Source organism: Salvelinus fontinalis, chromosome 8, assembly GCF_029448725.1.
Source record: "Salvelinus fontinalis isolate EN_2023a chromosome 8, ASM2944872v1, whole genome shotgun sequence".
In the NCBI taxonomy this organism is placed as follows: domain Eukaryota; kingdom Metazoa; phylum Chordata; class Actinopteri; order Salmoniformes; family Salmonidae; genus Salvelinus; species Salvelinus fontinalis.
The window spans coordinates 12,203,965-12,331,219 of NC_074672.1; the positions used below are offsets into that span (position 1 = coordinate 12,203,965).

The window sequence follows — 127,255 nt, forward strand, 5'->3', positions numbered from 1 at the left end:
TGTTGTGTGTAGATTTATGAGGAACAAAATTAATTGAATACATTTTAGAATAAGGCTGTAAGGTAACAAAATGTTGAAAAAAGGAAGGGGTCTCAATACTTTCCAAATGCACTTTTTATCAAAAATCTCTTCCCAACTCTTTAGCAATCTGTATGGCACAGGTGTCCATTTTTTGTTCCTTAAACGAAACTGGTATTCTTTTTTATTTATCACAATTTTCTTTAACCAATTTTCATCTTCAATGCATGTCACAATGGCGTGTATAAGTGGCAGAGGAAGTCAGGCGCAGGAGAGTCAAAATAGAGTGTAGCATGGAGTACTTTAATTAAAGTCCCAGTAATTTGCTCCATAACACTCACGGAAAAATATAATACAAATCTGGGTACGAAGACCCATCGCACACCTATACACAAACAACACAACACTTGACAACGAACAATCTCTGACAAACACATGAAGGGAAACAGAGGGTTAAATACACAACAGGTAATGAATGGGATTGACAACAGGTGTGTGGGAAGACAAGACAAAACCAATGGAAAATGAAAAGTGGATCGATGATGGCTAGAAGGCCGGTGAAGTCGACCGCCGAACACCGCCCGGACAAGGAGAGGCAACGACTTCGGTAGAAGTCGTGACAATGCAGGGCCGACAGACAAGTTTCTTACTTTCTCCCTCTTGGCTCTTCCATTTTTTTCGGTAATGCTGCGATTAGTTGGTTGTTTAAAAAAATATATATGTTGTTACCTTTATTTATACAGGTTTTTCTCATTGAGATAATATCTCTTTTTCAAGAGAGATCTGGTCCAATAGCAGCAGGGGGAACAACGTTTCATTGTGTGTTTGTGTTGTGTATTTTTTTTCAAAGTATATATCTTTTTTAATCAATTAGTATATTTGTGTTTAACCATAATATTTGTTGTAATATTTCTTCTGTCTTTTCTGGTGGATTAAACTGAAATTGCAACTAACTTTCAATGGCTTATTTTGAAAATAGCGAGGTCAAATTTTTTGGGAGGTTATTTAATTGACAAATAACCGAAAGAGAGAGTTTGTAATCTTAATAAAGATAAAAAGGCCATTCTGAACACGGGCCATTCTTACTAATCTGTTTGAGAACCAGTTCAGATTTACGTTCAGATTTTGTATGATTTAACACTTTAGTGAGAGTCATAATGCTTTAATTGTTAATACTATCTGCCCTCCAAATTTATATCAATTATATAAATAGGCCATTTTAATTTTGTCTGGCTTGCCATTCAAAATGAAATGGAATATATTTTGCTCATATCATTTAAAAAACAATTAGTTAGGTGTAGGTAGGACCATAAGCAAATAGGTAAGGGTTGATTTTTCCACAAATAGACAGGTATTTTCCTTTCCATGGTAGCAAGATTTTTGCTAACTTTCTATAAAAATCTATTGTAGTGAGAACCTTTCATTCTTTCGGGATATGAACACTGAGTATGTCCACTTCACCATCAGACCATTTTATTGGCAAATTACACAGTTATGTAAAAGTAGTCTTTTTTAGTGATCCAATACATAATATAGAATTTTAATTTGGCTGTAATCCAGAGAGGCTAGAAAGAGAGGCTAAAAAAAAACTCTATGTGGTTATGGTGTGCTCAGAATTGTGGATTTAAAAGAAAGCAGGAATCAATAGCGTCCAATGACACCTTTGCTTTTAAGCCCTGGATTTCAAGCCCCTTGATATTGTTGTTGAGTCTCATTATTAATAGCTAACACTTAAATGGCCATAATAAAGAGATATGCCGATAGTGGACAACCTTGTTTTACTCCTTTCTAAGAAGTAGCCATTATTTACTGTTTTACACGTAGGGTTACCATACATAACTTTAATCCATTGTATAAGAGATTTTCCAAAATTGAAATATTCCAGGCATTTATATATAAACTCCAGTCGTACTTTATCAAAAGCCTTTTCAAAGTCAGCTATGAATAGCAGGTCTGGTTTCCCAGATGTTTCATAGTGTTCTATTGTTTTGAGTGACCTTTTATTATCCCCAGTGCAAGGTGCACCTGTGTAATGATCATGCTGTTTAATCAGCTTCTTGATATGCCACAACTGTCGGGCGGATGGATTATTTTAGTAGAGGAGAAATGCTCACTAATAGGGATATTAACAAATTTGTGGACATTTGAGAGAAATGTAATTATTGTGCGTATTGAACATTTCTGGGATATTTTATTTCAGCTCATGAGACATGCAACCTACACTTTACATGTTGCATTTCTATTTTTGTTCAGTGTATGTAATCTCCTGAGCTGCTTCCCCTAGGCTGCCTTTCAGGTACTGTAGCTAAAGCCTAGTTAAGGGTGTGTTTGTGTGTGTCTGGTACCTTCCAGGGTATCTAGCCTTGTAAAGGGAGTATCTGCATGTTATCACAGATAGGTAATTACTTAGCTGGCAAAGCTGACCTCAGGAATGTAGACTTCTCCCTTCCCCCGCCCTTCCCCCTCCCGCTACACCCCTCCCCCTCTGCCCTTCTCTCCCATGTCTCCCTTCCCCCGCAACTCATTCACCTTTACCTCCCCTCCACCCTACACTGGCATCCCCCTACCTCCTTTCTATTACACTCCCCCCCTTCCTTCCCTCGCTTCCTCCCTCAACCCCTCCTTGACGGCACACCCTCTCTCCCGTGAGGCTCAAAGTTCACCCCGAAAGCTTTCACAGAATTCTTAGATGACCTGTAATCTTCTTTTTCTTAGAGGAGAGGAAAGCAACCTGTTGGTACAAGGCTGAATGGAATGATCCGTGTTTTGGGCATAGCGAAAGTGGTATATCGAGGGATGAATGTAAAAAGTACACCATTGCACAACACAACAGAGTTTTTCCCAAAGACTGAAAAGTACATCTGGGGAATCATTCTTTGTGTGCTTTTCACAAATTGAGGAATTTGTGTCCTAAGCATTTTTATTCACCACGACCTCAGTCATTGCAGCTCGGCTCCTTTCCTGAGTACTTCTTTCCCGTTACTTGTGATGCGGAGAGTTCTGCTGAAGTCCCAGGCTTGCCTCCCAAATGGAACCCTATTCTTTACACAGTACACTTGTTTTGACCAGAGACATATAGGTCCTATAAAGGGAATAGAGTGGCGTTTGAAATTCAATCCCAGCGTGGGCTGTGGGCTTTATGCTGGCTCTGACGCATACTCACTGAGTCACTCTACAAACTGTCCTTGAGCAGAGGGAAACACACTCCTTCTTGCCAGGACTGAACATCAACAGAGGCGAAGCCATGGTAGGGCCAGGCTGGGCATAGGCCCTGCTAGACTGAACACTGGCCTTGCCAATCAGGATGGCATAAAATACATATTTTCATTATAAAAGGAAATAAATGATTTTGATTTGTTGTTTGTATTGTCTCCTTACTTATCATAAATGTTGAAAAATGCAGTAAGAGGTTCCAGGGATATAACTGTCTATACCGTAATTATATGGTACAACTTATTGTAATAGCCATAGATATGGATCATTGTTATATTGTCTATGGTAATAACAATAGCGGTAGGCTACATACATTGTAGCCTACTTACAGCTGTTACAGCCTACCTGTCTCCATGAAAATGAAACAATATAGTCTCAAAAGGATCACTTTGATTTAAATGCAGGCCACTTGCATCCAGCCAATAATAACATTTCATAATTTGGTTTCAGTCACTTTAGTCACACGGTCCTGGCTCAAGACGGAAACAAATGATCACACTATGATGACATCTGGGTGAAATCCCAAGTGCCTTATATTCTGTATATCAAGGAGATGAGAGCTTATTTCTGTGTGCTGACTAGCCTCAACTGGCATTTACAGGAGGTTTAAACTGTCATTGTTCTGTGTATTTTTCTATCAGAAAGAACACTAGTAGTTGTGTCTGTCATGTGAATTCATGAATTATGCTGTTATGTATCAATGATCTGAATGCCACAACTAAAGTTCCCAATGGGAACAATACAGATATTCCATTTTAATCTATACTATTCTATGCCCATTCATACTACTATGTGGCTGAGAGTAAGCTTTTGCATACACACGTTGTGCACACTTGAGGGCTAATCAGGGTAGATACACAAGGAGTCAAGGCAGAGGGTTGAGGGACTGTGTTGCCAGGCAACTTGCAGTTGATTATAAAAACACTTGTGCCATTGCATGATAATATGAGCCATCCCAGGACATCAGTGTCCTGATTAATGACAAGGTTTTGAGATCATTCATGACCCACTGCCATACTTTATACTGATGGTGATGGTGTAATGCCATGTACCTTTGCCAAAATATCATCAGGTTGGGCCATGGTCAATATTATAACATTAGTCTATTAGTCCCAATGTTAGATATGATTAATGATGTGTATTAATCATTGCTAATGTTATTGAAGACTATACAAGCTACAAAAAGCCTTTATAAAATGCCAATAAAAGTTAAATGTGTGTCCAGACTTTCACACGAAATAGTAGCATGTCCAAAGTCATACATGTTCATTGTCTGGCTGTTTCCAGGTTTACCAAATAGCCTACATGGAAAGAGGAACACAGAAAAGCGCGCTTTTTAACGCAAAGTCACATAGAAGGCTACACACTACCAGTGGCTGGGAGCTGGGAGAGCGCTAGTCAAATCACAATCCCAGTCAGATTCTAAACTGAATTTCCCTGTCTGACGTCAGCTGACTGCCTGCCTCGGCTGTGCTCTTCGCTCCAGACATAGTGCTGCTGCTGAAAAAATGCTGCTCTCTGTGCCGCCGAGGACAGGATTCAACCCATACAACGGCTATACAAACAGAACTAGTAAAAAGGTAAAGCGATGCTGTATTTTACTCCATCTGAATAATGTGCTATATGTAGGTTATATGCCGGTCTCATTCCTCTGGATCGTTTGTGGCAGTTAGGTTGCCTGGCTATTAAGCTGCAGTGTCCTTGAAAGTGGACCATTTACGCTACAAAATAACTATAGGCTATTTTGTCGATTTAAAATAGCTTTTAACTCTTGTCTATGCCCCAAACAAGATTGGGAATAGATAATAAAATAGAATACCGGTATAATGCATGAATTTATTGTAGGCTACGCGTCTGGGTGAACGTTAGTGCTCTTCCTCGCTCTGGTCATTGGCACAGAGAAAGTCAATGTACGGATTAAACTTGCGCGGCGAATAGCCTAGATCATTTTTGCGCTCGTTCTCGGGTTTATTCCAATGTCCAATTGTAAACTGAACGACCAATTGTTGGATGTGTCAAATACATTTTTCATCGTGATGAGAGTAAGATCTCTCTTTGAATAGACCGTAACGTAAGTTAACCAAATAAGTTTATTTAGTGTAAAGATTTACACCACCCCTTGAAATCCAACCTGGTCTCAGAGTATTTCGTATTATTCTTTATGTAAATTAGAGACAAGCCAATTAAAGGGAAAGGGAAAGGAAACTGAATGTTTTCACCTGGAATTAGTATGATATATTATGTTTCGTATGATATGTATTAATTTGTGGCTGTCCATAACTAATTTTGTATGTTATGTTATGAATTTGCTAAACTTATGATATATTAGCATAGTGGCTAGGTGGCGAACATTAGCTAGCTGGATAATGTTAGCTAGACTAGGGGTTAGGCATTAGGGTTAAGTTTAGGAGTTAGGTTAAAGGGTTAAGGTTAGGGGTAGGGTAAGGGCTAAGGGTAAGGGTTAGCTAACATGCTAAGTAGTTGCAAAGTAGCTAAAAAGTAGTAAGTAGTTGAAAAGTTGCTAATTAGCTAAAATGCTAAAGTTGTCTGTGATGAGATTTGAACTCGCAACTTTTTGGTTCCTAGATGTTCGCGGGTTAGCTAACATGCTAAGTAGTTGCAAAGTAGCTAAAAAGTAGTAAGTAGTTGAAAAGTTACTAATTAGCTCAAATGCTAAAGTTGTCTGTGGTGAGATTTGAACTCACAACCTTTGGGTTCCTAGATGTTTGCGTTATACGCCTATCCATCCACCCCAATGTGTGTAACCATACCAAACATAATGCATCATACTAATTTGCATGTCCCGGATTCACATTTACTATGTTACGTCTAGTCTATGAGGCCAGGCTGTGAACCCCTATATGATCTGATGGCTGGTAACATGGCCAATATAAAACAGTGATTTATAGATATGAAAATATGAATATGCTCTGCTGTACATAGTGTAGCCTATTGAAATTGTTCAAATCAATATGCTGATTATTATACAACTTAACAGTTTGTATTGATAAATTATATTTATTGGTAGTTGATAAGATTTTTTTCATTTTAAAATGAACATCCAGAAAACAGAATAAAATATAATGATGATGAAGTTGAATATGGAGTGTTGGATTGGGTGAGATATTACGTGAATTGAAAATAAGAAACGATAAAGCATATAATTTTTCAAATGTAGCCTAATTGTAAAATAGTTCATTTTAATTCACTTTTTTGTGATCCTAGTTTTGATCCTGATGCTTTCACGTTATGGATGGGAAAAAACGCATGTTTCTTCGGGTCAATAGCATATTTTATTATTCTGCATTGTGAATCTTGTTGTTGACTTGGTGCAACATTGCTGAAATACGCATTGGTAGTGTATAACTTTCCTGAAACATAACCCTAGCTCCCACCTCCCAGGGCTGTGTTATTCCTTTCCCTGCGTCATGGTTTGCTGGATTTCAGATTGCTCAGATTAATGGCCTGGAATTCCTGGAATTCTGTATGCATCCCAAATGGCACCCTATTCCCTATACAGGGAATAGGGTGCACTACTCTGTCTTTAAACAATGTGCTCATGTCAGGATAGAAGGGGTGTCTGCTGCTCTGCTTTTGCAAACTCATGCCTTTTTTTGCTCATTGTGAGAGCTCAAAAGTCACTCTGAGGGAAAACATGTAAACCCAAGGTCAAGTGGTAAGCTCTGCTCTGTGTATTTTTTATGCAAGGAAAAAAGGGTGGAGGAAAGAGAGGGATTAAGATTTTTTTTGCTTTCTTTCTTTCTTTCTTCTGCTTTCGATTACGCACCCCTCCATTCCCCTCCTCTTCCCTCCCCCATTTTCTTCTTTTTTCCCTCTCACATACCTTGATTTCTTTGGTTGTTAGGGGTTCAGTTCCCGTGGACAAGGGAGCCACCAGACCTTTCCTCTGTATAGAGTAAAGTGGACCACTTATTCTTCCATTTCCTCTGTCTTAATTTCCTCTGTCTTAATTTCCTCTGTCTTAATTTCCTCTGTCTTAATTTCCTCAGTCTTAATTTCCTCTGTCTTCATTTCCTCTTTCTTCATTTCCTCTGTCTTCATTTCCTCTGTCTTCATTTCCTCTGTCTTCATTTCCTCTGTCTTCATTTCGTCTGTCTTCATTTCCTCTGTCTTCATTTCCTCTGTCTTCATTTCGTCTGTCTTCATTTCCTCTTTCTTCATTTCCTCTGTCTTCAATGTCTTTCTGCATATCTAAAACAAAAACGGTTTAGGTTTTTGGTACTTTTGAGTGTAGAGTTGGATTGACTCAGAGAGTGGAGCGGCAGAATAAAGACCCACCTGCCGTCTCTGCAGGTTGCAGGTTGAAGTAGAAGCATCAGAAGAATGCCATCGCTGTGTTTTCCCCCCAAAACCTTTTTTGCACACTGTGGCAGAATACAGTACCAGGCAGCAAATACAGAAAGCTTGTACTTTCAGAAACATGATCATTTCTACCGGGCCTTTGAAAATGTCTTGTGCCAAGCAGGTAGGCCTTTGCTTATTTAGACAGATAAAACATGTATTTATTTTCACAGAAATGGAGTGTCATGCAATGTGTGATGTGTATTTTGACAGATTTTGAAAATGTGTTTATTGAGAACTGAGTATAAATAGAACTGGGATCATTTCAGTAGGATATCAAGGTTTTTTCTCCTTGGATCTGCTCCTCCAAAGCTTTTCTTGCTTCCCTGTGACGATTTGGCAAGGAGGCAAGGAGGCAAGGAGGGTGGATGTGAGGAATCGAGGAACATATTTTTGAGGTTCCAGCTGTGGCCTGAGGTGTGGGAGTAAAACTCTGTCACGTGCTGTGTACAGTAACACTGTACATTGTGGAAACATACATCCAATAACCTCCAGGGCTAATATTTACAGTGCTATAGTTCAATGAGAGAGGAAGGAACAGCTCAGAGCTATCACCCACACTTAAAATGTCTCTTAAATATGTCCTATTGTGTACTGGTAAAGAATGGAAAGACTGCACTCAGATGGGATATTATATATATCCCCGTACTACAATAAATTCTAAAGGCTCTACGTGCTTATAACGACATATAGAGCATTGTATATTTTGATAATAAAGTGTAAACCATGTGATTTTAAAAGTAGGGTTTTCCTAGCCTGGTGCTGCATCCAGTCGGCTTGTGCTATAAGCCAACTCCTTTCTATGTTCGATGCCTAAGATGTTTGGCTTGCCAATGGTAGAAGTGTCGCCTTCAGCACATACAAACAGTATGGGACAAGACTAGGATTTCCCCAGTACTCACTCAGTCACATTTAAAGGAAAACTCCACCCAAAAACAATATTTTGATATTTGTTTCATTTGTCCATTGTAGATTTTTTATTGTGTTTATTTGATTTAACCTTTATTTAATTAGGCAAGTCAGTTACGAACAAATTCTTATTTACAATGATGGCCTACCCCGGCCAAACCCGGACGACGCTGGGGCAATTGTGCGCCGCCCTATGGGACTCCCAATCATGGCCGGTTGTGATACAGCCCGGAATCGAACCAGGGTCTGTAGTGATGCCTCTAGCACTGAGATGCAGTGCCTTAGACCGCTGCGCCACTCGGGAGCAAAAAAAAATGGTGAAATGTTTTACATGTCAGCAATCAAGTTTTGAAGATATATAACTTTCAAAATAGAGAAATACAGCCGGTATGATGCATTCTGCATCATGTGAGGCAAAACGCAGCATCATATTTCTGTATTTTGAAAGTTACATATCTTCAAAACTTGATTGCTGACATGCAAAACATTTTGGGACTATATCAACAATGGACTAATGAAACAAATGCCAAAAGATAGTTCTTGGGTGGAGTTTTCCTTTAAGCCTTCATTGTCTTGAGAGACACATTCTTTAGTCTGTGTTCCGGTACTAATGAGGCTTTTAGGAATGTGGAAAACGTGAAAACTGCCGTAGAAAAGAAACCCTCTCTGTCTTACCCCCAATTCTGAGGGTAACTAACTAACACAAACATTTGTTAATGGCGTGGGAATGCAAAGAAATAATTTAACTCCACATTCTAATGCTGCTGCTGTCTGTAAGAAGCAGTGTGAACAAACATGTAGGAGGCTGTGTGTTTACAGTAGGGAACAGGACAGGAAGGACATCCATCAGATGCCAGTGTGGGTCAAACTCAGTGCAGTGATCAAGAGTGCATATAAGAGCACACATTGTTCACACAATTCTGCAAAACCAATCTACCGGTAGCTACCGAATGGTAATGACACAAGATTTGTGATTCATAAGCATGTTCAGAAACAAATGAAATATGAACTACACACACTGACTGCACACATTGCAGCACATTAGCTTCCCCTATGTATAGTTGGGATGTAACTAGTTACAGCTAGTGTATGCACCTATACATCATGGAAATTCCACAAATTCATTTATTCATACCAATGCTATTAATCCTGCACTGTGTTTGTTTGTTCTTTATCCAACCAGGTGAATCCCATTGAGATATCAATCTCTTTTTCATGGGAGCCCTTCTGTACTGTTTGGTAGAACAGAACACCTGGAGCTGGCAGGCAGGCCAAAGGCAGGCGGGCAGGCAGCAGATAGACAGGGAGGCAGACAGGCAGACAGACAGAGACAGACAGCAACCAGACAGACAGGCAGGCAGGCAGATGGGAGCCTGGTGGGTGTGGATCCATCTCATTCTCTGGTTCTCTGCCATCTTCCTTGTCTCAGAACGAGCAGAGCAGAGCAGTCTTAATGAGACAGTACCTTCTGACTGGAGAGCACATGAGAGGGATTAGCGCCTTCCGCTAGCAAGCGCCCCAATTATCTCCCCAATTAGATAGGCTTCAATGGCCCAGGCCCCATCCATCCATCCCCATTCATCCATCCATCACATAGATTCAGACAGGTCTCGTCCAGCAGCACACAGCTCTATTTAGCACCAGTTCCAGGCTCCATCCTCTATCAAGCAGCATACCAATCCTTTAGCCAGGCCCAGGCCACATCTATCCAACCCCATCATCCATCCAACACACAAATCCAGACAGGCCTCATCTAGGCCTAGGCCCCATCCAGCATACAGATTATATCTACCACCAGGCTTCATACAGCTCCATTCTGTGTCATACAGATCCCAGTACCCAGGCAGGTGCATCCCTTCTGATAGGGGTTTCCATGCAGGCTGGTAGGCTGGGAGTGAAGGCAAGAGCAAGCCACAGGAAGAGGTCGTGATTGTGGGAAAACAAACAATGTGCTGCCCTGCTACTGATGCTGAAAAGAGGCAGATTAGAGGTGCAGAATGGGTATGGTGAATGAATGGGCTCTGTGAGAGTAACAACAGTGATTAATGACGGGGTGGTAAAACTCTTATGGAGGGGTTCAAGGCTGCGTGCTGCTGGGTGTTGTGAAGGCCATGATGAATGCAAAACTGTGGAAACACAGACAGAATGGTATATCAGTAGAGCAGTGGTTTGGGAAGGATGTAAATTGTTAGAGAGAGAGGAGGAGGAGGAGGAGGAGGGGAAAGAAGAAGAAGAGGAACTGTTTCATTGGAGCGGGTTACCAATCACACTTGCAGGAAACAACATCTAGTTGGACACCATTAGGTCAGTGCTGGAGCAGAGTGGAGCGGAGTGGGAGGAGACTACTCAGGGCTGGAATCAAGCTCATTCGGCTACTTTAGAGACACTAGTCGCTTTTCAGTTTTTCCTGTATCTAATATGCTCTCATTTTCGACCGAACTGACAGCATTGATTCACAGGGGACTGTTATAGGTTCAAACAGTAACTGATTTCCCCTCCAAAGCGGTGTTAGCTCAGTATTGATATAAATTGAGTTGTGGCTATAGCAGCCCTGCAGAGTGCCGACTCGACTGAAATGTGATTCATGTGAAGAGTTCTCTGTCTAGAAGTGTATCCATGGTCTGGTGTTTATAGGTCATGATGGTAATGTTTTATGTTATTACTGCCCCCATTAGCAGACCATGGTAGCCTTACACTGAAAGCCTATCTAGCAGACAGTTAAGTACACTGAAATCCTATCTAGGAGGCAGTGTAGTGAAATAACCAAATTGCTATTGATTTCGCAGCCCTGGCCCCGGATTTGTAGGGTACTATATTGACATGTTGCCCTTTGCTTAACCATCCACTGTAACTGGTTATCCTGCTAATTGTTTCCTGAATAGATTTTTGTAGATTAGGTTACACTCTAGTTAAATATAAATCGGTGGATCATGAACAGCCTGGAGAGTTGACTGATAACAGCCCAGATGTGATCTAATGGACGTGCCTATTCAGGATTGTGGACTGTCGAGGATTGTAGCATTTTACTGTGACATATTGGGGTTCAAAACTGGGTTTCCTGCACATTTTAGCCTGCTGAGCCAAAGCCTATAGGCATAAAGTCTCAAGCAAGGTTAGCCTACTCATCACGCCAATCGGTTTTACCAAACCACCGCCCTTACATCCTCACCAATTGTCTAATCTCACCCAGAATCAAATATTGCATATATGCTAGCCAGCTACTGCCCAATGTAATCATATCCTGTTTCTGATGTCATATCCTGTCTCTGCCTCGCTCCAGCCGACGTATGTGTCTTCCAGCCACCAGATGGCTCTACCCAGCCCCAACCACACCACCACCAGCAGTAACGGCAGCCTCAGCGCAGAGCAGCTGAGCAAAACTAACCTCTACATCCGCGGCCTCCACCCGGGAACCACAGACCAGGACCTGGTCAAATTGTGTCAGCCGTGAGTAACTCATCAACAAATCACTCCGCCACCACACCTCTCAGTGAATCTATGGCTCTGTGTAAAATGACTGAACGGTGGTGGAAGAGAATAGTGATTGAGGAAATAGTGTTAATGGGGATAGACAGTGCCTGAAATAATGCTTGAGCTGAAAAGGGCAAGAAGCGGGTGCACATTTCACAAGTATGTCACCAGTCAGTGGCCTGTGGACAGATCAACTGGACGTTTCAGGCAGGCACAACGGAGGGCAGACTTCCCAACAGCTAGCTTACTAAGCACGTTCTGTCTCTCTCCCTGGTGCTTCCTCTCTGTATGATGGTCTTGCCATCACCAGGGAATGGGCTCACTCAGCTTCCAGTGGTCTGAGCGGTTGGTATCTCTGCATTCAAAGAAATCCTACGATTACAGCATTTCCAATATGCATTAGACACACAGCAGTGATAACCAGAACTGTCATGCCAGAGCCACTTGGTCTGTGTCTGTTCGATCATCACTGAAACACCAAATGAAAAAGCCCGTTGGGTGAAGATGAAGGAGTTGGCTTCTCTTCATTGAATACTGGAGCCTGAGGAGAAACGAAACAGTAGAAAGAGTGAGACGTAAAGCTAGATGGTGAGGGAAGGAAGGAGAAAGAGGAGGGGGAAGGGAGAGGGAAGGAGAGATAAATGGGGAGAAAGTGAATGAAGAAGAGAGAGAGAGGGTGGGAAGTAGAGAGGGAGAGGAAGGGAATCAGAGGGAGAGAAAGCGAGAGAGAAGGCAAGAGGGAGGGGGGAGGAGAGAAGCAGAGTGAATGAGGCCTGCTATTTTCCAGCTGTCTGGAAGATATGGCTCACATGAGGCTGCCCAAACCCACAGGAAACCCTGAGCCCAGGGGAAAGGGAAATACAAACAAGGCCAGTGGCATGAAGAGGGGGATGGAGAGAGACAGCGGGAGAGAGAGGGGGATGGAGGGAGAGGGGGAATTAGGCGGAGGAATGTAGGGAGTTAAGGTTTTCTGTGTGAGGTGGTATGTGGGTAGTTCTGCTGTTACAGAGTAGATCAAATCACTGCATTTGCTTGTGAGTAGAGGAGGGTATTAAACAAGGTGTACGGTTTTGTATACCATTATTGAGATGAAAATATGCTTTGTTAAAAATAGGCAATAAGAATGGATGGCGCTATGCAAGGTCTACTCTACTGTACACTGAGTGTACAAAACATTAGGAACATCTGCTCTTTCCATGACATAGACCGACCAGATGAATCCAGGTGAAGCTATGATCCCTTATTGATGTCACTTGTTAAATCCACTTCAATCAGTGTAGATGAAGGTGGAGGAGATGGTTAAATAAGGACTTATAAGCCTTGAGAAAATTGAGACATTCATTGTGTATGTGTGCCATTCAGAGGGTGAATGGGAAAGACAAAAGATTTATGTGCATTTGAACGCGGTATGGTAGCAGGTGCCAGGTGCACCGGTTTGTGTCAAGAACGGCAATGCTGCTGGTTGACGCTCAACAGTTTCCTGCGTGTATCAAGAATGGTCCACCACCCAAAGGACATCCAGCCAATTTGACACAACTGTAGGAAGCATTGGAGTCAACATGGGTAGCATCCCTGTGGAACGCTTTCGACACCTTGTAGAGTCTATACCCTGACGAATTAAGGCTGTTCTGAGGGCAAAAGGGGTGCAACTCAATATTAGGAATGTGTTCCTAATGTTTTGTCCACTCAGTGTACGTAACTATAGAGAGCTTGGCAATACAGGGAAGAACAAGAATAAAGTCATGAACTGAATGATGAAGTGAAAACTACAGGAAACATGAATTTGATATAACTAACTAACTAACTGCCAGTTGCTCCATGTGAGGCGAGGAGCTATGAGCTCTGGTGGGGGTATCACACCTGGGTTCAAAATAGTATGTTAAATCCTTTAAATACTTACTCTGTGCTTGATTAGGCTTTCCTGGTACAATGGAATCAATGGATGAGTTTCATAAATACCAACCTTGCCCATCCGGCACACAATTGACATGCTTAATCAAACTCTCAAAGTATTTGAAGGAAAACAAATACTGTTTGAACCCAGGCCTGGGGGGTATGGATGGGAGGTTGTTCTGCCTCCTAGCCCCAGCAGCGCAGCCTCTTTGTGTGGCTGGCTCTGGCCTGGCTCTAGCTGACTATGGGTGCTATGCTAGACACTGTACTCTCTGCTCTCTGCGCTCTCACACATGGCTGAGTCTCCTGCCCCTCCAACCTCCCTCTCTCCACACCATATAGCCACAGAGTCAGACCTCCCAGCTGAATGCACTAGTAGATGGGCATCTCTCCATTGCACAATTAAGGAGGCCAGCAAATACTGTACTGTACACAGCTAGTACCCAGGAGGAGATAGAGTGAGAGAGAGAGAGAGAGAGAGATGGAGCTTGTAGCAATCTTTCCCTCATGCAGTATTCTATGGGGATATCCATAGCTCAACTAAGGAGGCCTGCAAATACGATATAATGCCCAGAGCAGAGAGCTAGGAGCAACCAGATCCCACCATGCAGTTAGCCTATTCTAGGGGTGATTTCCATTTGCACACAGAGCAATACTGTCCACAAATAATGTTACCAGAAAACAGTGGATATGTTATGCCAAAGCAAAATGTATTTAATAGCATAATGTATTTGATAGCATAATGTATTTGATGGCATAATGTATTTGATGGCATAATGTATTTGATAGCATAATGTAATTGATAGCATAATGTATTTGATAGCATAATGTATTGGATGGCATCCTGCATAGATCAGCAAACGTAACATGAAATACTAATGTTACATTAGAGGTCAAATGGGACAAGTTTGCTTTAGAGCATATTTACAGTGTGGTGGAGAATGTCCTTTAGCTAATTCAAATCTCTAAAGTTGTTTGGAATTGTAGACACCAGTGTAATATATGCAGAATAGCTTAATTTCCTGTTAGCTTTTCGTAGCCTGTTTTTTGGAAGATACCAAATACCAGTATATGCCAGTTGGAGGAACATGTGTATAGAAAGAACAGGGGACACCTGTCCGGTCTGTCTCTGTTAGTACAGCACAGTGCAGGTTGAGAAACAATGAGAGGATTTTCAAAACAACACCCGTCTCCTTAATAAGTGTGTGATGTTCATGTGCTGTAGTAAAAAAGTTCAAGGGCAGCCCTTACTCCTTTGTTTGGTGTGTGCCCATACCCTGCTGTAAAGCTGGGGGAGCTATGCTAGGGAGATAGAGGGGCAGTAGGACCCAGAGATGAGGCTCTGTTCTGGTTGTTGTGTTAGCTAGCAGAGTGAGAGAGAAAGTGTTGCTGTGGATCCCAGCCAGCCAGCCATGCAGGGTTGCTTGTACAGCACAGAACAGCACAGCCTAGGCAAGGAGAGTGAGATCAAGTTACAGAACATACACATGCCTAGAGAGATGCAGGGAGCTGATATCCTGCTTCTGCAGTGTTGGTGCAGAAACAGGGGAGATTGTAAAGCTAGGTCTACAGTACAGAATATCAATAGACGGCAATGTACAAGCCCAATATGTTCCTCCTGGAACAAAGATGATTAAGTCAAGACTTCTACATATACAGGGAGCTCCAAAAGTATTGGGACAGTGAAACATTTTTTCTGGTTTTGGCTCTGTACTCCAGCAGTTTGGATTTGAAATGATACAAAGACTATGAGGTTAATAAAGTGCAGACTGTAGCTTTAATTTGAGGTTATTTCCATATCGAGTGAACCGTTTAGAAATTACACCACTTTGTTACATAGTCCCTGTCACGGATCCCTCCGGAACTTTCCTCACGCACATCTGTCCCCTATTCCCACTGATTAGTACTTGTATAAGTGTGTTCTTGGTTTACCATTGTCCGGTCGATTATTGTTACAATGTCCGTTGGTGTGTGAGTACCTGTGCTGTGTGTTTTGGGCTTTCGTGCCCTTGTGGATTGCATAGATGATTACGGGTCTCGTCCCATGAGTTAATCATTGTGCGCTTGTGTTATATATTCGAGGTACTCCTCTCTCTTTTGTTTGGGTTTCTACCCTGTGTTTTGTATCGTGTTTGTTTGGTCTTCGTCTCCGTGCCTTTACACGGAAGGCCGTAATTTGGGTATAATTTAAAAAACTATTAAGCATTCCTGCGCCTGTCTCCCGATCCTTCATACCAGTTTTTTGGGACCAAAAGTATTTGGACAAATTCACTCATGTGTATTAAAGTAGTCCAAAGTTTAGTATTTGGTCCCATATTCCTAGCACACAATGATTAGATCAAGCTTGTGATTTTACAAACTTGTTGAATGCATTTGCTGTTTGTTTTGGTTGTGTTTCAGATTATAGAAATGAATGGCAAATCATGTATTGTATCAGTTTAAATCCAAAGTGCTGGAGTACAGAGCCAAAACCACAAGAACATGTTTCACTGTCCCAATACTTCTGGAGATCTCTGTACTTCCAACTACAACAACATAATTGTCAATCATGCATTGGGTCATTTGTTATAAGCTAGGTGTCACGTTCCTGACCTGTTTTCTGTTGTTTGGTATGTGTTTAGTTGGTCAGGGCGTGAGTTGGGGTGGGTAGTCTATGTTATGTGTTTTCTATGTTGGGTTAATGGTTTGCCTGGTATGGTTCTCAATTAGAGGTCAGGTGTTTTACGTTTCCTCTGATTGAGAGCCATATTGAGGTAGGTTGTTCTCACTGTTTGGTTGTGGGTGATTGTTCCTGTGTCAGTGTATACCACATGGGACTGTTTCGTTTGTTCGTTCGATTTAGGTAGTCTGTTCCTGTTCGTGCGTTCTTCGTCTATATGTAAGTTCATTTGTTTCAAGTCTGTTGACTTCGTTTATTGTTTTGTAGTTTGTTCTAGTGTTCGTTAGTGTTTTCGTCTTGTTGTAAATAAATTCAGTATGTATTCATCACCCGCTGCGCCTTGGTCCGTTCATGCACCACAAGACGAACGTTACACTAGGTCTATAATATGCATTAATAGACAGCATATACAGGCCCTATATGTTCCTCCTGGAAAGAAGATGATTAAGTCAGATGAGTAAGATGAGTAAGATCGAAATGTATGGTTGCTAGGAAACAGAGATTGTATTGGTATATTTATATTTAGTACTACACAGCGTGTAATGTAGTATTGCTTATCTACAATTTCCATTCAGGAAATACAACACTACACCAACACTCCATTTCAGTGTGCTCTGCCTTGAAATGACAGGGTTAGGATGAGCCTCATAGACAATGATGGAGTGATGTTGGATTGAGTAGGATGTGGGAATCCTCATGGGAATCACTCCCCCTGGTTCTACCACATTTCACTTCTTAAAACATGCATCTCCACAGATCAAATTAGTTCAACTCACACACCGTAAGACCCCCAATGCCTTTATAATACCTCCAGCCTGCCAACTTTACTAATATGATATGACGTTAGTAATGGCCTGTAGAAACCCTGACCATCCATCCACCTTTGTGTTTTCCAGGTATGGAAAAATTATGTCCACTAAAGCCATCCTGGACAAGACCACCAACAAATGCAAAGGTGAGGAGAGGTGTTTTATTTTAAAAACATACACCCACACAAACTCACTCACACACACAAACACACTCACAAACAAAAACACTCACACCTACAGTACACGCAGATGTGTGTCACGCACAGCTCAAACATGACGTGCAAACATCCCAGAGAGCCTCTGTCTGTTTATTCTCAGCGGGTGTTTTCGTGATGTAACCCAAAACGTGGGCAGCGTAGCGTTCTGGCCACATCGGGCCACAGTAGAAGGATAGACTATTCTCCTAAACCTGCCTCCACTACAGAGGTTCTGTTCTGTAGCGTTATCCTAAACCTGTCCACAGTGCAGTAGTGGAGAGATTCTGTTCTGTCATATTATCCTTAACCTGTCTGCTGTTTCAGCCCCATTCAATGCTTACCTGCACAGGACCTGCATGATTTGAGGTGTCATGGCTATAGCTAGATACTGTATCTATCTCTATGTTCATGCCTAGGGACAGATGGTTTTCATTATCATGTTACCTGGCAAGGAATAACCCTGGTCCCTAGTTATAGTCTATAGTTTTACGTTTTTCCTGGTCAGGTCACATAGTCCTAGTCAGAAAACTCCCTGCCCTAGGCCTGTTGCCATGGTATGTACTTCTCAGTGTCACAACTCAAAGTATGTTTGTCTGTCGTTGTCCCTGTAGGCTATGGCTTTGTTGACTTTGACAGTCCGTCCGCTGCACAGAAAGCAGTGACCGCACTGAAAGCTGGTGGAGTCCAGGCTCAGATGGCTAAGGTAAGATGTCTACTCTCTCTCTCTCTCTCTCTCTCTCTCTCTCTCTAGCTCCCCCTGTTTCTATATCGCTCCCCCCTTTCTGAGAGCAGAGCTCTCCTTGTTGTGGTTGTTCTTTTGTCTTTGTGTGGTGACCCTTGAGAGAGTAGTGTGTTGACCAATTAAGCCCATCGGTGTGTGTATGTGTGCCTGCATGTATGTCTTACAGAGGTGCTCAGGGAGTGTGTCCCAGGCAAGCAGCTCCTGCTCCCTCAGCAACCTGTACAAAGGGCTAGCCTGTTCTCCCTGGTGGAGGGAGGCAGGAGGCTGAGTCACTGTCTGAGCAGCTCTCTCCCCAGCCTCCCCAGCCCAGTACCAGGGCCCAGTGCCCAACCACGAGCCTTGTCCCACCGGCTGGCCTCTCGGCACACTCTCAAACCACACATTTGGCAACCGCACACACAGACTGCTTCAACCTCAGCCCCGCACCATCTCTGACACACACAAACGTACACTTGGCAACTACACACACACACACACACACACACACACACACACACACACACACACACACACACACACACACACACACACACACACACACACACACACACACACACACACACACACACACACACACACACACACACACACAAACTGCTCCAACCTCAGCCCCACACCATTTCTGACACACACTAAATTTACACTTGGCAACTACACACACACACACACAGCCCACAGGATCAGAACAGAGCAGATGAAATTTCACCAGAATGACTCACAATGAGTCAGAAATGTGTCTGGGTACGTATCAGCCAAGGTTGTAAACCTCCCAATGAACACCAGACATACATGCAGACTGAAATATGGGTTATTCAGTATGTGAGAACACTTGTGAATGTCAGTAATCCAGCACAAATGGAGATCAGCTTCCCACCTAACAATTCTAGGGAGAGAGAACGTTTTTGTAATGTTACCCATAATGTTCCCGTAATGTTTGAGTGGTCCAGTTCTCCGTTAGTCAGGGGAACATTCTATATATTGCTTCTGAGTGGCGCAGCGTTCTAAGGCACTGTGTTGCAGTGCTAGAGGCGTCACTACAGACCCTGGTTTGATTCTGGGCTGTATCACAACCGGCCATGATCAGGAGTCCCATAGGGTGGGCCACAATTGGCCCAGCGTCGTCCGGGTTTGGTCGGGGTAGGACGTCATTGTAAAACAAGAATGTGTTCTTAACTGACTTGCCTAGTTAAATAAAGGTTAAATAAATAAAAAAATACATCTATGTTAGCAAAAACGTTCTGAGAACCTTTTTAGCATATTTTGGAGTTAACGTTAGGAGAACATTCCCTTAATGTCAAGAATAACTTATCTACAATGTGGTTATAATGTTCTCAGAATATACAACATTAATGTTCTAGACACGTTTAATGGGACATTGCTGCAACATTCATGTATCCAGTTGTCTGAGGGTTCATTTTTTTCTTCCATCAACGCCCCATCAAAAATATACAGGACAGGGATGCCATGTTCTCAGAATATAAGATATGAATGGTCTAGACATGTTTTATGAGAACGCTGAAAGAACATTCTGGTTTCCAGTTTTCTGAGTTTTCAGGCCTTGTTACTGTTTCCAAGCCTATGAGTTGGTAGCTTCAACTCCGCAGGACACACACACACACTAACAGACACCAACTGATTAATGGCCTGCTGAATGTTGTTTTCTCTTTTCTCTTGATTCGTTTGTTCTTTTCCATATTATGTCTATCTCTGAGAAGCTACTCAGGAAAGGGCTGGAAATAGCCCATATTAATATATGTACCCTTAGAAATAAGGTTCATGAAATCAGTAACTTGCTAACATCAGATAACATTCACATATTAGCCATTTCTGAGACTCACTTAGATAATTCCTTTGATGATACATCAGTAGCAATACAAGGATATAACATCTAAGAGACAGGAATGCTTATGGGGGAGGTGTTGCTGTTTATATTCAGAGCCATATCCCTGTAATGCTTAGAGAAGATCTCATGCCAATTGTTATTGAAGTGCTGTGGTAGCAGGTTCATTTGCCTCGTCTAAAGACTATTATTTTGGGGTGTTGCTACAGTCAGTATCTAAATAATGTGTGTGAAATGCTTGATAGTGTATGTGATGTAAACAGAGAGGTCTACTTTCTTGGGGACCTGAATATTGACTGGTTTTCATCAAGCTGTCCGCTCAAGAGGAAGCTTCTTCCTGTAACCAGTGCCTGTAATCTGGTTCAGGTTATTAATCAACCTACCAGGGTGTTTACAAACACTACAGGAACAAGATCATCCACATGTATCGATCACATTAACTAATACTGTAGAACTGTGTTCTAAAGCTGTATCTGTCCCCATTGGATGCAGTGATCACGATATAGTGGCTATATCCAGGAAAGTTCCAATAGCTGGGCCTAAAACTGTGTATAAGAGATCATACAAAAGATTTCGCTGAGACTCATGTGGATGATGTAAAAAAAAAAGTGATTAATAAGGAGCATCCAGATGCTGCACTTGATGAATTTATGAAATTGCTTCTTCCAATTATTGATGCACCTGTTAACATGCACCTGTTAAGAATCTATATGTTACAACTGTTAAGGTTCCATGGATGGATGAGGAATTGAAAAACTGTATGGTTGAAAGAGATGGGGAAAAAGGAGTGGCTAATAAGTCTGGCTGCACATCTGACAGGCTGACTTATTGCAAATTGAGAAATGATGTGAATAAACTCAACTAAAAGAAGAAGAAACTGTATTATGAAGACAAGAATGATGGAACGAAAACTTTTGAGTACTTTAAATGAAATTAGGGGCAGAAAGACAAATTCAACTCTTTTATCGAATCATATGGTGTTGCCAATTATTTTAATGATTACTTAACTGGCAAAGTATCTGTCATATCTTAAATCTGAGTTTAGATGAAGGTGTTTGTCCTCAGGCTTGGAGGAAAGCCAAAGTCATTCCGCTACCCAAGATTGGTAAAGCGGCCTTTACAGGTTCTAACAGCAGACCAATCAGCTTGTTGCCAGCTCTTAGTAAACATATGGAAATGAAGGTTTAACCAAATACAATGCTATTTCTCTGTAAACAAATTGACAACAGACTTATAGAGAAGGGCACTCAATATGTACTGCATTGACACAAATGACTACTGTTAGATTTCAGTTCAGCCTTTGATATTGTTGATCATAACCTGTTGAGAAAACATATGTTTTATTGCTTTTCAACCTCTGCCATATCGGGGATTCAGAGATATTTACCTCATATAACTCAGAGGGTTTTCTTTAATGGAAGCCTCTATAATGTCAAACATGTGAGGTGTGGTGAACTGCAGGGCAGCTCTCTAGGCCCTCTACTCTTTTCTATTTTTACCAATAACCTGCCACTGGCGTTAAACAAAGCCTGTGTGTCCATGTATGCAGACGATACAACCATATACGTATCAGCAACCACAGCTAATGAAGTCACTGATACCCTTAACAAGGAGTTGCAGTCAGTTTCGGAATGTATGGCCAGTAATAAACTGGTCCTGAACGTCTCTAAAACTAAGAGCATTGTATTTGGTACAAATGATTCTCTAAGCTCTAGACCTCAGCTAAAGCTGGTAATGAATGGTGTGGCTGTTGATCAAGTTGAGGAGACTAAATTTCTTAATGTTCCCTTAGATTGTAAACTGCCATGGTCAAAACATATAGATTCAATGGTTGTAAAGACGGGGAGATGTCTGCCCATAATAAAGAGATGCTCTGCTTTTTTGACACCACACTGGTGGCTCTAGTTTTGTTTTATCTTGATTATTGTCCAGTCATGTGGTCAAGTGCTGCAAAGAAAGACCTAGTTAAGCTGCAGCTGGCCCAGAACAGAGCAGCATGTCTTGCTATTCATTGTAATCAGAGGGCTAATATTAATACTATACATACCAGTCTCTCTTGGCTAAGAGTTGAGGAAAGACTGACTGCATAATTTCTTATTTTTTATAAAGAAACATTAATGTGTTGAAAATTCCACATTGTTTTCATAGTCAACTTACACTCAGCACTGACAAAAAACTTCAAGTATTATCTAGAGCCATGAGTATATGGAACTCCCTTCCATCTCATATTGCTCAAATAAACAGCAAACCTGGTTTCAAAAAACAGATAAAGCAACACCTCACCCCTATTTGACCGAGATATTTTGTGTGTGTATGTATTGATATGTAGGCTATGAATGCCGTTTTTAAATGTACGTAGTTCTGATCTATTAATGCTCTCTTTATTATGTCATGGTTCAGGAAGAGTAGCTACGGCTTCATTTTGTAACAGCTAATGGGGATCCTAATAAAATATCAATACCAAGCCCATCAAGGCCCTGATTGGTGAACCACTGATCCATTCACAGCTCTTTCTGTCTGTTGGCAAGTTTAGGGGGACACACGCACGCACGCACGCACACACACACACAGTGCTTTCAACATACAGTGTTTTCAAAGTACATATTTGTCAGACTTCGACATACATAATTACATGTTCATTTATACAGTAACTATAGGTGTAAGCAATAGGGTGAATGCACTTTGAAGTATTCTTTAAATTTGATTTTTTTTTATTTCACATTTATTTAACCAGGTAGGCCAGTTGAGAACAAGTTCCCATTTATAACTGCGACCTGGCCAAAATAAAGCAAAGCAGTGCGACACAAACAACAACACAGAGTTACACATGGAATAAACAAACATACAGTCAATTATACAATAGAGGAAAAAGTCTATATACAGTGTGTGCAAATGAGGTAAGATAAGGGAGGTAGGCAATAAATAGGCCATAGTGGCGAAATAATTACAATTTAGCAATTAAACACTGGAGTGATAGATGTGCAAAGATGAATGTGCAAGTAGAGATACTGGGGTGCAAAGGAGAAGAAAAATAAATAATAAATAACAACATGGGGAAGCGGTAGTTGGATGGGCTATTTTCAGATGGGCTATGTACAGGTGCAGTGATCTGTGAGCTGCTCTGACAGCTGGTGCTTAAAGTTAGTGAGGGAGATAAGGAAAGCTCGGGAAAGCTCTGTTAAAAGTACATTTAAGAAAAACTTGTATTGATCATAGTGATTCAGGAGTACAATTAAAACAGGTTAATCTGCTCCACCAACATCAGACAACTATACTGAAAACCCTTAAATTGTTGAAATAAGTAAATCAAGTCACTGATGAGGACTGTCAGATTAAGTGGTACCTGCCATGGACATGGTGGTGTAGTAGGAAGATCAGCATACAATGAACCAGGAGGTTGTGAGTGCAAATCCCAGGTGAGGATATGCTGAATAATAATTACTGTATAAATTAACATGCACAATATAATCTTGTACTATGTCACATATGAAAGTTAAAAATGTTGTACACTGAGTGAACAAACAATTAGGAACACCTGCTCTTTCCATAACATAGACTGACCAGGTGATGTCACCAGTTGAATCCACTTCAATCAGTGTAGAGGAAGGGGAGGAGACATGTTAAAGAAAGATTTTTAAGCCTTAAGACAATTGAGACATGGATTGTGTGGGTGCCATTCAGAAGGTGAATGGGCAAGACAAAATATTGAAGTGCCTTTGAACAGGGTATGGTAGTAGGTGCAAGGCGCACCGGTTTGAGTGTGTCAAGAACTGCAACGTTGCCGAGTTCTTCCCGTGTGTATCAAGAATGGTCCACCACTCGAATGACATGCAGCCAACTTGACACAACCGTGGGAAGCATTGGATTCAACATGGGCCAGCATCCCTGGGGAACACCTTGTAGAGTCCCCGCCCCGAAGAATTTAGGCTGTTCTGTGGGAAAAAGTAGAGGGTACAACTCTACATTAGGAAGGTGTTCCTAATGTTTTGTCCGCTCAGTGTATAATAAAAGCACTGTGTGTGGGAGTATCCCTAACTTTTTCAACTGACTAAGAGCTATGAATGGATCAGTGGTTCACCAATCAGGACCTTGATTGGCCCTGTAACAAGACGTGATGTGTAATTCATTTTTATCTTTCGGACACAGAAACGTTCTCGCAACGTTCCCACGAAGCGTGTCTAGAACACGAACATCTACGTTCTGAGGACATGGTAAACAGGTTCTGGGTAAGTTCTATGTTATATTAAGGGAATGGTCTCTTGGAAACATTCAATGTACATCACAGGAACATTCCTATGAAAACATCAGTTAATGACCTTTTGAGACTGTTGTACCCCATCACAACCAATAATATAAGCTTGTTTACACAATTGTTTGTAAACAATGAAATTGTAAACCAACACTCCATAGCCTCAAAACATGATTAAAACAATATTTTGGATATCATGGATGGTCAGTCCTTGCATCCATATCTCTGTCTATGAATTTGAGAGTGGTTACATTTCTCCAGCCCCATCCCTCAGCTGTTTACCAAACTGCTTTGTTATTGTTTGAACTGCAGATTGCCTCGAAGGGAACGTTCTCTAAAATAGTTGGGTTCTCAGTGGTGTTGGGTGTGTGTGTCTGTGATGGTTGGAATAGTGTGTGTGGTTGCAAACTGTGGGTTTGGTGTTTGTTGTTGATGATGTGACAATGAGAGGTGTGTGTGTGTGTGTGCGTGTGCGTTTGTGTGTGTTCCTCAGGGAGAGACAAATCACCTTCACTGCAGGTCGCAGTGATTACACTATGCATAATTCATGAGCTTGAGATGAATATCAAATGCATTTTACAGCTTTTTAATCACATCTGCACACTAATGAATATGTAAAACAGTTATGGTTGAGATTCAGATACGCTATCATACAACTATCTTACTTTCCTGTTATTCAATTCAATTTGTTTGGGCAGGCAGGTAGTTTACTGAGTAGAAGTGGAAAATATATCAAATTAATCAAAAGAATAGGACATAATCCAAGCATTTCTACTTGGGAAGGACTACTTGGCTCCTTGAGTTTCAGATCGTATTTGTCACAGCTGCATTATTTTACTGATACCTGCATATGAATTCAAGGTCAGGATTATGCATGTGACTGACACATTTAGTCATGCCCTGGTCAGAGCCCCATTGGGAATATGATGGAGTGTGGAGCCATGGGAATGAATCAGAATGATTTCCAAAAGTCTCTGTCCAAATCTGCCCTCACACAGTGTATAATTCTCCACAAAGATCACCCAATTATCGTAGAGACTCAGAGCCCATTGAATTGCAATTATTCTGTGATATCATATTACTTCACTGACGCATGAACCCTCAGTCCTGTTAACACAGCTAGTCTCACACAATGGGCCTGTCTTCTTCTCTCTCAGTGACTGGCTGTCTAATAAAGTGTTGAAGGAGGGGGGGGCAAAGACTTAAGAGAGAGAGACAGAGAGAGAGGGAGATAGAGAGAGAGCAAGCGAGGGAGTGAGGCCGAGAGAGAGGGAGTGAGACAGAGAGAGGAGTAGGGAGAGAGAAGTCCAGCCAGACTCCCAGCTAACAACAAACGTTCCCACAACTTGAGAGATGTATGGTTGTCTAATGTTGGTGGGGCATGTTAGCCTGTTTAATGATACTACTGAATGACTATGATCAATAAAATATACATTTTTTTGTACTTTTAACAGAGTTAAGATTTACTTCAAAGTGCATTCACCCTATTGATTACACCTATCAAGTTATTTCATCTACATAAGTGCCTAGGGAGGAGGGGTTAGGGTTTCTTTGCAGGGCCTAACTATACTGGCCCAATAAGCACTTGCCCTAAAGATATCCCTTATTGGGAAAGTGGTTAGGGCATTTGACATTGGTGCTGGTGACCAGTGTTCAAGACCTGCTAAGGGAGTCACCCTGCTCTTAACAATATAGTAAGATTAAGAACACCTTCCTGATATTGAGTTGCACCCCCCCTCTTTGACATGTGATTATTGGCCCAGTATAGTTAGGAATGTCCCAAAGAAACCGTAGGCACTTCTGTGGATGTGAAACAACTTGATAGGTGTAAGTAATAGGGTGCATGGACTTTGAAGTAAATCTCAGCTCTGGTAATTTTTTTGATTGATCGTAGTGCAGTATCCTTAAAACAGGTTAACATGACCCACCAACATCAGACAACTATACCGAAAACCCTTCTATCGCTGAAATAAGTATCTCAAATCAATGAGGAGAATAGTCATCTTAAACGACACGTACATGGTGGCATAGCAGGAAGATCGGTATACTGTGAACAAAGAGGTTGTGAGTTCAAATCCCATGTGAGAACTGTTGAATAATAATTACTGTATACAAGCACAATGTAGTCATGTATGTCAGTTAAAAGTACTGTGTGTGTGAGTATCTTTGCCAATAGACAAAGAGCTATGAATGAATCAGGGCCTGTTCCTTCCATCAACTGATAGACAGAAATGTTATTGAAACGTGTCTAGAACATTAATATATTTTATTCTGAGAATATGACAACCATGTTGTTTGGACGTTGATGGAATATTCTCAGAACCCTCAGAAAACTGGTATATTCTGGGAACATGGTAACCAAGATGGCGAGCAGGGAATAGCAGCCGTTTTACGGGTTCCTGACCAATTGTGCTATTTTCTTTGTTCATTTCCTATGACCAAAAAGTGCTTCTAGACATCAGAACCGCGATCACGAACCTCAATTTGGATGATGATTTCTACTTCAATGAGTTGGAGGCTAATAACATATTGCTCATCCTGGACCAGGTCGGCGAGTGGATAAACAGCCTCTACCCTCCGTTCTATTGGCGAACATGCAATCACTGGAGAATAAACTTGATGAGCTCCGCTCGAGACTATACTATCAACGTGATCTGAAGAACTGTAATATCCTATGAATCTCCGAGTCATGGCTGAACAAGGACATGGAAAATATAAATCTATCATGGATTACAAAGGGAAATCCAGCTGCAAGCTGCCCAGTGACGCAAGCCTACCAGATGAACCAAATTCCTTCTATGCTCGCTTCGAGGCTAGCAACAATGAACCATGCATGAGAACACCAGCTGTTCCGAACTACTGTGTGATCACACTCTCCGTAGCCAATGTGTCTATTAAATTTTTTAATTGAATCTTTATTTAACTAGGCAAGTCCGTTAAGAACAAATTCTTATTTACAATGACAGCCTACCAAAAGGCAAAAGGCCTCTTGCAGGGACGGGGCTAGGATAAAACATAAAAAATAGGACAAAACACACATCACGACAAGAGAGACACCGCAATACTACATAAAGAGAGACCTAAGACAACATCATAACATGGCAGCAACACATGACAACACAGCATGGTAGCAACACAACATGGCAGCAGCACAACATGGTAGCAGCACAAAACATGGTACTAACATTATTGGGCACAGACAACAGCACAAAGGCAAGAAGTTAGAGACAACAATACATCATGCGAAGCAGCCACAACTGTCAGTAAGAGTGTCCATGATTGAGTCTTTGAATGAAGAGATGGAGATAAAACTGTCCAGTTTGAGTGTTTGTTGCAGCTCGTTCCAGTCGCTAGCTGCAGCGAACTGAAAAGAGGGGCGACCCAGGGATGTGTGTGCTTTGGGGAACCTTAACAGAATGTGACTGGCAGAACGGGTGTTGTATGTGGAGGATGGGGGCTGCAGTAGGTTCTCAGATAGGGGGGAGTGAGGCCTAAGAGGATTTTATAAATAAGCATCAACCAGTGGGTCTTGCGACAGGTATACAGAGACCAGTTTACAGAGAAGTATAGAGTGCAGTGATGTGTCCTATAAGGAGCATTGGTGGCAAATCTGATGGCCAAATGGTAAAGAGCATCTAGCTGCTTGAGAGAACCCTTACCTGCCAATCTATAAATTACATCTCTGTAATCTAGCATGGGTAGGATGGTCATCTGAATCAGGGTAGTTTGACAGCTGTGTGAAAAAGGAGTGATTACGATAGAGGAAACCAAGTCTAGGTTTAACCTTATCCTGCAGCTTTGATGTGTGCTGAGAGAAGGACAGTGTACCGTCTAGCCCTACTCCCAAGTACTTGTATGACTACCTCAAGCTCTAAATCCTCAGAGATAGGAGTCACACCGATGGGGAGAGGGCTTTCTTCTTACCAAACCACATGACCTTTGTTTTAGAGGTGTTCAGAACAGGTTTAAAGTCAGAGAAAGCTTGTTGGACACTAAGAAAGCTTTGTTGTAGAGCGTTTAACACAAAATCCGGGGAGGGGCCAGCTGAGTATAAGACTGTATCATCTGCATATAAATGGATGAGAAAGATTCCTACTGCCTGAGCTATGTTGTTGATGTAAATTGAGAAGAGCATGGGGCTTATGTTCGAGCCTTGGGGTACTCCCTTGGTGACAGGCAGTGGCTGAGACAGCAGATGTTCTGACTTTATACACTGCACTATTTGAGAGAGGTAGTTCGCAAACCAGGCCAAAAACCCCTCAGAGACACCAATACTCCTTAGCTGGCCCACAAGAATGGAATGGTCTACTGTATCAAAATCTTTGGCCAAGTGTATACAAATAGCAGCACAACATTGCTTAGAATCAGGGGCAATGGTGACATCATTTAGAACCTTTAAGGTTGCAGTGACACATCCATAACCTGAGCGGAAACCAGATTGCATACCAGAGAGAATACTATAGACATCAAGAAAGCCAGTCAGTTGATTATTTACTAGTTTTTCAACACTTTTGATAAACAGGGCAAAATAGAAATTGGCCTATAACAGTTCAGATCAGCTTGATCTCCCCCTTTAAATAAAGGACACACGTGGCTGCCTTCCAAGCAAAGGGAACCTCCCCAGAGAGGAGAGACAGGTTAAAAAGGTCAGAAATAGGCTTGGCGATGATAGGGGCTGCAACCTTAAAAAACAAAGTGTCTCAACCAATTGAGCCAGATATTTTTTGGGGGGTCAAGTTTAAGGCGCTCCTTTAACGTCGCAGACTCAATGACTGCCTGCAGGGAGAAACTTTGTAGAGCATCGGGGCTAGTCGCATTAGAATGGGTGGGAGATGAGAAAATGTTGGACGGGCAATGAGGCATGGTTAAGTCAAATAGGAATCCTGACTTAATGAAGTTGTGATTAAAGAGCTCCTTGTCAGTAACAACCACATCATCAACAATAAAGGGACATGGGCAGCTGTGAGGAGGAGGGTTTATTCTCCAGGTCTTTTAACCGTTTTCCAGAACTTCTTGGGGTTAGACTCACAGAGAGAGAACTGCTCCTTAAAGTAACTAACTTTGGCCTTCCAGATAGTCTGAGTGCACTTATTTCAAATTTTCCTGAACAAGAGCCAGTCAGCCTGAGTATGTGTGTGCCGGGCCTTTCTCCAAATGGAATTCTTTAGTTGGAATAACTCTGTCAGATCACGGTCGAACCAGGGGCTGAACCAAATTTAATTCAAATTTTCTTTACGGGGCGTGTTTGTTAACAATACCACTGAAAATGTAAAAAAAGAAGGTCTAAGCGTGTTTGACAGAGAGGAACAAGCTGACTCTATACCAATTTACCAGTGGCGTGCCGTGGGCCTGGGGACTGGGCCTTCAGTGAGGTACAACACAGTCTCACCCGAATTAATCCACCTCATTATGATGCCATGGCTCTAGACACTATACATTTAGACAGAAACGCAGTATAACCAGGCGTTGCGTCACCTTGAAATTGACAAATTGACATTTTTGGGTAAACAGTGTTTACCCAAAAACATGACACAATCAATGAGTCTTTTCAATATTTCCCTTCACCTTTTCATTGTGCAGCTCCGTTGCCCTGCGCGTTTGTTCTTTGAGCTGTTGATCCACTCCAGTGTCCCCAAAAGTTTTCAAAAGCACCATTGGTTGTTAGTGCCCAGTCATACTTTGGTGTCTCGTTGCTGCCTTGGTTAGACAACTCAAGTTTGCAAAGCCAGTGTGGCTCCAAACACCAAATCGATCACTTGCAAATAATAGGCATTCCCAGCAGTACAGTTTGCAGTGCTTCTCGGAGCCAAGGAGCCTGTGAGCCATTGACAGCGCTCGTAGTTGAAACTTTGAAAGTGGCGAGCGAACGAAGCACTTTCCCGCCTGTGACAGGCTTTGTGGCGTCGGGTGACCTCTCCTCACAATGTCTAACTTTTCTTGAAAAGTTCGTCTTGAGAATGGCGTTATAATTATATCCTTGACCAAATCGATATCTTCTCCTCCTTCCGCCATTGTGGGTTGAAAAAACAGCTTAGTAGTACGCGAATTAATTCGTTTATCAAATTCAGTTTCCTAGATCTCCATAGGACCTGCCTCTCAATATTGGTAATCCAATCAAAAGACGTACACGCACTACGCCTGCTAACTGGCTCCTGTGTAACACTGGAGCCAGCCAGAAGGCGTACAATAGCCAACTCTAAAGCTGATTGGTTGACATTAAATTTTCATTTCCATTCACTATAAGCTACAAGCGCCCGCACTGTTGATTCTGAAGGCCTGAGGGCAGATTTTAGACCCCTGGCAACACATGATGGCTGAATATGATTGGATAAAAGATCTAACATAAAGACCAGCCCTCAAAATCTCAACCTGGGGCTGGAAGCAGTGCAACCAAGAGGAAAGCTATGAAATGAAGAGTATAACTCTTACTCTGGGGAATAATTTAATACATATTTGTGGGAAAATATATTTAAAAAAAATTATATTCTGACGATGTTTAGGCCAGCAGAGAAGGCCTTGCAGGCCCTGACGGCCCACCACTGCAATTTACAGAGGCCAGGTCAAGAAGGAAGGCTTGCTCATTAAAGTTTTTTAGCAAGCGTCTATGACAAATCAGGACAGGTCGTTTCAGTGAGCAGCCATTACGAACACGGGCTGTAAAACAGTGATCACTAAAGTCATTACAGAAAACACCAGACTGATACCTATCAGGATTATTTGTGAGGATAACATCAAGGAGAGTAGACTTTTCTGGGTGTTTGGAGTCATACCTTGTGGGATTGGTAATAATCTGAGAAAGATTTAGGGAGTCCCATTGTTTTAGGCCTTGGTCATGTGGTTTAAGGAGGTTCCAGTTTAGGACAAATTCAGACTTAGTGTAAGGGGCCAGGGGAGCGTTTAGGGAAGGTAGAGCACAGGCCGGTGTTGATGGTGGACAATAACACCCAGCAACAGTCAACAAGAAGCTATTTGAAAGTGTAATGCTTAAAACCAGCAAATCAAGTTGTTTGGGGACAGACTTGGTGGAGACAACCGAGCACTGAAGGTGTTCCTTGGTAAAGATTGCCACTCCATCACCTTTGGAAGATCTGTTTGGCCAAAAAAGGTTATAACCAGAAAGGTTAACATCAGCATTCAAAACACTCTTTCTTAACCACGTCTCAGTAATGACCAACACATCTGGATTGGAGCTGTGAACCCACACTTTCAATTGATCCATTTTAGGTAATACACTTCTAGTGTTAACGTGCAGAAAACCCAGGCTTTTACGAGAGCAGAAATCTGTGGAACAGATTTCAGGGCACAAGTCAGAATTGGGGCTAGCAACAGTAGATGGGCCAGGGTGTACATGCACATTTCCAGATATCATCAGCAGTAATACAATCAGGGCACGGCAGAGGGGAGAGCTCTGCAGTGTTGATTTTCTATGACATTTGAATGTGCATCAGATGGCAACAAGATTATATTGTACAGCAATGTCATCAGATAACATGAATACAAAGCCGGCGAGAGGTGGTTAGAATAGGATGGGAGGCCGAGAGTCTGTGTAACCAATAGAGAGTCAGAGTCCCGAGTGTGGGAACAAACATAGTCTGTCCCACAGTTGGGTAAACAAGCACGTTCATAGTCAACAAAGCACGCAGGAGTCATGAGGCAAAAAGCACAATAAATAGATATAACGACTATAACGGCCATTGTAAGTTCAAAGAGTCACTCGCCCCAACAAGACAACTTGAGAGAGTAACTCTCTGAGTCCAGTAGGCTACAAAAGTCTGAGTAGGCTACAAAAATCAATAAATAGTAGTCAGTTAATTTAAGCGCTTCTAATGAAGCTCACATAATAAGCTTCACAAGTTAATTAGCCTACCTAAAATTCTGATCAGTCCAACGTCTGCAGTGTGTGTGTGTAAGTGTGTGTGTGCTGGAGGCCAGTGAAAGTTCGGGAGAGGAAGACCTTTAAACAACATTCACAAGGCCGCAGGGCCTGATGGATTATCAGGACACGTACTCAAAACATGCGCTGGACAGCTGTGCAAGTGCCTACACTGACATTTTCAACCTCTCCCTGACCCAGTCTGTAACGTTTCAGGCAGATCTCCGTAGTCCCTGTGCCCAAGAACGCCCAGGTAACCTCTCTAAATGATTATCGCCCCGTAGCACTCACATCTGTAGCCATAAAATGCTTTTAAAGGCTGGTCATGGCTCACATCAACACCATCCTCCCGGACACCCTGGACCCACTACAATTCACATACCGCCCCAACAGATCCACAAATGATGCAATCTCTATTGCACTCCACACTACCCTTTCCGACCTGGAATGCTGTTCATTGACTACAGCTCAGCGTTCAACACCATAGTGCCCTCCAAGCTCATCACTAAGCTAAGGACCCTGGGACTGAACACCTACCTCTGCATCTGGATCCTGGACTTCCTGACGGGCTGCCCCCAGGTGGTGAGTTTAGGCAACAACACATTCGCTATGCTGACCCTCAACACAGGGGCCCCTCAGGGGTGCATGCTTAGTCCCCTGCTGTTCACCAATGACTGAGTGGGCTCACAAGACTCCAACACCATCATTATGTTTCCAGACGACACGACGGTGGTAAGCCCGATCACTGACGATGATCAGACAGCCTATAGGGAGTAGGTCAGAGACCAGGCAGTGTGGTGCCAGGACAACAACCTCTACCTCAATGTCAGCAAGACAAATGAGCTGATCGTGGACTACAGGAAATGGAAGGCAGAGTACGTCCCCATTCACATCGACAGAGCTGTAGTGGAGTGGGTTGAGAGCTTCCAGTTCCTCGGTGTCCATATCACTAAGGACCCATCATGGTCCAAACACACCAACACGGTCGTGAAGAGGGCACAACAACACCTCTTCCCCCTCAGGAGGCTGAAAATATTTTTCATGGGTCCTCAGATCCTCAAAATGTTCTACAGCTGCACCGTTGAGAGCATCTTGACTGGCTGCATCACCGCTTGGAATGGCAACTGCTTGGCATCCAACCATAAGGCGCTACAGAGGGTAATGAGTACAGCCCAGTACATCCCTGGGGCCGAGCTACCTGCCATCCAGGACGTCTATACCAGGTGGTGTCAGAAGAAGGCCCTAAAAAGTGTCAACCACTCCAGCCACCCTGGTCATAGACTGTCCTCTCTGCTACCACACGGCAAGTGGTACCAGAGTGCCAAGTCTGGGACCAAAAGGCTCCTGAACAGGTTCTACCACCAAGCCATAAGACTACTGAACAGTTAATCAAATGGCTACCCTGACTATTTGCATTGACCCCTTTTTTATCTGCACTGGCTCCATGCACACTCACTGGACTCTACTCACACACTCAGACATACTACACTGACACTCCAACACACACATAGACTACATACGCTCACACACACAAAACAAACACACACATGTATATTGATGCCACACACACATAGACACACTTTCACACCCTTCACATACTGTATATATATCTGCTACTCTGTATATTATCTATCCTGATTGCCTAGTCACATTTACCCCTACCTACATGTACATATTACCTCAATTATCTCGTACCCCTGCACATTGACTCGGTACCAGTACTCCTTGTATATAGTCTTGTTATTGTTATTTTATTGTGTTACTATTTCCATTTCCATTTTTTTATTTTTAACTCTGCGTTGTTGGGAAAGGGCTCATTTCACGCTAAAGTCTACACCTGTTGCATTCGGCGCATGTGACAAATAACATTTGATTTGTGTATGTTCTGTTTGACATTAAGAGAATGTTTTCCTAACTCGAACACCAAACCATGCTAAAAAGATTCTCAGAAGGATTTTGCTAACAGGTCAAATGTTCCCCTAACTTACGGAAAACGGGACACTCAAACATCAAGGGAATATTACAGGTAACATTACAAGAACATTCTCCCTAGAATAGTTTTTCTCTACATCTCCAGTGCCTTTCTTTCCTTTCCACAGCCTCCTCAAAATGTCCTCAAGCTTAGAAAGGCAAGTGTATATGTTGTTAAAGGCCTCTCTCTCTCTTCTCCCTGTCTGTGATCCAGCAACGGGAGCAGGACACCACTAACCTGTGCTTCTCCAACCTGCCTGTGTCCATGGACGAGCTAATTTAACCCTGTATTTCTCTCTCCCCCCCCCTCCCTCCCTCCCCCCACAGCAACAGGAGCAGGACCCCACTAACCTGTACATTTCCAACCTGCCTGTGTCCATGGATGAGCAGGAGCTGGAGAATATACTGAAGCCCTTCAGTCAGGTCATCTCTACACGCATCCTCAGAGACGCCAACGGCACCAGCAGAGGAGTGGGCTTTGCCAGGTAACCAACTTGTACACCTCTGAAATTAAGTCTTCGGGCACAGCTATGTAGGAGATGCAAAAATAGATTCCTGCGTACTGTATCATGTATACCTCCAGACTTAAACATTTATTGACAAATGCAATGTTATGATCATATATATCTTGGCTTTGTCAAGGAATGGCTAGGTTGCCAGGGTCACATTCAGTTGCCAAATGTTGTCGAACGTTGCAGATAGAAATGCCATGAATAGAGCTGATGTGATTCTGTATGTTAGAGAGGCATGTTTGTTCTACATAGCCTATTTCTATCTGAACATTCCAAAACATTGTGTACTGCTAAACGTGCCCCTGGTAAACTCAACTGTCTGCTGAGCCCTCTGCTGGTTACTGGGGATAGTACAGCATCCTGTAAATCAAGTTTTATTTGCAGGATGGAGTCAACAGAGAAATGTGAGACTATCATTCAACATTTCAATGGCAAATATATCAAGACTCCACCTGGAGTACCAGGTGAGTCATCTTTATCTCATCATGTTTTCTATTTCTTTTTAGAACCAAGTTTATTCTGTATGATGCCTTGGTTGAAAGGGTCAGGAGCAACAGAAAGGCTACATCTTCCACAGTATCTTGATTCACTGTCATATTTTCATTAAGCAATAAGTCCCGGGGGGGTGTGGCAAATGGCCAATATACCACGGCTAAGGGCTGTTCTTAAGCACGACGCAATGCCGAGTGCCTGGACACAGCCCTTAGCTGTGGTATATTGGCCATATATCAAACTCCAGAGGTGCCTTACTGCTATTATAAATTGTTTACCAACGTAATTAGAGCAGTAAAAATAACTGTTTTGTCATACCCGTGGTATACGGTCTGATATACCACAGCTGCCAGCCAATCAGCATTCAGGGCTCGAACCACCCAGTTTATAATGTACAATATACAGTATAAACACACAGATTATATCCTTCAGTGCTCCACAGTCACTCAACCCTCTTCTTCTCCTCTCCTCCCAGTGCCCTTGGAACCCCTGTTATGTAAGTTTGCAGATGGAGGACAGAAGAAGAGACAGAGCCAGGGAAAGTACCTGCAGAATGGCCGTCCCTGGACAACAGATGGGGAAACGGTGAGTTCTCATTCAGACAGTAAACAGTCTGCCATCTTCCCTGTAGTCTTTCTTGTTGCCATTTAACCAAGGCTATTTAGGTACTTTCAACTGTATTACGTACAGTAACATTAAAGTAACTGTCCAGTGTTGCTTCATCTTCTACAAGGAAATAGCAAGCATTTTTTAAACGGTCGGTTTGAGATACAAGTTTGAAGTGATTTCTATCCAATTTATGCTTTGGCCACAAATACGAGTATAGGATGAGTCAACAACATCACTTGGGTATGAGGTAACAGAACATAAACTTTTAAAAGTGAGACAGTTACTTTAAAGCTGAAACGGGATTTTTTGTTACAATTTCTTTCTGGTTAGATATTTCTCATTCAAACGCATGTATTACTGTATGTGTGCTTACTGCATTGTATCTGAACGTGTTTGACCACAGGGAGGAATGACACTGACCTATGACCCCACCACAGCCTTGCAGAACGGGTGAGCGAATACTCCACCAACACCTCCATCACACCGGCGGCAGCCATTGCATTTTGGTACCCCGTTCCAACGGAAGGCTGTGTTTGCCTTGCAGCATTGCGGAGACAGTGGCGGTGTGCTCTGTGTGGTGCTTACGTTGGATTTATCGAACGTATGAGTTTTGTTGCACACATAGCCAGATGATGCTGCGTACCATTTTGCGCAACGGCGCTCTCGGTTTGATCAAGGTGTTAAACCTCAATGAGATGATCCTAGACATATGTACAGCGGGGATGACCGTGTGTGTTGGATACTGATGGGTTTCTTCTTCTCTCTCTCTCTGTGTCTGCAGATTCTACTCTCCCTACAGTATGGCCCCTAACAGAATGATAGCTCAGACATCCCTCGCCCCCTACATGCACTCTCCTGTTAATACCTACCAGGTCCGTCTGTTGTATTTCTGTGGATATATTACTGTGTACAGAGGATTAATTTCTTATTAGAAACTGGGTGGTTCGAGCCCTGAATGCTGATTGGCAGACAGCCGTGGTATATCAGACCGTATGCCACGGGTATGACAAAATACTCGTTTTTACTGCTCTAATTACATTGGTAACCAGTTTCTAACAGCAATAAGGTACTTCGGGGGTTTGTGGTGTATGGCCAATATGCCACGGCTAATGGCTGTGTCCAGGCACTCCGCTTTGCGCCTAAGAACAGCCCTTAGCCGTGGTATATTGGCCATATACCACAGCCCTTCGGCCCTTATTGCTTAATTCTGAAAATTTGCAGAAAGCATACATCTTATGTTGTGTGTCTGTCTTTCTTCTCTGCTGCAGATCCACAGTCCACAGTCCTGGATGCATCATCATCAGTCGTACCTCATGCAGCCCTCAGTGAGTTTTACCCACTGATACTGTGGGTCTGTTACTGCCTATTAGTGAATCAGTGTGATCTGCCTGTCTCTCACTTTCTGTGTCTGAGAGAAACACCTGTTAAGCATAAACATACCGACACTCTGTGTGATGTTTTCACTCAATGTTTGAGCTGTGTGACAAACAATTGTGTGTGTATACATGCATACGTGCATTTTTGTTAGTCTATGTGAATGTTAACTCTGTGTGTGTGTCCGTAGGGCCAAGTCCTGACGCCGGGCATGGACCACACCATGTCCATCCAGCCAAGCCCTATGATGGGGCCTCTCACACAGCAGCTCAGCCACCTCTCTATGGGCAGCAGTGGCACGGTCAGTCCCAACAGAACACTACTCTATAGACATACAGTAGATACTTTGGACAAAGACATTGTGTTGTCAGTGCCATCCATAACGCCACTTTCTATCCCTCAATGAAGACAGTTTTACTCAGAAACGAGACAAATGTGAATAAGATTCTATAATGATTACCAGGGGCGCAACTTTGGTTTTGGAAGTGGGGGGGGGGCATAATCACATTTTTTAGATATATATATTTTTTAATCCAGTCAGATAAACACCCCAGCCTACCCGACCGCTTGGAGGCGTCCACGTGGTCCTAAAGCACAACGTTGCCTCGTTTAGTATCACATTCCAATGATAAAACTGGGGGGGACAAAAATGCAATTTCAGAATGTGGGTGGGGGACATGTCCTCCCCATCCCCAGTGAAAGTTGTGCCCCTGATGATTACGTTCTAATAGTTTTCTCCTCTCTATTTTAGTATATGCCTGCAAACACATCTATGCAAGGGACCTACATCCCCCAGTACACCCAAGTGCCTCAGACCACTGTTTCAGTCGAGGTAAGAAACGTCCTACTACAACTTACTTTACTGACTTTATTGTCCCCGTAGGAAAAATGTGTTGCAGTATCATGTACACATTTAAAACTATAATGTGGTATGAAACAACTGGTCTCTTTACTGACGATTGGTTGATTGATGAATACTTCTTCAATATGTTAACAGGAAAGTGCCATCCAACAACAGGTTTCCCTGGAGACTCCCACAGAACACACAGGTTACTCCTATCAGCTTAGAAAGTGAAGAGGAGGGACAGGTGGGTTATACTAGAGTCTATTTCCTGGGCCACCTGCGGTCCATACAGCTCAGCTCAGTGCATAGTGACTCTGGACAGAAGCACCAGACAGTCACACTAAGGACAAAAGGATATTTTAAAATCAGAGGCTATGGTAAACTCTCGAATACAGATGAATGGATACTGTGAAAACAAACAGAACATGGAGCATCTATTTTGACCACAGAACATGACTCTACAGTCGAAGAAAGAGAAACACACACACACAGGATTTTTTTGTGCACATATTAACAAATTATTTTCCTAAATATTCTGGGGAGCCAGAATGAAATCAGGATCATAAAGTTACAACAACATGTGTTGTCAATTAGCTGTACTTTTTTTGTAAAATATGCTGATTTCGTTTTTCATTTCATCATCTGTTATTTGTAAGCTTTTCACCTGAATTCTTTGTTATAGATTCAAAAAGTCACGAATCAAAGATTTTTTTCTTCATTTCACAATGCCATTGCTGTTTTTGTTCACTTCACCGTGTTTTTACTGGTAAATGTTTGACGAGAGAAGGCTGAACCAACTGCTTCAGTTACTTAGATTATAGAAGGTGTCATATCTGGTACTATCAACTGAGATACGGTTTTTAGCACTTGGGTCCCTAGTTGAAATTCTCACAATAATTCTCAGAATCTAAATAGATATTTAGTAATAAAGCTTAAGACAATCAAACATTGAATTGATTATTTCCTGATTCTGGCCAATTATAAAAAAAATATATATGCTTGATTAAATTTGACATGAAATACATTTAGTTGCTGGTTATATTTGAGGAATTTAATCTTATATTGCTCCAATGCCAACCAACAACATAAATAAGTATTTACATTTGGTTTTAGTGGGTTAAGCTGCTACCCTTTAAACAGACCCAAAGTTGTTGTTAGGAGTTCACATTATTGAGTGTTGCGCTAGTAGTTTTAACAAGGAAATTCGAGATCCAAAACCTGCGGCCAGTTGGCTACTGAGATGATGTGTCTTTTTGCTCCCACAAACGCTACTTTCTCTCTGTCTGTTTATAGATGCCTCTGTTTTTGTTTTGATTCCGAGTGACTGTTTTTTTATTTAAAGAAAGTTTGTGAGATTTTTTATTCGATTTAATACTTTTCAGATTGATACATTTTATTTTTGGTAGTGTGCATTGAGTAGTTACATGTTTCTATGGACAAGTAGATCTGTTTTTTGAAAGATTTGTTGTCTTTTCATTTTGGAATAATGTCCGTCATTACCTTCATTTTTGTTTTTCTTGTTCTCAATCTGTTTTAATTTCAATAACTTGGAAAATGCTCTAAATGTTTGAGAGATTTCAAATCAGTCTGTGTCATCAGTTTTGGCACATTCGCCATTTAAAGAGGTATGCTCAACTGCTCATCACTCCAAGATAATTATGGGCTCTATTCAATCCCAATTGAAATTTAAAGGCAATGTTCCCGCATCGGTGGAGACCGCATTCACGGTAAACGCTGGATTTTGTCGGCTCAATTGGAAATTACCTTTAAATGTCTATTGCGCAATCCATAACACGTCAGCTTCACAGACTGAATCGAGCTCTAAGTATAATACCTCTTAGAAATGATTTCAGAAATGTGTCCTACGTGGTAGAGTAGTCACTAAATCAGTAGTTAGGGAATGCAGTGTGAAAAGTAACATTACCTCCTACGCAACAAAAGCAATGTAAAGTCAGCTGAGTGTTCTTGGGCAAGATTCGGAGACGTTTCCTAAACTCATAATTTCTATGGTTCTCTAGGCTGTCCCGCACAGTCACAGCGGGTACTGTCTCCATAGCTTCACTCTTCCGTCAAACGTTCATAAACCAGGCCTAAATCCCAGGTCAAACATCCAATCAGACTGTTTTGTTTCTTAAAAAGGCCAGTGATCTATGCAATAAAAAAAAAAAAACATCCACAATAACGCAATACTTACGCTGTAAGAACTTTTGATTTTTCAGGTGACAACAATGGGCTGTTTGTCAATAGTGACTTTTGAAACTTTTATTTTAGTTCATCCAAAACGTTTAGTTGTAAGATTATACGCCTCGTTGTTCATCTAATTACAGTGAGATCGCTGCATTGATGGGAATGTCTGTATATGCTCTGCAGGCTATCTACTACCCCTAACCTTAAATCGGTGATAGTATGACCATCTGTAGAACATCTCCAGATGGACTATCCAAATAAAGTGTTACCATGTTTTCATGGCTCATGAGTTTGGAGAAAAATCACTCGGCTATCTTGCTAAAGGCCTCACACCATCTCCTAAAAATGGGATACTGACTACCTTGTCCATCCAGATACACAGTCCTTATTGTTGGTCAACCAAAATATTGGTTGTTGCTTTTTTGTTTGTTACCAAAGACATCATCCGGTAGACATTAAGACATTTCTAAGTGATCAATGCTTGGTTTAGAATACATCTGCAGGTCTTTCTTTTTCCTTGATTTGTGACTGTACATGAAAAGGTGTGTTGACACTAGTAATAAGCTTTATGAATTGTCTCCTGAATTAATTTGTGGTAGGAAGAATATGATCAGAAATGCCTTATAGATTTCATCAAGAGAGGATTTAAAAGGGTGCTACACACTAAATTGCTATCTGGAAACATTCATGCACTGTCTGCAAATAGTTTGATAAAACAGGAATTATTTCTTGTAATATTTACGTCCACGTAGTATCAGTCTTTGGAAACCACCATTTAATGTTTGTTACACTCCTTTATTTTGAGGCCATAATCATTCCAGATTTTTGTTTAAATCAAAAATATTCAGCATTCGTTTGAGATGTCAGAATGCCCTTGCCCTTTGCCGTAGTTCAGACAATCATATACAATGAAGTCCACTTGAAACATCTTGCTGCTAATTTAGGATTTTAAAGGTTGCGTAGGAGTGGGCTCTACTGCTTAGTCTTTCATTGTACAATGCCAACTAGAGGGAGAAAATATTAGTTGAAGCTCCGTCCAGCAATAAGTCATCCACGTCATGTAAGGTCAGAGTCAGACAGGTTAAAAAGGAACACATTTCATAGTCATTGGCTCACAGCCTTAACATCTACTATCCCCTGGCTTTATCAAGTCCATTATAAAGCAATCGTGTACAATCTTATTCACTTTTGTCAATCATTAATTTGTCCTTATGCGCCACACTAGCAGGTCTATTGCTGTGTTTAAACAGGCAGCCCGATTCGGCTATTTTTCTAATTGTGATGCCTGTGTAAACACAGCCTAAAAAGATCCCCTTTCTAGGCTAACAGCTTTTCAAAATGTTTTTTTTTGGGGGGGGTTTGATGTTGTTTTTGAACTAGGTCATTTTTTTTAATTAAAAGGAATCCACTTATTTTCTTTTTTAAACAGTTTGTCCATGTGCCTTTTATTACCAAGAGTGTGTATGTCATGTAAAGTACACCTTTCCAAACAGATGCACACACACAATACTTGATGAATTTATTTCTAAAAAGATTTTGTTCTAGATACAAAACAGATAATAAAAAGGTACAAAATGTATATTAAATACATTATCCAAGAAACGGTATACTCATCAGTATATACACACACACACACACACGTTGAAAATATCCAGAGAAAAATGCACTAACGTTTTTTTGCTTTGCTTATTTAAACAAAATAGACTTTAAATTTCAGGTTACACCATTTAATCTTGGAATAACAGGTATCTTGGTCAAGGAAGCATCACTGCTGCTTATCTGTTTTGGGGTCCAATTAACCAATGAAGATACTCGTGTCACCTCAAGTACCACACAATAACAATGTATGGCAACACACCACTGCCCTATCTAGGCCTACCCGTTTACAAATTATACTCTGAGGTCAGTTGCATATATTTTCCATTTAGCTAAAAACGACTATCAAATGTGGGTGTCCAGATATAAATCAAAGAATGTCACTGCATCTCGAGCTCTGTTCTCTCATTTAACCAGTTTATTGAACCAGGTATGAGTGTTGACCATAGACTATAAAAATAAAGGTGTAACAGTCAACATATCAGAACACCATGCTCTTGTTGAACTATACTTTTAAGTAGTTTACAAAAATACTGACAGTGACAAAATACAAGCAGTTGCACTGGTTGGCCCAACTTCACTAGACAGGATGCTCTGACGGGAACATTTCAGAGTATCATTTGTAAATGAGAACAACCGCAATTGAAAGAGACCTTTGCTTGCTAATACACAGGAGGTTGTGGTTGCAATAAATGTATCCTCCTGCAATGGAACAGCCACAACGTCATGGGCACCGTCATCATTTCAGACACTTCCTCACTCTTGACCTGTTCAGAAATCTCTTCCCAATTTCATCACAATAGTTTCCGATTCAATATCTCCCAGACCATGCGTCTCCTGAAGTAGGGCATGTGTTTCTGTCAATTGGAGGGAAGGGAAATACTGAGTTACTCATAGGCTCAATCCCAATGCCCCCCCCCCCGCCACAATATGGAAGTTTGACATTTGTATGAATTGTAATTCGTGTTTTAGCATCTCCTGAGCAAACCAGCAAATTTAAAATAAAATTTCTGCAAATTTAAAAAACAATTTACGTAAGCTTGCCTTCCCGTTCATACATTATTATTATTTATTTTTTTACATAAATAAGAAAAACGTAAAAGTCCGACTTGTCATTGTTCTTTATTGTGGTAACGTTAGAGATTGATAATATTGGTCATGCAATGCAGTTGAAGTAATGTAGCTTGCAAACTGCTATTATGCAATGTCGTGCTTCAGTACTACTCCACATTGGACTACAGCCAGAGGATGGGTAACACTACAGGCACATTGTTATTTTGTAGTTCTCAGACTACGGTGAGAAATGGAAGGAAACACATTACCACCGCAGCTACAGGCACTGTGGAAAACAATACTCGTCGTCAATGAATTCTGCTGTTCCCGAGTGATGTCCCGTTCCACAGGGTTATTCATCTCTCCCTACCACCGAAGGGGGGGGGGGGGCTTTAGCCAGTCAAGTCAGTGGATTGTAGGACATTTTCAGTACTGGCAGGAATGCTCACCGTTACACTTCCATTAAAAGCAGGATCGCCAGCAAGTGCAAATCTCTTATAGTGACCGGGTACCACATTTGAGCAAATAAACAGCAGTCTCTTACACGTGCCAGGTCAAAAATGCTTCAGGCCAGTCTGCTCTGGTGGAATTTCACAGCGATTGATCCCTGCATTTCAAAACGCAAGTCTGTCCGTATAACCAGGGAGAAATACTGATCAATTCAATGGCAACATATGCAGTGCATTCTAAATGCAACCAGTGTTCCAAATATAGAACAGGGCTGTTTTAGAGTCTATTGACACACCAAGGCGTCAATCCAAGTAATATAATAATAAAATCCATCAAAATCCAGCAGTTTAAGCTAAAGATATCAGTTTATTTGCATGGGCTGAGTCTCAATCCACCGCATCGGTTTGTCAGACCATGAAACATCCCGGAAAATCAGTCTTCCCACAAAAACAATCCTTAGCGTCCGAACGGTTAGACCTACAAAAACAAATATGAACCATCCATGGAAATTTGACTGACGAACACCATGGTGTTGTCCGTTTTGCTCTATGACCCCCACAAGTGTCACGGGACTCGTCTGAAGCTAACCCAAACAAATGAATGGAAATACAGAGGTAGTTTTGTGCCTACAAAAATAAGGGGTTAAATGTGTATCAAAAAAAGGCGGAGGAAATGTTTTTGTTTATCGCCTAGGTATAGGACAGACACTTCGACACCGCGGCAATTTTTTTGACTGTCTTTTTTGCCATTTATGAATGTGTTATTCACTGCGTTATGGCCTATAGTAGAAAATGCCAAATTCAACATTTTATCAAATACAACTTTTTCAAAACACCTCAGATGGTATTAAACACTGGCTTTCCCCAACAGACACAGTGGCAGCTTGGCGGTTGAAGTACTTACTTGTGTAAATGTGATTGGCTTGTCTTTGGTGATGTACTCAGCATATTTGCAGGTGAACATTCCACAGTCACTTCCGTTCATCTGCTGAGGAATCTCCTGTTGGGAGAAATAGTTTGAGATCCATTTTTCAAAAGACGACAACATCTATCAGTGAAGTGTCACAGCATGTTGAGTTGACAGAGATCTCGGTATAGTGTAACACGTACGTTGCGTTTCTTGCTTTGCAGAGTCCATTTTGACGTATCCAGGTCTTTGCCCTTCTTGTCCTTGCTTTCCTGCTGCAGGTATTGCAGCAATATCCTGCAGGCTTCGTCATTGTTCCCTCCCATTGAATCAAAGTACGTGACAGTCTTCTTACGAAGATCCACCACCTGAGAGAATTATTTTATATATATATATATTTTTTTATATAAAACAAGAACAGTCAATATAAACAGCACACTACAGATTCTGTCTAGTGTGATTCCCACTATAGAACCAATCTAAACCGTACTGTGCTGGCTCCAATCTTTTCATTTTCACATGGTCCGTTCCAGCATGGTTCCAGCAACTATGGTGGATGCATAACCAGGCCAGGCCACTGTACCTCCAGGTAGACGGGCAGCAGCAAAGTACAATATATTGCATGTTAACTCACAGAGAGGCACCAGTGCACCCCGAGGTGGACGGGCACCAGTATGACGTCCACTGAGAAGATGTCCATCTTTTTGGTCCAGCGGCGTACGGCAGAGTAGCCTGCGCCGCGGAGCTTGGGGAAGAAGAAGGTGTTGAAGGTGTGGACCGTCGGCAGGCCGGGATCCTTACCGCGCTCCACTAGCAGGTTCATGTAGAAGTTGATCACCTTGGAAAGAGGAAGGAGACAGCGGGGTCAAGCAAAGAAAACAGCATAGAGCCACGGATAAACCCCTTCTGTATTAGTTACTCTCTTTTCTGTATAGGCACAGACACACACAGAGAGAGAAGAAATGACTAGCAGTCTTCAAAAACAGTGGTACGAGACGGCGATATAAACAGAAGCAGAGTGTGACGTGCTCTCACCTCGTCGTTGAGCCAGTTGAGGTGGCTGAGTGTCTGGAGGTCTTTGCGTGTGATGGTGAGTCTGAATCCTTCACTCAGCATCTCGTCCTGGCTGCCTCCCCTCAGCGCCCGGCACACCTCCCCCTCCATATCCTGGTCAGAGACACGCAAACATGCCAGCTCAGCTAAAGGCTGCACGCTATGTACATTCCTGACGCACAGTGAGCAAATCCATGTCATTTAAAAACATACTTAGTACAATTATTGCAATGCATTTTATTGGTAATGAGCTGGCTCACAAACGCAAAGTGCAGAAATAGGCACAACACACAGAGCTAAAATACTGTGAATGGTACCTCAGTGAGCTCAGGGAACTCCTCAGCGGGTTTGGGTCCCTCTATGAGAGGAGCAAGAGGAACCTCCTTCTCCAGGGGGACTCTGACATGCAGCTCCACGGACCTGTTGCTCATCTGGCTGTCATCTGACAGACGCTGGACCAGACCACAGGACCAGACCACAGGACAGGAGGGTTAGACGGACCACGATATCATTTTCTATTGAGTACAGGCTTAGTAGGACAACTATAGTTGAATGTTGATTTCAGAGCGGTCCTCACTATGTAAAAGAGCATCTCATTTCATATAGTTAATAAACTACAGGTTGAATGAAGCATAGAGGGGAAAACTTCCAATATTTTCTCATTAGCGGTAAATGTGGGACTTGGTATAGACATGAGGGCTGACGTCACGCCAATGAGGACAGAGAAGGGGATGCTAACTACCTGTCTCAGCAGCTGAGCAGCTAGGGCCTCCTGCTCCTCTATCTGCCTCCGTCTCTCCCGGGCACGAGAGTCATACATGCTAGTCCTGGAAAACACAGACACACACATCTGACTTGAGGACTTATAGAATGAGCTAGAGGAGGATTTAAATTGTATTCAGTATGCACAGGCGATATAGAGCAAGATACGCAGTATGAATTCTTCAAGGAATGGTGACAAATTAGGGGACTTACAATTCCTTGATCCAGAGTTCAGCTTGGAAGCATGGCACACTGGAGAGACAGACAGAGAGTAACCAGGCTAGATGGGAAACACGAAGTACATAACACACAGCAACAAAAACTATTCAAAACACATACCTTGAACTGCATGGCTTTTTTCCCTTCTGCTCTTTCACAATGATTACGGAGTCCCCATCGTGCGCTGCAGAACAAGCCATGGGCCAAATTAGTACAAGAGACAAACAGGCTTTTATAGAAACACAACACATAAAACTAAAGATGGCACTGCGGCGTTATCATGTTCTGTCTCTGTATACTGCTGATGATGATAAATCAATGTCCCTCCTTGAGGTCAATAAACAACTACATCAACTCTGATGAAGTGGAAATGGGCTAAGACATTTCACCTGATGATTGTGTGTCCTGAGAAGAGGTGTCTTGTAGGGTAGCTGGAGAGGGGGCAGACTGTATTGTCTCTGGTCCCCTGGGGCTGAGGTCTGAGTCAGGGGCCCAGGTGTGGTTCCCTGCCCCACTGGAGGAGCCCTTCCCTGGGCTGGGGACGTTGCTGTAGCCCAGGCTGAACTCTGGACGGGGGCTTGGGGGTTCACTGGGGCCCTCTGAAGCATCTCCTGCCCCCGTAGGGGACGAACACTGGAGCAGATGCCTGCTGGTGCTCAGGAAGCTGGTGCTGAGAGAGAGAGAGAGAGAGAGAGAGAGAGTGTGAGATTATTAGAAAGGAGCACCAGCACACCAAATGGCCAAGATGTAGGAAAATCAAACCCGGGGAGAAGTAGAAAAGGGTAGATTTCCTGATGAAAATGGGTGTGGTTGCATCAACGTGCGAGTACAGGTCATTGAGCACGACTCAATTGTCAGTCATCCTCGGGGACTTGAGGAGAGTGAGAAGAGCGCAGCATTAGCGTTGTGCTTGTTGTACTCACAAGTCTCTGTGTGAGCGCGGAAAGCCATGGGAGCTGCCGTTGTGGAACGACAAGGACTGGCCACCTGAGACCATGGCCAGCAGCTGTCTGTACACCATCTTCTCCTCCTCACAGACAGACTGGAGCAACACAGAGAGGACCCATCACTCTATATTATAAATAAGGCTTGGATATGAAGTAGAGGCAACAAAACTCAATGCGGCATTCCTCAGGTATATTCAGGACTACGTGATATGCGCATGTTGTAAATGAACTTCCCTCCGGGAAAAAGAGTTATTCTATTGCATCTATAAGGACTTATGTTAGTCGACACACACAGATAGATACAATAGAATAACTATTTCCCCCAGAGGGAAGTTCATTTACAACAGGCGCATATCACATAGTCCTGAATATACCTGGATCCTTTTATGTTACATAACAGCGTTATTTGAAAACAGCCCAATAGCAAAAGTTCAGCAAGTGGGAGCCATAAATATTCTGGTAGGTGGCATCTCACCTCTTGCGCGGTGCAGCGAGCCCTGGCTCTGAGGAGGCGGTTGGAAGGGCTGCCGTGTGAAGGACTCTGCACAACGCGGATGGGGAAGGACTTCTCATACATGCTGGTGAAAGAGCTGCATCCTGCTGAGGTCAACTGGCTACAGAGAGAATTCAATTACTGCACTGAACATGTTACTCATATTATTGTGAATAGAACAATATCAAGCACAGGAAATAGAACACTTTCGAGCACTTTGAAGTTCAAGCTCTTTAACAAACTCGAAACGGCCCTGTTCAAAAATCACGCCTTTTCAAGGTTTTCAACACTTGATTAATAGCAGAATGCATTTTTTACCCAGTGAGAAAGGCAGGCCTATATCTATTGACAATATGAGCATACCTCGTTGATGCAGGTGTTCTGAGGTGGCTCCTGCCCAGGCGGGTAGAGGGACATGGCTTAGGGGTACTGCTGGAGGAATGAGGCAGACAGACAGAGTGCCCATTTGTTTTGGGCGCATCACGATGTGTGAGAGCCATGCACACTTGCCGTCTGCAAACCTTCGATCCTATCATCGTCTTCTCAATTCTAAAGGACTCTGCAGTGAACAGAGGAGGCGAGAAAGAGTGTGTCGATCAAACAACTGTTCCATTTCCATAGCAACATTACTGACATTTCCAGCCGGCAGCAGGAGCGGTTTCATAAACATTCTTAGAAAAGAGTCTTGCCTGATTTAGAGTTGATCCATTCCAGAGTCGTCGAGGGAGCAACACACATCCCATCCAGGGGATCAGAGTACCTCACCTCAAGGACCTGAAAACAATACCAGAAAAACAAAATTACATTATTGTTCAATATGACTAAGAGTGCTGGCCTGTAATAAACTGGAGTAATGAATACGTATAAATCTAGTACTAGATCTGGGCCCATATTCAAAAACGGTCTCAAAAGTGCTGATCTAGCATCAACCCCCCCCTTATTCATAATGATTTAAAACTCAAAAACTTATCCAAGATCAGCACTAATACTTTGTGAATTAAGAGCCCTGAAACATCATAAAGAGATCCAATACCTCAGTCTCTTCCCAGACAGTTGAGGGACGAGGTGCAGAAGTTGAGGGTTCCGGTTGAAGCTCTTTTGCTGGCTCTTCCTGAAAGTGTTCTTCCGGAGGGGGGTCTGGGGAAGCAGGCAGTATGTTCCTCAAGGTAGGAGTCACACTATTCCGTACCCAGGATGCCACGTTGGAGCTATGGCTCTTCACCCCTTCAGCCGCAGTCTTCACTGTGTCAATGAAGACCCCTGTTGTCATATCCACAAACACATATCAGGTCAGATAGGGAACCATGGACTGTTTATCAAACACTGTATACACAGTTGTGCCGGGAACATGTTAAGACACCACAAGATACACTACATGACCAAAAGTATCTCATTCCAAAATCATGGGCATTAATATGGAGTTGGTCACCCCCTCTACTGCTATAACAGCCTCCACTCTTCTGGGAAGGCTTTCCACAAGATGTTGGAGGGACTTGCTTCCATTCAACCACAAGAGCATCAGTGACACCGGGAATGTTGGGCGAGTAGGCCTGGCTTGCAGTCAGTGTTCTATTCATCCCAAAGGTGTTCGATGGGGTTCTGTGCAGGCCAGTCAAGTTCTTCCACACCATTTCTGTATGGACCTCGCTTTGTGCACGGGGGCATTGTCATGCTGGAACAGGAAAGGGCATTCCAAACTGTTGCCACAAAGATGGGAGCACAGAATCGTCTGTGCTGTAGTGTTAAGATTTCCCTTCACTGAAACTAAGGGGTCTAGCTCGAACCATGAAAAACAGCTTCAGACCATTATTCCTCCTCCACCAAACTTTAGTTGGCACTATGCATTGGGGCAGGTAGCGTCCTCCTGGCATCCGCCAAACACAGATTTGTTCATCGGACTGCCTGAGGGCGAAGCATGATTCATCACTACAGAGAACGTGTTTCCACTGCTCCATAGTCCAACAGCGGCAAGCTTTACACCACACCAGCGACACTTGGCATTGCGCATGGTGATCTTAGGCTTGTGTACAGTTGCTTGGCCATGGAAACCCATTTCATTAAGCTCCCGGCGAACAGATCTTGTGCGGACGTTGCTTCCAGAGGCAGTTTGCAACTTGAGTTGCAACCGAGGACATACAATTTTTATGCACTTCAGCACTCCCGTTCTGTGAGCTTGTGTGGCCTAGCACTTCACGGCTAAACCGTTGTTGCTCCTAGATGTTTCCACTTCACAATAACGGCACTTACAGTTACCCGGGGCAGCGCTAGCAGGACAGAAGTTTGACAAACTGACTTGTTGGAAAGGTGACATCCTAAGATGGTGCCACGTTGAAAGTCACTGAGCTTTTCAGTAAGACCATCCTACTGCCAATGTTTGTCTATGGAGATTGCATGGCGGTATGCTCCATTTTATACACCCAGCAACGGGTGTGGCTGAAATAGCCTAATCCACTCATTTGAAAGGGTGTCCAAATACTTTAGCATATATGCACAGCCAAGATGGCAGTTAGCTTACCCATCCGAAATCTCTTCACTGCTAGTGCCTGGTCATCTTGGTCACCATCCTCCAAACTATAAAAACAGGGGGGAAACAATATCCAACATGAATATGTGCCAGAGAATCACTGACAGTGCTGGCAGCCTCATATTTGTTTTTTGCCGTGATAATTCTGGTATAGCAAGCAAGCTAGCTACATTCACTTTAGTCAATGACCGGCTCCACTTATCTGGGTTATATTCGGTCATGGTATGATATGGGGGGGGGGGGGTGTCTTGCTGAGTACGCACTTTGGTTGCTCAACCCGACTCCCAAATGTGTCAGACAGTGTGCCATACTTCTGTAACGTTAGCTAGCTAGTAGTAGCTAACTGGCTGGTCAGAATCTTACCACCATCTCAAATAGTCCGCAAGTTTAGCTACAACTCACACATAGTTGACAATTAGCTAAGCATATCATCTAGTTAGGTCATCCAGTGCCTCCACCAGCTAGTACACTAAGCTAAATTAGTTAGGTAACGTTAGTTTGTTAGTAAACTAACGTTAGCCAAGTTAGATTACTACACAACAAATAGATTACAGATGAGTTAGCTAGCTAACATTAGAATAACCTTTACTTACCAATCGATGGGTCTTTTTCTCCTTATTCGACCCCCTTGTTGTACTCCATGTGTATCATTATCTTGTTGGTCGGGAGCTGGTACTCCATTGCGGAGATTAGCGAAACCCGTTCCAATTAATTCGTAAAATTTATTGAACATGTTTAGAGAAGTTTAAAACCTCCCGCCCGCGAAAATGTGTATCGCTATGGTTGCTTCCAACCCGCCTGCCAGCGCAGGAAAAAGCACATAAAGCCACCCAGCGTCATTCGACCGGGGAAAGTAAATCGTAGCTAGTTAGCTAAACAACACTGCTAACCAGCTAGCTATCAAGTTACCTTTCTCTTTCCCTTGAAATTAGCTAGCTTGTGGTTAGCTAAACTAGCTAGCTAACAATCCTGGTTATGTGGCTGTAGCGACTAGGATTTCATTCACTACTATCACATTCGACAATGTCATGTGTCTTTCTTAAATAGCAAAGAAGTCCAAAGTAACTCAATGTAGTACTTTAAATAAAAAATAACTCATTAAACGATAACCTCTAACCTCTCCCGCTTCTTCCTCATTCAAAACCACAACATGGTCGTCACTCGTTACCACAGCCACTAAGTCAAAAACCATCCCTATTTCTAAAATGTATATTTTTCAAATTTGATTTTAAACCTAACCTTAACCACACTGCCAACCATATGTATAACAATAAACTTAAATTAGGACCAAAAAGCAAATGTCTTACAAATTAATTTATAGGAAATAGCCAAGTTTGACTTTGTGGCTGTGGTAACTAGTGGAAACCACACAACATGGCCGACCTTGGCGTTCTACCATGAAACGTTTTCATTGGATGAGCAAATTGAATAGATACAATTATTATGAAACGTGGTTGGCTGGTTGGAATGCTTTTTTATGGCGCTTCTTTGACGATGTCAACGTCAGTTGAATTCGTATCAAAAAGTAGAGGCGGAACGAGAGGGTTTACTACATCCGAAATCTGTCCGCCAAAATGAGACCACAAAGTGAGGGATTTTTCTATGGAGGATAAAATGAGTGTCGAATTGTTACAGCGGTCCCTCGACTATCTTGTCAATATAATATACATCGTTGCTCGTATCTAGTTTAGTGTCTGAGATACAAAAAAAAACTAGAAGATTGGTGAGTACATTTTTTCTTTTATTTACAGCAAGAATTGTAAATAGAAATTAATTTCCTAACACACTATGGAATAACACTCAACGCACTTAACCAAGAGAAGCATTTTTTTTACAACAGCAAATTAATTACAATTTGTTCAGATAAGACTATTCCAAGGCCACATTTCATACACAGATGAACCATTCAGGGTTTTATTAAGAAAATATATGTAAGTTTTTTTCAGGCCAAATACAATGTTGTATTATTTTCTTGCCATGTACACATCAAGAAAGTTTGCAAGCATGTTTAAAGTTAACTCTTTCTTGTCACAATAATCAAAACTCTTTGCTTTTACAAAAAAATATCAACTCTTTCAGTGTCTATAAAAACATTATGCCACAAGGTTAAGCCATCAATTTACAGTGCCCTCTGTAATTATTGGGACAGTGATGTTGTTGTTGCTCTGTTCTCCAGCACTTTGGATTTGAAATTATATAATGACTATGAGGTTAAAGTGCAGACTGTCAGCTTTCATTTGAGTGTATTTTCATGCATAGCGGGTGAACCGTTTAGAAATTACAGCACTTTTTGTACATAGTCCCCCCGTTTTAGGGGACACAAAGTATCGGGATAAATTCACTTATATATGTACAAGCATTTCGATACACCGACCTTAACATCTGCTAACCATATGTATGTGACCAATAAAATTTGATTTGATTAAAGTGTAGTATTTGGTCCCATATTCCCAACACGCAACAATTACATTGAACTTTTGACTACAAACTTGTTGGATGCATTTGCTGTTTGTTTTGGTCGTGTTTCAGATTATTTTGTGCCCAATAGAAATGAATGGTAAATAATGTATTGTGTCATTTTGGAGTCACTTTTACTGTAAATAAGAATATAATGTTTCTTAACACTTCTAAATTAATATGGATACTACAATGATTACCTCACCTGTTATTGTAATGGTGAGAGGTTAGCATGTCTTGGGGGTATGATATTTGTGCGTCTAACTTTCTCACTCATCATTATTCATGATTCATTCAGGACTATCCGTAGCATCCAAATGGAAGCATCCAAATGAATGTAGAAGTGTTTAGAAACAGATTATTTTCTTATTTACAATAAAAGTGATTCTAAAATGACACAATACATTATTTACCATTCATTTCTATTAGGCACAAAATAATCTGAAACACGACCAAAACAAACAGCAAATGCATACAACAAGTTTGTAGAGTCACAAGCTTGATTTAATCATTGCGTGCTAGGAATATGGGACCAAATACTAAACTTGACTACTTTAATACACATATAAAGGGAATTTGTCCCAATAATTTTGGTCCCCTAAAATGGGGGGACTATATACAAAAGGTGCTGTAATTTCTAAATGGTACACCCGATATGGATGAAAATACCCACAAATTCAAGCTGACAGTCTGCATGTTAACCTCATGGTCATTGTGTAATTTAAAATCCTAAGCGCTACAGTACAGAGCAAAAACAACAACACTGTGTCACTGTCCCAATAATTATGGAGGGCACTGTATAACTACTGGAGCAAATACATACATTTTCCACATCACCACATTGTAAAGGTTTTCCAGATTGGCCCCCAAAACATACTTAGCAAAGCATATGTATTGAATCATTGGTTTAACCCAGTCCCAGAGCCATATATTTAGATTCTAAATACATTCCACTGGGCACACACTGGTTGAATCAACGTTGTTTCCACGTCATTTCAACAAAATGACGTTGAACCAATGTGGAATAGACATTGGATTGACATCTGTGCCCAGTGGGATGACTCGGGTTTAGCTATCAATACAGAACAGAATGTTACAAAGAAAGAGAAGGGTGGTGAGTAAACCCCTACTGACATCATTGGACTATGGCTCATCATATTGACAGGATTGCATTACATCTCTAGTTTTAGTGCAACTAGATTAACAAATTTTTTGTCTAAAGCAGCTAAGGAAAGCCAAGCAATTTGCCTACATTCAAATTAAATCAGAATTGCATTGAATTGCCTGCATGCTCCGGATCTTATGTTCCTTTGAGATTTTAACCAGTAGGCTAAGAGTTGACAGACTGGAGAAGAAACAACAAACCACAGACATACTGTGCATAGATGCCATTGATTTATATGTGTCTTAGTATGTGTTTAATTTATTTTGTCATGGATACGTGTCTTGTCATTTTTAATTTATTGGCGATGCGGAGTGATAAAACAATTTCCCAAGTTTGGATCAATAAAGTAATAATTTACTCTCTCTCTCTCTCTACTCTAAAGCTGAGGGTCATCACAATGTGTTATGCACTGATGGAATTGGATGTAGCCTAGTGCACTACTGATGAACTAAGCACAATGATGTCTACGTTGCTACACTGAAAGATATTCAGATATTCATGCCTTTAGGGCAGATACTACTAGAGTAGTGTCATTCATGACTGTTGTTGTTAAAAGACAGGAGAAAGCAAGGACATCACTACTGCATAACACAAAAACACCTACAGTTCTAGCTTTTAAACAGACTCAGTATTTTGCATGTGTTTTTCACACCTATCTACCGTTAGCAATGTAATTCTATAGATCGCCGAACCTATAGGTGAAAAGTACTGTACACTCTGGAGATTGACAGCTAAGCAGACAATAAAGTAGTATAGGTCCATATCATGCTAGAGGGGGAAGGAAAATCACACTAAGCTGAGACTGTGGGAAGAAGTAGTGGATCAATAGGTTGTGTACAGTACATCTTGATGGTGAGATCAGAGCCTGTATTCATACCGTGTCTCCGAGTAGTGTCCGACCTAGGATCATATCCCCCCTGTGTGTATGACACTTTTCACCGTGATCTAAATGGCAAAGCCGATCCTAGATCAGCACTACTACTCTGAGACTATGAATACGGGCCGTGTTTGGATGGAAAAGCTGAGATGCTGGCCTGGAGGTGGATTCAGTTTGTCCTCTCTGTTCCGAACAGGGACAGGAAGAAGGAGAAGATGTAGATAATATCGAGGTAGATGTTGAGAGTGGCAAAGACGTATTCCTCTGGACTTATTGTGTAGCGCTTGTTCCCCATCAGTAGCTGGGTGTCAAACGCCAAAAACTGAAACGGAGAAAAGAGTTGAAGTATTACAGTAGTTGTACATCTCTCTTTGTCATTGGTGGACTGTCAAGTAAATACAGACTATATAGGTTTTACACTTACCATGGTAAAAAGTAACGCTCCCAAGGCACCATAGACACCATGCACCCAGGGCACCTGGAGCACAAAACAAGCTGATATTATATCTCTCGAAAATGTGAACGTTCAATTAGATCTGACGCAGCTGTAAGCTTGATGTTTTTTTCCCTCACTAATTGGTCTTCTGACCAATCGGATGAGCTCTGAAGAAGATCTGATCTGATTTGTCAAAAGACTAGTTAGTGGGGGGGAAAGAACAGAATTGGCAGCCTGTCTAAACGCAGCGTTGGAGACCTCTGTCTAATTCCTCATGTTAGTCTCCACCTGCATTTACTTATTCACCTCATTCATTATATAGTTTCTGATTAGGGTAGTTTTACTTCCTGCTATGTATAGCACTTTACTTTGCAGGCTTTCATGTATAACAATGTGCTCTACAAATAAAGTGTAGTATTATTATTATAACTTACATATCCGTAGGGCAAAGCGATGGCCAGGACCAGTCCAGACACCATCATGACCATGCAGAAGGTAAACAATACACCTTGGCATGATGTCACATCAAACTGAATAGGAAAAAAAGGGAAGATAGGGCAGAAAAAGAGAAGGTAACTTGGCCATGAGGAAAAATAACAACCTGTAACAAATTGTGAATGATAGAAACACAGAGATCCTATTAAATTATAGAATGTCCTTTTTCGCAGGCAGACTGACCTTAGTTTGGAAGCTGACGAGAGTGACAGTAAGACAGACCATAGCAGTAATACCCAAACACATCACCACTGACTTGGTGTTGTAATAACTATTAGAGGGGGGAAGATATGGTACAGGAATTATTTGCCAAGTATTTATTTACTAAGAAATGACATACTACATTTTTTTTATACAGGAATAACATTAATTACTTATTTTGGTGAATACAAAGTAACTAAGCAAGCCTAAAATGTATAACAGTGTTACTAAGCCCATGTATACCTTTGGCATATCTGATCGCCACTGACACGGGTTAAAGCAGGGCTGCCCAAACCTCTTCCTGGAGATTTACCGACCCATACGTGTTTTCAATCCAAAACTAATTTAACCCACCTGATTCTACTTATAAGGTCACTAAGACCTTAGCTGAATTTAATGTAACACATTAGCTGTTTACCTGGCTGCAAAAACCATCATGCTAGCCATACTGAAAGTCTGAAGAAGCAGGCATGCAAAGCATAGCGGACAACGGAGACAAACAAACTGTAGACACAGCTATGGGAGACTGTACCTGGATAGCATCCCTGTCATGTAGGAGAGAGAGAGGGTCTGCAACAGGAGAGATTACAAAGTGAACAGACATTACCGAGAAAGAGGGGTCTGTGATTCTGAATTATGTGTAATACTTTAAAGTCTTTAGACAATGTGTATAAATGTTGTAAAGATATGGATTGTTTCAAACACTCGTACAAAGATGGCGAGCAGGATCAGATTCCATGGAAACTGTCTCCTGTAGGAAATACAAATCAAACACAATTAAGAACTGTCGTTAAGTACTGTCGTTACATTCTGCTAAAATGATACATTCTTTAGTATCATAATAACTGAAGTTGTGTTAACCACACACATCAACACTGTAAACTCACCTTGGTCCAGGACAGCAGACGAGTGTAATATATGTGACAAAGAACACAGCACTGTGTAAATAAATAACACATATTTTAGTACTTTCAGAATGAAATCAACATAGTAATGATGTACGCAAGATCAAAGCTGTGACTTACTAAGAAGCCCAGTACCATCCAGGGTTGGACTGAATGTAGTTCTTCACTGGTTCACTGATGAAGGAATCAAAAATAATTGTAAATATGCAATGTTTGCTCATTTTCATCAAAGTACTTGTTCCTGGGTGTGTTTTCCTGCCCGTCATGGTAACAGGCAGGAAAACTGCTGCTTCCTATCTAGTACCTGTGACAGGTTTATGTCTGGTGCACAGTGATGTAACATTACTGTATCAAAGTGTAGGACTTCCTGCGATTGTCATGACCATCTATTGCCTGACCAGGTAAAACTATTGAAGGATAGAGAGTAGCATCCGTATTTAGAGGTTATAGAACACTTACCAGAATGTAAAGAGAGCCACAATGGAAAGAGTGACAAGAAGTTGAATCATCAAGATGGCGTAAACCTAAACGGTGGTAACGGGGGAAAAAGACAACTAAAAGGAGGTAATGAAAAATACAGTTTAAAAATAGCATACAGTATCTCTATGGCCTTAACATACGGTAGAAATAATGTAGTAATGGGGTAGTATTATAGTAGTAATTGGCTTGTATAGGTAGTGCAATGTAATAGGGTAATAAGGTAGTAATAAGGTAGTAATAGCTATAGTCATAGCCTACCTTGCGGATAAAGATCCGTCTGATGTTTTTATCACTCCAGCTGAATTCTGTGAGCATCTCCCCGTCACTAGGATAAGCCCCGCTGTAACAGGGGCTGCCGCTGACACCCGCTGACAAGTTCAACACAAACACACAGTAAATGGTCAATTATTTTTTTACACTTTTGTTTACAGAGAGAGGAGTGAAGAAATGACGTTTCTTTCTGCGACACTGACATACCTTTCTCACCTGCGCCAGTGGCCTCCTCATAGGTGGGAGGGGCCGGTGGCCCTCCTGCTTCTCCACTTGAAGTGCCATACTGCTTCTCTCCTGCTTCAGCAGCTTTGTTTGCGACTGTAAGCTGAGGGTACATAACATAAGATAACGAATCAGGACTAAATAGCTGTTTGGGAATAAAATACATTTTAATAAAACAACAGAGAATGATTATGAGCCACTAATCAACCTAGAAACTTGAGCTGAAACTTTTAAATCCAAATTCCTTTTTTAACAACAATAAAATAAAAAAATCTGAATTTTAAAAGCAATACGATGAATTCAGATTCACAATTTGGGACTAATTTTGAAATCTGATCTGATGCTCTGATTGCTGACTGTAAGATTTAGACTGAGATCAGTCCTTAGACGAACCCTCTGCTGTAGCATAGCTCCACGCTGTGGGTGTAGACGATCCAGGATCAGTGAATGAGTCATCATTACACAACACTGTCCAGATGGCTAATGAATGTACCAATGAATATGAATATCCCTCTCCTCTCTCTCTCCATATTTCCTACATAAAAATAGAAATAGTAGTCTGTTGTGATCTCATTTACAGTCATTAGTACAGGTAGGCTAATCCTATTTCTTTAACTTCCTCAGCTTTGAGTCAATGCATAACAGCAACACTTAAGGTTATATATAATGGGGGGTACGTCCGTGTCTCTGGACTGAAGGATAGTGACGCAGGCTCAACATTACCCTCTCTCCATCTCCATACAATCTAGTTTATAGCTGTCATTTCATTCACTCTGCCATTCTCCGATGACAATACTAGTTTCTGCTGCCGAAGAGACGTTGCATCGTTACTGAGCAACACAACGAGATTAGCTCCTCGACAGGCAGGTGAAAGGATGGAGCGACAGATACAGCCTACGTACATGCTGCCACAATGATTACGTAACATTGTGGACCACACGCACTGAAATAAAAATATAAGCCAAGAACCTTCCCTTTTTACTATGGGTTTACTGCAGAATGAGCATGGTCATGAATGAGGATACAATGAGATGCATAGAATGTATCTGTAAAGCCCTTACCTTGCCCTGGGTCATAATGACTGTGTCTGGTGTCTGCAGCAGACACTATGATGCTTTATTTATCTCTCTGCTCCAGTCAAGCTCTGTTTTCCTCCTTCCTTGATATTCTATCCTCTTGTATGTGTCCTTGATGCCCAGCAGTTCTTGTACAGTCAAATAAAAGAACTGGCACTAGTTAAGATAGAGCCTGGGAAATAGTGTCTCTCTCTGCTGCTGCTTCTCCTAGATTAAACCCCTTCTGATGCTGCAGCAGTGGCTTAATCCAACAGCCCACGCAGTTAGGATTCTCACAGACCCCCCCCCCCCCCTAAAAAAAGGAACATTCTAGCAACATCCAGGTGAAGCGGCAGTGCTGTGGGAAGCTTGGACAGTACCAAACTGCTTGGCAAAAAGGGGTGGATAGATGTTGTATCAGTATGGGACTCAAGTGAGGATAGGGCCAGAGAGATCTGGAATATTTGGTCTGCAGTAAAAAGGGAGAGAGGGTGACGTAGAAGGGAATACATGATCTGAAAGTTACATCTTTGCCCTCTACTTCTGTCAGTAGCACTTAGCCTAAAAATAAAACCTTTTCTTTCTCTCGTTTTGACATGACATATATTTTCTCCATTAACTAAAGAGCAAGAAAAAGCATCACTGGTTTAAAATGTTCTATGTTTAGATAATGCACTGATGCAGCGTTCTGCATTAATTCACGAAAGGCTACTAACATTCATGAAAATACTAGAAGCTCCTACTAATAAAACATTAATGTAAGACTGTAGAAGAGGCCTGCATTTGATCTACATACACCGGACAGTTTATTAGGTACACCCATCTAGTACCTGGTCGGACCTCCCTTTGCCTCCAGAACAGCCTGAATTATTCAGGGCATTCTACAAGGTGTCAGAAACCTTCCACAGGGATGTTAGTCCATGTTGATGCGATGGCATCGCGCAGTTGCTGCAGATTGGACGGTGGTACATTCATGCTGTGAACAGCCCGTTCCATCTCATCCCAAAGATGCTCTATTGGGTTGAGGTCTGGGGACTGACCAGGCCACTCAAGTAAACTGAACTCTCGGTCATGTTCCAGGCGATGTTTTTCCACATCTCAATTGCCCAGTTTTGGTGATCACGTGCCCACTGAAGCCGCTTCTTGTTTTTAACTGATAGTAGTGGAGCCCGGTGTGGTAGTCTGCTGCAATAGCCCATCTGTGACAAGGATCGACGAGTTGTGCGTTTCGAGATGCCGTTCCGCACACCCGTGGCTACGGGAAGATGTTGGGGGTGATGTCAACGTTATTAAAATGTTGTAATTTCAATTTATCAGGAGGTGCTGCAGCAACCTCAGTAACTGAATACCTCAATGCCTGTCTGCCAGCTTTTTATAATCAAAAGAGAACCATAGCGCTCTCCCAGAAGCTTGGTTGGTGCGTAAAACCTGCGAATTCAGACAAACAAATGGGTTCACACTCAAAGTAGTTACAAAGCTTCCTTCATTCTATGTTTAATTATTTTCACTGCATCAGGGATAGCGTACGGACGTTTCGGCTTTACAGCCTTCTTCGGCGTGTGTGTAGGTACAATTTTATTTAATTCAAAACAGCATTTGTAAAGATCCACAGATGAGCAGCAGGTGCCTCTAATCAGGGTTGCCAGGGATGTGGCTTTTCCAGTCTACCTGTCTACAAATTATTCACAAAGAAATACAGTCCATATCAAATTTTGCATGTCGTTTATGAGTTGACCCCACATATTTATGAACGGTTTTGCCTGATGTCCTTGAATTGATAAGATGCATTTAGGTGAGCGGACACCTGGGGCGATTGATTTGTGAGTTGCCCTTCGTGCCCAATCCCATACCCTATAATTCTGTATTTCTTTGTGACTAATTTGTACACAGGTAGACCAAAAAAGCCACATTCCTGATAGTCAAATTAAAAGAAAATTGTACCTACACATACTGAAGAAGGCTGTAAAGCCAAAACGTCTGCGTACGCTATCCCTGATGCATTGAAAATAATAAAACATAGAATAATGAAGCTTTTTGAGTGCGAACCCATCACCCCTTTGCCTGCTTTATATAACAAGCCACGGCCAAGTGACTCACTGTCTGTTGGAGCGATCCATTTTTTGCGAACGGGGTGGTGTACCTAATAAACTGGACAGCAAGTGCATGTGTAGTATCACAACCCGAATCTGTCTAACATTATCACTGCAATTCAAAGGATCACAAAATGACAGACAGTATTAAAATCATTTATTCCATATTTACAATATGTCCTATTTTACTGAAGGTTCTGGAGAATAGAAAGCGAAAAAGAACAAGGCAAATATATATGCCTCTCCAAGACACATTGAGTATCCATTCAGAATCTAAACACCCTTAACATTCGTGTTTAATTACTACAATGTACCTAGCAAGCCCCGTAAGTCAAAATAGCAACTGTTTTGTATTCCAAAACAGGCATTGATAATGGAATGGCCCCGATATTCATCCATGCAACAAGCTATTTATAATATTTTTTCCCCGTTGGACACTACTGACAATGTCAAGAACTCCAAAGTGTAGCTACACATGCCCACTGATTGATTTAACAGTTGCTTTCATCATAAACAGTAAGACTGAATTGATTTATTGTACTTGTTAAATGATATGAGAGTGGGTGATATTGCTGCCGTAGCAAGCAGCTGTGCTAGTGCTGTAAGCCCTGTTCTGCCAAGGCTGAGTGGTACACCCTGAACAACGCAGTTGATAAACACTACAACATGTACAGGCTAGAATATGAAGAACATCCTAGAGCTAGACTGGCACCACCTACTGGCACAACATTATTACACCAGCATGTGCGTCAGTGCGTATGCAAGTGTGCTTCAAAAGAAGGCTAAGAGATGACGCAGACTGCAGCATAACTCAAAATAAACATATTTGTCTTCATACCCAACAATATAGCTAAACAATTGCTAGTCCCAGTTAATAAAACGAAAACAAATAAATATCAGGAAATCTTGTAACCAAAAATATATACCTTGCCGACACCAGATTATTTTAAATCATTGTCTAACATTGGTAACTCCTAGGTTGATTAAATGTCAGGTTTCAGTCCCTCAAAAGTTCATTTTACTTTCCCAAACGAGTCTTCATCTCTCAACAAAGCAATAACTGTATTCCTAGTCATTGTCCAATGTTGGGACAATAAAGATCTCTGAATGTCATATCTCTCCCTCTCCTTTGGGCCCCTCTAGTCTGAGATCCACATCATTCCTTCCCAGAGTAAAGAGACTAACCACAGCTAAGAGTGCAGCTAGCATCATAACAGCACAGCCCCCAAACATGTTTCTAGTTCCACTACCACTCTCACCCCCTCCAGTCCCAGACACCTCTCCATGGAGCGCCAGGAGCCCCAGGCAGGCCAGAAGGTGCAGAGGCAGCCTGAACCAGGCCAGCACCCCGGCCCTCTTCTCCTCTGGGATCACCCTCCCCTGGAGAAAGCTGACAGCGGGGAAGTAGAGGCCACTAGCCAGCTCCAGCAGCAGGAAGGCCAGCAGGGACTCGCGGGGTCTGGGCTGGCCCGGGGCGGTGGAGAAGATAAGCATGAAGAAGGAGAAAAAAGCGAGCAGCATGGAGAAGCAGAGGAGGTGACCAGGCTGGAGGCGGTAGCGGGTGGATGTGGCCAGGCGGTAGAGCAGGGACCCAGCCATACTGGCTGCCATCAGGCAGGAGAAGACAATGCCCAGTGGAGGGCCGTGGGGGTCCAGGACCGGGGTCCACAGGAAGACAAATATATAAAGTACACTCTCAAACAGAGCTTGGACACCTCCTAGCAGCATCACCCGTCTGTCTGATAACAGACAGCGGAGACCTTCCTGACAGCTGCGCCAGAACCGGGCCCGTGCAGATGCCCGGGCCAGAGGCACTGAAGCAGAAGGACCAAGCAAGGAGGTCTTGTTGTCCCTCTCCAGGCCTCCCTTCTCCTCCATGCCCCAGTCAGTCAGCACCACCCAGCCACAGGCCCCCAGGCAGGGCACAGCAAGGAGGAAGGGAGCCACAGGCCCCAGGTGGAGCCACTCAGCCAGCATGTTAGCCACCAGCCCAGCCCCCAATGCCAGCCCGTGGTTCCAGCTAGCAGCCTTGGTGAAGGTGCTGGGGATCCATTCTTTAGGAAAGTCGTGGGCATTCACATGTTGATGCACGTACCAGGCCTCGAAGGCTGTGGAGAGCAGAGAGGTGGACAGGCCCCCTAGCATGCGCCCCACGATAAGGACAAAGTAGTCCCGGGATAGCTTGGTCAGGCAACAGGCTGAGTAGGCTACGCAGAAGAGCAGGCAGGTCTGTCTGCGCCCGAGGACCTGAATTAATGCATTTCAACAAAAAAAAGTTTTAAACACATAGTTGCCGTAGCCATACAACAATACATACATAAAACAATTTTTGAGGATAAAATAAAAAAGTCTAACAATGTATTTACTTCGTGGTCTTCGTTATTGTTACCTGAGGGAGCCAGCCGGCCACGGGGGCAAACAGCACACAGGAGGCCAGGCCAATGACATACAGGATGGCTATCTGGGACTCCAGGAAGCTGTAGTGACGGTACAGCTTGTAGAGATATGGCCCCTGCAGCCAGTCAGCCCACAGGGCTAGGAGGTAGCCTCTTAGGAACAGGGCCTGGAAGCAACGGAAAGCAGGGTTGGTGCCCACAGCAGAGGGAGTGGGTTGAGGAGGGGTGAGGCGACGTGCCGCGAGCTCCAGACCGACACATAGCGCCAGTAGGACCAAGATGGCCAGGTAGGCTGTCACCAACATGGTGAGTTTGTCCAAGTGAGACTGTTGGAGGAGGTTTGAGGGAGGTCTATTCACTCCGGTCTTGTAGTCCTAGGAGGATTAATCAAAGGCTGTGGAGAAAGAGAGGACATAACCTTTACTTAAAGACATAAATATTGAATATCTGGTAACACATAAGGTAGGTCATGTCAACGTGGCATCCACACTTGCCAGGGAAGATATTTGCCTAGTGTCATCATCCTTCATGGTAACATAGAATGTAGCCTAGTCTATACTGTGTTCAAAATGTTCGAGGCTGAAAACTGAACCAAAGATCTGTAAGGTGGCAACCTCACTGACCACCAACGTAAATGGTGTACGTTTGCTGACGACCATCACATATTTCACAAGTTAAAAGCAGCTAGCCTAGGCAGTTAGTTAGTAACGTTAGCTCTGATCCAGGGCGTTATATGCAGCCAAAGCCTTCTTTAACGCCGTGCGTATTTCCATTTATCCCTCCATATAGTATTATTTTCGTAGTGACGACGAAGTTTTCTATGCATGTGCAAACTATCGTTTTTCTAAAATACGACCTAAACTTTTGAACAATTTGTTTACCGCCAGTCTAGCTGTGGTGTGGTCAATGCGCATACAACACATGCGCAAGGACAACAGCTAAACAGTCTACTTTGGCGACATTGAGATAAAAGTTCTAAAGCAACATTTATACTTTGGTGAGTAACAGAAGTATGTTGAAAGCAGTGATTAAACAAAAGCGTGAAAAACATACTATGGAGGCATGAATGGAAAGATTCAGGGAGTTGATTTGATTGAAGGTTCAAGCCTCGCGTAACGGTCGTCAATAGTTACCACAGTCACAATTATGGCCTATTTCTACAATTTCTTAAAAATCTGATTTTGAACCTAACCTAAGCCAAACTGCTACCCCTATGACTAACCCGTACCTTAAGACCAAATAGGCACATTTTTGTTTATGCATTTTTACGATATAGCCCATTTTGACTTTGTGGCTGTGGTAACTAGTGACAACTGCACTGGGCCAGAGCTAGGCAGATAGCATAGTTAGCCATTTTGCCATGTGACGCCACCTAATCGGTTACAAACAAGCTGACTGATTTGCTTACCATCTTGTTTGATACTCGCGTCATACCACTTTACATACTCAAAGTCGTGTTAAAATCAATAAGAACGGAATTAGCTAGATAGCTAGCTTCGAAGTACGATAAACCGTGCTCTACAACAACATCCTCCATCAACTTCCGGGTTTTGCTGCAGTTCTGTTTTCAACTTCACCACTGAGCTGCAGCCATTCTCTATACTATGGTGCGGTGAGTCTTCTTCTTTGTTATTATGGTGGTCCGCAAACAGATGTTATAGGTGCACGCCGCCACCTATTATATTGGCTGTGTATCAGCCACAGTGCTGTAGTATGAAATCATTACATCTTGTGAAAAAATTGCCATACCGACTAACTCTGCACCCATTAAAACCCTCATCCCTATTCCACTACTTTGGCCTTACCTGATCCTACCTCAGGCCAGCCGCCTGGGAGGATGGGACACTATCGTTCAAAACATCATTTATCTATTCTGCAGTAAAATCTTGTACACTCAAGTGCTTCTCTGCAGCTGCCACAGCCAACATATATCCTCTGTGATTTCCGTTACATTAATTTCCGTTCCATTCCTTCGGTACTGTTGACAACCATGGCCACGACGGCCAAAAAAACAACCTAGAAAATGCTATTCCTATCACTATTGTCCTCGGCCTACTCACAGGGATCCTCTTAGGATCCCTCGCCCTGAACCCATCTTCCTCTACTACTCTCTTCACTGACTCAGCATATGACACCTTCTGTACTACTCTGATCTTGGCAACGTCAACCTGCTTTTCTCTCACCGGACACCTCTGATCTCCAGCACCATGGGTACCCCTACAGTTTACACACAACTTTTCCCACCGATACTACACATTCCTTTGTCTCATGTCCTCCTGCACATTTCTCACATCTAGGAATCTCCTTCCTACACACTGCTGCCACATGACCATAAACTTGACAACTAAAACACCATAATGGATTTGGGACAAAAGCTCTTACAGGATAACTGACACATCCTAACTTCACTTTATCTGGTAAAGACTGCATCAAAGTTCAGTAGTACAGACAGTATCTTCTCTGTTTCACCACACTCTCCACCGGGTCTGCGTTGCACCAAATGGCGGGAGTCACAGACACTGGGAATCTTCAACTCCAGTTATCACTTCTTTCAATGGCGCCCTGCTCCGCAGTGGAAAGCAAGTCACAGTTCTTGTCTCCAGTCGTGTGATGTGGAGCACACGTGCCCTCTGGACGGAAGAAACGCAAAAAATCAGTCACTTTCACCGACCCATTGGCTGAAACAGCATTTCAGCCGTGTCTATATCAGACAATATACCACGGGTTTGATGCAAAAATATGTTTATTCTACTTATATTGGTAACCAGTTTAGAATAGCAATAAGGCACCTCCGCTTCGGTTTCCGCTTAGCATCGTGCCTGAGAACAGCCCTTAGCCGTGGTATATTGGCCATTGTACTACTGTGAATACGTTTGTCATTACTAGTTTGAAATTCTTTAAGGCATAGTTTTATTTACAGTGTCTTCTGAAAGTATTCAGACCCCTTGAGTTTTTCCACATTTTGTTACGTTACAGCCTTATTCTACAATTGATTAAATTCACATTATCCTCATCAATCTACACCCAATATGAATAATGGCAAAGCAAAAACAGGTTTTTAGACATTTTAGCAAATATATAAAACAGAAATACCTTATTTACACAAGTATTCAGACCTTTTGCAATGAGACTTGAAATTGATCTCAGGTGCATCCTGTTTCCATTGATCATCCTTGAGATGTTGCTACAACTTTCTAATTTTATTTTTTCTATATATTTTTTAAAGGTGTGGATCAGCTTAATATTGCGGAAAGAATGTTGCTTCCAATGTAATTGTCTGCATCATTTCCAATCCCCCATATTTTTGGGGTAAATATATCCATACACGCATGCATATATATACACATATATACATACACATACCTATATAGACATACATACTTTTTTAAAGAATATACCTTTATTATTATTCCCCGCAAACCCTACCACCGATCCCCCAATTGGAGTAAACTAATAAACACTTCTGCTTTTACCTTGACAATCTGACCCCCTATTTCTGAAACTGTCCGCCGCCATTGTCGCACCCCCCATTACCAGCCTGTTCAACCTCTCCTTCGTATCATCTGAGATCCCCAAGGATTGGAAAGCTGCCGCGGTCATCCCCCTCTTCAAAGGGGGAGACACCCTGGACCCAAACTGTTACAGACCTATATCCATCCTGCCCTGCCTATCTAAGGTCTTCGAAAGCCAAGTCAACAAACAGATCACTGACCATCTCGAATCCCACCGTACCTTCTCCGCTGTGCAATCCGGTTTCCGAGCCGGTCACGGGTGCACCTCAGCCACGCTCAAGGTACTAAACGATATCATAACCGCCATCGATAAAAGACAGTACTGTGCAGCCGTCTTCATCGACTTGGCCAAGGCTTTCGACTCTGTCAATCACCATATTCTTATCGGCAGACTCAGTAGCCTCGGTTTTTCTAATGACTGCCTTGCCTGGTTCACCAACTACTTTGCAGACAGAGTTCAGTGTGTCAAATCGGAGGGCATGTTGTCCGGTCCTCTGGCAGTCTCTATGGGGGTACCACAGGGTTCAATTCTCGGGCCGACTCTTTTCTCTGTATACATCAATGATGTTGCTCTTTCTGCCGGCGATTCCCTGGTCCACCTCTACGCAGACGACACCATTCTGTATACTTCTGGCCCTTCCTTGGACACTGTGCTATCTAACCTCCAAACGAGCTTCAATGCCATACAACACTCCTTCCGTGGCCTCCAACTGCTCTTAAACGCTAGTAAAACCAAATGCATGCTTTTCAACCGGTCGCTGCCTGCACCCGCACGCCCGACTAGCATCACCACCCTGGACGGTTCCGACCTAGAATATGTGGACATCTATAAGTACCTAGGTGTCTGGCTAGACTGCAAACTCTCCTTCCAGACTCATATCAAACATCTCCAATCCAAAATCAAATCTAGAGTCGGCTTTCTATTTCGCAACAAAGCCTCCTTCACTCACGCCGCCAAACTTACCCTAGTAAAACTGACTATCCTACCGATCCTCGACTTCGGCGATGTCATCTACAAAATAGCTTCCAATACTCTACTCAGCAAACTGGATGCAGTTTATCACAGTGCCATCCGTTTTGTTACTAAAGCATCTTATACGACCCACCACTGCGACCTGTATGCCCTAGTCGGCTGGCCCTCGTTACATGTTCGTCGTCAGACCCACTGGCTCCAGGTCATCTACAAGGCTATGCTAGGTAAAGTGCCGCCTTATCTCAGTTCACTGGTCACGATGGCTACACCCACCCGTAGCACGCGCTCCAGCAGGTGTATCTCACTGATCATCCCTAAAGCCAAAACCTCATTTGGACGCCTTTTCTTCCAGTTCTCTGCTGCCTGGACTGGAACGATTTGTAAAAATCTCTGAAGTTGGAGACTTTTATCTCCCTCAACAACTTTAAAAATCTGCTATCCGAGCAGCTAACCGATCGCTGCAGCTGTACATAGTCCATCTGTATATAGCCCACCCAATTTACCTACCTCACCCCCCATACTGCTTTTATTTATTTACTTTTCTGCTCTTTTGCACACCAGTATCTCTACTTGCACATGATCATCTGAAGATTTATCACTCCAGTGTTAATCTGCTAAATTGTAATTATTCGATTTATTGCCTACCTCCTCATGCCTTTTGCACACATTGTATATAGATTCTCTTTTTTTCTACCATGTTATTGACTTGTTTATTGTTTACTCCATGTGTAACTCTGTGTTGTTGTCTGTTCACACTGCTATGCTTTATCTTGGCCAGGTCGCAGTTGCAAATGAGAACTTGTTCTCAACTAGCCTACCTGGTTAAATAAAGGTGAAAAAAAAATACATCTTATACACATCTTACAGACACAGTCTACTTTACAATAGTTCTCTCTTGTTTGTTCTTAGTCCTTCCTCTATTTCTGATGTCCATCCAGTTTGGTTTCTATTTGTTACTATGCTATTTCACAAAAGTTCCGAACCTATATACATTTTACAGATCCCGTATGCTTTACATTGTTTATCTTGTTATTAGTCCCACCCTTCAGCTCCATTCAACCCCTCCCATCTATATCTCAACTTCATCCATATCGGATTTCGATTTGCCATATACATTTCAACTGTGCTGTGATGCTTCACAAAAGTACTGAACCTTTCTATTCTCATAGCTTCTACAGATTATAAATGAAAGATAAAAAATGTTGCTAAAATAATTATTATATTATTGATTGATTGACTATGGCTTTTCAAATCACCCAGTATTGCTATCTGTAGCGTTAGTTCTAGGCAAATGTTGCAATTCTTCAGTCATTCCTGGACCTGTGACCAAAAACGAGCTACATATGGACAACACCAAAATAAATGATCTAATGACTCTGCCTCCTCACAGCAGAATCTGCAGAGCTGGGAAGATTGTTTCCCCCATATTTATAACATTCTATTGGTTGCACGAATTTTGTATAGTAATTGAAATTGAAATATTTGAAGTTTTGAATCCGGCGTTGTTTTGCGTATCAATTCATAAACCATGTGCCATGGAATGGGTACATCGAAAATCTCTTCCCAACTATTTTGCAATTTATATGGCACAGCTGTCAGTTTTTTGGTCCTTAAATTAAATTGGTATATGTTTTTATTTATCACACTTTTTCTTTAACCATTTATGTTCTTTAATACAGGGCCGACATACAAGTTCCTTACTTTTCTTCCCTTCTACTTGCCTCTTCCATTTTTGTGGTAATGCTGCAATTAATTGGTTGTAATTTTGGGTAGAGCAGACATTTCCATATGTCTGTGTTAGCTGCATGTGTGACATAACTCCACCAGTCCTAGTTATGATATCATTCACTAAAATTATACCTTTTTTAAACATTTCTTCGATAAATATTTTTTTTAATCAATTTGTATATTTGAATTTAACCACAATATTTGTTGTACTATTTGTTCCGTCCTTTCAGGTGGATTAAACTGAAATTGCAACCAACTTTCTAAGGCTTGTTTAAAAAATAAAGATATTTTGGAGATTATTTCCTTTTCAAACAACCGAGAGTGAGCAGGTGTAATCTGAATAAAGGGGAAAAGGCCCTTCTTTGAATATAGGATGAGACATTCGTACCAATTGACTAGAGAACCAGTTTGGATTTAAGTATAACTTTTGTATGACTGATGCCTTTAGTGAGAGGTTTAATGCTTTAATATTTAATCATTTCTGCAACCCGAATTCATATTCGTTATATAAATAGGCCCTTTTAATTTTATCTGGCTTGCCGTTCCAAATAAAATGTAATATTTTTTGTTCATATAATTTTAAAAGAAGGTCACTAGGTGTAGGCAAAACCATAAGCAAATAGGTAAACTGTGATATGACTAAAGAGTTAATCAGGGTGATTTTTCCACAAATAGACAGGTATTTTCCTTTCCATGGTAGCAAGATCTTATCTATTTTTGCTAACTTTCTATAAAAATTTATTGGAGTGAGATAATTTCTTTCTTTTGGGATTTGTATACCGAGTATGTCCACATCTCCGTCAGACCATTTAATTGGTAAACTACATGGTAATTTAAAATGTGCATTTTTTAGTGATCCAATACGTAATATGGTACATTTATCATAATTTGGTTTTAATCCAGAGAGGATAGCAAAAGTATCTAGATCCTCTATGAGGCCGTGGAGAGACTCTAATTGTGGTTTTAAAAGGAAACATGAATCATCAGCGTACAATGACACCTTAGTTTTTAAGCCACGGATTTCTAATCCCTTAATATTATTGTTTGATCTAATCTTAACAGCGTAAATTTCGATGGCAATAATAAATAGATATGCCGATAGTGGACAACCTTGTTTTACTCCTCTAGATAGTTTAAAACTTTCTGAGATGTAGCCATTATTTACTATTTTACACCTAGGGTTACTATACATAACTTTAACCCATTTTATAAGAGATTCCCCAAAATTGAAATATTCTAGGCATTTATATATAAACTCCAGTTGTACTTTATCAAAAGCCTTTTCAAAATCAGCTATGAAAACCCGGCCTGGTGTCCCCGATATTTCATAGTGTTCTATTGTTTCCAGTACTTGTCTTATATTATCTCCAATGTATCGTCCATGTAAAAAACCTATCTGATTAGGATGAATAATATCTGACAATATTTTTTTAATTCTATGCGCCAAGCATTTTGCTAGGATTTTTGCATCACTACACTGAAGTGTAAGAGGTCTCCAATTTTTTTAAATGGACTGGATCTTTATATATACCACTTGGGTCCTGTTCCAGTAATAATGATATCAGACCTTTTTGTTGTGTGTCTGATAATCTACCATTTATATAGGAGTGGTTAAAACAAGCTAATAATGGTCCTTTGAGTATATAAAAAAAAGTGTTGTATACTTCCACTGGTATGCCATCCAGCCCTGGAGTTTCCCCATCCTTAAAGGCCCCAATTGCATCAAGCAGTTCCTCCTCTGTAATTTGGCCTTCACATGAGTCTTTCTGTACAGATGTTAATTTTACATTATTATTAGGGAAAAAATCCATACAATAAGTTTCAGTTAGTGGAGATGGAGGAGCCTGAAACGAAAACCTATTCTTAAAGAACTTTACTTCCTCTTTCAAAATATAATTTGGTGAATCATGTGTGACTCCATCATTTGTAACGAGTTTTAATACATTTTTGGTAGCATTTCTACATTGAAGATTGAAAAAGAATTTGGTGCATTTTCCCCCATATTCCATCCAGTTCGCTTTATTTTTATAATATATTACACTGGATCTTTCTTGAATAAGTTCCTCCATTTCTTTTTTTCCCCCTCTAACTTATTCTGTGCCTCTATGGTACCATTTTTTATTGCTATCTAACTGTACTGTTAGTCCTTCAATTTCCTTTGTTAATATGGACTCTTTTGATCTAAATTGCTTTTGTTTTATAGAGGAGTACTGAATTGCATGGCCTCTAAAGGCACATTTAAAAGTGTCCCATACAATAAGGGGATCTGCTGTACCTATGTTATGTCTGAAAAAGTCAGTTATAAATTCTTCTGTCCTAGTTCTAAACAATTTATCATCTAGTAGGCTTTGATTAAATTTCCAATATCCTCACCCACGTGGAAATTCTGTAAGAGTAAAATATATGTCAATTATGTGATGATCCGACCGCATTCTGTCCCCTATCAACACTTTTTAAACTTTTGGTGCCAGAGAGAATGGTATAAGAAAGTAGTCAAGACGACTAGCTTGATTAAGCCTCCGCCATGTATATCTCACTAGGTCAGGATATTTAAGTCTCCATATATCCACTAATTCCAATATATCCATGACATTCATATAATTAAGATTGTACGATTTTTACTGGGGTATTTTCATAAATCTAATGCCATAGTCAAAAATATTATTCATGCAACTTCCAGTTTTGCCTATGAAATATGAGGAACTGGGTCATTGCAACGCATCATGTTGAAGCATGATTTTTGAGGAAATCTGAAGAAATGTGGAATAAGTGTAAATTGTGTGATAAGGATATATAGAGATGCTGGCCACTCTATTATAGACAGAATACCAGCTGACTGCTTCTTCCCTAAATAGTTCTAGCAAGAAAAGGAATCCAATTTAAAGTTTTTAATCTATTTTATTTCACTCCCCCAAGGATACATAGGATAGGTTTGTCAAAGGATGATGCGTGTTGGCAATGTGAAGGGGCAAAAGGAACCCTCCTACATACACTGTGGAAATGCCCAGTTGTGCACCCCCTATGGGACAAAGCCTCACAGTGCATAGGAGATGGTCTTTGATTCCATGGCTGGATTCCACCAAGACTGTTGAGTGACAAGGCTTAAATAAGAGGGATTAACCAGACAGAGGTTAAAATATTATGTTTAAGTATTGTGTCTGTGTTAAGGCTGGTCCTGAAACATTGGAAAAGCTCTAATGAGCCAATGTTCATGGAGTGGATGAGTATGTTGATCAAAACAATATCATATGAACTCATCTTAGCAAAGAAGCTGGAGAAAAATAATACAGACTCCAAAAATATATGGGAATGATCTTGTGTTTCCTTACTAAGGGCACAAAAAATAATACTATGGCATGAAATAGCATAGAATTTATCAGGAAAGATCTCCCTATGTGGTTTTGTGTTGTTTTGTTTAATATGTTGGTTGCTGTTTTGTGTTAAAGATTTTACATTTAAAACTGTCTACACAATAAAACAGTAAATATGTATCTCATGGATTGTTTGTCAAACCTCCTGTAATGGTTACATGTTGATTTTTATTCTGTTCATAGGACAGAATGAACATCAAAGAAACGCAAGAGGCAGAATTCAATAGGTACATCATTTCATCTTTATATCTTATTATATGGAAGAAATAGCAATTTACAAAATGTAGAAGATGTGCTCAATCAACCATAATCTCAACTAGCAGTGAGTGGATCAGATCTGTAGCAATCAAATGAGATCCTCCACCTTGAAAGTATCTTTTTTCAGTTTGTATGACAAACCTTGGATGGGGATAGGGGAGAAGGTGCACTTTGTGGGTTGTGGAGTGAGGAGTGCTGGTGAATGCAGTGATTCCGTTGGTTTGGTACCTCATCTGACCTGACACCATGGTGAGTGTTACTGGCACAGTCCCTTTCACCAATACAATACAGTGCCCTCTCCAACATAATTTTCTCCTGTGCATAATCCACTTCTTCATTGCCAACCCCCACCCTTTACAGATACTCCATTATGTTCCTATAATCTCTGATCCATAGACTTATCTTATACACTCTGATCTTGCCCAGCAGATCTGACATATATTGTTATTAATACAGAGACATTTGAATAACACAATATTATTTACAACAACAAAATAATCAAAACAAACCCAACATGCTTGGAGACAAAGTTCTGGTTCTGTCTCCATTACACCTGATGTGATTCCTGATGTAGACAATATACCCACACACAGTGTTGTGAAGAAAGCGCAACAGTGCCTCTTCAACCTCAGGAGGTTGAAGAAATTTGGCTTGGCACCTAAAACCCTCACAAACTTTTATCTATCTCAAGGCCATCAGACTGTTAAAAAACCATCACTAGGCGGCTTCCACCCGGGTTACGTAACCCTGCACCTTGGAGGCTGCTGTCCCATATACATAGACTTGAAATCACTGGCCACTTTAATAATGTTTACACTACTGTTCAAAAGTTTGGGATCACTTAGAAATGTCCTTGTTTTCCATGAAAACATACATGAAATTAGTTGCAAAATGAATAGGAAATATAGTCAAGACGTTGACAAGGTTAGAAATAATGATTTTTAATTTAAATAATTGTTTCCTTCAAACTTGACTTTCGTCAAATAATCCTCCATTTGCAGCAATTACAGCCTTGCAGACCTTTCGCATTCTAGTTGTCAATTTGTTGAGGTAATCTGAAGAGATTTCACCCCATGCGTCCTGAAGCCCCTCCCACAAGTTGGATTGGCTTGATGGGCACTTCTTACGTACCATACGGTCAAGCTGCTCCCTCAACAGTTCAATAGGGTTGAGATCCGGTGACTGTGCTGGCCACTCCATTATAGACAGAATACCAGCTGACTGCTTCTTCCCTAAATAGTTCTTGCAAAGTTTAGAGCTGTGCTTTGGGTCATTATCCTGTTGTAGGAGGAAATTGGCTCCAATTTAAGTGCCGTCCACAGGATATGGCATGGCGTTGCAAAATGGAGTGATAGCCTTCCTTCTTCAAGATCCATTTTACCCTGTACATATCTCCCACTTTACCATCACCAAAGCACCAGACCATCACATTGCCTCCACCATGCTTGACAGATGGCGTCAAGCACTTCTCCAGCATCTTTTCTGCATCTCACGAATGTTCTTCTTTGTGACACCTCAAACTTAGATTCGTCTGTCCATAACACTTTTTTCCAATCTTCTTCTGTCCAGTGTCTGTGTTCTTAATCTTTCATTTTTATTGGCCAGTCTGAGTTATGGCTTTTTCTTTGCAACTCTGCCTACAAGGCCAGCATCCCGGAGTCGCCTCTTCACTGTTGACTTTGAGACTGGTGTTTTGCAGGTACTATTTAATGAAGCTGCCAGTTGAGGACTTGTGAGGCGTCTGTTTCTCAAACTAGACACTCTAATGTACTTGTTCTCTTGCTCAGTTGTGCACAGGGGCCTCACACTCCTCTTTCTATTCTGGTTAGAGCCAGTTTGCGCTGTTCTGTGAAGGGAGTAGTACACAGCGTTGTACGTGATCTTCAGTTTCTTGGAAATTTCTCGCATGGAATAACCTTCATTTCTCCGAACAAGAATAGACTGACGACTTTCATAAGAAAGTTCTTTGTTTCTGGCCATTTTGAGCCTGTAATCGAACCCACAAATGCTGATTCTCCAGATACTCAACTAGTCTAAAGAAGGCCAGTTTTTTATTGCTTCTTTAAATCAGCACAACAGTTTTCAGCGGTGCTAACATTAATGCAAAAGTGTTTTCTAATGATCAATTAGCCTTTTAAAATTATAAACTTGGATTAGCTAACACAACGTGCCATTGGAACACAGGAGTGATGGTTGCTGATAATGGGCCACTGCACGTCTATGTACAGTTGAAGTCGGAAGTTTACATACTTCTTAGCCAAATACATTTCAACTCAGTTTTTCACAATTCCTGACATTTAATCCTAGTAGAAATTCCCTGTCTTAGGTCAGTTAGCATCACCATTTTATTTTAAGAATGTGAAATGTCAGAATAATAGTAGAGGGAATGATTTAATTCAGCTTTTATTTCTTTCATCACATTCCCAGTGGGTCAGAAGTTTACATACACTCAATTAGTATTTGGTAGCATTGCCTTTAAATTGTTTAACTTAGGTCAAACGTTTCGGGTAGCCGTCCACAAGCTTCCCAAAATAAGTTGGGGGAATTTTGTCCCATTCCTCCTGACAGAGCTGGTGTAATTGAGTCAGATTTGTACAGTTGTACTGCTTGCTCGCACACGCTTTTTCAGTTCTGCCCACAAATGTTCTATAGGATTGAGGTCAGGGTTTTGTGATGGCCACTCCAATACCTAGACTTTGTTGTCCTTAAGCCATTTTGCCACAACTTTGGAAGTATGCTTGGGGTTATTGTCCATTTGGAAGACCCATTTGCGACCAAGCTTTAACTTCCTGACTGATGTCTTGAGATGTTGCTTCAATATATCCACATAATTTTCCTCCTCATGATGCCATCCATTTTGTGAAGTGCACCAGTCCCTCCTGCAGCAAAGCATCCCCACAACATGATGCTACCACCCCCGTGCTTCATGGTTGGAATGGTGTTCTTCGGCTTGCAAGCATCTCCCTTTTTCCTCCAAACATAACGAGGGTCATTATGGCCAAACAGTTATATTTTTGTTTCTTCAGACCAGAGGATATTTTTTGTCTGAGGTCTTGGCTGATTTCTTTAGATTTTACCATGATGTCAAGCAAAGAGGCACGGAGTTTGAAGGTAGGCCTTGAAATACATCCAGAGGTACACCTCCAATTGACTCAAATTACGTCAATTAGCCTATCAGAAGCTTCTAAAGCCATGACATAATTTTCTAGGATTTTCCAAGCTGTTTAAAGGCACAGTCAACTTAGTGTATGTAAACTTCTGACCCACTGGAATTGTGAAATAATCTGTCTGTAAACAATTGTTGGAAGAATTACTTGTCATGCACAAAGTAGATGTCCTAACCGACTTGCCAAAACTATAGTTTGTTAACAAGAAATTTGTGGAGTGGTTGAAAAACAAGTTTTAATGTCTCCAACCTAAGTGTATGTAAACTTCCGACCTCAATTGTAGATATTCCAATTTTTTTTATCTGCTCTTTCCAGCTACAATAGTCATTTACAACATTAACAATGTCTACACTGTATTTCTGATCAATTTGATGTTATTTTAATAAACAAAAAATTAGAAATTTCTAAGGGACCCCAAACTTTTGACCGGTAGTGTACATATTTTTGTTTTACTCATCTCATATGTATATACTGTATTCTATTCTACTGTATTTAGTCTATGCCACTCCAACATTGCTCATCCTAATATTTATATATTCCTTAATTCCATTCTTTTACTTGTAGGTTGTGTGTATTGTGTGTATTGTTGTGAATTGTTAGATATTACTGCACTGTTGGAGCTAGAAACACAAGCATTTCTCTACACCCGCAATAACATCTGCTAAATATGTGTATGTGACAAATACAATTTGATTTGCCAATCTACAGAATATCGCATTTCTATATGCAATTAGTCTGTTTAATATATTTGAGACTTACTTGTATATTTAAACCCCAGATGTGTTTATAAGTGAAATGGGAGTCATATGATCTTAAGTGTAAATGGTATGTATTATTATTATATACAGGGTCCCTTTCTCTTATACAAACACTAACACCCACACATTCAGTCACCAATAATTGTCCCTAAACTTGTCATTGTCCACAAACATCTTCCTCTCTGATTCTCTCTCAACTGTGGTTTGGCAATGGTCAGGAGATTAGGAATAAGTTAAACAAGTAAGTGAACTGGCTTTTGGTTTCCTAAAGACTGGAAAACAACGGGTAAACTACCATACACATCTGATCTGTCCAAAAGGGTAACGGTAAGCCTAAAACACTGATGTACGTTCTAACAGGCCATCTTTCCCCAAGTGTAGATCTTGAGGTTGTTTGTTTGTGTGTGTGTGTGTGTGTGTGTGCATAACTGTGCATGAAAACAGGATGGAGATCAATATATTCATTATTGTCCTTTTTCAAACATGCTTCTTGAACATTTTTGTTGTTGTTGATGGATTGCCCTAGTGTCCCTAAATCTCCTGAGAAGTCTTGCCCTGAGAGTGGTCGGTGAGTTCTGAATTGCTGTGTGTGTGTGTGTGTGTGTGTGTGTGTGTGTGTGTGTGTGTGTGTGTGTGTGTTCAGGGCTGTTCATGAGTCAATCCGGAAGGCCAGCAGCTTGTCGGAGTGCAGGTTGTTGAGGGTGCGCAGATCGGGCAAGTGCAGGAGCAGCTTGGGGAAGATGGACGCGCTCTCTTCGGGACGACGGCAGTGGATGAGGGAATGCAGAGCACGGATTAACCCCTCCTGGAGCTGTTCTACTGCCCCCATATCAACGATGCCAGAAAGGTCTAAGGAGACAAGAAGAGAGGGTGAGCGCTTGTTTGAGAGACACAATAGCTATCTATCTATGGATGTCTGCACAACTTTATCGTCGGTTTATCGTTATGCTCATAATAAGCTCTTCATACTTACTCGGTCACATTTTCTTATCATACCATTTAAGATGTACATCTCTTCTATGACTTCCTAATGCCATGTTGCTCATATTGACACTGCTTTAGTGATGAATTCAATGGCTATTTCCCCCCTCACCTGCAGAGACCAGCACCACGGCCATGAACAGAGCCATCTCATCAGGCTCCAGCCTCAGAGTTCCCAGCTTCTCACTGAAGTCAAAGATGGCGTCGAGCAGCGCCCCCATCCCCAGCGCCCGCAGGGTGGACAGAGGGTACGTCTGGCCATTCAGGAAGGTCACCGTCCGCTCCTCAGGGTTAAACATTGTACAGAACCTCACCATCAACACCTGACCGAGACAGAAGACCCAGTGGAAGGTTAGTCAATATGGATCGGGATTACATTTATTGGGAGAGAGAATTAAGGTGTTTTGTCCTTTTATATTTGTAAACACAGCTGAAATAATCTGATTTAGGGCCAGTTTCCTGGGTACAGATGAACCCCAGTCCTGGACAAAAATAGACTACTTAAAAAACAAGCGTTATTACCTGGAAGGTGCCTGATTTGAGCAGCATGACCTGGTCGTGCTGGCTGAGCTCCTGGAAGCCAGGGATACCCTTAGCGAACTCCACCACTTCCCTCACTGCCGGGGTGAAACACTGGGAGAAAGACTCCCATATCTGCTGTCCAGAACGACTGGCCGCAGATACAGGACACGCATTGAGAGGACAGGCCTGAGGGATAGAGAGAGAAAGTTCGATTCAAATCCATACTATACTGTTTTTATAAACGTCACATATGTAAAGCTTCATAACTTTTTAACGACTCTTGGTTTACTCACCAGCACTTTGGTTCCAGCAGCTAATTTCCACGGACAGGATGTCTGAGTTTGGGGCTCTTGGGTCTCTTCCTTCATGGAAAAACTGTTGTGATTGGCCGAGCTGCCTCGTTGAGGTGTGCCCACATTAGACTGTCCGTGGTCATGATTGGACAAAGTAGCGGGGCAACTATAGCCTCTTTTGTCCACAGAGGGGAACGTATGGTGGTTGTCATTAGTGTCTGGGCAGTGAGGGGCAAGGCCTGCAGGACAGGACTGGTACCCCTGGGTGGAGTCAGACCCGAGGTGGGAGGAGCCATTGGTGTAGCTGGTCTCCTGAGATGTGTTGCTCTTGAACAGAGATGTTGTTGGTAAGTTGGTGATGTTGAGTTCCCTCTTGGCTGCCCTGTCTTGGCTGCTGGAAGAGATGTCCTGATAGGCCCGTGAGATGGCTCTGATGGCCTCTTTGGAAGGAACCTCTGCTGGGCTGGGAGGGGATTCGGAGATGGGGGAGGACTCTATGTCCATGGTGTTAGACTCGTTCAGGCTGTTCATGTAGCTTTGCATCTCATCCAGAAGCCTCTGCTTCTCCCTCTTAGGGATACGGCCAAAACGCACAGCTGATGAAGACACAAACAGAGGGGACAGGTCAACTTCTGGCCATAGTTCTCTTATAGATATTAAGTCTTAAGGTCCGGTCTACACAGAAACAAACATATACTGTTCATACATTCGCCTTCGTAACAAAAATGCATTAATTGCATCTTGTGTATTTCATGCATGAACGTGTAAGCAGTCTTTTCTGGGTCCCATCCCTCCTACTCTCCATCCCCCTCTCCAACAATATCCATCAGCTGAAAATGTTATTTATAGACCCCCTATCCATCTCTCTCTCTCCTCTCCTTCCCTCCCTCTCTACTTTGTAAGTAGGGCAGTGGCTCATCGTGAACGTGATGTCACTGCTACTGCGACGGAGGGAGAGAAATAGAGGTGGGCTAGCACGCAAGGGGGAGGAAAGAGGATGTAGAGAAGGAAGGAGGGAGGGAGGGAGTGAGGGAGGAGAGGTTGCAGAGAAGGAGGGTGTTAGTGAGAGTGAAGAGTAGTGTTGAAAATAGGAGCTTGCAGAGAGAAAGTAGTGAGTGAAACACCAAAGTGGAGTGTGACAGAGAGACTGAAGAGAAACTTCAAATGGCAGTCTTGTTGCTGAGAGTTCTTCAACCAAGCCAGCACAATGCATGAGGCAAGATGTAAATGATCTATAATTCATAGAAACAAACTAACTTAAAGTGTTTGAGATCAAAACAAGATACTGGACTAAGCTATGACATCGGGGAGAAATATTTGTGTTCTGCTTCAGTTAAATGTATGACTGTGAACATCTGTGTTAACACATCTCTGGCATCATAACATGATCTCTTGGGTCTCTCTCTCTGCAGTGTGCAATGCACTGTCCCTAAAGAGCATAGGATCTAGATCATGCTAAAAAGGGCTGTAACAGTGACATTCTGTTACAGCAGAGCTATGGAATTCTGCGATATTCATTCCCATCAATCCACTTTGTTATGTGTGCATGGATAGTCTGTCTAAACTTTAGCTAGTCATTACAGTTGTGAGAATGGGCTTTAATGCACTGCGTTTAGGATGAAAGTGTTGGCTGTGTCTTTAAGAAGATGAACTGGTTTCAGGGAGGGCAAGTGACTTCAATATGTCCCTTGTCTATATGGTAATCCCAAGATACACCAATCACAGGCTCCTGAGAAATCAGGAAGTCTTCTGCCATGTGGACTGCAGGCAGTTGACTGAGGTTTTTCTGTTTTCACAACAGCTGAAGTCGAAGGAAAGAGGTTTCTAGGTTGTGGTTCTTGACACTTTCGAGATCGTGTTTTTAACAGGGTCAATATGAGTGTTTTTCCTTGCATCAAAACATCTTCACTAGCCTCGTTTCTCGTACCCCACCTTTTGAGCGCCCAAACTGTCGACTGCATGCAGAAATCACACTTGGTTCTCTTGTAGATTAGGCAATAGATTAAGCACGAGAGAGAACACAGGAGGGTTGAAGCCACACTGAGAAGACACTGAAGGCAGGCAAACTATCCCAACTAGGTCACCATGTACCAGCGTGCTATAGGTAAAATGCTTGCTTTGCTTTTTTAGGTCAACTGAAACCATCCCACACTATTTTCGTAATCCGTTATGATGGGGCAATTTATCAATACTTAGCTATCAAGGCTAAAAGTAAAGTAGGTGAGATTAGCTTTGCATACGGCTGATTAATTGTGTGACAAGGACGGGCTGTTTTGTTCTGCATCTCGAGCATAATTGTTTGCCATCTCCCTCATTAATTGTACAAAATGTTATAAGGGTAAACAGTATACAAAGTAATCAAGTTGCCCCTGTTCCAATTCCCCAAAATAATTCCTGTGTTTGCTGCAGTTTTCTGTATGACAGATAGCTTCAGGGACTTCAAGGCTCCCGTTCTCATAAATCACTGTCGGAGAGGAGAGAAGAGTGGGATAGAGGGAGAGCTCAGGGAACATGGAGGGGAGGAACATGGAGAGGGGAGGAATCTGAACAAGAGGAAGAAAGACTGACTTTGAAACTTATGAATGTGCAAGAGCCTGTGTGGATATAGGTTTTTTTCCAATGTGTGCCCTTCAATAGTAGGTCAGTGCAATGTCTCAGGTGAAAGATAAGGCTGGTGCGGTGCTGAGAAACTCGCATTGTATGGCCTCAAATGATTGTCTGAGCCTGCACTCTCAGTAAGATTTCACTAGAACTCTTACCATCTCTGGACATGCCCACGGAGAGGCATTTCTTGAAGCGACAGTGTTGGCAGCGGTTGCGGTTCATTCTCATAATGAGGCAGTTCTCGTTCTTCACACACATCTTGTAGTTGATGTTTTGCTGAATGCTGCGACGGAAGAAGCCCTAGATAGGAAATTCAAGCAGATGTACAGTTAGTTAGCATCCTGGTTGGTTTTAAATGCTGAACGGGAATGTGACCCACCACCTTATTGTACACAGTAAGAGTGCATCTGAAATGGTCAAAAGAAGTGTGCTATATAGGGAATAGAGAGCCATTTCAGGGGCACTTACTGTATGTGTTTAGTCATCGTGGTCTTCTTACCTTGCAACCCTCACAGGCGTGCACTCCGTAGTGGAACCCAGATGCAATGTCTCCACACACTGTACACAGGAGCACCATACCACCAGTCTCTGTAGATATATATATAAATAAAAGAGAGAGAGAGAGAGACAGAGAGACAGAGAGACAGAGAGACAGAGAGACAGAGAGACAGAGAGACAGAGAGAAATGTGATCATAAGTGAAGGTGACTACCGACCGACGTTACAATCAACAAAAGACGTCGTGTAGTGTACATTACAGAAAAAGATTGTGGGAGGAGATGAGTATTGGATAGGGGTGAATGTTTTGGTTTAGGCTAGAAAGAGTAAGGAGGGATGACAAAAGAAGTCCGGAAGGAATGCTACTCACTGGTGAAAGGTCCTGTGAATCCACTAGGCCTTTTCCCAGCGATGGGGTGTTGGTATGTGTGCTGGTGGGTGGACGTTGATGTAGCCACATTGTAGACTTCTGGGAAGTGGAACACCAGCTTGGAGGATGGAGGTGTGCATCCTCCCCCTCTCTGGCCCTTCAGGGACCCCAGGGGCCTGAGTTCTGTGAAGGTGATCTCCTCTGGGGAGGAGGGCTGGGAGAGGGTGGAGGAGGGGGACTGGGTCTGGTACCCACTGGACGGGCTGCCAGGGCTAGGGCTGCCGCTGCCTGAGGAGCGCGCATACAGAATAACACCTCCTGTTGGAAAAACAGAGACAGAGAGGTCGTGGGGTTAGTCAGATAGCTGAAAAGAAGTTTACTCCAAAAAGGTCACCAAGTTCAGGATGTGGTGCAGAATGCAATGTTTAAAGGCATGCAAAAGCATACAGTGGTTCTTCCTTTAAAAGTTGTGGTTATGCCGCTACCGTTTGTGGTAATGGTGGCAAAAGACAGCTCTCTGTAGGACTAATAGGTACAATTTCATAAATGCCATCAGATGATTTGTTTGTCATGGGGATATTTTTGTGTCTTTAAAAAAAATGATGCGAGAAATAGCGGTGGAAATTATTTTATGCGCAAATATAGATATAATAAGCATCATATGGAAGTAAACTCGGAGTCACGCGATGACATGGTGTGTGGTCCTTCCACTATGACTCGTTGGGAAAGCATGCAGTTATTAGGCTACCAGAGGTTGAGGCTAAAGATGAAATAAGTTGTGATGTACTTCACAGGGTGGTGAAAGTGCAAGCAGATGAGCTTGATGCTGTCACGCCCTGACCATAGTTTGCTTTGTATGTTTAGTTTGGTTAGGGTGTGATCTGAGTGGGCATTCTATGTTGTATGTCTAGTTTGTCTTTCTGTGTTTGGCCTGATATGGTTCTCAATCAGAGGCAGGTGTTAGTCGTTGTCTCTGATTGGGAACCATATTTAGGTAGCATGTTTTGTCATTGTGGGTTGTGGGTGATTTTCTATGTTGATGTTGCATGTCTGCACTCGTTTTCATTAGTGTCATGTTCGTTTGTTATTTTGTATAGTTTGTGTAGTTGGTTTAAGTGTTCTTTGTTTATTAAAAGGAAGATGTATTCACATCACTTTGGTCTCCTCACTTAGACGATCGTGACAGATGCGCCTTTCCAATAAATAACAAGGGTCTTATTCTGGTGACTTGATCATCAATGCTTGGCTACCGTTTTATTTTTATATGTCAATGTTGCTCTTTTGTCCATAATAATCTCATCATGTAGGCCAAGGTTCCCCAAATGGCAAGTTCTGAGCAAATTTTGTTTTGCTTATATTATTTATTTTTGAATTCTGTAAAAAAAGACTGTAAAAACACCAGGAAATCCGCTCCATGTGATTTTTGTTTTGGAAATCTTTTCCCATGTTTTCCCATGCATAATAGAGAAACGTAGAAACTATTCACAACCCTTTTTCCCCCAAAAAATTGTGTTACAGCCTGATTTTAAAATTGATTAAATTTTGATTTTTTTTGTCACTGGCCTACAGACAATACCCCATAATGTCAACGTGGGAAAATGTTTTTTGAGAAAAAAAGTAATTAATAATGAATTCAAAGCTGAAATGTCTTGAGTCAATAAGTATTCTACCCCTTTGTTATGACAAGCCTAAATAAGTTCAGGAGTAAAAATGTGCTTAACAAGTCACATAACAAGTTGCATGGACTCACTGAGTGCAATAATAGGGTTTAACATGTTTTTTGAATGACTGCCTCATCTCTGTACTCCTCAGTCGAGCAGTGAATTTCAATCACAGATTCAAACACAAAGACCAGGGTGGTTTTCCAATGCCTCACAAAGAAGGGCAGCTATTGGTAGATGGTTAAAAATATATTTTTTAAAGCAGACATTGAATTTTCCTTTGAGCATGGTGAAGTTATTAATTACACTTTGGATGGTGTATCAATACACCCACTCACTACAAAGATGGTGTCATAACTCGGTTGCCGGAGAGGACGGAAACTGCACAGGGATTTCACCATGAGGCCAATGATGACTTTAAAACAGTTAGAGTTTAATGGCTGCAATTGGAGAAAACTGAGGATGGACCAAAAACAGCGTAGTTACTCCACAATACTGACCTAAATGACAGAGTGAAAAGAAGGAAGCCTATACAGAATGCAAATATTCCAAAACATGAATCATGTTTGCATCAAGGCACTAAAATGACAAAGCCGTTTGTAAGTTTCTATTTCTAAGAGGCCGAATTACAGTTTAGACTTAAATCTGCTTGAAAATTTATGGCAAGACCTGAAAATGGTCAACAACCAATTTGACAGAGCTTTAAGAATTTTGAAAAGAATAAATGGGCAAATACTGCACAATCCAGGTGTAGAAAGCTCTTAGAGATTTACCCAGAAAGACTAATCTCTGCTAAATGTGCTTTTACAAAGCATTGCCTCAGGGGTGTAAATACTTATATATTTTTGCTAAAATTTCTAAAAACACATGGTTCTACTTTAACATTATGGGGTATTGTGTGTAGATGAATAAGAAAAAAGTCAATTTCATAATTTTTTTATTCAGGCTGTAACAACAAAATGTGGAATAAGTCAAGGGGTGTGAATACTTTCTGAAGGCACTGTATGTATGTGATCGTATACAAATGTAAGCAAGGGATGAAATTATTGTTTTAGTCAAACATTAAATCTATTTTGGCTTCTTTCTGTCAATTTGCAATCTAAAATGTATTTTGTATTATGTTCCGGCCCCACGACTATCCGCTCAAGAAATAAATTGGCTGAATCTAGTTGATGTATACGTGTGCTATATAACAATATTTAAAAAATGTGAGAAAACCATCAGTAAAATTGCGATTAAAAACCCATTTAACTTGCATTTGTTTTAGTCGGTACATGGGAATATAAATTAGATGGAAACACATTTCTGGTAGGAAAGTGTGCATATTGTTTATGTGGATTTTAGAATAGTCACATGAATATCTGTCGCCAATTGAATGGAAACCTAGCTAGACATTTTTTTGCGCCATGCAAAAAACTTCAGTATTTATATAGGCAGTCAATATAAATGACAGTAAATAAATCAACGTTGCTCTTTTTTTCTGTTTTTCATTTTTTTTAAATCCTCTCTGTTCGTCTGCCTTCGCATCCTCTCTAAAAATATTTTGCATCTCTGAGACACGGCCGCGCGGGCTATGCGGTGCTTCCGCTCCCTCCTTGCCCAGCGCCCGCAAGCAGCACGACACCTGACCGCCGACTCACATGGACTTCTGACATGGTTACTGCCTGGACCAAATCTGCAGTATCGTGTAGACATTTACAACAATCACAAACCGGTTCTGTGATTAAAATAAATATACTGGGGGAGTCCCAGAGATGCTGTGGCAGAGAACTGTACTCGTGCCGTCACCGACAATAAGCTATGAAGAAAGTGAGTCCAGGTTTCCCATAGAGAGAGAACCACTCGAACGGGCTACCTAACTTTTTTTTTTTAATATTTCTTGGTGAGTTTGTGAGACAGGGCAGTGATACAAAGATAGCAGCCACCTACACAAGGTGTCATGGTAATAGTTAGCCTATTGTATGTATACATCGAATATAAACTACACTGAACAAAAATATAAATTAACATGTAAAGTTCTGGTCCCATGTTTCATGAGCTGAAATAAAAGATTCCAGAAATGTTCCATTTCTCCCAAATTTGTTTACATCCCTGTTAGTGAGCATTTCTCATTTGCCAAGATAATCCATCCAACTGACAGTTGTGGCATATCAAGAAGCTGATTAAACAGCATGATCATTACACATGTGCACCTTGTGCTGGGGACAATAAAAGGCAACTCCAAAATGTGCAGTTTTGTCACACACACAATGCCACAGATGTCTCAAGTTGAGGGAGCGTGCAATTGGCATGGTTGACTGCCGGAATGTCCAACAGAGCTGTTGCTAGAGAATTTAATGTTAATTTCTCTACCATAAGCCGCCTCGTGTCATTTTAGAGAATTTGGCAGTACATTTAACCGGCCTCACAACCTTAGACCACATGTAACCATGCCAGCTCAGGACCTCCACATCCGGGCTACTTCAAAAAACAGATAAAGCAACACCTCTTCCCTATATGACCTACATAGTTTGTGTGTATGCATTGATATGTAGACTACATGTGCCTTTAAAAAAATGTTTTGTAGTTCTGTCCTTGAGCTGTTCTTGTCTATTAATGTTCTGTATTATGTCATGTTTCATGTTGAGTGGACCCCAGGAAGAGTAGCTGCTGCTTTTGCAACAGCTAATGGGGATTCTAATTGGGCCACTCAAGGACATTCAGAGACGTGTCCCGAAACCACTCCTGAGCTGTCTTGGCTGTGTGCTTAGGGTCGTTGTCTTGTTGGAAGGTGAACCTTCGCCCCAGTCTGAGGTTCTGAGCTCTCTGAAGTAGGTTTTCAACAAGGATCTCTCTGTACTTTGCTCCTTTAATCTTTGCCTTGATCCTGACTAGTCTCCCTTTCCTTGCCACTGAAAAAACATCCCCACAGCATGATGCTGCCACCACCATGCTTAACTGTTGTAGAGATGTTGCCAGGTTTCACCCAGACGTGACGCTTGGGATTCAGGCCAGAGTTCAATCTTGGTTTCATTAGTCCAGAGAATCTTGTTTCTCATGATGTGAGAGTCTTTAGGTGCCTTTTGGCAAACTCCAAGCAGCCTGTCATGTGCCTTTTACTGAGGAGTGGCTTACGTCTGGCCACTCTACCATAAAGGCCTGATTGGTGGAGTCCTGCAGAAATGGTTGTCCTTCTGGAAGGTTCTCCCATCTCCACAGAGGAACTCTAGAGCTCTGTCAGAGTAAACATCGGGTTCTTGGTCACCTCCCTGACCAAGGCCCTTCTTCCCCGATTGCTCAGTTTGGCCAGGCAGCCAGCTCTAGGAAGAGTCTTGGTGGTTCTGAACTTCTTCCATTTAAGAATGATTGAGGCCACTGTGTTCTTGGGGACCTTCAATGCTGCAGACATTTTTGGGTACCCTTCCCCAGATCTGTGCCTCGACATAATCCTGTCTCGGAGCTCTACGGACAATTCCTTCGACCTCATGGCTTGGTTTTTGTTCTGACATGCACTGTCAGCTGTGGGACCTTATATAGACAGGTGTGTGCCTTTCCAAATCATGTCCAATCACTTGAATCTACCACAGGTGGACCCCAATCAAGTTGTAGAAACATCTCAAGGATGATCAATGGAAACAGGATGCACCTGAGAGCTCAATTTCAAGTATCATAGCAAAAGGTCTGAATACTAATGTAAACAAGGTATTTCAGATTTTTATTTGTAATAAATTTGCTAAAATTGATAAACCTGTTTTCGCTTTGTTATTATGGGGTATTTTTGTATAGATTGCTGAGAGAAAAAAATATTTAATCAATTTTAGAATAAGGCTAACGTAACAAAATGTGGAAAAAGTCAAGATGTATGAATACTTGTCGAAGGCACTGTATATTCCCAAATACTACGCACCTGTCATGGTGTCTTACATTTGTATGAGAAACATGAGTAAATATGCCCTGGGCTTGTATTTCTTTCCTCTTATTGACTTCTCAGTTTTTCCCTGTGGTGCTGCACCAAGTATTTGTTTATCTCAAGTGTTTTTATAATCCCTCAGCCAGCACGTGCTACAGGATTTATTATTGACACACTGCAGAGCCAGAGATCTAGAGCAAGTCTTAGCAGACATATGACAGGGAGGGACCTGCTGTCCTGTCCTGGCCAGCCACTACCTGAGACTGGAAACAGACAGCCTGCAGACCCAGCCGGGGCTTGCCAAACCTCCACACCCACCCAAACACATTGCATATCCACTTGAACACTCACATGTGAGCTACTTCTGTGTTTACGTTTGTGAGCGGCCTTTAGGACTGCACTACCATGCCATAAATGGTAGCCTAGTCAATAAATAATCAGCTTTTACAGGCCTCTCCAAGGCTAAGCTTAACTATACTGCCATATACCGTTTGGTGCTCCCATAATATACCATATACTTGGCCAAGAGCTCTATGTAAAGTATAGGGCCTGGCCTTTTTGTCAATTAACTCCAATTCAGAGGACATCATGGTATGACAGTAGAGAAAATATAGGGGGCCATAGGAATTTGGATTGTGAATTGTCTTTGATGTTCACCCAGTAGGATAGTAGTACATAGCTTTTAGCAAACTCCAGAGGATGCCACATGTAACTCAGAGAAGACAAAAGAGCCATACACTCACTGGCAAGCCAGTTAGAATTGAGGTCAGTGCAGACAGACACTAGTGTTAATTGTGGAATCGGCAGCAGGTTGGAGAGTGAGGCGAGCAGCTTCCCATCGTGAGGTCAGTAACCCTTACAGCCACTAATCTGCCTGAGTTGGTGAGTAGAGCCATGCAGGCAGAGAAACGTGAGCATTGAGCACTTTACAGGCACAACCATCCTTCCGCCCATCTTCCTCCCCCCTATTCTATCCTTCCCCTTGTTTGCGCTCTGCTGTGCTGTGGGTCAGGAAGCTACACACACACACAACGCTGTACACCTGGTAAGGCTGCTAGTATTTTGTGCAATGACCGGTCATGGAGGGTGGCACACATTCGGCTCCATACGATGTTTACTCCACATAATGTTAGATTTATAACAGTCAGTGAATTATTGTTGATATAATATTAAAGCCAGGATCCAAATGTACAGTTGCAAATGCATCCTATGTAATATGAGAATGCAACATGACGATGAGCTAAGTAAATACTGTACATTACAGTAAACCTCATTGACCTATGAGGAGTGTGTTTCTATGTCTATAACATTAACCTAGCTGGGAGTAGAGAAGTATGTCACTGTCTCAGTTAAAGGTGAATTGTATTTGGATGTGCACTCTGTGGCTGAAACAGATGCTGCAGCAGGAGGAAGCATTCCACAGCTTGTCCAATTTCACCTGCCCCCAGTGGGCCAAAGGGCCTCAATGGGGGTGAAAATAATGAGTTATATTATGTTATGGATTGCCTGCATGTCTATTTATATTGTATGTATGAGTTTGGGACAGATGTTTATGCAAGGGACATACGCTATAGGAATCAGGACTAATTGATTTGCTTAGAATGCAATAAAGCGCGCATGAGGTGGGAAACGTGACTACAGATAAAGTTAATGCATGAAATCGCTGATCCACTGACCAACCTACCCCCTTTCCATCACCTCAGGCGGCATCACAACAGAAGTGTCCGAGAGAGAGAAGACAGAGCTGAGAGATATTGAACTGTAGGGGAGGAGGTCCTGGGAAATCACGCGCCGCACGCGGCTCTGCAAGTGCATCAACGTGAGGATGAATTGAGAATGCGAGGAGTGCATTCAGTGGGAAGACTCACGCTGCATGAAGCTTCCGTCAGAAGTCAGAATTTCTAAGCACCGCACGCGGCATATAGTCTCTGTCATAATTAAAGAGGAAAAATAAATAGAGCAGGATGTAGCGTTGGCTGAGGATGTTCTGAGTTCGCTCCAGAATCATTCGCCGCTCACTCCAAGGAGTCCCATGCACCGCATAGCACAACCTGGTCTCAGAGCACTTCGTGTTATTCTGTATGTAAATCAGGAACACTCCATTTAGTATGATATGTTATGTTTGGTATGGTTACATAAGACATAGTGGATGGGTGGGTGCGGTATGGTTACATAAGACAGGGTGGATGGGTGGGTGTATAACACAAACATATAGCAAACCAAGTTCGAATCTCATCACAGACAACTTTAGCATTTTAGCTAATTAGCTACTTTACAACTACTTAGCATATTAGCTGTCCCTTCACCTAACCCTTTTAGCTAACCTAAATCCTAAACTTAACCCTAACCCCTAGCCTAGCCAAATGTAGGCACATACAAAAGGCAAATAGTTACCGAATACGTTATTGAATGAATTTTTTTTACCAATAAATGATGAACATAGTAAAGTATGCAGAGCTCTGACACGCCCCATTGCCCTCTACAGATAATAACTGACATGGAACCCATGGAACAAGTTCTGACTTCAGATGAGAGCGTCATGCAGCGTGAGTCTTCCCACTGAATGCACTCCTCGCATTCTCAATTCATCCTCACGTCGATGCACTTGCAGAGTGCATCATCATTTTTGTTCACCTATTCCACTTCCAGCTGTTAAGTGGTTCCAGTCCATGTGATGGAAACGACTGTGGAAACGGGTGCCTTGACCCAAGCCGTTTCCACGGTCGTTTCCATCCATGTACTGGAACGTGACTGCAGAGTTAGTCAATTAATTACCACTCAACAGCCGGATGTGGAATAGGTGAACAAATATTATGGTGCCTTATGAACCAATATCACTGCTCCCGCCTCCAATAGTAATCACAACACTTCTCCTACCTATTTATTATCTCAATGCCAACCGGTTGGTATAGAGCAGGGGTTTCCAAACTTTTTCACTCAGGCCCCCCTTCCATCATTGGGGAATATCCCATGGCCCCCTGCGCACACACGTCTATTTCTGTGTGCACAAGCACTGTTCTTGACGCAAATTGTTCACACCCCTCTTGTTGGTGGAGATCATTTTGCCGGTTTAAAGCTTAGTTCCTGAAATTCTATACATTTTGTCATGTGGTGTGAAGAACATTTAGCAGTTTTAAAGCTTATTTTCGTGCAATTCTATAAATTGTGACATGTCTAATGTGTATTTGTGTGATTAAAAAAGTACAACAATCTATGGGCTAAAAAGAGTTGCAAAGAAAAGGACATATCTCAGGCTGGCCAGTAAAAAGAAAAGATTAAGATGGGCCACAGACACTGGACAGAGATATGGCTTTTTCTTTGCAACTCTGCCTAGAAGGCCAGCATCCCGGAGTCGCCTCTTCACTGTTGACGTTGAGACTGGTGTTTTGCGGATACTATTTAATGAAGTTGCCAGTTGAGGATTGTGAGGCGTCTGTTTCTCAAACTAGACACTCTAATGTACTTGTCCTCTTGCTCAGTTGTGCCCCGGGGCCTCCCACTCCTCTTTCCATTCTGGTTAGGGCCAGTTTGCACGGTTCTGTGAAGGGAGTAGTACACAGCGTTGTACAAGACCTTCAGTTTCTTGGCAATCTCTTGCATGGAATAGCCTTCATTTCTCAGAACAAGAATAGACGGACGACTTTCAGAATAAAGTTCTTTGTTTCTGGCCATTTTGAGCCTGTAAACAACCCCACAAATGCTGATTCTCCAGATACTCAACTAGTCTAAAGAAGGCCAGTTGTATTGCTTTTTTAAATCAGAACAACAGTTTTCAGCTGTGCTAACATAATTGCAAAAGGGTTTTCTAATGATCAATTAGTCTTTTAAAATTATAAACTTGGATTAGCTAACACAATGTGCCATTAGAACACAGGAGGGATGGTTGCTGATAATGGGCCTCTGTATGCCTATGTAGATATTCCATAAAACATTTTTTTTTTTTAATCAGCCGTTTCCAGCTACAACAGTAATTTACAACATGAACAATGTCTACAATGTATTTCTGATCAATTTGATGTTATTTGAATGGACACATTTATTTTGCTTTTTTTTCAAAAACAAGGACATTTCTAAGTGAAGCCAAACTTTTGAACGGAGGTGTATATAAAAAAAGGGGGGCGCCCCACAGTTTGGGAACCACTGGTATAGAGAATAATTTCATTTAGATACGCACGAAAACAAAATAATCTGCCCACTGTTTGCAAAAGGCACCGAATGCGTTGGAACCAATGACAGCTCGCTCCACGTGAGTTTGTTTTTATGAGGAAAAACAGGAAGTGGATCAAAGCTGCGTGAACTTCAATCACTGTCACGTATCATCATCGTCAAACTTCGTAACATTTTCGGAGTACACCTTTGCAGGCTTAAAAGAAAACACCCACTTCTTGGGATATTACAACTTTCATAACTTATATCAAATCAGGGTTCATGCATGGGAGGATAATGCACAAAAAGCATGACGGGCTACAACGATGAATTGTTCTAATCTCACAATTTGATAACACATAGAACTGGACATACAGTGCTAGCCTTATAACATTGTTTTCAATCGTATTAACTCGAATGCCTTTCTAACATATGCTGATGAAGAGACACTTTTAATGCAAAACCTCATCATGGGAACGTATTTGCGCACAATTACGCACGACTGCAAAGATAAACCATACCAATGCAACACAATAACAAAAATGTTAAAAATAATTTAAAAAACCTTCAGCATTCTCAACTAAACAGGTATAACTCCAACGCCAAATGCAATATTGAGCTACAAAAAAGATTGCAACAAATATAATCACAATCATAGTACTTACCACCTGGAGTGTCCATGTTTCTTGATGTGTCTTTTGTTTGCTGTGGTGAATGATGCTGACTTTTCGATATATAGCTGCAGGATCAATACTCAAGTGGAGACAGGTAGGAGTCGAGAACTAGTTATGCGTGGATAACTGACCCATAGAACGAGCGCGCGGTTGAAGACAATCGTATTGATCTGCCAAACGACTGAAACTTCCGTCGTATACTGTAAGCACAGTTATGTCCAGCTGTTTGCTTTGCAGAACAGTTATGTCTAATTGTCTCAGGTGTGCAGGAGAGATTTTCTCGGAAGCTACCTGAATCTGTTCTGCGCTCTGAATAACTCTAGGCTACTAGACTAGTGAGTTGCTTGGTTCAGCGGATTTGAGTGTCTCAAGCCGAGAACAAACAAGTGATTTTCTGAAATCCCAAGAATACACAGCTCCATCAGCATCTCTGAGAATGAACTGAATTTAGCCAGGCTAGACACACCCAATAATACACAAACCCACCACTTCCACATCAATAACGTTTTCAGGTAACTGAAATAAATGTGTCTCGCTCCTGGTGTCCTCTCTCAACTTCGGTTGTGTCTGTTTGGTTAAAGGGGTGCATCTCATCTCACTATATGTCCCCTGTTAATTCACTCTACTGTCTCTCCCTCCTTCCTTTTACTATTGGGTGTGTTCTCATTGGCCGGTACCTAGAGCTGAGGGGAGTTTTAATGTGCTTATTCAACCTGACCTGCTATGTGTTTACTAAAGCCACGATGCATGTGCACTCTGCATGTGCCGGGACGAGCGCTCAGCGCTGCCCTACTGACATACATTTTATGTATAATACTGAGCGTGCGATAACGAGAGGTGGGAGGATGAGGCACATGCACAATGGGCAGGGCTCACCGTGACTGGTATGGTAGTTGTTACAAAGATTGGGCGCGTTGCATTACTGACACATGACAGATCTTACAAGGTCCTGGATAGGTATTTTAAGTATCAGCAAACCATATTATATGTTAAAGCAATCGGTCAGTCAATGACACTGTCGATGATGTGGCACCCAACCATTGGTTGATGCATGCAATGTCTGAGCAGATGAGTGCGACCATTATCTATTATATTGACAAGATAGTCGAGGGTCCGCTCTAACAATGGAAATACATGTCCTCAAAAATGGAAGGCAGGCGGGAGGAGGCGAGATTAAGTAGTACCATTCTAGCCAATGAGAGGGCAGATAGGCGCCAACAGGCACAGCTCTGATATAATGTCGTTTATTTTCAAAGTTGCCGAAATGCTACCTAACCATTATGAAACTTCTATTTGATCAAATAAGCCTCACGTAGGAAATTAGCAATTATTTTTTGCTGTTCACTGCCGGTGAAAAAACTGTTCACTGCCGGTCCTTGATGCTCGATTCAAAACACATGTGACGAAGTGGATGATTATAATAATGCAATGCCTATAAAACGCTGTAGGCCTACATGTAAGTGTAGCCCTACATGTAAGTGTAGCCTACATAACAATATAGCTTACTAATGGTAGCTTACACTGATGTCTCCTCGCCAGGAGAGGGCGTAATCAGTCTATGGGCAGGCTCCACCAGGCTTTCACCCCAGCAGCCTGGAAGCAGAGGCTACATCTTGAATACAACCAAGGTGGCTAATGGGGTTCATCATGAATTGAGGTGTACCATTTACATATTCAAGCTGTTGGATGTAGACTACGTCCCTTTTCAACACACTAACACAATGCATATAAATCAAAATACAAATGGGGGGGACTCATGTGAGATTCGAACCCTTTGCGCAATCTGCGACAATTACGTGGACCAGTCACTTCACACAGAGAGCAATTTGACCGCTCAGTCAAATACACGGAGAGTTGCTTTGATGATCAGAACATGCTGTTGGACTGAATGATGCTTCCGTGAACAAGTGTTGGAACACGTCCATCTACGTTAACGATTTAATTGGTTGTTTCAGGATATAATCACTGCCATCTGGTGAGGTGCGCATAGGGCTAATGTGTGCCATTATCTAATTGGACCAGCTACAATTTAGAGTTCAGTCACGTCAATTGGTTGATACTCATTTTGAGCCAGAGAAATTGTTTACATGTATGTATTGTTTAAATGTATGTGTGTGTGGACGTGTTTAACTATATTTGTGGGGACCAGAAGTCCCAACGAGAATAGTAAACAAACAAAAATGTGACCAACTACGGACATTTTGTTAGTCCCCACAAGGTCAAATGCTATTTCTAGGGCGGTTAAGGTTAGAATTGCTGTTAGGAGCTAGGGTTCGTTTTAGGGTCAGGGTTAGGTTTTCGGCTTAAGGTTAGGGAAAATAGGATTTTGAATGGGACTGAATTGTGTGTCCCCACAAAGTTAGTTATACAAGACTGTGTGTGTTAATGGAGGAAATGTAGACTATGCCAGTATAACATACAGTATTTTAGTTTTAGTCAATTCAGGGGCCCATCAAGTGCAACTTATTCCTGTTATAGATAGGGCCTACAATGTTAATTTACTAAGACATGCCCGCAGTGGTCAAAATGGTGAAATGTAGTTTGTGTACACACAATGGTCTTAAAGAAGGTCTCTTTCCTTTTGAATTTTGTTCTCACCTGTGGAGCCTGCACAAATAAATTCCTGCTGGTTTGCAAGAAGAATGCGCCCCTTAGTGGCTGAATTATAAATATGGGAACAATCAATTGCAGTTCATTCTTTTGTCACTAGAGGGAGTTGTAATCCCATCGTTGTCATCTCAACCCCCCTTTATGGCATTCTTGCAGCTTTCAGATTTTTTTTCTCTTTGGGATGATAGTCGAGATGGCCCATTGAGCAGACAACAAATGTAGGCCTAATTGATCAGATAATGTTTAGAATAATATGCAGGGGTTTTTAGGTACAGGGCCTGCTCAAGGCATGAGCGACATATGCAGTTGCTTAGGGCCCCCAAAAATATTAACAAACAACTTTTGTTTAAATTAAGTTGGGGTCTCATCTTACTGTTGAGCGGTAGAATAGTAGAATACACAATGTGCAAGTACGAAATTTGGTTGCGCATCATCAATTTTTTGTCTTGTTATATCTGTCGCTGACAGTCACTCAATTAGCCATGTCAGCTAACAATTTTTCGATTGATAAGTTGATCTAGCCAGCTATCTAAACTTAATGACTGAATACCGACCAGGCATGGAGGGGCCCAGTCACTCTCACTCAAATATCATTAAAATGGCATAAGGGTGGCTATACAGTGCATTGGCAAATTATTCAGACCCCCTGACTTTTCCCACATTTTGTTACGGGAGGGGGGGGGGCAACCAAATCTTGTTTAGGGTCCCAGAAAGGCAAGAGCAGGCCCTGTGTAATTATGCCGATTGAGATAGGATACCATGATATTAGGGCTAGGCCTATGAGGCCTACTTGATGATGATGTTGTGTAACCACGTTGTTCATCTGGTTGTCTTTCTCAAGCAACATTGCATGAAGACTTGACTGGGTCGTTCTACGCTTGTGCTGCCTTTTTGTCACTGGTGTTACCTATATTTTAGATGACAATTCAGACTTTCCAGAATGTAATTTGACTATTTAATTTGCATATATAATCAAAGACAGAAAGGGTTAATGATAATATTAAGAACATGTTTTGATTAGTAATAATGTACTTTAAACGGGTATGTGTAAAGTTATATTGTATGACATTATTCTATGAACACCAGTGACAGTAGCACAATGCAGTGACAAGTAAGACCAGTGACAGTAACACCAGTGACAAATAAGCAGACAAGATGGTGGCCACAGTATCTCCACCCGGCACAGCCAGAAGAGGACTGGCCACCCCTCATAGCCTGGTTCCTCTCTAGGTTTCTTCCTAGGTTTTGGCCTTTCTAGGGAGTTTTTCCTAGCCACCGTGCTTCTACACCTGCATTCTAGCTGTTTGGGGTTTTAGGCTGGGTTTCTGTACAGCACTTCGAGATATTATCTGATGTACGAAGGGCTATATAAAATAAAATTGATTGATTGATTGACAGTAGCTCAAACCACACTTCTTAAATTGTAAATAAATCACTTAATCATGTGATTTGATCAATTATTTTAAACACATATATTTTTTCGTTATTATAAACTGTCTAACACCATTGACACATATTAAGGCCTTGCATAAAAGTAAAAAATTAATCATCAAATTGCCAACATATGAAGAGAGAGTGCAGACTCATGTGCTTTTCAAAACAGCCCCGCCTCCAATGAACCTTTGACCCAGGAAGAAGTTGTCAAGGATGTAGAATTTTTTCAAGGTGGTGGTTTTTATAAAGGGTAACATCTTCTGTCATGTCTTGTGGGTTTCATAACCATGTCTATAACAATTCAATAATGATGTGACGGGACATGGGAATCAGTTTAACCATTTATCTTGAATGTGCTCGGTCTACAATACATAGAACCCATAGTAAGTTGTCTTCCTATAGGATACCACAAAGCTGTTCAAGTCCCTTGACCCTGAGATGCTTTTAAGGCATGTTTCATGGTCTACAAACCTCTCCGCCAACCCTTTGGTAGATGGATGATACGGTGCGGACCTGATGGGTTGTACGCCATTCACCTGTTGGAACGTGACCATTTCTTGCGACACTAGCTGTGGTCCGTTGTTCCTAACGAGTTGCAGTGGCAGCTAAACACTTCTTCAAGCATCTCGATGGTCTTCACAGCAGTAGTACATGATGGCAACATCTGGCCACTTGCCATGAGCATCCACGACCACAAGAAACATTCTGTCTTCGAAAGGACCTGCAAAGTCGATGTGTATGCATTGCCATGCCTCCTCCGGCCAATCCCACGGATGAAGAGGTGCAAGTTGTGGTACGTTGCGCACCTTAAGGCATGAGGAACATGTTTTTACTTTTTCATCAGTGCTTCCATCTAATCCAGGCCACCAGAAGTGACTTTGTGCGATTTCCTTCATATGAACCATTCCACAATGACCTGAGTGTAGCTGTTGCAACACTGGTTTCCTCAACGAAGGTGGAATGATATCTCTCCTTCCCCACAGCAGACAACCGGACTGTACTGACAGCTCAGTTCTCCTGGAAAGGTAAGGTTTCAGTTCCGGAGCATTTCCTGACGCTCTACCTTTGATGATGATGTCCATCACTTCAGATAACACTGGGTAATTTCTGGTGTCTTTCCAGACTTGTGTTGAAGTGACTGGTGCATTTTCCACTTGTTTGAGGTAGAAGATGTCCACTTGGCATGAATCTGGCTTAACCACAGGCAACCTGGAAAGTCCATCAGCGTTGCAGTGCTGTTCTGACTTGCGGTACTTGATGTTGTAGGTGTGTGCTGACAACAACAAAGCCCAACTTTGCATTCAGCTTGCAGCAAGTGACGGAATCACAGTATGCGGTCCAAAGATGCTCGTCGTCTGTAAGAAGGGTGAACTTCCTCCCATAGTTACGAGACCCAGAAACAATGGTTGGATAGGGAGAATCTTGTTTCTCCTGGTTGGAGAGTCCTTTAGCGGCCTTTTAGCAAACTTCAAGCGGGCTGTCATGTGCCTTTTACAGACAGGTGTGTGCCTTTCCATGTCATGTCCAATTAATTGAATTTACCAAAGGTGGACTCAAATAAAGTTGTGGAAACATCTCAAGGATGATCAATGGAAACAGGATGCACCTGAGTTCAATTTCAAGTCTCATACCAAAGGGTCTGAATACTAATGTAAATACGGTATTTAATTTTTTTATTTTTAATACATTTACAAAAACCTGTTTTGGCATTGTCATTATGGGGTATTGTGTGTAGATTGATGAGAACATTTTTTAAATTTAATCCATTTAAGAATAAGGCTGTAGGCCTCCCGAATGCTGTCGTGGTCTAAGGCACTGCATCGCATCGCAGTGCCACTAGAGATCCTGGTTCAAGTCCAGGCTCTATCTTAGCCAGCCGTGACCGGGAGACCCATTTTGGGCGGCGCACAACTGGCCCAGCGTCGTCCGGGTTAGGGGAGGGTTTGGCCAGGCCGTGATGTCCTTGTCCCATCGCGCTCTAGCAACTCCTGTGGCGGGCCGGGCGCATGCACACTGACACGGTCGCCAGGTGTGTGGTGTTTCCTCCGACACATTGGTGCGGCTGGCTTCTGGGTTAAGTGGGCATTGTCTCAAGAAGCAGTGCAGCTTGGCTGGGTCATGTTTTGGAGGACGCACGGCTCTCAACTTTCACCTCTCCCGAGTCCGTATGGGAGTTGCAGCTATGGGACAAGACTGTAACTACCAATTGGATACCATGAAAAAGGGATAATTAAAAACATTTTTTTTAAATAATAATAAGGCTGTAAGAAAATGTGGAAAAGACAAGGGGTCTGGATACTTTCTGAATGCACTGTACATATGCATTGATAACACCTTTATGGAATCATTCATAACCCCTTCGTGAATGTTGCATTGATAACACCTTTATGGAATCATTCATAACCCCTTCATGAATGTTGCATTGATAACACCTTTATGGAATCATTCATAACCCCTTCGTGAATGTTGCATTGATAACACCTTTATGGAATCATTCATAACCCCTTCATGAATGTTGCATTGATAACACCTTTATGGAATCATTCATAACCCCTTCATGAATGTTGCAGTATCATTCATCATAACTTTCAGTATCAACCATATGTAATCTTCAAAACAAATGTCCTGTTTTCATCAAAGTATTTTAAGTTATTTTATAGTAAAAATATCTGGTTGGATTGAACTGGATGGTTGCTGGTGTTACTGACTGGATTAGTTATTTGATAGTCTCTGCTGAGTTTAAGCCAAGTTGTTAGCTAGTGATTTCAGTCAAGTTTACACAACATGTTCATTTGACACCAATTGCCATCCAGATCTGCCATTCAGATTTGAAATTGTTGAAATACTTTGAGGGTTTGCTTGAGCCTGCCTGGAGTGCCAGATTGATGGATTTTGCACTTTTATATAGCACTTTTCTACCAACTTAGGTACTCAAAGTGCTTTACATAGTAGGGGGGAAACTCACCTCATCCACCACCAATGTGTGGCACCCACCTGGGTGATGCACGATGACCATTTCTGTGCCAGAACGCTCACCACACATCAGCTGGAGAGGTGAGGAGTGAAATATGCAAATTAGGAATGAGGGGGATGATTCGATGGCCATGATGGAATGAGGTGTCATGGGATTTTTTATGACCACAGTGAGTCAGGACACCCGTTTAACATCCCATCTGAAAGACGGCACCCTACGCAGGGCAATGTCCCCTTCACTGCCCTGGGATCTCCTTAGAAGAGAGGAAAAAGTGCCCCTTACTGGCCCTCCAGCACCACTTCCAGGAGAATCTGGTCTCCTATCCAGGGACCAACCAGGACCAAGCCTGCTTAGCTTCAGAGGCAATCCAGCAGAGTGTGTGTGTGTATGAGTATTCCTGTTTGATGTGGATGAGTTTGTTTGTGTTGTGATTAGCAGTAGGGGGTGGTACAGTATGTGGGAAGTAGTACATAAAAACATGGATTTTGGTATGTTATTACATGATTAGTTGAATTTATTACATTATTCCTAAAAAAAATTACGGGTTAATGTAATAAGTACCGGTTAATCTAATAATTTATATAACTTATATCACTTACCGGCAAGTTATTACATTTACCGGTTTCATTACTTGCAAAAATCTGAAAGTTATTACAAATAAAAAAGTTATTACATTTACCGGTGTTATTACATTTATGTCACAGTGTATTTTTGTAGACTTAGTCTGACACAAGAGATACAGCTGCAGCTGCTCCATACGCACCTCCATACGCACCAGATGCCCCTCTAGCAAGGGAGAGGCATGGTAGTCGTGCGCCCCCCCTTTTAACAGTCAGTATATTCAGTGTGACTTCCTCGTCTGATGAGTCACTCACCTCAGTGTTCTCCTGCTCAACAGCAGGAACATGTCTCTTTTTCTTTTGTTGGAATGTCTCTTTCTTGTTTTCAGTCTTTGACGATATCTCTGAGCTCTTTTTGTTTCTGTAGGCTTGTTCGATGTGTCCCTTTTTATTAACAGGCCCAGCAATTCATGCCCTTACACCAGCATGTAGACGTCTGATGCCCCGCTTTGCCACAGTGGAAGTATGTGCCTTGCTTTCCCTCTATCCTGACTAGTCTCCCAGTCCCTGCCGCTGAAAAACATCCCCACAGAATTATGCTGCCACCACCAAGCTTTACCGTAGGGATGGTGCCAGGTTTCCTCCAGACGTGACGCTTGACATCCAGGCCAAAGAGTTCAATCTTGGTTTCATCAGACCAGAAAATCTTGTTCCTCATGATCTGAGAGTCCTTTAGGTGCTTTTTGGCAAACTCCAAGCGGGCTGTCATGTGCCTTTTACTGAGGAGTGGCTTACGTCTGGCCACTCTACCATAAAGGCCTGATTGGTGGAGTCCTGCAGAAATGGTTGTCCTTCTGGAAGGTTCTCCCATCTCCACAGAGGAACTCTGGAGCTCTGTCAGAGTGACCATCAGGTTCTTGGTCACCTCCCTGACCACGGCCCTTCTCCCTCGATTACTCAGTTATGCCCGGGCGGCCAGCTCTAGGAAGAGTCTTGGGGGTTCCAAACTTCTTCCATTTAAGAATGATGGAGGCCACTGTGTTCTTGGGAACATTCAATGCTGCAGAATTGTTTTGGTATTATCAATAAAAACAGGATTTTGAGTCTCATAGCAAAGGGTTTGAATACTTATGTAAAATGGTTTTATTTTTAATAAATTTGCTAAACTTTCTAAAAGATTTTTATTAGATTTCTATTTGATTTAATCCGTTTTAGAATAAGCCCGGGGGTCTGAATGCTTTCCGAATGCACTGTATATTTTGGGTCAGTGTCTGAGACTCCAGTCTTGTTTCACCTCATTTAACACCTGATTTACATCTCAATAGGTGATCCAGGTAAGTCATGGCATGGCACAAGTGGGGGGGGTGGGCCTTTCCTCTTTTGTTCTCTATTGCTCCTCTATTGTGCCTCAAGCAAGGGGGAGGCCGATGACATCACGGATTTCCACCAGACCAACTCGTTGAATGCCGTACTCCATAAAGTTTGCAGTTGTGTCCAAAAAAACACATATTGTTAAAAAAAAATGTTTAACCTTTATTGTGTGTACTTTATTTACACTTGGGATATCACTTTTCAATGGGAAAAGTACAAATAGCGATGGAGGACGTCTTTAAGTGCTTTTCCTGATGACCGGGACAGGAAAACCAAGAATGACCCAACTGTGTTCCATTTCTTTTGTCCAAATACCCAAACCTGTTTCATCTGCACTAATGTCCAAGGCCTACCTTCCATTTTATCATCCAATGTGTACAATTAGGTGCGTTGGCCTACAGGTGTAGCCTACTGCCAGGAAATATAGCGCTCTCCGGCTTTGCTCTTCTTACATAAATCATTCCCTGCCTGAATTAATTTGGTGTCTCGGATTCGAATTGTGTTAAATGATGAAGTGTGTGTGTGTTGGCCCGATTCACGCTCATGTCATGATGAGAACATGTTATGGCAGGGCAGATAATTACAGGGTGCTCTTGCTGTTTGGGGACTGAACAGAACAGAACAGAAGTTGCTGCCAACATACACACCTGCAAAACACCTTGTGCCTCAGGGATAAAGAGTGGTCTCTTTCTCTTTCTCTCTCTCTCTCTCTCTCTCTCTGTAACCCTAACCTTAACCCGAAAACCTTACCTTAACCCTAACGCTAGCTCCTAACCCTAACCCTAAAACTAACCCTAGCTCCTAACCCTAAACCTAATTCTAACCCTAACACTAATTCTAACCTTAACCCAAAACCCCCTACAAAAAAGCATTTGACCTTGTGGGTTCTAACAAAATTTCCCCAGTCAGTCAAATTTTTGTTTGTTTGTGTCCCCACAAGTGTGTGTGTCCCCACACACACACACACACACACACACACACACACACACACACACACACACACACACACACACACACACACACACACACACACACACACACACACACACACACAGTTATACTTGGTTGAACGAGCTCTTTGTTGTGTGAAGTGATGCCAATTTAGCTGTGGGTGATGAGAGCTTTAACAAGTTTATACCAGGCTGAGCCTTTCTTCACAGTGAGTTTGCTTAGATTGCTTATAGAACGGCGGATCGTGCTTCAGAAAGCACACTTTATGAGTACAGAATGCAGAAAAATATTCTAAGAAAGTGTGGTATTATTCCTGCTTTTAACATGGGTTTACAATTGCATGGGAGACAGTAGCTCATCTGTATCTTTCTAGAGTTGTATTAATCACACTTTAATCATACTATGGTTCATTGATTCATAGATAAGGCATACAACTAAAGCTTTTTTTGTTGTTGACATACACGATGTACTTTTGAGTAGCCTGTTTTCTCACAAGGGTAGCTTTATGTGCAGGGAGAGATGGCCGGAAGGAGGGATGGAAAGAAGGACCTTTCCTTTAGAGCTCAGAGATATGCTGTAATTACTTGAATCGCTTCCATATGTGACACTGGCTGCTTTCTAGCTGCCTGCCGGACTCTCTCTCAATTCAATTCAATTCAATTCAAAGGGGCTTTATTGGTATGGGAAACACGTGTTTACATTGCCAAAGCAAGTGAAATAAACAAAAGTGAGAAGACACAAAACAACAACAAAATAAAACTATTACAATTGAACTGAACATTTTTTCTAAAAGATAATGACATTTCAAGCGTTATATTATCAGCTATGTAAGAGTGTTTTACCAATGTGCAAATAGTTGTTGTACGAGTCGCACATCTCATGTGGCCTTGCCCATAGGCCGATATGTTTTGATAAGGTTTGTATCACTAATAAAGGGGCCAGATATCTTCTTAAAATGAAGCACATTAATCCGCTTGACATTGGGTTTAGATGCTGAATGGCATACATAAGCAGCGTGTCAGTTTCAAGTTTGGGGAAGATCATTTTCACCATAAAAATGCACCTTTATAATAAAGCATTACATGCATAATCACATTTGCGGTCACTTTTAAGAATGGTGTTTTCCCGCTAATTGATTACATTTTGGAATATTTGAGCTTACTGTGCATTGCTGCGGTTATAATGTGAAGAAATAGCCCAATAGTTGATCAACATTTTAAGCTAAATGTTCTGATCTGTGGCATCAGCCTCATTGCTGAAAAAAGTATTTTTGATACTAGTGGTTTTAATATAACTGTCCCAGACTATGTTTATTTATTTCTCACACAGAATAGAATAGGTCAACACTATCCCCCATAGTACAAAAGTTGACAGGCTCTAGTGCGTTTGCTGTTTGTTAGGCCTACTCATCTGGTTAGCTAATGAAAAGTAAATGTGGACAGTTCTTCCAAGATCTTCAATGTGCGCCTCGGAATTGGATAAGGACACGCACAGTTGCGTTCCCGATGTGTCTGTCTTCCCTTGTAGCCTGTGAGAAAGGGCATTGGCTAATAAGAATTGAGCTATCTGAGAGAGCCATGTGTTAGAGAGGTGCTTCGGAGCACACAGCCGGGAGAAGGGAATTCTAATTATTATTATTTTATTTCACCTTTATTTCACCAGGTCGGCAAGTTGAGAACAAGTTCTCATTTACAATTGCGACCTGGCCAAGATAAAGCAAAGCAGTTCGACACATACAGCAACACAGAGTTACACATGGAGTAAAACAAACATACAGTCAATAATACAGTAGAAAAATAAGTCTATATACAATGTGAGCAAATGAGGTGAGATAAGGGAGGTAAAGGCAAAAAAGGCCATGGTGGCGAAGTAAATACAATATAGCAAGTAAAACACTGGAATGGTAGATTTGCAGTGGAAGAATGTGCAAAGTAGAGATAAAGTAAATAAATAAATACACTAGGGGGAGAGGTAGTTAAATTCTAGATGGGCTATGTACAGGTGCAGTAATCTGTGAGCTGCTCTGACAGCTGGTGCTTAAAGCTAGTGAGGGAGATAAGTGTTTCCAGTTTCAGAGATTTTTGTAGTTCATTCCAGTCACTGGCAGCAGAGAACTGGAAGGAAAGGCGGCCAAAGGAGGAATTGGCTTTGGGGGTGACCAGAGAGATATAGCTGCTGGAGTGCGTGCTACAGGTGGCTGCTGCTATGGTGACCAGCGAGCTGAGATAAGGCAGGGCTTTACCTAGCAGGGTCTTGTAGATGACCTGGAGCCAGTGGGTTTGGCTATGAGTATGAAGCGAGGGCCAGCCAACGAGAGCGTACAGTGGTGGGTAGTATATGGGGCTTTGGTTACGGATGGCACTGTGATAGACTGCATCCAATTTATTGAGTAGGGTATTGGAGGCTATTTTGTAAATGACATCGCCGAAGTCGAGGATCGGTAGGATGGTCAGTTTTACAAGGGTATGTTTGGCAGCATGAGTGAAAGATGCTTTGTTGCGAAATAGGAAGCCAATTCTAGATTTAACTTTGGATTGGAGATGTTTGATGCGAGTCTGGAAGGAGAGTTTACAGTCTAACCAGACACCTAGGTATTAGTAGTTGTCCACATATTCTAAGTCAGAACCGTCCAGAGTTGTGATGTTGGACGGGCGAGCAGGTGCAGGCAGCGATCGGTTGAAGAGCATGCATTTAGTTTTACTTGTATTTAAGAGCAATTGGAGGCCACAGAAGGAGAGTTGTATGGCATTGAAGCTCGTCTGGAGGGTTGTTAAAACAGTGTCCAAAGAAGGGCCAGAAGTATACAGAATGGTGTCATCTGCGTAGAGGTGGATCAGAGACTCACCAGCAGCAAGAGCGACATCATTGATGTATACAGAGATGAGAGTCTGTCCAAGAATTGAACCCTGTGGCACCCCCATAGAGACTGCCAGAGGCCCGGACAACAGGCCCTCCGATTTGACACACTGAACTCTATCAGAGAAGTAGTTGGTGAACCAGGCGAGGCAATCATTTGAGAAACCAAGGCTATCGAGTCTGCCGATGAGGATGTGGTGATTGACAGAGTCGAAAGCCTTGGCCAGGTCAATGAATACGGTTGCACAGTATTGTTTCTTATCGATGGCGGTTATGATATCGTTTAGGACCTTGAGCGTGGCTGAGGTGCACCCATGACCAGCTCTAAAACCAGATTGCATAGCGGAGAAGGTATGGTGGGATTTGAAATGGTCGGTAATCTGTTTGTCGACTTGGCTTTCGAAGACCTTAGAAAGGCAGAGTAGGACAGATATAGGTCTGTAGCAGTTTGGGTCAAGAGTGTCCCCCCCTTTGAAGAGGGGGTTGACCGCAGCTGCTTTCCAATCTTTGGGAATCTCAGACGACACGAAAGAGAGGTTGAACAGGCTAGTAATAGGGCTTGCAACAATTTCGGCAGATCATTTTAGAAAGAAAGGGTCCAGATTGTCTAGCTCAGCTGATTTGTAGGGGTCCAGATTTTGCAGCTCTTTCAGAACATCAGCTGACTGGATTTGGGAGAAGGAGAAATGGGGAAGGCTTGGGCGAGTTGCTGTGGGGGGTGCAGTGCTGTTCACCGGGGTAGGGGTAGCCAGGTGGAAAGCATGGCCAGCCGTAGAAAAATGCTTATTGAAATTCTCAATTATAGTGGATTTATCGGTGGTGACAGTGTTTCCTGTCCTCAGCGCAGTGGGCAGCTGGGAGGAGGTGTTCTTCTTCACAGTGTCCCAGAACTTTTTTGAGTTTGTGTTGCAGGAAGCAAATTGAAAAAGCTAGCCTTGGCATTTCTAACTGCCTGTGTATATTGGTTTCTAGCTTCCCTGAAAAGTTTCATATCACGGGGGCTGTTCGATGCTGATGCAGAACGACATAGTATGTTTTTGTGTTGGTTAAGGGCAGTCAGGTCTGGAGAGAACCAAGGGCTATATCTGTTCCTGGTTCTAAATTTCTTGAATGGGGCATGTTTATTTAAGATGGTGAGGAAGGAATAAAAAATAAAAAAAACAGGCATCCTCTACTGACGGGATGAGATCAATATCCTTCCAGGATACCCCGGCCAGGTCGATTAGAAAGGCCTGCTCGCTGAAGTGTTTCAGGGAGCGTTTGACAGTGATGAGTTGAGGTCGTTTGACCGCTGACCCATTACGGATGCAGACAATGAGGCAGTGATTGCTGAGATCTTGGTTGAAAACAGCAGAGATGTATTTAGAGGGCAAGTTGGTTAGGATGATATCTATGAGGGTGCCCGTGTTTACGGCTTTGGGGTGGTACCTGGTAGGTTCATTGATAATTTGTGTGAGATTGAGGGCATCAAGCTTAGATTGTAGGATGGCTGGGGGGATAAGCATGTTCCAGTTTAGGTCGCCTAGCAGCACGAGCTCTGAAGATAGATGGGGGGCAATCAGTTCACATATGGTGTACAGAGCATAGCTGGGGGCAGAGGGTGGTCTATAGCAGGCGGCAACGGTGAGAGACTTGTTTTTATAGAGGTGGATTTTTAAAAGTAGAAGTTCAAATTGCTTGGGTACAGACCTGGATAGTAGGACAGAACTCTGCAGGCTATCTTTGCAGTAGATTGCAACACCGCCCCCTTTGGCCGTTCTATCTTGTCTGAAAATGCTGTAGTTAGGGATGGAGATTTCAGAATTTTTGGTGGTCTTCCTAAGCCAGGATTCAGACACGGCTAGAACATCCAAGTTGTCAGAGTGTGCTAAAGCAGTGAATAAAACAAACTTAGGGAGGAGGCTTCTAATGTTAACATGCATGAAACCAAGGCTATTACGGTTACAGAAGTCATCAAAAGAGAGCGCCTGGGGAATAGGAGTGGAGCTAGGCACTGCAGGGCCTGGATTCACCTCTACATCGCCAGAGGAACAGAGGAGGAGTAGGATAAGGGTACGGCTAAAAGCTATGAGAATTGGTCGTCTAGAACGTCCGGAACAGAGAGTAAAAGGAGGTTTCTGGGGGCGATAAAATAGCTACAAGGTATAATGTACAGACAAAGGTATGGTAGGATGTAAATACAGTGGAGGTAAACCTAGGTATTGAGTGATGATGAGAGAGATATTGTCTCGAGAAACATCATTGAAACCAGGTGATGTCATCGCATATGTGGGTGGTGGAACTGAAAGGTTGGATATGGTATAATGAGCAGGGCTAGAGGCTCTCCAGTGAAATAAGCCAATAAACACTAACCAGAACAGCAATGGACAAGGCATATTGACATTAAGGACAGGCATGCTTAGTCGAGTGATCATAAGGGTCCAGTGAGTAGAGGTTGGTTGGGGTCACGGCGATTCAGACACCTAGCCGGGCCATCGGTAGCAAGCTAGCATAGGATGGAGGTCTGTTTTTAGCCACCTCGTGCGTTTCCGACGGTAGATAAGTGGGGTTCCGTGTGGTAGAGGGGATCAATCCAGTTGGCAAAATAGATATAGTTATAGTGACCCAAGAAAAATTGTCTGGTAGACCTATTCAGAGGGGTCCATTATATTCAGCCCAAGGGCACAACGGCCACAGGCCACAAAAGGCATGGATTTTTTTGTGCCGTTAAGACCACACAAAGGGGATGCTGCCGGGAAATTCGAGGCATTATCAAGTGCTTGTCAAATTGTGAATGAGATACTGATGAAATGTGTGCAGCCTGCGCAAATAACAAAGCAGAGTTGCATCATGGATCCTTACAATGTATTAAAAATACGAACATTGGGCTATATGTTCTGATCACAACTTAAGTTGCATAATTAACTGTAAATGAAGCCTATAGGAAGACGTATATCTTTGTTAACTGCTCAACACAAAATAGCCGCATGTCCTCACTCCCTCAGAAATGTTTTGGAGAAAACATCCTTTCTGTTTTATTCAGCTATGGTCAATTGTGTTCTTCATACTATAAAATAATTGAAATCATGCCACAGAATTCTAACCAAATCTTGTCTGCTAAATGAACTAAGGACAAGGAGTATGCTACTCTGTTCTTCTGAAATACACTACATTTTCTTCATATCATCTTCCTTTAGACCTGTCTAAAATACATCATGGATTTATTGTGAACGTGTAGGCTATGGATTTATTAGACTTTATAAAATGTAGATGTCCCAAAGGTCTGCATCAGTGGCTTGTAGGCTATGGATTTATTAGACTTTATAAAATGTAGATGTCCCAAAGGTCTGCATCAGTGGCTTGTAGGCTATGGATTTATTAGACTTTATAAAATGTAGATGTCCCAAAGGTCTGCATCAGTGGCTTGTAGGCTATGCGTGGAAACGTGTTTATGTTCATTAACGGTCAATTACTGTGAGACCGGCAGTTATTTGCTTGACAATCACTGGCTGACAAAATGTCATGACCGCCACAGCCCTAGCCTGTGTGATCTGTGGGAAATATGTGTCTCTAAATTAGTCATACATTTGGCAGGAGGCTAGGAAGTTCAGATCAGTTTCCAACTCATTTTGTGTGCAGTGGGCACATAGCCTGTCTTCTCTCGAGAGCTAGGTCTGCGTCTCTCAATAGCAAGGCTATTAATTTTGGGTCAGTCACAGTGGTCAGGTATTCTGCTACTGTGTATTCTCTGTTTAGGGACAGATAGCATTTCAGTTTGCTCTGTTTTTTTGGTTGATTCATCCAGTGTGTCAAGTAGTTATATTTTTGTTTTCTCATCATTTGGTTGGGTCTAATTGTGTTGCTCTCCTGGGGCTCTGTGGGGTTTGTGTTTGTGAACAGAGCCCCAGAACCAGTTGGCTGAAGGGACTCTTCTCTAGGTTCACGTCTCTGTAGGTGAGGGCTTTGCGGTGGTATGTGTGGGCATCGCTTCCTTTTAGGTGGTTGTAAAATCTTACAGCTCTTTTCTGGATTTTGTTAACTAGCGGGTTTAGTCCTAATTCGACAGAGCCGCAAGAGTTGTGACCAATTTTTGTTGGTTGTTTTGTTGTAGTTGTGTCTAGGGGGGCATATTTGGGAGGGAATGCTGTCAACTCCAGGTAGGTGTTTGTTCTCCTGTGTGCTAAGAATGTCGGGTTCTTGTCCAGTTCTGGCATTTAGGTCACCACAGACTAGTGTTCGTGGGCCTGGAAATGATTGACCTCTCCTTCTAGGATGGAGAAGATGTCTTCAATAAAGTATGGGGATTCTAGTGGGGGATATAGGAAGCACACAGGAGGACATTTTTCTCTGTTGAGATAATTTCCTTTAGAATTTCTAGCCAAATGTAAAATTTCCATGTTTTGATTAATTCAATGGAGTGGGTTAAGGCTGATCCATACCAAATGAGAATTGTTTGGGGTTTTGCGTTGTGCACACAATTATATTTTTGCATAATTCAGTATGCAGAGTCTCAATTGGGTGTTTTTCCCATTTTGTGAATTATTGGTTGGTGAGTTGACGCCAGACCTCACAACCATAGAGGGCAATGGGTTCTATAACTGATTTAAGTATTTTGTTGCCAGCTCCTAATTGGGATGTTGAGCTTTATGTTTGTTTGGATGGAGTAGAAGACTTGTTGCCTTGTCTCTCAGATCGTTCATAGCCTTGTGGAAATGACCTATGGGGCTGATGTTTAGGCTGAGGTAGGTATAGTTCTTTGCGTGCTGTATTTGTTTTCCTGGCTACTGGACCTTTTTTGTAACATCATTGTTTTTGTCTTGCTGAGATTCACAGTCAGGGCCCAGGTCTGACAGAATCTGTGCAGTCCGTCTAGGTCAGCATTTCCCAAACTCAGTCCTCGGGACCTCAAGGGGAGCACGTTTTTGTTTTTCCCCTAGCGCTACACAGCTGATTCTAATGATCAAAGCTTGATAATTAGTTGATTATTTGAATCAGCTGTGTAGTGCTAGGGCAAAAACCAAAACGCTTTCCCCTTGAGGTCCCGAGGACTGAATTTGGGAAAACATGAACTAGGTGCTGCTGTAGGCCATCCTTGGTTGGGGACAGAAGCACCAGATCATCTGCAAACTGTAGACATTTGATTTCTGAGTCCAGTAGTGTGAGGCCAGGTCCTGCAGACTGTTCTAGGGCTCTTCATTGATATATACTGTATGTTGAAGAGGGTGGGGCTCAAGCTGCATCCCTGTCTCACCCAACATTCACGAGGAAAGGAATCTGTGTGTGTGGTGCCAATTTTGACTGCACACTTGTTGTTTGATAATGTCATATGTTTTTCCCCCAACACCGCTTTCCATCCATTTGTATAGCAGTCAAAAGCTTTTTTGAAATAAACAAATCATGAGAAGACTTTGCTTTTGTTTTGTGTTGTTTGTCAGTAAGGGGATGCAGGTGTCTGGCGTACGGTATTTTGGTCAGAAGCCAATTTGACATTTGCGCAGGACATTGTTTTCACTGAGGAAATGTTGGAGTCTGGTGTTAATGATACTGCAGAGGATTTTTCAGAGATGGCTGTTGACACAGATTCCACTGTAATTATTGGGGTCAAATTTGTCTCCACTTTTGTGGATTGGGGTTATCAGCCCTTCGTTCCAAATATTGGGGAAGATGCCAGAGCTGAGGATGATGTTAAAGAGTATAAGTATAGCCAATTGGAATTTGTAGCCTGTATGTTTTATCATTTCATTTTGGATACCATCAACACCACAGGCCTTTTTGGGTTGGAGGGTTTGTATTTTGTCCTGTTGTTCATTCAATTGAAGAATCCAGTGGGTTCTGGTAGTCTTTAATAGCTGATTCATTCTTGTTAATTTCTTAGGTTGTCTGCTTGACATGTTTTGATTTGATAGGGAAGCTGAAAGGTCAAATATTCAGTTTAGACTTTCTACTGCCAAGTTTATACCTAGTTTATGCTATTGGAGTGAAACATTTTGTCCAGGAAGTTGTCTGAAAGGGATTGGTTTTGCTGTTGCCCAATAGTTTTTTGCTAGATTTCTAAACTTCTTTCCCTCCGTCTATAGCAGTACTTAATATTATGTAGTTTGTTCGGCTTTGAAGCCTCATGATTGAGTATTGCTCTTTTTTAAGTAGGCTGTGATTTTGCTGTGATCCGATAGGGGTGTCAGTGGGCTGACTGTGAACGCTCTGAGAGACTCTGGGTTGAGGTCTGTGATAAAGTAATCTACAGTACTACTGCCAAGGAATGACTTGTAGGTGTGCCTACCGTAGAAGTCCCCTTGAAGCCTAGCATTGACTATGTACAGACCTAGCATGCGACAGAGCCGAGCAGAGCAATTTTTGTTGGTTGTTTTGTTGTAGTTGTGTCTAGGGGGGCATATTTGGGAGGGAATGCTGTCAACTCCAGGTAGGTGTTTGTTCTCCTGTGTGCTAAGAATGTCGGGTTCTTGTCCAGTTCTGGCATTTAGGTCACCACAGACTAGTGTTCGTGGGCCTGGAAATGATTGACCTCTCCCTCTAGGATGGAGAAGATGTCTTCAATAAAGTATGGGGATTCTAGTGGGCGATATAGGAAGCACACAGGAGGACATTTATAGGAAGCACACAGGAGGACAGAGATAATTTCCTTTAGAATTTCTAGCCAAATGTAAAAATATCATGTTTTGATTAATTTAATGGTGGGTTAAGTCTGATCCATACCAAATGAGCATACCCCCGTGAGTCTCTTCCCTGTGTTTGGTGGACGGTACTACCAGCTCTCTGTAACCTAGAGGGCAACCAGTTGGTCCATCTCCTCTATACCATGTTTCTTGCAGGATGACCATTTCAGATTTCTTTGGTGAAGTCTGGGTTTCTCTCTTCTTTTTCAGTTTCTTCCTCTCCCTCCTGTTTTTTCTCCCTTTTTGCCTTCGCAGAAACCTTCTCTCTCTCTCGCTCCTTCCCCAGCACTCAGAGCTTTTTAGCAAAACCACTGCTTAAACAAAGTCTATCTCAGTCAGAACATCCTGGCACATTTGGATCCACAACTTGTGGTGATTGAATTAGAACGAGCCAGCCAGGGAGAGAGGGGGGAGAAACTGAGAAGGAGAGAGAGAGGAGGCAGAGAGAGAGAGAGAGGGAGGGGAGAGAAAAATAAGATGGGGTTTTAGGTGCGAGGAAGAGAAAGATGGGGAGAAAGATGGGTGAAAGTGAGTTGAAGAATACGGAAAATAATAAAAAACAGGAAATATAGAAAAAGAATGTGGTTTCGGCTGAGAGAATTCCGGCAGAGCGGGAGGAGAGCGGGAAGCAGAACGGAGAGAGAGAGAGAAGGAGAGAGAGGGAGAGGAGGAAAGAGAAAGAAGGAAAATTAGGCAGAAAGAGTAATAGCTATAGTAATGTTTTTTGACAGAGCTGGGTTCGCAAAGGGTTCATGGTGACATCATGGGCGATTTTGAGGAAAGTATAGACAGGAGGGCCATTCACCTTTCATTGGACACATGTTAGGAAATAGGGCTATGTACACTGCTTGTGCTGGCACACATGCCTGCCGCTAACTGTGTGGAAAACGCTTCATTGCACCCCCCCCACACACACACACACACACACACACACACACACACACACACACACACACACACACACACACACACACACACACACACACACACACACACACTCTCTCTCTTTTCTCTCTCTCTCTTTCCCTCTCGTCTCTTTCGTCCAGAATAAACCCCAAATAAACTCTGTATGTGCTTTTAGGCTCCTATATAAACAGATTTATTTGTTGTTGAAACATAGTAATCGTTGTAGTTGCCCAAAGCCTCCTTGCCTAACACGCACTATACTATTCGCCTAGCATCTCATTTTCCATTGAGTTGTATTCCTCTGTGTGTGTATGTTTTTCCTTCATGGCATTCGGAGTGTAAAAGTGTGCATTTTGCCAGCAGGCTGAATGAATGAGCTCTTTCATTTCACAGGATGTGTATTTAACTTGGCAACTAAAAACGGACTATGCGTAAGTGAGTGAGTAGGTAAGTGTATATTTACGTGTGTGTGTGTGTGCTTGAGTATGTGGGGGAACTGTGTGCTTGTGTGTGTATTTGTGTGTCTGTCTGTGCGTGTGTGTGTGTGCACGAGAGCGTGGCTGCCTTGCGCCCCCTACATGTGCGGCACCAAACTCAGTCTCAGTGCGGCACCAAACTTCACGACATCAATCTGAATGCAGGGAAATAGTGATATCTTTATAGTGATCTCTTTAAAGACATCTCGTAGCTGATTAAAATCCTGCCCACCAGCAGCAGCAGCAACAGCTCCCTCTATCACCCACCTTTTTACCTTGTGTGTGTCATTCATTACCAGTAAAGCACTGCCAAAGAGAGATAGAGAGAGGAGGGAGAGAGAAAAACAGAAAGAATGAGGGAAAAAGGGGAAGGAGAGACAGAAAGTGAGCAAGACAGAGAGAGTGGAAGGGAGAGAAGGAGAGCGATAGTTATTGAGAGAGGGAAAGAGGGAGAGAGAGAGAAGAGAACAATCTCTCTCTTGATTTCTTTCTCTTTCTCCCCTCTCTCTCCCTCCCTCTCTCTCTCCTACTCAAACCTCCCTCTCTCCTTGATTCCCTTCCCCAACCTCCCTCCCTGTATCCCTCCCTCCCTCCTTCCTCTCCTATTTTCTAATTCTCCTCTGCCAGCCAGCCCCAGGCTTATACACTTCTATGGTTTCTCAGAATGCACATAAGTAGAAACAGACATACACTGGATTACAATAGTTTCAGGAATATTTTAATCTTCAAAAAAATATACCCTCTCTACCAACAAGGAGTCATGGAGAGTCCATTCTATAGTACTGTGTCATGAAGCATTGTGTGCTGATTTACACAAGAAGTACTGCTACTGAACCAAAACGGCTTCAATGGCTTGGCTGCTGGCTTGTTGTCAGAGAATACTACTGTTTCAGAATTGATGATGCCAGCCAGGGGGTTATGATGTCACAGACGTGACCTCAAATAGTGAGGTGGCGGTTTGGTTGGCCATTTTCCTAGTGCTGACCATAGAGAGAGCGAGAGAGTGGGGAGGGGGGGGGGGTTGTTAGAGAATGGAGGGAGAGTTAGAGAGGGGCTGAGGGGCAAGAGAGAGAGGGGATTGAGAGGGGGTGGGAGAGAGAGCAGGGAGAGGGAAATAGAGGGGGGGGGAGAGAGAGGTAGAGAGAGAGGGAGGGAGAGAAAGAGAGATGGGACTCTGATCTATCTTCATTATCCTCCACTCTGCAGTCTCCCAGACAGTCACATCATAAATCTCTCACTGTAACACACTCCACTGACACTGAAACACAAACACTATTAACCCCTGAACTTCCCTGTAGTTGCAACTACTGACAAGCACACACTAATACACACACACTAGTACACACACACTAATACACACACACACACACACCACACCACACCGAACACACACACAGTTCAATACACAGGCACACATAGTAAAAGTAAAGAAAAACCCTTGAATGAGTAGGTGTTCTAAAACTTTTCACCGGTATTGTACCGGTGAAAAGTTTTAGAACACCTACTCATTCAAGGGTTTTTCTTTACTTTTACTATTTTCTACATTGTAGAATAATAGTGAAGACATCAAAACTATGAAATAGCACATATGGAATACTGTAGTAACCAAAAAAGTGTTAAGCAAGTCAAAATATATTTGATCAAATAGCCACCCTTTGCCTTTAGGACAGCTTTGCACAGTCTTGGCATTCTCTCAACCAGCTTCATGAGGTAGTCACTTGGAATGCATTTCAATTAACAGATGTTTCTTCTTCAAAGTTATTTGTGGAATTTCTTTCCTTCTTAATGCGTTTGAGCCAATCAGTTGTGTTGTGACAAGGTAGGGGTGGTATACAGAAGATAGCCCTATTTGGTAAAAGACCAAGTCCATATTATGGCAAGAACAGCTCAAATAATCAAAGAGAAACGACAGTTCATCATTACTTTAAGACATGAAGGTCAGCCAGTATGGAAAATTTCAAGAACTTTGAAAGTTTCTTCAAGTGCAGTCCCAAAAACCATCAAGCACTATGATGAAACTGGTTCTCACGAGGACCATCACAGGAATGGAAGACCCAGAGTTACCTCTGCTGTAGAGAATAAGTTCATTAGACTTATCAGCCTCAGAAATTGCACCCCAAATAAATGCTTCACAGAGTTCAATAACAGACACATCTCAACATGAACTGTTCAGAGGAGACTGTGTCAATCAGGCCTTCATGGTTGAATTGCTGCAAAGAAAACACTATACTAAAGGACACCAATAACAAGAAGAGACTTGCTTTGTCCAGGAAACACGAGCAATGAACATTAAACCGGTGGAAATTTGTCTTTTGGTCTGGATTCAAAATTTTTGATTTTTGGTTCCAACCGCCGTGTCTTTGTGAGACGCGATTTTGGTGAACGGATTATCCTCCACATGTGTATTTCCCACCGTGAAGCATGGAGGAGGAGGTGTTATGGTGTGGGGGTGCTGTCTGTGATTTATTTAGAATTCAAGGCACACTTAACCGGCATGGCTACCATAGCATTCTGCAGCGATACGCCATCCCATCTAGTTTGGGCTTAGTGGGCCTATAATTTGTTTTTCAACAGGACAATGACCCAACACACCTCCAGGCTGTGAAAGGGCTATTTTACCAAGAAGGAGAGTGATACAACAGTAGCTAAGATGGGGAGAAGTATGTCCATAATAAAGCGCTGCTCTACCTTCTTAACAGCACTGTTAACAAGGCAGGTCCTACAGGCCCTAGTTTTGTCGCACCTGGACTACTGTTCAGTCGTGTGGTCAGGTGCCACAAAAGAGGACTTGGAAAATTGCAATTAGTTCAGAACAGGGCAGCACAGCTGGCCCTTGGATGTACACAGAGAGCTAATATTAATAATATGCATGTCAATCTCTCCTGGCTCAAAGTGGAGGGGAGATTGACTTCATCACTGCTTGTATTTTTATGAGAGGTATTGACATGTTGCACCGAGCTGTCTATCTAAACTACTGGCACACAGCTTGGACACCCATGCATACCCCACAAGACATGCCACAAGAGGTCTCTTCACAGTCCCCAAGTCCAGAACAGACTATGGGAGGCGCACAGTACTAAATAGAGCCATGACTACATGGAACTCTATTCCACATCAAGTAACTCATGCAAGCAGTAAAATTAGATGTAAAAAAACACCTTATGGAATGAACAGCGGGTACTGTGAAGCAACACAAACATAGGCACAGACAGATGCATACACACACACACACACACACACACGATAGCATACGCACTATACACACACTTACACGTGGATTTTGTACTGTATACAGTTGAAGTCGGAAGTTTACATACACCTTAGCCAAATTCATTTAAACTCAGTTTTTCACAATTCCTGACAATTAATCCTAGAAAAAATTCCTTGTCTTAGGTCAGTTAGGATCACCACTTTATTTTAAGAATGTGAAATGTCAGAATAATAGTAGAGAGAATGATTTATTTCATATTTTATTTATTTCATCACATTCCCAGTGGGTCAGAAGTTTACATACACTCAATTAGTATTTGGTTGCATTTCCTTTAAATTGTTTCATTTGGGTCAAACGTTTCGGGTAGCCTTCCACAAGCTTTCCACAATAAGTTGGGTGAATTTTGGCCCATTCCTCCTGACAAAGCTGGTGTAACTGAGTCAGTTTTGTAGGCCTCCTTGCTCGCACACACTTTTTCAGTTCTGCCCACAAATGTTCTATAGGATTGAGGTCAGGGCTTTGTGATGGCCACTCCAATACCTAGACTTTGTTGTCCTTAAGCCATTTTGTCACAACTTTGGAAGTATGCTTGGGGTCATTGTCCATTTGGAAGACCCATTTGCGACCAAGCTTTAACTTCCTGACTGATGTCTTGAGATGTTGCTTCAATATATCCACATAATTTTCCTCCCTCATGATGCCATCCATTTTGGGACGTGCACCAGTCCCTCCTGCAGCAAAGCACCCCCACAACATGATGCTGCCACCCTCGTGCTTCACGGTTGGGATGGTGTTCTTCGGCTTGCAAGCATCCCCCCTTTTTCCTCTAAACATAATGATTGAAATTATGGCCAAACAGTTCAATTTTTGTTTCATCAGACCAGAGGACATTTCTCCAAAAAGTACGATCTTTGTCCCCATGTGCAGTTGCAAATCATAGTCTCGCTTTTTTATGGCGGTTTTGGAGCAGTGGCATCTTCCTTGCTGAGCGGCCTTTCAGGTTATGTCGATATAGGACTAATTTGACTGTGGATATAGATACTTTTGTACCTGTTTCCTCCAGCATCTTCACAAGGTCCTTTGCTGTTGTTCTGGGATAGATTTGCACTTTTCACACCAAAGTACGTTCATCTCTAGGAGACAGAACGCGTCTCCTTCCTGAGCGGTGTGACGGCTGCGTGGTCCCATGGTGTTTATACTTGCGTACTATTGTTTGTACAGATGAACGTGGTACCTTCAGGCTTTTGGAAATCGCTCCCAAGGATGAACCAGACTTGTGGAGGTCTACAATTTTCTTTTCTGAAGTCTTGGCTGATTTCTTTTGATTTTCCCATGATGTCAAGCAAAGAGGCACTGAGTTTGAAGGTAGGCCTTGAAATACATCCACAGGTACAACTCCAATTGACTCAAATGATGTCAATTAGCCTATCAGAAGCTTCTAAAGCCATGACATCCTTTTCTAGAATTTTCCAAGCTGTTTGAAGGCACAGTCAACTTAGTGTATGTAAACTTCTGACCCACTGGAATTGTGATACAGTGAATTATTAATGAAATAATCTGTCTGTAAACAATTGTTGGAAAAATGACTTGTGTCATGCACAAAGTAGATGTCCTAAACGACTTGCCAAAACTATAGTTTGTTAACAAGAAATTTGTGCAGTGGTTGAAAAACGAGTTTTAATGACTCCAATCTAAGTGTATGTAAACTTCCGACTTCAATTGTATATGTGGTAGTGGTGCAGTAGGGGCCTGAGGGCACACAGTCTGTGAATCTATTGTAATGTTTTTAAAATTGTATAAACTTCCTTAATTTTCCTGGACCCCAGGAAGAGTAGCTGTTGACATTGGCAGCAGCTAATAATAATAAACTCAGCAAAAAAAGAAGCGTCCCTTTTTCAGGACCCTGTATTTCAAAGATAATTAGTAAAAATCCAAATAACTTCACAGATCTTCATTGTAAAGGGTTTTAACACTATTTCCCATGCTTGTTCAATGAACCAAAAATAATTAATGAACATGCACCTGTGGAACGGTCATTAAGACGCTAACATCTTACAGACGGTAGGCAATTAAGGTCACAGTTATGAAAACTTAGGACACTACAGAGGCCTTTCTACTGACTCTGAAAAACACCAAAAGAAAGATGCTCAGGGTTCCTGCTCATCTGCGTGAACGTGCCTTAGGCATGCTGCAAGGAGGCATGAGGACTGCAGATGTGGCCAGGGAAATAAATTGCAATGTCCGTACTGTGAGACGCCTAAGACAGCGCTACAGGGAGACAGGACGGACAGCTGATCGTCCTCGAGGTGGCAGACCATGTGTAACAACACCTGCACAGGAGCGGTACATCACACCTGCGGGACAGGTACAGGATGGCAACAACAACTGCCCGAGTTACACCAGGAACCCACAATCCCTCCATCAGTGCTCAGACTGTCCGCAATAGGCTGAAAGAGGCCGGGCTGAGGGCTTGTAGGCCTGTTGTAAGGCAGGTCCTCACCAGACATCACCGGCAACAATGTCACCTATGGGCACAAACCCACCGTCGCTGGACCAGACAGGACTGGCAAAATGTGCTCTTCAATGACGAGTCGCGGTTTTGTCTCACCAGGGGTGATGGTCGGATTCGCGTTTATCGTCAAAGGAATGAGCGTTACACCGAGGCCTGTACTCTGGAGCGGGATCGATTTGGAGGTGGAGGGTCCGTCATGGTCTGGGGCGGTGTGTCACAGCATCATCAGACTAAGCTTGTTGTCATTGCAGGCAATCTCAACGCTGTGTGTTACAAGATATCCTCCTCTCTGATGTGGTACCTTTCCTGCAGGCTCATCCTGACATGACCTTCCAGCATGACAATGCCACCAGCCATACTGCTCGTTCTGTGCGTGATTTCCTGCAAGACAGGAATGTCAGTGTTCTGCCATGGCCAGCGAAGAGCCCGGATCTCAATCCCATTGAGCACGTCTGGGACCTGTTGGATCGGAGGGTGAGGGCTAGGGCCATTCCCCCCAGAAATGTCCTGGAACTTGCAAGTGCCTTGGTGGAAGAGTGGGGTAACATCTCACAGCAAGAACTGGCAAATCTCGTGCAGTCCATCAGGAGGAGATGCACTGCAGTACTTAATGCAGCTGTTGGCCACACCAGATACTGACTGTTACTTTTGACCCCCCCTTTGTTCAGGGACACATTATTCAATTTCTGCTAGACACATGTCTGTGGAACTTGTTCAGTTTATGTCTCAGTTGTTGAATCTTGTTATGTTCATACAGATATTTACACATGTTAAGTTTGCTGAGTTTAAATACAAATGCAAATGGAGTGCTGCATCAGATGACCTGGCCTCCACAGTCCCCCGACCTCAACCGAATTGAGATGGTTTGGGATAAGTTGGACCGCAGAGTGAAGGAATAAGCAGCCAACAAGTGCTCAGCATATGTGGGAACTCCTTCAAGATAGTTGAAAAAGCATTCCAGGTGAAGCTGGTTGAGAGAATGCCAAGAGGGTGCAAAGCTGTCATCAAGGCACATGGTGGCTATTTGAAGAATCTCAAATATAAAACATATTTTGATTTGTTTAACAGTTGTTAGGTTACTACATGATTCCATATGTATTATTTCATAGTTTTGATGTCTTCACTATTATTCTAAAATGTAAAAAAATAGTACAAATGCAGAAAAACTCTTGTATGAGTAGGTGTTCATAAAGTTTTTACCAGTACAGGCATAATTCCATAAGAAAGCACCACATGGTCAGTATATTTTGTTAACAGAGGAGGATGCACATAGAGCGCACACCCACAAGCATGGCTTGAACATACACATGTATAAACACATGTGCACACACCCTCACAAATCCATGAAAATTGGACATTTAGTACACTTAATAGTATCAATATAGAGCGGATATTATGATGTTGGCATATTTTGTTACAGTATTTCGCATGTTAAGAAATCAGATCATTTGTGTAGAACGCATTCAGGGATTCTGCTGACGTCTCCACTTCGTGAGTCCTTATTAAACAACAAATCACACCACATTTTATTTGTCACATGCTTTGTATAATGGAGGTAGATATGTACATATAGGTAGGGGTTAAGTGACTAGGCAACTGGATAGATAATAAAACAGTAGCAGCAGTGTTTATGATGAGTCAAAAGAGTTAGTGAAAAGAAGGTCAATATAGATATTCCGGGTAGCTATTTGGTTTGCTATTTAGTAGTGTTATGGCTTGGGGGTAGAAGCTGTTCAGGGTCCTGTTGGTTCCAATTGCTGTGCGGTAGCAGAGAGAACAGTCTGTGACTTGGGGAGTCTGTGACAATTTTTAAGGCCTTCCTCCGACACCGCCTGATATAGAGGTCCTGGATGGCAGGCAGCTCGGCCCCCCACACGCACTACCCTCTGTAACGCTTTGTGGCCGGATGCCAAGCAGTTGCCACCTTCTAAAATGAAACAAAACTATGAACAGGGCAGGTTATGAAGCTCTGGGCTGTGTGGCTTAGTAAAACCACTTCCTCTTGGGTTGGGTGCATGTAAGGATCTGATGCCAGCCTTGTCTCTCGCACCTCACTGTCTGTTACTGTAAACAGAAACAACACAGGCTGTGTACAGGTGTACTGTCTGTTACTGTAAACAGAAACAACACAGGCTGTGTACAGGTGTACTTTCTGTTACTGTAAACAGAAACAACACAGGCTGTGTACAGGTGTACTTTCTGTTACTGTAAACAGAAACAACACAGGCTGTGTACAGGTGTACTTTCTGTTACTGTAAACAGAAACAACACAGGCTGTGTACAGGTGTACTTTCTGCGTGATGCTAGGCTTTACTGCATTGCTTGCTCTTTGGGTTTTAGGCCGGGTATCAGTAAGGCACGTTGTGACGACTGCTGGTGTAAAAAAAAAAAAGAAGAAAAATGTCTTGGCTTGATTCATTGATTGATTGTATGCTGTGAAGAGAATCATTTCCACAGAGGACTATGTCCAGTGTAAGCATCTGGGAGATAGCGCTATGAACAGAAAGGGAACACAGGGACATAGAAAGGGCTTTGAATTGGTTCTAATGGCTTGATTTCGTTACGGAGACATATTGAGGTCAGGTTCATTTAAACACCGGCATTCAATTACTATCAATGGGCCAGTAGAGGACACCCAGAAGGAAGGATCTAGCTGTGTCAGGCTGCGTCTGAATTCCCTACATAGTGCACTACTTGTGACCACCCTGGACCACTCTATTCCCTGTATAGTGCACTACTTGTGACCACCCTGGACCACTCTATTCCCTGTATAGTGCACTACTTGTGACCACCCTGGACCACTCTATTCCCTGTATAGTGCACTACTTGTGACCACCCTGGACCACTCTATTCCCTGTATAGTGCACTACTTGTGACCACCCTGGACCACTCTATTCCCTGTATAGTGCACTACTTGTGACCACCCTGGACCACTCTATTCCCTGTATAGTGCACTACTTGTGACCACCCTGGACCACTCTATTCCCTGTATATAGTGAAAAGGGTGGCATTTCAGACACAGCCCTTATGTTTAGGAGGAGGACTTGTACAGCAGATGTGATGATGTGGTAGTTGGTAGAAACCAGGTGAAGGTATGCTGGATGGGATTGTTACATTGAGCGTCATGGCGGTGACTCGCTGTCATGCTGAAGCTGTAGAGACGACACATGGTGAAGTGTGCTGGGTTCGCCTATTCCAGAGAGGATTTGTATATGTTGAGACATAGAGAGTTGTATTTCTGTAATGAAGAACTACTGAGCTTGTGCTAGATTCTAGAAGCCCTTGAGAGCCCTCTTCTGTGTTCTAGATGGGGTCAGAGACAACGCTGGTTAAGGTGCCTGTTGAGGTGCTTAAAGCCTGAGGTTTTTGGGGTGCCTGCCTTTCGAAGCAAAACAATATCAAATCACAACATGACATTTAGAAACCAACGGCACCAGGCGAAGGCACTGCAGGCATACGCCCAGAACCACAAGAACCACAAGAACTGCACAACAAACACAGATCTGAAACATACAATCTCATATGGTGAGAGAGAGGCACATTTATGGGCACCCCGCCCAAACTACTACTGCTGCTGCCATCTTACTGGGGAGATCCCTATTGGGCCCCTGAGTGGCGAAGCGGTCTAAGGCACTGCATCTCAGTGCAAGAGGCGTCACTACAGTCCCTGGTTCAAATCCAGGCTGTATCACATCCGGCTGGGATTGAGAGTCCCAAAGGGCAGTGAACAGTTGGCCCAGCCTTGTCTGGGTTTGGCCGGTGTAGGCTGTCACTGTAAATAAGAATTTGTTCTTAACTGACTTGCCTAGTTAAATAAAGGTTAATTGTATATCCGCTACCGGTTTCATGTTTGAAAATATCAAATCAAATGTATTTATATAGGCCTTATTACATCAGCTGATATATCAAAGTGCTGTACAGAAACCCAGCCTAAAACCCCAAACAGCAAGCAATACAGGTGTAGAAGCACGGTGGCTAGGAAAAACTCCCTAGAAAGGCCAAAACCTAGGAAGAAACCTAGAGAGGAACCAGGCTATGAGGGGTGGCCAGTCCTCTTCTGTCAAAATATGTCATTTAGGCCTCCCGGGTGGCACAGTGGTCTAGAGCACTGCATCGCAGTGCTAGCTGCGCCACCAGAGTCTCTGGGTTCGCGCCCAGGCTCTGTCGCAGCCGGCCGCGACCGGGAGGTCCGTGGGGCGACGCACAATTGGCTTAGCGTCGTCCGGGTTAGGGAGGATTTGGCCGGTAGGGATACCCTTGTCTCATCGCGCTCCAGCGACTCCTGTGGCAGGCCGGGCGCAGTGCGTGCTAACCGAGGGGGGCGGGTGCACGGTGTTTCCTCCGACACATTGGTGCGGCTGGCTTCCGGGTTGGAGGCGCGCTGTGTTAAGAAGCAGTGCGGCTTGGTTGGGTTGTGCTTCGGAGGACGCATGGCTTTCGACCTTCGTCTCTCCCGAGCCCGTACGGGAGTTGTAGCGATGAGACAAGATAGTAATTACTAGCGATTGGATACCACAAAAATTGGGGAGAAAAGGGAAGAAAATGTTTAAAAAATTAAATAAATAAATAAATATATATATGTAATTTCTTGGATGTTTGACTCTGTTTAGTTAAGTTAATACATTTCACACATAAAAAACACAAAATAGGGAAAGTTGGAGTTCTAAAAAGAGAGGAGAGAAAATGGAGGGGGAGAAAATGAGAATAAGGGAGAGAGGGAGAGAATTCAAAACTGAAAATGAAGCTTCCGGGGGCTTTTTCTCCCTCTAGGGATTTTATGGCCGGTGAAAAAATGTGCTGTATATTTGCAGTGTTGGATCATGTGACAAAGGCTGGCTTTATGAATCAGAGAGCATGATTATTTCTTAGTGGAAGAGGCGGAGAGAGAGTGTTGAATAAGAGAGAGAGAGAGAGAGAGAGAGAGAGAGAGAGAGAGAGAGAGAGAGAGAGAGAGAGAGAGAGAGAGAGAGAGAGAGAAAAGGGGAGGGAGTGAGAGAGAAACTCATTGCTATCCTCTTTGCTGTCAAAGAGACTGATGAACATACACAAATCCCTCCTCTACTCTTTTTCCTCCATCTATCAGTCTGTCTGGACCAGTATTCCATCTATCTGTCTGTTTGGACCAGTATTCCATCTATCTGTCTGTTTGGACCAGCATTCCATCTATCTGTCTGTTTGGACCAGCATTCCATCTATCTGTCTGTTTGGACCAGCATTCCATCTATCAGTCTGTTTGGACCAGCATTCCATCTATCAGTCTGTTTGGACCAGCATTCCATCTATCAGTCTGTCTGCCAGTCTGCCAGCACGACATTAGAGTGGGTGAGTACTTTCTACTTTCAGGGAACTTTAGAAACAATATGAACTGTTGCTCGCCTCTTTTTCCTTCTGCCGTTCTGTTCTTTCTGCTCTTAGAGTTTGAAGTTGAAGTTAGAGAGTTTGGGAGAGGTAGCCTTAACAGAAACAGTTGCAATTAAAGACAGAGCTTGAGCGTATGAGGCAGAGAGTACATAGAGACAACTGATCAGGGTTTCCATAAACTGGACCAGGCTTCTCTAGTTGTATTTATTGCTGCGGATCGTGTCGGTTCAGTCCGTGTGCATTTGTATGTGTACGTCTCTCTCCTTGTGTGTGTAGCGTATGTGTTTGCGAGGGTGTTTTTTTGGAACCGTGTATGTCTGTCCTTTACAACGTCTGTGTGTGCCTGTTTTACAGTGTGTGTATGTGTGCGTTTTTGTGTGTGTCAGTCATTTGCTGGGTTGCGTGCCAGTGTGTGCTACTTAGTGAATGTTAAGAGTGTTACCCCCAGAGCCCACAGTGTTTTTATTAGCATGTGTGCCTTTGTAAGTGTAAGTGGATACCTGCCTGCCTGGGTCCGCTTGATCTACACTTTGCAATAGAGAGAGAGAGAGAGAGAGTGTGTGAGTGTGTGTGTGTGTGTGTGTGTGTGTGTGTGTGTGTGTGTGTGTGTGTGTGTGTGTGTGTGTGTGTGTGTGTGTTTGTGTGACTGATCCATCCTTGACCTAATCGTTCCTACTTATTATTGTGACCACATGGACACAACAATGTGAACATTCAATCACAGAGCGTCGTTTTCTACTTTCTAAACAGCAGAGCCTTTCGCCTCTGGACTGAGGTGTGTCTCTACTCTCTAAATCTGGGCTTAGTTTAATTGTCAGTGTATTGTAGGAGTTCCATTCATAGTGTGTAGTTGTTGGGTAAGGTTATAGACTTGGGTAAGGCGCAGACAGACGTGAATGCCTTGTTAACTGGTCCAGCTTGTTACCGTGGCGGCAGGCAGCGTCACGTTAATGAACAGGTAGGGCGGTTATGGAACACTTAGTGCTGCATGGTTTGAATATATCAGAGAGGGATCAATGATTCCGGCTAGCATCCATGTTGTCTTTGTAGTCCATCATGTTCTTCTGAAACCATGTATCTATTCTAAACCGTGTGTGTATCTGTGTGTGTCTGTTTGTATCTGTGTGTGTCTGTTTGTATCTGTGTGTGTCTGTTTGTATCTGTGTGTGTCTGTTTGTATCTGTGTGTGTCTGTTTGTATCTGTGTGTGCGCGTGTGCGTGCGCACGTGTGTCTGTACGTGCGTGTGTCTGTACGTGCGTGTGTCTGTACGTGCGTGCGTGTGTTGCACTTCTGGTCTCTCTCTTTCCGTCTGGCTCGGACCAAAGTGACGTAAGTGTGACGTGAAGAATGTTTGGACTGTGGCGGGTTTAAAGTAGCTGTCCAGTGTTTCCAGATTTCTATGAAATATGACCTATAATTAATAACAATATGAGTGAAGTCATTTCCCTTCCAACATTTTTTTATTTAGCATGTTAAAAAACAGCTTTTCTGTGTTGGAATGGTGTGGGTGTACCACAACAGCAGAGTGGGCCTATACAGGAAATTAAAAATATTCACACGAGTAGGCCGCTGATTGTCCAGCTCGACATCCTCCGGAGTATACCATCATTCTCTATGAGGAAATAGCAAGCATTTTTAAACGCTCACTTTGAGATATAAGTTTGAGGTGTTTTTAAAAAAAAAATTAAAATGTTTTATTAATGCTTTGGCCACAAATATGAGCATAGGATGAGTCAACAACAGTATTTGAGTTAACGGAATATGATTTTCACTGGATAGTTACTTTAAACCACCCAGCGGACTGACTTTGTGAATGAGAGAGTGATGGATGGGTGTTCCTAGCCCATCATGATGTCAGTGTTACTCTGCTGCTGTCATATCAGCTTGACTCTCACTATCATTTCGACTTGGAGTCAGTCAATCACATATGGTCATCTGGAAAACACCAGAAATCATCACTAAGTCATCACTAAGTCATCCCTGAGTAATATCGCTCTGCTCTGTCTCTCAGCACAGCGTTGCTACAACTGTGGGAACTGCTTTGTGTATGTTTCTTTGGAAAGATGGACCGAGACAGGAGAAAGTTCCACATTGAGCTCGTTTCCCTATGTACTGTACTTCCTATTGCAGTACCACGTCAACACATAGCACCATGGTGCTATCTTTTCACGGTTGGCAAAGGTTACATACAAATATTTTATTTAGCAATTGTAGAAGTACATTACTCTGAATACTTTTATGTGGAACTCATTTAGGTCTTAAGGCTTTTATGGCTTAGTGTTATTTGTGTATTATCTGAAGGACTTATGGCTTGATGCGGTGCGTTACCAAAGGGCATGACAACAACAGCAGCCTCCTAACAAACACACTCCATATTTATTTTTAATGTGTGACGGAATAGTAGTTAACACGTCCAGGGACACGACAGGCTTGGCTGTGGAGTCTGGCTGAGATCACACACACACACACACACACACACACACACACACCCACACACACACACACACACACACACACACACACACACACACACACACACACACACACACACACACACACACACACACACACACACACACACACACACACACACACACATCATCAACACAAGACTGCTCTATATACACACAAAACTGAGAGGGAGAAACATGTCACACACTTGTCAACTCAAAATAAAATTGGGAAAAGCGTTACAG

General features: G+C 42.4%; 6 protein-coding genes and 1 long non-coding RNA gene across 10 annotated transcripts in view; 3 read left to right on the forward strand and 4 right to left on the reverse strand.

The window, feature by feature from the left end:
• Nucleotides 1-4,673: 4,673 nt before the first annotated feature.
• LOC129860569 (RNA-binding motif, single-stranded-interacting protein 2-like) lies at nt 4,674-41,650 on the forward strand. The gene is made up of 13 exons (XM_055931088.1): nt 4,674-4,811; nt 11,783-11,949; nt 17,422-17,480; nt 18,143-18,234; nt 34,534-34,691; nt 35,103-35,182; nt 35,686-35,795; nt 36,223-36,269; nt 36,601-36,691; nt 37,088-37,144; nt 37,384-37,494; nt 37,945-38,025; nt 38,191-41,650. Exons 1-13 carry the CDS (start codon nt 4,740-4,742, stop codon nt 38,266-38,268), a joined length of 1,203 nt encoding a protein of 400 aa, XP_055787063.1. The 5' UTR covers nt 4,674-4,739; the 3' UTR covers nt 38,269-41,650.
• Nucleotides 41,651-41,726: 76 nt separating this feature from the next.
• On the reverse strand, nt 41,727-51,409 carry LOC129860568 (sentrin-specific protease 1-like). The gene is made up of 17 exons (XM_055931087.1): nt 50,821-51,409; nt 50,219-50,274; nt 48,737-48,963; nt 48,393-48,477; nt 48,067-48,262; nt 47,686-47,824; nt 47,187-47,305; nt 46,653-46,933; nt 46,384-46,447; nt 46,258-46,296; nt 46,025-46,109; nt 45,600-45,734; nt 45,265-45,396; nt 44,864-45,067; nt 44,433-44,597; nt 44,227-44,322; nt 41,727-42,677 (listed from the first exon to the last, which is right to left on the reverse strand). Exons 1-17 carry the CDS (start codon nt 50,958-50,960, stop codon nt 42,615-42,617), a joined length of 2,226 nt encoding a protein of 741 aa, XP_055787062.1. The 5' UTR covers nt 50,961-51,409; the 3' UTR covers nt 41,727-42,614.
• A 546-nt stretch (nt 51,410-51,955) lies between these two features.
• On the reverse strand, nt 51,956-59,073 carry LOC129860571 (protein lifeguard 2-like). Of its 2 annotated transcripts, none has more exons than XM_055931092.1 (12): nt 58,800-59,073; nt 57,730-57,841; nt 57,502-57,611; nt 57,223-57,287; nt 56,884-56,937; nt 56,746-56,796; nt 56,570-56,609; nt 56,391-56,428; nt 55,841-55,928; nt 55,597-55,692; nt 55,151-55,204; nt 51,956-55,048 (listed from the first exon to the last, which is right to left on the reverse strand). In XM_055931092.1, exons 1-12 carry the CDS (start codon nt 58,812-58,814, stop codon nt 54,896-54,898), a joined length of 876 nt encoding a protein of 291 aa, XP_055787067.1. In that variant the 5' UTR covers nt 58,815-59,073; the 3' UTR covers nt 51,956-54,895. The 2 variants fall into 2 exon arrangements, with proteins under 2 accessions (XP_055787067.1, XP_055787066.1); XM_055931091.1 differs by having other exon boundaries at nt 57,721-57,841; nt 58,800-59,071.
• Nucleotides 59,074-61,023: 1,950 nt separating this feature from the next.
• Nucleotides 61,024-64,884, reverse strand: LOC129860570 (molybdate-anion transporter-like). The gene is made up of 3 exons (XM_055931089.1): nt 64,688-64,884; nt 63,273-63,673; nt 61,024-63,130 (listed from the first exon to the last, which is right to left on the reverse strand). Exons 2-3 carry the CDS (start codon nt 63,582-63,584, stop codon nt 61,994-61,996), a joined length of 1,449 nt encoding a protein of 482 aa, XP_055787064.1. The 5' UTR covers nt 63,585-63,673; nt 64,688-64,884; the 3' UTR covers nt 61,024-61,993.
• An 8,198-nt stretch (nt 64,885-73,082) lies between these two features.
• Nucleotides 73,083-93,350, reverse strand: LOC129860572 (nuclear receptor subfamily 1 group D member 1-like). Its single transcript, XM_055931093.1, has 8 exons — nt 92,675-93,350; nt 82,314-82,631; nt 81,946-82,034; nt 81,602-81,746; nt 78,843-79,438; nt 78,550-78,735; nt 78,140-78,350; nt 73,083-77,895 (listed from the first exon to the last, which is right to left on the reverse strand). Exons 1-8 carry the CDS (start codon nt 92,688-92,690, stop codon nt 77,696-77,698), a joined length of 1,761 nt encoding a protein of 586 aa, XP_055787068.1. The 5' UTR covers nt 92,691-93,350; the 3' UTR covers nt 73,083-77,695.
• LOC129860573 (uncharacterized) lies at nt 77,826-86,036 on the forward strand. Its single transcript, XR_008760388.1, has 2 exons — nt 77,826-77,916; nt 78,146-86,036. It is a non-coding gene; the product is annotated as an uncharacterized LOC129860573 (long non-coding RNA).
• Nucleotides 93,351-124,221: 30,871 nt separating the features above from the next.
• The window catches only part of LOC129860575 (retinoic acid receptor gamma-A), a 74,784-nt gene continuing 71,750 nt past the window's right edge, over nt 124,222-127,255 (forward strand). The window contains exon 1 of one of the 3 annotated variants that reach the window (XM_055931095.1): nt 124,222-124,519. The gene's annotated coding sequence lies outside the window, so the exon portion shown is untranslated. The remainder of the gene's footprint in view (nt 124,520-127,255) is intronic. The other 2 variants (XM_055931097.1, XM_055931096.1) reach the window with 2 other exon arrangements.

What these genes read in the sequence shown, in the direction of transcription:
- LOC129860570 (XM_055931089.1), bottom strand. Translation starts at nt 63,584, where the DNA reads ATGTTGGTGACAGCCTACCTGGCCATCTTGGTCCTACTGGCGCTATGT. An exon ending in TGGCCGGCTGGCTCCCTCAG is followed by an intron (nt 63,131 to 63,272) that starts GTAACAATAACG and finishes GCATTAATTCAG; the next exon opens with GTCCTCGGGCGCAGACAGAC.
- LOC129860569 (XM_055931088.1), top strand. Translation starts at nt 4,740, where the DNA reads ATGCTGCTCTCTGTGCCGCCGAGGACAGGATTCAACCCATACAACGGC. An exon ending in GACTCCACCTGGAGTACCAG is followed by an intron (nt 35,183 to 35,685) that starts GTGAGTCATCTT and finishes CTCTCCTCCCAG; the next exon opens with TGCCCTTGGAACCCCTGTTA. An exon ending in CTCCTGTTAATACCTACCAG is followed by an intron (nt 36,692 to 37,087) that starts GTCCGTCTGTTG and finishes TCTCTGCTGCAG; the next exon opens with ATCCACAGTCCACAGTCCTG.
- LOC129860571 (XM_055931091.1), bottom strand. An exon ending in GTGGCTCTCTTTACATTCTG is followed by an intron (nt 56,938 to 57,222) that starts GTAAGTGTTCTA and finishes TTCCTTCATCAG; the next exon opens with TGAACCAGTGAAGAACTACA. An exon ending in TCGCTTTGCCCTACGGATAT is followed by an intron (nt 55,205 to 55,596) that starts GTAAGTTATAAT and finishes TTTGTGCTCCAG; the next exon opens with GTGCCCTGGGTGCATGGTGT.
- LOC129860572 (XM_055931093.1), bottom strand. An exon ending in ATTCACAGGACCTTTCACCA is followed by an intron (nt 82,035 to 82,313) that starts GTGAGTAGCATT and finishes ATATATCTACAG; the next exon opens with AGACTGGTGGTATGGTGCTC. An exon ending in CGTGGGCATGTCCAGAGATG is followed by an intron (nt 79,439 to 81,601) that starts GTAAGAGTTCTA and finishes TGTCTTCATCAG; the next exon opens with CTGTGCGTTTTGGCCGTATC.
- LOC129860568 (XM_055931087.1), bottom strand. Translation starts at nt 50,960, where the DNA reads ATGTTCAATAAATTTTACGAATTAATTGGAACGGGTTTCGCTAATCTC. An exon ending in ATGGATCAACTCTAAATCAG is followed by an intron (nt 48,263 to 48,392) that starts GCAAGACTCTTT and finishes TGTTCACTGCAG; the next exon opens with AGTCCTTTAGAATTGAGAAG. An exon ending in GAACTCTGGATCAAGGAATT is followed by an intron (nt 46,110 to 46,257) that starts GTAAGTCCCCTA and finishes TGTGTTTTCCAG; the next exon opens with GACTAGCATGTATGACTCTC.